The sequence below is a fragment of the Lontra canadensis genome, unplaced genomic scaffold (assembly GCF_010015895.1).
Source record: "Lontra canadensis isolate GAN:19392208 unplaced genomic scaffold, GSC_riverotter_1.0 scaffold60, whole genome shotgun sequence".
Taxonomy (NCBI): Eukaryota; Metazoa; Chordata; class Mammalia; order Carnivora; family Mustelidae; genus Lontra; species Lontra canadensis.
Window position 1 is genome coordinate 5913945 of NW_022631054.1, and position 141626 is coordinate 6055570.

Genomic DNA, 141626 nt, shown 5'->3' on the forward strand with positions numbered 1-141626 from the left:
CCTGGAGTCTTGGGCAGCACCAAGCCTCAGAAAGGCACCCTGGTCACCAGCAGTCACCTGCCCTACTTTTTTCCAAGGGCATGCCCAGACGGCCCAACCCCACAGCCCCACCAGCCATGCAGCAATCCCTGCCACACAGCCAGCGTTCTGAGATCATATCTCTCCTGGAAAGGAGTCCCGCCATTCCCTTGGAGAGACTTATTGCCTTCTCCCTTTCCAGTTCCCTGATGTCTCAGTCTTCTTTCTCTCTATGCTTTCCAAGGCACTTCCCACTCTCCAAAACACGATTTGTTCAAGGAGCGTTGGCTTGTACAGAACAACTTTTGCCTTGTCCTGTGCAAGAATCCATGAGGCAAAGGAATCCGAAGGGCCAAGCTATTGGCTGGAAGCATAGGGATTAAGGAATAGAAAAGAATAAGCAAAATGCGGAGCACCTGGGTGGCTCAGTGGGTTAAGTCTCTGCCTTCGGCTCAGGTCATGATCTCAGGGTCCTGGGATGGAGCCCCGAGTCAGGCTCTCTGCTCAGCAGGGAGCCTGCTTCCCTCTCTCTCTCTCTCTCTCTCTGCCTGCCTCTCTGCCTACTTGTAATCTCTTTCTCTCTGTCAAATAAATAAATAAAAATAAAAATATTTTTAAAAAAAAGAAGCAAAATGCATTCATAGGTCAAAAATAGATCCTGCCACAAGCATGCACCAAAAAGCCTCAACAGATTGGGAAGGGCCGTGCCTTGGGTAGGAGTCACACAATGCCAAGCATGGCCTGTGTGGTGTTTCAGTTACCTCCACGTGCAGACATCATTTGGGAAATACCTGTCATAGCAGGCCATTAACCAGTAATCTGTGGAATGGAAGAAAGAGCAGGAAGTTCTGACTTCTTCAGTCCCAAGCATCAAGCTTTCCTGACTTGAGGAGGGCTGTCAAAATCCAAAATTAGATGCTTAACACCTGACCTCGGCCTTAGGCCCTCTTTGGTTTCCCTGTTGTTCTAGATCAAGGGCAGGATCTGCAGCCTGATGGCCCATGGGGAATGCCCCGCCACCACCACCATGGGGCTGCTACTGAAAGGAAAATATCTTGTTGAGCCATCTTGGGAACACCCACAGTAGCCCTAGCTTTGAACTAGAGCTTCCTAATGCCAAGTACCCTCCTTGCTTCCATATGGATTTGCACTTGATCTGCACCTGAGTCCTACCGCATTCTTCTTTTTACACTGAGAACACTGTAGCACAGAGAGGTGGGTTCCAACCCACACCTGTCTGACTCCAGAGCCTGTGTTCTTAACCACCCTTGCACCTACTGCTTTCAGCTGTTAAAAACAAAAAGAAAGAAAGAAAGAAAAAGAAAAAGAATAAAGGTCTGGAAATTTACCCAGGGTGGAAGAAGCACACTCAGTAGCTTTGCAGGAGACAACAGCTGGCTTCTAGCAGTTTTGGGGAAGGGGCTGCCCTGCCCACTCAGCACAGGCCCACAACCCAAACCAGGGTGTGTTACTGCCCCCTGACACGAGGCTCACGTCTAAAGTGCCCTGTGGTTCTGGGGCTCAGAATACAAGGTCAAAAGGCCCAGACAGTCCCAACTATGTCATCCCTCCACAAAATACTTCAATGCTTTCCCACCTCACCTACAACCAGACCCTCCACCTTTCCCAACTGCAATGGATCAAGCACGAGTAGTCTACAGATCCAGCTCTGTGTTCCTTCTAGAAGCTTGGTTTCCCGGCTATGAAAGGAGAGTCACATCCCTCGGTGCTTGCCCCTCCGATGGCTTGATTCCATAAGTATCTCTGCAGCCACATCAGTGAGTGCCTTTCTACTCCACCCAAAGCGCTTGCCTTGCCCCATCCCTCCTGTCTTCTCTGCCCTGGGCCTTTGTTCATGCTGTCCCTTCTCACAAATCCTCTCCCCTCCAGCTCTGCCCACCCAAATCCTCCTCATCCTCCCAGCTCCAGCCCAAACATCACTTCCTTCAAGAAGCCTGCTCCGGTCCCAAGAGGAGCCATCTCATCCCCTCGGAACCCTCCCGGCACAGTGTCTGTCACTCTCCCAAGAGACACAGCTCCCTCACCTCCTTTTTATGGAGTTTCATCCCCGTGAAGAGGCACAGTATTCTTTGGGTTAAGGGCAAGGCTTTGAGTCAAACAAGGCTAGGTTCAAATCCCAGGTCCCTTGACTATGATGATTTTGGGCAAGTGACATAATGGTCCTGAACTTCATTTTCTTTATGTATAAAAGAGGACTAAAAGAGCACCTCCCTCAGAGGGTCCTACAGAAGATTAAATAAAACGATGCACATAACAACTCAGTAAATAGGGATATTACTATTGTCTTTCCCTTTTATGCAAGCTCCTTGTGGGCAGACATACCATCTTTCTCAACTCCTTACAGTAGCTCAGTGCAGGGCTTTTCCTGAACATAGCTAAACATTTTTAGAATAAATGAAATGATCAGAAGTGGTTTCTGGCTGTACACCTACGTCCCTAGCGGCATTATTCATAACAGCCAAAAGCTGGAAACAAACCAGCTGTCCATCAATGAATAAATGAATCAACAAAAGGTGGTATGATCATAAAAAAGAATATTATTCAGCCTTTAAAAGGAAGGAAATTCTGACACATGGATGGATGAAACCTGAGGACATTATGCTAAGGGAAATAAGCCAGTATCACACACACACACACACACACACACACACACGCGCGTAAATACTATATGATTCCACTTATATGAGATACCTGAAGTAGCCAATTCATAGATGCCAAAGGTGGAAGTGTGGTTTCCAGGGACTGGGGGAGGGAGGAATGGGGAGTTGTTTATTGAGTAAAGGGTTTCAATTTTGCAAGATGAAAAACATTCTGACAATTGGCTACACTTTGACACTTTGTCAATGTACTTAACACTAGTGATCAGTACACTTAAAAATGAGTGAGATGGAGGGGTGCCTGGGTGGCTCAGTGGTTAAGCCTCTGCCTTCAGCTCAGGTCCTGGTCTCAGGGTCCTGGGATCGAGCTCCGCATCGAGCTCCGCATCGCATGGGGCTCTCTGCTCAGCAGGGAGCCTGCTTCCCTTCCTCTCTCTCTGCCTGCCTCTCTGCCTACTTGTGATCTCTCTCTGTCAAATAAATAAATAAAATCTTAAAAAAAAATGAGTGAGATGGAAAATTTTATGTTATGTATATTTTAACACAATTAAAACTAAACAAAACTAAAATAAAATAAAGTCAGTAACTTGTTTGGACTTTAAAAAAAAAAAAAAGTAGATTTAGGCTGAATCCCTCAAAGGTCCCAGTAGGGACAGAACAGCTGAAAAGAGGTACTTAAAGTTTAAAATGTTTGAATATAAATATTTTTTAATATCTGTGAACCACCCATATATAAATGCGCTCAAAAATGAGCTCATTTTTCTTCTCCTTTCTACTCCAAAGGGTGACATGGAGATCATCAGCACGGGAGGGACCTGAACGACCTGCTGATTACAGGATAATATTCATACAATGAGGTTAAAAGCACTGGCTGAAAAGTTCTTTCATAAAACCTGCTACATGAGAAGAGAAAATAATTTATGAGAACATGAACAATTAGCACTTTGTAAAAAAGAAATAATGCACTTAACTTGATCCCTATATTTAACATCAATTAAAGATTATCCTCATGAATGAAACTCGACCTGGAAATTAACAAGGGATTTAAATTGCATTATGCAAGCGACAGAGAGAAGCACGTGCACAGGTTCAGAGCTTCCAATATTCGGCTAAAATGGCAACTGCACAATGAGACCCAGCCACTTCCTCACATTTCTGCAAGCTCGAAGATATTGTTGCAACATATAGGAACATTTGTTTCAGCTCCAAAATCCTGTGATAAAAATCCCTAGGTAGCTGCAAGCAAAAGGTTGGCATTCTTCATTTTTAAAAATAACTTCTGGGTCATTTTTTTTTTTTGTTAACCGATAAAAACTAACCAAGAGAGTCCCTTAAAAAGCGTGTCTGCACTGCTCCTAGATTTGAATCTGGATCATTTCCATAGAGCTATCCAAGTGAATCTATAGGGTAAGGCTAGATCAGAAATTATATTCTGGGTCACCTGGTTCCAAGTCATAGAACATTTTATTCCCTAAAATGAGCAGCTCAAAGGGTGTGAAATGGGTCTTAAAAAAAACAAGCATGGACTACATTTACGTGTTATTTTTTAAAAGTAGTTACCATGTATTGAGCCAGACTCTATGCTAAGCAAACCAAAACCCACGAGGACAGTACTACTATCTCCATTTTACAACCAGAAGACCGTGAGGCTCAGAAGGTGCGGATGGGCAGATGCGGAACTGGGACCCAATTTCCTCCATTTCCAGAGCTCACCAGTAGTGACTAGCCTTTAGGGTGAAGGGCAGATATGGCGGCAGAAACACAGAACCCCTCAGCGGACAAGCACAAGAGTCCTTCCCTGAATGTTCCAAAGCTTGTATCTGGAACCAGAGACTGAACTCTCTCTTTTTGTCTCCTTCCGGTACAAAGCATCGTGCTGCTTCCCAGGGGACACGTCAGGACCACAACTCTGATACTGCTGGCTAAGAATTGCTCTGTCGGGAGGAAGCACAGAGCTTTTTGCCATCTTCCAGACCCCCTGGAAGACAGGGTCTTGTTCACAGCCCAGAACATACCCCTGAGAGATCTGGCTTGGTTTTTGTTTTTTGTTTGGTTGGTTGGGTTTGTTTTTTGGTTTTGGTTTTGGTTTTGGTTTTTTTTGCTATCACTGTCACTCTTGGCACATCCAAATTTTCTGGTTATTATTCCCGGCATTGGATCTGGGGACAATTTATCTCTTTGCCTAGAGAGAAGAGAGAGAAACTCAACTCTCACAATCCTGGCTCTGTGTGTGTGCATGCAGGGCACGGGTTTCTCCCATTGTTATCTGGGGAAGAGAAAGCAGATGTTAACCGCTACCCCTTGAGAATTCACCTCGCTACGCTGTAAAATTCTGCATTATTAACATTCCAAAATCCTTCCACTCTTGTACGCATCTTAGATGGGAGTGAATTTTTGAGAATTCAAAAATGTGGAGAGGATGGAGGTGGCAGAAGTTTATTAAATTGGCCCAGGGCAGTTTTGAAATTTGAAAGTTTCTCACTCTCCATGGCTCTGGGCCAGTTCTGCTGAGCAGTCTCTGCAGAGCTTTCTCATTGGGTGGCCCTCTTACAACCTCACAGAAGGTGAAAGCCAAGCAGAATGGACTCTGGGGTACGCCAGGAAGAGGGTACAGTGGCAAAAGGAAGACACTCCAGATGACTTCACAGTAAGTGCACTAAATATTAGTTACATTAATGGATCTTTTTTTAAGACAAATAATTCTAAGGCAACTTCTCTTTTATGAAAGTCAACAGTGAAACTCAGCAGTTTCTTCCTCCTCTGATCTGGCTGACCCATTGGAAAGCAACAGTTAGGGTGTTTTTGTTTTTGTTTTTCAGTCTGCTTTGGAAAAAAAAAAGAGAGAGAGAGAGAGAGAGAGAGAGAGAGAGAACCAGCAGAGCCAAATATCCATTCATTGCAAAACTGTAAAAGAATTTTAAAGGGTATTTCCCAGCCTACAAATGTGCTTTGCAGCAACATAGCTGCAAGTTTCTGTAACAACAGAGAAGAGTAATTAAGCCCAAGGCTTTGAAATCAGAACTTAAGCTGAGTTCTGCCTCTGTCCCTTTCCAGCTGTGTCACTTTAGGCAAGTCAATTAACCTCTCTGAGCTTCAGTGTCCTGTGCCAAATGGGAATAATAATAGCACCGATTTTATGGGGTCTACTCTGAAGATTAAGTAATATAACGGAGATTAAATCCACAGTACCCGAACCATACTAGGTGCCCAAGAAATGTAGCTGCCCCACATTATTATTTGCATCATTAGTATTGTTCATACTGTTGGTGAGGTCAATTTTTAAAGCACCTTGGCCCCCAAGGGCAGTAGCATCCACACATCATGCCCTAAAGCTACAGCTGGGTTTTGGTTTTGCATGGTGAACTGGACCCAAGGATTCCCTCCAATGAGGCAAAGAGCGAGGGAAAAAAAAAAAAAAAAAAAAAAATCCCTTCCAACAGGAGAGGCTTCTCCCCAATCTACCCCTCCCCAACCCTCACTCCCACTCCCAGGTTTTGATTTCAGAATTCCCAACTAGGGAAGATATAGAAGAACATTTGAGGGGAGGGAGAAATGAAAGACCACATAGAATCCAACTCCTATAATTGATTAACTATAGCCTTCCATGAATGGAATTTTTAATGCCGTATCTTTTAATGAAGAGATGAACAAATAGCCAGCCTCTGTGATCTGCCTTCCCAGAAGTAAGCTGTTCCCTAACCCAGGCCCAAAATGCCACCCGAAGATAACTCAGGTGAGTTCCCGCACCCGCTCCGCCTCAGAGATAGGAGTTCCGAAGACCGACGGTGGGTCTGATGTAAAAGGTTGGGCCTGTCGAGCCCGGAAGGCAGGATGGACGTGTGTGCAAGACTGCCACAGATCAGGATGACACCAGAGACGCCGGTCTCATTAGCGCCAACCAACTGGCCAGGTTGCAGGACCCAGAGCCCATAGCCCTCGAGCATTTGGGGCAGGGCGTCTGCCGCAGCCGCAGCGCCGAGGGTGGGAGGCTGAGCGCCGCTCCCTGCAGAGGGAGCTGTGTAGGCGCTCCCCCGCCTGAGTAGACAGCCATCCATCACTCCCGGAGAGGCAGCGGTGGGGACGTGAACTCGGTCACCTCCTCCCCCTCCCCCTCCCCTGCAGGCGCAGAGGAGCCGAGGCGGTGGCGGCAGCGCGGGGAACAGAACGCGCTGCAAACTGCTTGGCTACCGCTTTGCAAGACTGACGCCGCCGCCGACACAAGTTTCGCGGTTCCCCCCAACAGCCTCTCCCACCGTCAGGAAGGACGGTCGCTCTGGGGGCTTGCACGCCGTCCAAGGGGGCCCTGCCCAGGGGGTTCGGAGAGGCCCTCTCCGCCCCTTGCGCTCCCAGGAGCCTCGGGGACACTCACCTTCACCCCCTCCGTGGCTGGCGGGCTCGCCGCGATCCCGCGGATGGCACGGCTGTGTGGAGTCATTACCGAGTAATTTGATGGCGGGCCTGCAAGGTGCCAGATCCGAGTCCCTTTCGAAATCGAAATCTGCGTCCTTGGTGCGCACGCAAGGCACAGTTAACGCATGGGATCCCACACTCGGAGGGCTCTCGGCGGGTGTGCTCTGAGCCATTGAGGCCTGAGCCGATTTGACAGGCTCCATTAGAGAGCGCCTCTTTCATGGAAATTCTAATCTTAACAGAGGGGTACGGGGTACGGGTGGGGGGTGCGGTTCTTGTACCTCTCTCCACCGCCAGGCAGGCCGCCTTCCCAGGGTGACAGAATCGATGGCTGTTCCCACCGCCATTCCCTAACTCCGTGGCCACCCTCATCAGACCTGACCTGCAGGGCCCCGATTGGGGAAGGCACAGCCTGGAGAGCCACAGGAGGGAGAACAAGGCGGCTTCAACGCCTAACCCCACTCCTGGCACCTAACCCTCCATGCCCTGGGGAACACAGCCTCCGATGCTTCTCAAAATCAATGCAAACTTAAGAATTTGGCAAGGACTAAGTAGAGAAGTCTTCTATCTGGCAGCAAGAATCCTAAAGTAGAAGACCTGGACTTCCTGGAGTGACCTTGACAAAGGTCTTCCCCCTTCTGAACCTCGGTGTCCCCATCTCCAAGTGCCAAGGCAAGACCTGGTTTCTCAGAACCTGAAGCGGTTCAAGTCGGTCAGTGATCAATGCATAAAAACAGCCATTAGGCCAAGACAAATTCAGATGAGCCCCCTTCCTCCTAAAAAGCACAGAAACCACCTCCAGAGAAGGAAGTTCACTGGAGAAGGGAGGTGAGAGATGTTTGTAGAGCTCACCTGCCCGGGAGGCAGCTCCCGGCAGAGTAATGTAGACCCTTGAAGGCAGAGACCCTAAAAACTGGAGCCTCAAAGAAAGGGGGTGATAAAATCAATTGATACTTCATATCACACTTTCCAGAGACAATAGGACTGACCCCAGTCCCTGGGAGCCACCTTCTCTCTGCTCTGGGAAAGGCAAGGTTTGTCCCGCTCCAGCTCCCCTCCCCCACTCAAGGCCACCTCCTAGACACGAACAGCCATCTCTCTCCAGTAGCTGGACCGTGGGGAGGGGCGGGGGTGATCCCACCTGCCACGGTGGGTGTTGAGGGGGAGGACCGTCGCTGTGGCTGAGGGACCCGCGGAAACTGACTTCAGACCCCTGCGCTGCTAGTACGAGGCTCATCACAACCAAGCCTGGGAGAGGCGGAGGGGGGAAGCTTTAACTTTTAACCGTAGGCTACGTCTAAGGTGACCGGATCTGGTTAGACAGGGTGGCCTCCCGCCGCGGATTTCACCCGGCCCAATCCGGCCCTGGACTCGCGTCCCGCATTGCCCAGGGGGTTGCCCAGTGCAGGAAGTGCCCGCCACCCAGCAGCCCTCCCTGAGCCCTCGGACCCCGCGCAGGGAGAGCCTGGACCAAGCCCTCGCTCCAGTTCGGGAACGGGGAGCCTGGGCTGCTTCCAGCAACTCTCTTCGTTCGGTCGCATGGACTCTGCAACCCCGGGCCTGGGTGCCAACTGCAGCGCCTCCCGTGGAGCAGCCCGCGGGGCCTCCAGCCAACCCGTCCCGAGCGCGGCTGCGACGCCCTCAGAGCCCCCGGCTGCGCGCGCTCGGCGCGGCGGAGACCAAGGCTGCCATCTAGCGGGCGCGGCGGGCAGGCGACGGGGATGGGGGGGACCCGAGCCGGGCCGGGGCGGAGAGGGCTCCCGGGGTCCGCGGCAGCTCGGCTTGGAGGCCAAGGACTCGGGTGCAAACGCAGCACGAGCTGCGTGTGACCTTGGACAAGTCTCCGGCTCTCTTGGAATCAAACCTCCCTTGCCGGTGAAAAGAGAGGATAGGGCTTCTCCGCTCAGGGTCGTCGGGAAACGCGAGACCCCGGGAATGGTGCACCCTCGTTCCTCGAGGCCACCCCCTCTGTGCGTCGGCTCCCCACCCTGCTCTGGTCCAAACAAATCTTGAGCTAACCCCTTCCCCCAAAGACGGGAGAGGAAGGAGGCGCTGCGGAAAGGCAGCAAAGCAGGAATCCGCACTGAACAGCAGGATCCTTTTCTAGGAATTGTAAACCCAGAATTGTAAATAAAATGCTAATGATTTATTCGTGCTCAAACTCCGGGGGCTGCGTCGCAGCTTTTGAAGACAATTCCAAGCAAGGCTTTCCAGGAAGGCGGGCCTCCCCGCGGCGCCTTCCAGGGCTCTCCGGGGGCTCGGGCGGTGGTTCTCAGCTGAGAGCTCCGAACCGTCCTTCACTGAGGCCTGAATGGGGTCAGAGGAGGACCCATCCTTTTTCTTCAACCCACAACTGAGCCAGACCCCTCCGCATTCACCCATCATTCATTCAACAAATATTTACCCATCACCAAGTACCTATTAAGTCCTCAGCTGAAAACTGGTGATCAAAACAGAACTGGGATTCACATCTGGTGGGGAAGGTTGACTTAGCGGACAATCCCACAAATAAATACATGCAAATTACAGTGAATACCTTAAAAAAAAAAAAAAGTACAGGTTTTGTGTGTGTGTGTGTGTGTGTGTGTGTGTGTGTTTCCACTTCCAGTATGGAGACCACGAAAGTTCTAAGAGCTTGCATGGGCCCTAAAAATGGCAGGGGAGCAATCCTGCAATAAGCCTTCAGTGTCCTAAATATTTTAAGACAGTTATGTAAATAATGAGCTTTTTAAAACTTAACAATAATTCAAGCAATATGCATTTGCCGCTGCCATGGTAGCTGTCCCAATGTCCGACCTGGCTGGGGAAGGGGAGAGAACGGGCAGACTGCCCTCCAACCCGCTCAACCCGCTGAACCTGCAGAGATGGCCTCATTTCAACTTCCCTTCTGGACTAAGCAGGTGTGCAAGAGCTTCCTAGAGAAGCTTCACAGGGGCCCCAAATCCTACTCCTCAGAGCAGGATACCTGGAGCAGCCCTAGGCAGCCCTCCAACAGCCACCTGCAAATGCTCCTTGCATACTTTGTTTTTAATGAGTGTCTCATCCCACACTCCCTTTTATGTGATTTCCTGAGAAATAGGTGAATCTCTGGTCAACACTGACCTTTCTCGGGTCCTTTTGAATATAAGCCACAAACGTACGAAGGATGATCAAGATTCCTGCCTCCACCATGAAGCTGGCTTTTTTGCATTTGGTGGAATCTCGTAAGATATCAGGACATAGTTCTTTCCTTCATCATTGGTCACTGAAGTCTGTATTGTTGAGGAAATCCAGGCTTCCTGCAGAGGGCTGCTCTGAATGATCTTCATTCTTTCCTGCCCTGGGCAAATGTTTATTGATCTCCTGCTAGGGACTGACTCTTTACTGGGCCTTGGAGAAGTAAGACCTATAAAATAGCTCCTACCCGCAGGGGACTCACAGTCTAGGTTAAGCACCTCATTTGCAAAGCAAGGAATTCTGGGGTTCCTTCTCCTGCTCAGCACTGTGGAAATCTGGACTCCAGCACAATCCTGCATCCCTTAAATTAGTTTATGTTTTCAAGGAATTCATGAAACAAGTCCCTAAAGCTATAAAAAGATATTGGTATTTGGTCTGGGCAAACAGAACCAAAATATTAAAAAAAAAAATTAAAATTAAAAAAAAAAACCTCTCTGGGGCACCCTTGTCCCCAAACCCAACCCCTGGACTGAACTATATCAAAAATCACACTTTATGTCACAGGGCAGAGCTCTGGTGGTTTCTTTAAAATAATTTTCATGTAAAAAATCACTAGTAATAAAAAGGAATAAAATTCAGCTATGGGCAAAAACAGGAGTGAATCTCTAATGTTGAATCAAAGAAACAAGACACAAAGAGCACATGCATAAAGGAGGATTCCACTGATACAAAGTTTAAAAGCAGGCACCAAGAAGCTATTTTTGTTGAAAATTTATAAAGGAAAATTAGTAAGGGGTCATCACAATAGTGGAGATAGGTGTGACTTCTAGGAGGGAGGGCTTGAGATAAGGGAGGGGCACACAGTGGGCTTTTGGGGGGTTGGCAATACTCTATTTCTTGACCCCCATGGTGTTTGCAAAAGCATTTCCTTTACGAATTATTTGTCAGATTGTATCTGTGTTTTATGAACTCTTCTACATATGTGTGATAGCTAACACTAAAAATGTGTTCAAGAAAATGGAAGAAAAGGATTATCCAGCCTATTTTTTAGATATAATTTTTTCAAATTGAATTCTTCAGTCTGGGGATCTATACCCTGCCTGAATTCTCTAGAACCACATGTATCAACCCCTTGAGTCTTTCATGCAACTGCAACAAATTTCCTGACTCATTCTTACAGACACAGGAAAGGCAAAGAGCTTGTCTCCTGGGACACTTGAATTCTGGTTCCACAGCATTTCCAACTCACTGTGTGACCTTGAGCAAGTCTCTTCCCTTGCTGGGCCCATATCTTCTACCGCACAGTGAGAGGGTTAGAGATGATTCCCCAGGCTTGCCATTATGTGGGAGGTGCCTAGTATGTTGGGTGAGGTTTTCTCTGTTCTAAAAATCCCTTCCCATCTCCTGCAGGGCCCAGCCCTGGAGTCCAGCAAATCCTGCAATGAGGTCACACTGCAGAGCAAGCAAACATCCCCAAAGCAAGACAATCAAACACCCAAGGTTGTCTAAAACTGCCACAAAGTCTCTTCCTGGGGGGGGGGGGGGGTGAGCACTCCACCTCTCACCACCTCCTAGAACCCACACACAGAATCAGCTGCATCTGTTCTCAAATTCCTCCCCTCTGCAGAGGCAAGAGCTGTCTGCGGGCCTGATGTCCCTTAGGGATGAGAGCACCGCTAAAATCCCATTGATTAATCGGGTCCCACCCTTGGATCAATGGCTGGCATTAGGCGAGCTTAGCGCAGTTTTATTTGTCTGGCTGCCCTCTTGCAGATGTTATAGATGAAGAAATAAAACGAGGAGGAGAGGGAAAAAGGACAAAATCATTAGTCTGAAAGGAGCAAAAGAGCATCTTCTCTATTTTGTATTCAGATTCAGAGCTATGCTGGGAGCACACACAACAATCCATTTTTATGCTGTTTCCAGAAGTTCAGCTCAGCCTCCTGATTTCCCATTTTGCCTGATATCTTAGATCCCAGGAGCATTTGGTCAGAGGCATCCTCCAGCCCAGTCTCTGAAGCCATTTTCTAGAACCCCCAAAACACCTAAGGACCCACTCCTACGTTCATCCATTTCTCACCAGGGCAGGTTTCTGCCTGATGCAGGGAAACAGGCCCAGCTACCCCCCAGATAATCCATCTTGCAAGTGTCACACTTGCTCTATGGAGCCTGGGCCTTCACAGCCCCTGCCCAGCAGCCTGCCACATGGGTCCCCACCTTGCCAAAGCTTTGGTTCCAACCGAGGAAACCCACAACCTCTTCTCCCTGAAGCTCTCCAGAGAGGCGCTTTGAATTAAGACCAGGAATGCTTTTAAGAGGCTTTGGTCCCTGGCCTTCTAATGATGACCTCTTCCTTAATTTTGTGATGGCTTCATCTGCCTCATTCGATCATCGAGGTAGCTATAAAAAGCTAAACACCTCCTACTAACCCCATTAGGATGAAAGCGGAGGATTTTATTATTCATTTTTAATAGGAAGAAGCTCAAACTCCCCCAGGAAGTGTAAAAGGTAGGGTTTTGAAGTATCTGGTATGGAGAGGTGGCAACAAAGCAGACCCCCCCCCCTCCCCGCCCACCAACCCGAGAATGGCAAAATCAAACGGGGAAGACTTAAGGTGACCAGTCTCTGCAGAAAGGAAATGAGCTCAGGCAGCCCCGACCCGCTCCTCCAAAGCGCCTGGGCTCCTCTGCGCGCACTGATTTCGAGCCCTGCGGTGGAATCCAGAAATAACCCAAATCCCCTAGAACTCCGTCTCCTGATAATTGTCTGTTAAACATTTGCAACTCACACACAAAGGTAACTAAACGGAATGGTTCCCTCCTGGACCGCACCGTTCATAACAGTAATAAAGCCCCTGCCACAGACAGCGTCATTATCCAAACGCCATTAACATCAATATTCGTATCAAATGCCATCTGGCAAAAGAGCTTGCAAAAGCAAGCCCCTCCTACTAGGGACTTCGCAGCCAGCTCAGCTCCTGCTTGGGGCGTGGGGGGCCGGGCCTGCCTGGGAGCGCAGAACCAGGCCCGCGCGCCGGTCCCCGGAGGGAACCAAGGTGTACCGGGAACAGAAGGACAGGGAGGGCGACAACCGTCCAAGTCTAATTTAGTCCCTGTCATTGACTTTATTTCTTCAAGTCTTAATTAGAAAGATGCAACCACCCGCTCCTTCACATTCTCATAATAAGAAACTGACGGAGTATTTATATCAATCCTCGGGGGAATCATTGTTTTGAAGAGAAACAGAACTTAACCTCCCGCCGGTCCTCTAGGCTTCCTTGCAGACAGCGTCACATGCACAACCCTATACTTAAGTTGAAAGAGATTTCTGCCGGGAGTAATTACCTGACCCCAGCATACGGGTGTTTCCTGGAGAGAGGGGCTGGGTGCCTGAGGTACAGGCCCGCTCCTCCTCCGCGCTGGTTCCTGCTGCCCTAGCCCCTGCCTCCGTGCCACCCAGGTGGCCCCCTAGAGGACCCGAAGCCACCCAGCCGTGGGGCCCCGCAGCCTTGAGCCTGGGCAAGGGAAAGGAAGAAAGAGGACAGGAGCCTTCTGGTGTTGGAGTTTGACAAAGTGAGGCTGGGCCTGGGCAGAGAAATAAAGGGGAAATATAGAAATAAAGGTTCTGGGGGCATCCTAACCAACTATGCCCAGCCTCGCCTTCCCCTCTGTCAGTTTCAGCTATTGTGATTATGAATATTCATAAATAAATACCCACCACGGGGAGAGGGGGTCATGGTGAGGTTCGAATGAAGTAATAGTAATGACAGTAATAATAATAATGGCAACCATTATTGAGTTCATTGTGTGCCAGCTATGAGCCTGAGGGTTTCACATTTTGCCTCATGCTGCCCTCACCACGACCATGGGAAGTTAAAAAGCATTGATCTCCAGGGGCACTTGGGTGGCTCAGTGGGTTAAGCCTCTGCCTTCGGCTCAGGTCATGATCCCAGAGTCCTGGGATTGAGCCCCACATCTGGCTCTCTGCTCAGCAGGGAGTCTGCTTCCACTCCGCTCCCCCACCACCTGCCTCTCTGCCTACTTGTGATCTCTGTCTGTCAAATAAATAAATAAAATCTTAAAAACAAAACAAAAGCATTGATTTCCACTTCATACAAGAGGAAGCAGAGGTTCAGAGAAGTTAGGTAACTACCCAACCCAAGTCAACTCGTAAGTGGGAGCTAGAGTCTGAGCCCAAATCTCCCCTACCCACTCCTCCCATCCCCCCGGTTGTCCAAGCTCTTGGCCATTTTGTAAGCTCTGATGCACTGAGCACGGGATCCCCAGGCAGAAGGCCAGGGTGCTCATCCTGGCTCCCTCCGCCTCACAGCTGTGTGGCCGTGGGTTTGTCGCTTTGCCTCTCTGGGTTGCAGTTTATCTGACTGCCTCACCGAGAGGCAGTGATGCTCTTATGAGAAGAAGGCTGAGCCTGACTGCTCTTCTTAGTGGGTTAATGGGTAAAGCCCTGCTCAGCTGAAATGAGATTCCCTCTGAGGAGCAGCGTGGCTCAGCCATAAACAGTAGAAAGTGGCTGCAGCGAAGAGGAGTGGCTTTAGAGAAACCCCAGGGAAGGATGCTCTGCGTGAGCTCAGGGCCCGGGGCAGCCGGAGAGCAAAAGGACCATTTCCAGAGAGGAACCAAGGACCAGAGAAGATGCTGCTTGGGCCACAGGCTAAGGACAGGCTGCTGGCCCCACACTAGCCTACCTGGGGACGATCACACCATCAGAACCAGGGACCTGGGCACCGGTAAGAGGATCATCATTACCCTTCACAGCGGCTGCAGCATCTTTCATCCTGAGACATGACCGTGACCGGCTGCCGGCAGGACTCAGAACAGCTCCCACGAGCCCTGTCCCGATGAACGTGATCATGGGATGAGGCAGGAAGCTCTTCTCGACACTCACTGTCAGTCCTTTTGGGAAAGAGACAGGACTCAATAAATTCAAATAATTTTTTCGAAGTGAGCTTCCCAGCATCGGAAGCATCCATACGTAGCTGGCCAGTGATGTCCCAGGAGGAATTCCCACATAGAGAGGGAGGCCTTTCAGCGCTAGAACTTTGGTTCTGTAGCCGCCTTTTGTACTCACCCCTCACAAAGCCTCCTCACAGGAGACAGGGACGTGCTTGGAGAGGGGACAACGCTCTTCTCTGGGAGAACAGAAGTCTTTGACTCCAGTTCAGCACTGTCGGAGAGCTCTCGTGTGCCCTGTGATAACAGTGAATGGTTCCCGCCCCGCCTCTCACTCCCTGTGTGTCCCCGGGGGGGGGGGTGGGGGGGGGGGGGGGGGGGGGGGTTGGGGGCTGATATTGTGGACACTCGCCAAGGGGCTAGAACAGGGTAGGGTGAGAAGCCGGGACAGAGCTGGGGTTCCCTGGTGTGGGAAAGCAGAAAGCACTACTGTCAGAAGGGGCCAAAGTCAGAATGTAGTGCAAGGAGTCCAGAGCAAGGAGACAAGTCCAGCATGGCCGGCCAGGATCTAACGGGAAATCTACATAATTGCGTCAAATATCAGCCAGCATTTCGAGCTCGCCTTTGCGGCCAGTGAGGACGTGACTCATGGCTTGGTTCGTCCTGTTCAAAAATGACCTGGGGAGAGTGGGTTCTTGGAGTGACTAGGAGCAGCTCCAGCCAGCAAACACCCTAGACTGCCCACAGAAACCTCTGAAAATCTCGGGCACATCTCTGACTCCAGGTTAATATCACAACCTTGGTAGAGGGAACTTTTCCCTTTTCTACTTTTCCCTAATGCATTCAGGCAGAAGGGCCATTAAAATACTTAACAAAGAACGAAAAATCAAAGGAGGAAGACAATTTTTTACTGTATTTTTTAAACATTTGGGTATGAAAAGTCAGATGTCAAAAAAAAATCCCCATTTACATCTTTTAAAATGTGAGCAATTAATATGTTCCATGGAGGTTCACGCTCCCTCTCTTCATTCTGTTTGCAGGGTATTGTTAAGCCGTGCTTTGTAATTTGTTGCATGTTTAAATATTCAGTCTGTATTTCATTTGGGCTACACATTTAATTCAGCCAACATGTTCATTTTAAGATCAATACTGTCATAACTATGTTGAAAAATTAAATTATTGTAACTTTATTTACATTTCTTAAAAGTACTGTGAAAATTATTCTTAACCAGGACCTAATCAATGTTAGAGTCTAAAAATATGCCACTCTGCATGAAGCTATAAAAAGATTAATGTACATTTTTTTACAAGAAATTAGTAGCTTAATGAAGTGGATAAAAACGCTGTCACAATTTTTATTGGATCTAAATTGCATAGTAGTGGAGGTACAGTAAGTGCCTTCCCCATAATGACATAATGAGTCATGACTGGTGCTGGAAGGCTAATTTGCCCTTAACTGACACAAAACCAGGGAATTAACATCCCAGTCGCTCTACGCCAATAGCAGATGCATTATTTCATTGCACAGCAGGGTTTTTAACTAAACTCTTAACTGTAGAAATATTGATCTATTCTTCTGTGAAATGATGAAATTGAAATTTTTTAAAAGGACGTCTTAAATTATGGCTGTTGCGGTGACATTTGCTTTCACAGTACCACCGCTGTCGACCAAGCAGATGCAACGGGAGAAATTTGGGGAGGCTCATACCTGGGTTTTAGAGTCTTTCATCAGAGCAGCGAGGAAGGGGGAATTTGGTAGGAGAGCAAATGCTGGCGTCTGAGAAACTGACAGATCATCTACAGGTGCCCAGGTTCTGGAGTGAATGCTCTAGAATATTGCCCTAGCCCCTAGGTTGGTTTACTTTGACGATGATCTAGGGCGAGTTGTTCCGAGCAACCCACTCACCAAAAACGGTGATATTCAACTTAAGTTCCAAAGACAAATGTAGTGGTGAAAAGTAGGATAGGTAGTACTTGGAGGAGCTAGAAACCCTTCAAAGAGACAAATATGAATTTAGAGACACTGTACTCTCCTGGCTTCAGTTTTGTCATTCATTCATTCAGCCATTCACTCATTCATTCATTCATCTTATATTTATTGGGCACCTACCAAGTGCCAGAGATGAATAAATACAGTAACACATCCTTTGGTGGCACACTGTTGCTTCTGTCACACAGTGCAATGACGCATACTCCTTTGTTAAACTAAATGAATCAAAATTCATCTTGCTTTGAAATTTTCACAATAAACCTGGAACTAGGGGCACCTGGGTGGCTCAGTCCTTCAGCGTCTGCCTTCGGCTCCTGTCATGATCCTAGGGTCCTGGGATCGAGCCCCACATGGGGTGCCCTGCTCAGGGGGAGGTGTCTCCCTCTCCCTCTGCTGCTCCCCCTGCTTTTGCTCATTCTCTCTCTCTCTCCCTGTCAGATAAATAAATACAATCTTTAAACACACACACACACACACACACACACACACAATAATTTATTTAAAAAAAAAAAAAAAGGCAACCTGGAAGGAACTGCAGGTGCTTTGAACTATAACAACCCAGGAATTGAAATTTTGAAAGAACGGTGTGCTGACTCACATAGAGATCTGACACCTTTTATGCGTCTCTGTTTGTCACCTTGAGTTACCATCCAAAAAAAAACAAACACACACACACATACACACACACAGAGAGAAGCAGCAAAATCAGAATTCTTGATGCTGGAGGCCTGGGAAACCACACCTATTTAACTCAATTCAACAAGCCTGTATTCTACCACATGACCTAGACCCAGGCACAAAGAATAACTAGACGTACATAGCCGGATCCAGCCTACAGGCTCCTGGTTCTCAACAACACTAACATGAAATCACAGACAGCCTTAGTGAAGTAGTTGGGGATGGACCTGGTATGACTATTTTTCAAATCACTCCAGGTGGTTCTGGAGTGCAGCCGGGGTTGCGAACCACCTCGATAAAGGCAGTTGACACAGCAACCAGAGAAACCACACAGACGTCGCTCGGGGAACTGGAGCACTTGGTGAGGGGGCTCTGCCCAGGAGCGGCGAGGAAGGGAACCACAGACGGGCCAGGTGAGGACGCAATCAGATACATTGGAAACTGCCGACGATGAATTTGCTCCTCTACTCTGAGGTTAGGACCATGCTCAGCTGCATGTAAAAAACCAATAAAATCTCTTCCTCATCTTCTCTTCAATATTTATAGAATTTTAAAAAATGCATATATGTATATTGTTAATTATAGAAAAGGATACATATTCATTGTAGGGAAAAAATTGGAAAACACTCTTTGAAAGGTAGGGAGAAAAAAGATGCTTTTCAAATCCCTGTTATTTTAAAGAGGTAGAGGAATCCATCAGTTTGAAAACATCCTAAAATTGATCACTAAAGCTGGAATGAAAGATCCTGTTCTTGTATCCCCATCAACACTCAGCATCATCCCTTAAAGAAATGCCCATTTGATAAAGAGAAAGGGAAGCCCATTGCTATTTTAATATGCATTTCTTCTCTTCCTTGCGAGGTTTTCTCGTTTTTCATGTTTCTGGCTTCTTTGTATGTACGTGTCACATACAAATATCTTCTCCTCACTTTCTTTTGGAATGTGTTTCTTACTGATTTATAAAACTGTATGAAGAATGTTAACTTTGGGGGTGCCTGGCTGGCTCAGTTGGAAGAGCTCACGAGTCTTGATCTCAGGGTCGTGAGTTCAAGCCCCACTTTAGGGGCAGAGATTATTTAAATAACTTCATAAATAAGTAAACTGAAAAAAAGAAAAAAAGAACACTAACTTTATGTATTCCTCATTAGCCAACATGTTTTCCTAGTTCTCTTGTTTTGTGTATAGTATGTATGTTTTGACATAAAGAAGTTTTTCATTCCTATGTAAAGAAGACACAGAAGAACAATAAACAGAACTTTTCTGTAAATTGCCTCTATCTTTCATTTCTCTTTTCCCTTCCCCCCTGCTGGGTTGACAAGCCCCTGGGACACAGAGTCAGATCAACACTCACTCCCTAGCTGTGTGATCTAAGGCATGTCCTTCACTTCTCTTAGCCTCTACTTCCTCCCATCTGCACCCTAACTTTGGTCAGGATGAAATTCATTCACCACTCTCATGGGGAGAAATTTGCTATCTTATTCACTGATACAGCCCCAGAACCTAGAACAGATCCCTGCACCCTATAGGTGCTCAATAAATATTTGTCGATTGAATGAGTAAGTATCTGGCTTCGACCCTCGCCCAGGGCAGGCAATCAGTAAATGTCGGCCACCAGCAACAATCCCAGGCTGCACTGTTCCTAAGAGGTCTTTAAGGATCAGGAATTGTATCTCCTGGTCTGGTTGTTTGTGTTTTTCCTCTGATGACCCCTCCACAGACAAGTGCGGACAGAGTGTGTCGCGTGAGGCCAGGCCTCTCCCGAGCATCCCTGGTGAATACAAAAGAGGCCTAATGCACAGACCTGGTCCTTCTCTTGGTGATGGCTCTTGTGGGAGTTCATTGTACATACAGAATAATTAAATGAGATGATGAGATGGGCCAGGAGATTAAGAAGGGAAAAGCAGGATCAGGGAAGGTATGTTGGAGAAGGAGGTGCCCACAAGGCACTTGAAGGGTGAAGACACTTCCAAAACACAGCAGTGCCCCCCACTCCCATCCTCGGTTTTTCTTTCCGTGGGTTCAGCTGCCCAGGGTCAGCCGTAGTCGGGAAGCAGGTGATCCTCCTTTCACTGTAGCCCAACGCTATGTCACAAGGCCTGTCATTCCCCCCACTTCATCTCATCACACAGACCTTTTATCATCTCGCATCATCACGTGAAGGGAGAGTACAGGACAGTAAGATATATAGTTTTTATTTTTTTTAAGATTTTTTTTAATGTATTTATTTGACAGAGAGAGATCACAAGCAGGCAGAGAGGCAGGCAGAGAGAGAGAGAGGAGGAAGCAGGCTCCCCGCTGGGCAGGGAGCCCGATGGCGGGACTCGATCCCAGGACACTGAGATCATGACCTGAGCCGGAGGCGGAGGCTTTAACCCACTGAGCCACCCAGGCGTCCCGATATATAGTTTTTAAAGATCTGGTTATTTATTTGAGAAAGAGAGAGAGAGAGAGAGAGCGCGCGCACATGAGTGGGGGGGCAGTGGGAGAGAGAAAAAAGCAGACTCCCTACTGAGCTCAGAGTCCCCCACTGTAGGATTCATGCTCACGACCCTGAGATCATGACCTGAGCCAAAATCGAGAGTCAGACACTTAACTCCCTGAGCGCCCCAGGAGCCCCAGGACAGTCATGTATTTTGAGATGGAGACCACATTCATATTACTTTTACTACATTATATTGTTAGAGTTGTTCTGTTCTATTACTAATCTCCTGCTGTGCCTAATTTATAAATCAAACTTGATCGTAGGTATGTATGTATAAGAAAAAACACAGTATGTGTAGGGTTGAGTATTATCTGCGATTTCAGGCACCCACTGGGAGTCTTGGAGCGTGTCTCCTGTGGATAAGGGGGACTACTGGTACAGAGGAGAGAAAGCTGGTAGGCCAGATGGTAAACAGCGATCAAGGCTCACTTTTAGTCCTATGACTATTGGCCTAATGCGCTGTTTGGCCGCAGGACAACTATGTGTTATATTCGTGACTCCCCTCACCTGGACAAGCTCACTTGCTTGTTGACACTTGTACTGTCTGCTAATGTATTGGGTTTAAGAAAAGCTCTCCTTTTATAGTTTTACAATGTACAAGTGGTGTTGGGGGGGGGTGGAAATCCCAAGGAAAAAATGCAAAATCCAGAACATTCAGCCAAATTGGGGTTTTCATTTCTGTTCTAAATAAGCCTCCTACACGGATTGTGTTGAGCTTACAACTGGGGTTCTTTACTCTTTTGAGTGCATACCCCTTGGGGAATTTGGGGAAATTTGGGGAAAGGCCAGGTTCCCTTGGTCAAGTTGGTCTGTGTGATTTTGCACACGAATTCAGGACTCTCCAGAATTTTCCACTGACTCCTAAGGTCATATGGTGAGCTCCTTGCATTAGAAGTTTGCATGAGAGGAAGACTAACCAGCAAACCCCAGACTTGACATTCTGTAATCATTAGCCTCTCGTTGGCCTGACAATCATTATTTCTTGTCATTTTGCAACTGGCCACAAAACCCGGGTCTTCCTTGTTCACTTCTTTCCTGAGATGGCTTGCCTTCCCCCTCACTACCCGACTGAGCTCTGAGCCAAGAATCAGGACCTCCATAGTGTGTGGGTGTATTAAGTTAGGACAACACCGACTGCTCTAACAAATAAAGCTCACCATCTCAAAGACGGCCCAACAGAGACGTTTACTCACTGGTATGGAGGACACAAATGCAAGTGCTTTTGGTCATCAGATGACCCTTCCAGCAGGTGATCCAGGATTGAGGTTCCTTCCACGTCAAGGCTCTGTGTTTCTGACAGTGTCACTGTGCTCATCACACATGAAAGGATTTTATGGCCAAGCCCGGAAGCGGCGTACATCACTTCCAACTTGCGTTCTGTTAGCCAGAATGCAGTCACATAACCATCCCTAATTGAATTGCAAGGGAGACTGGAAATGTTATTCCTGGGCCTGAGAGAGAAAGCTCGCTTGTGGAACAGGTACCCTGCCTCTGCCACCATGGGTGTCTACAGCTATCCTCAAAGAACTCTGGGGCAAGTGGCTCAGAGTCCCCACGTAGCCATTTTCTTCCTCCTTTTATAGACTCAGCTTCTAAGGCACTCTACTACTACCAAGAAGGCAGGCCTTTTCTCTGACATCAGACAGATGGGACTTCAAGTCCAAGCTCTGCCAATATCTAGCAATAGGTTCCTGAAAGTCCCTTTGCCCCTCTGTGCCTCAGTTTACTCATCTGTAAAATGGACCACAAAAATAGCTCTAACCTCATGACATTGGAAAGATTATAAGAGAAGGCATTAAGTGAAGCTCTCAGTACAATGTCTGGGGAATTGTAAGCACTCAGATATTATAGTACCAAAGCTACTGCTAATAATTATTACAAAAATAGTACTACTAGGGCGCCTAGGTGGCTCAGTTGGTTAAATGTCTGCCTCTGACTCAGGTCATGATCCCAGGGTCCTGGGATTGAGCCCCGCATTGGGCACCCTATGCAGTGGGAAGCCTGCTTCTCCCTCTGCCACTCCCTCTGCTTGCTCTCTGTCTGTCTGTCAAATAAATAAAATCTAAAAACAAACGAAACAGTAGTAGTATTATTATAAGCTAGTCCGGTCTCTGAAAATGAAGAAAAAAATCCAAGAGACAAACTGAGATTCCGGTAAGAACTGGGATAAAACGTGGCAAGAGGCTGGCCTGGAGTAAAATTAGAAAGAATACCAGTTGAACAAGAACTTTAATAACCTTTCTCTTGAATCTGAAAGAAATCAAGAATAAATAATTTAAGGATCTAATAAATACATTGGGAGAGGAGAGTCGAGGAACTACAGAAGTATAAAGTGGCCCAAATCCCCACTTCGGAGGTTTTTCAAAGTCACCAATCCCCCTCCACAAAATTAAGGTCTCTTCTTCATTCTCATCCTCCTGTCTCTTGGCGGCATTTCACACTGCGCAGTCTACCCGGTATTTGTTTGTTTTTTAAGATTTTATCCATGCATTTAACTGACAGAGATCACAGGTAGGCAGAGAGGCAGGCAGAGAGATGAGGGGAAACAGGCTTCCTGCTAAGCAGAAGGCCCGATGCGGGGCTCGATCCCAGGACCCTGGGATCATGACCTGAGCCAAAGGCAGAGGCTTTAACCCACTGAGTTACCCAGGCGCCCCACTACCCAGTGTTCTTGCTGTGAGGATCGTTCTGACTTCTTTTCCAGCCACCATCCTCCTGCTGATTGACCGTGGCCTTCCCCAAGTTCTGCCCAGGCCCTCTCAGTGTGCCAGCTCCGTCTTCATTCAGCTCACATTTCTTCCCCTCCACCCCGCTCCCAGGAACACTGCCCCTGAGATCCTGGGCCCCCTGACACCTAAATGAGCTCCTTTTTGCCAAATTGCCTGCTTTTCTCAATTATCCCATTTCCATCAGGAGATGGCCCAGGGGTCATCGAGTGAGGAAACAGAGCCCAAAGAACCCTCTGTCTTAGACATCTAACCAGGAGCCACAGTGCAGCAAACAATTCCATTTCCCAAGTCAAGGCAGGTGTTAGGGAAATGGCCAGTAGCACTATAAGCTCCCTTCTCAGCTCACCTTCCAGTGCTGCAAAGCCAGTGCCTTATTCTGGGACAAAGACCCCATCCAGAACGTTCCAGCACTGCTTTTTCAGAATGAGATAGGCCCAGTCTGTTCAAATAAATTAACACTTGGTTCTCAGCTGCCCCATTACCTGCAACACAAAGTTCACATGCCTATTTGAATAGAGATGGGAGAGAGAACATGGAAAGAAAGGAGGAATATTTATCATTTACCAAAATGAGTATACCCAGCACCTCTCTTTAAAAGAAGGAAGGAAAGGAAATAAAAGGAGAAGAGAGGAAAGGAGAAGAGAGGAGAGAAGGAAGGAAGGAAGGGAGAGAGGGAAGGAAGGAGAGAGGACATTGTCTAAGATTAATATTCCATTTTCGTGGCCCAGGCTTTTGTTCTCCAGGTTATGTTGTCTGACACCAAATTAATCGTCTGCGAAGTGCCTTCTGATGTTTGATCACTTTAACCCAAAAGACACTTTTTACAGTGTAAGGGTCTTCATGTGGAAGTTGTAACACGTTCACAACACATTGGGAGTAACGGATGCTTTGAAGCAGGGGCCGGGGGGCACCAACTAGTTTCCTTCCACTCAGTTCCTCATTATAACTGTCCTTCTGCAGTGTTCTCAATTATATTTTAAACAGCTCTGAAGCTGCATTGATGTAGCTCGTTCTTTTTACATTAAAATCTGTCTTTGCAGAACAGAGTCACAGCTGGGCATTGTGGAGAGTTGCTATGGCCCCAGAAGAAAGAAAAGCAAGTGCCCGTGGAAGGATAATGTATCCCAGCCTTTTCCTTTGCAGCTTTAGTTCTCAAGAGTGAAATAATTACAACAGACCTCATTTGAGGCAAAGGAAACTGATGAAAGCAGATATTTTAATTCAAAGATGTGGCTTTTCCTTCCATGGGAGTCTTTAAGAGCACACACACCCACAACAGATGGCTCAGGGAGCAAGTAGTCCTGTCTGTTATAGAATTGTGGTTAGAGCTGTCTTCTTAAGGCCCCTTTGGAGCCCATAATCCATGAAGCAAATGATGTTATGACCTTTGTCCTATCCCAACCTTTGTTAAAAAGCTGATAAGATACAAAAAGTGAAAATCACAAACTGCTCCCCTTCTAAATGCCTCCAATCAGTCTTGAATATTGTTTCAGGGGAAGTAACTTCAGCAGTTCTTTGGATCTCTAAGTTGGGTGTACACTTGGGTGATTAACAGGCAATTTAAACTTTCAGAGCATACCAAGTATGCCGGTGCCCCGAAAGCTAAAGGCTGTGTTTGAACAGTACAACACCGCCACCTAGAGGTCAAACAGCAAGGCATCGGCCACTACTGTCAAACCAGGTGAAGAGGCTAGGCAGGTTGCTGCCCAGACCAGAAGAGCATCCCCTCCTTCCCATCAAAGCTGAGACGAAAGGCATTTTTTTTAAAATAAATATTTTATTTATTTATTTGACAGAGTGAGAGACAGCAGCGAGAGAGGGAACACAAGCAAGGGAAGTGGGAGAGGGAGATGCAGGCTACCAGCTGAGCAGGGAGCCTCGGGACTCCATCCCAGAACCCTAGGATCATGACCTGAGCCAAAGGCAGGCACTTAACTGACTGAGCCATCCAGGTGACCCATGAAAGGGAATTTAAATGAGCACGGGTTTTTCTTAACGTGTGGGATATGAGGATATGCCTTCCCCATCCCTACCAACAAGGTCAGGTGCTGAGCAAGTTACCAATAAAGCAGAGAACAGACCCACCCAGGTCCAAGGTGCAGAGGGAGCGGAGTAGATGGGGGAAACCGGAGTGGGTGGAGGGCTTTTAGGGAGGATTTGGCATTAAACTGAGCTTAGGATGAATAGGATGTCTATAGGGCAAAGGAAACAGATTCCAGGCTGAAAGAACAGATCAAGCTACTAGGCTCGACTGTGAAAATACACAGGCTTGAATATTAGGTCACAATATTGACAACCAGGTCACTGAAGGTTGAATTGAGACACTTAGAAAATGTGGGCGCCTGGATAGCTCCATTGGTTAAGCCGCTGATGCTGGATTTCAGCTCAGGTCCTGATCTCAGGGTCCTGGGATGGAGTCCTGGATATTGGGATTGAGCCCTGAGTCAAATCCTGTGTGGGCTCTGAGCTCAGCAGGGAGTCTGCTTGGGATTCTTTCTTCCTCTCCTTCTGCCCCTCCTGTTCACGCACTCTCTCTCCAATAAATAAAGCTTAAAAAAAAAGACACTTGGAAGATGGAATCGTACTTCCAACCACGTAAAAAATTTCAGTGAAATGTCCTTCGGTGTATTTATACACGGCTTGAATAGGCATTTCTTAGTGTCACACTGACGCTGAACATGGGATACAAACCAGGTAAAACAACTTCTCTACTGCAGTCTTCTCAGAACCTTTAATACTGGACTGAAAACAGTAAATTTCCAAGAGACTACAGAATGCAATTTCTAAAATTTGACTGTAGAATTTTTTCTACAAAACATCTCATAAGCGAACCCTTCCTCCCTACTTAGGAAAGCAAGGTCAAGTGGTGGTTTAAGGATACAAGTTCTAGGGGCGCCTGGGTGGCTCAGTGGGTTAAGCCTCTGCCTTCAGCTCAGGTCATGATCTCAGGGTCCTGGGATGGAGCCCTGCATCGGGCTCCCTGCTCAGCAGGGAGCCTGCTTCTCTCTCTCTCCCTCTGCCTGCCTCTCTGCTTACTTGTGATCTCTGTCAAATAAATAAAATCTTAACAACAACAAAAAAAGGATACAAATTCTAGAATCAAACTGCACAGTTTCCAGTTCTAACTCCACCATTCACAATTGAATCTCTATGCCACGGTTTTCCCATCCTCAGAGTAGGAATATAATCCCTACAACACAAGGTACTGTTAAGATTATGTGAGGTAATAATATAAACCACCTAAAATAATGCTAGTCGCTGCTGCCAATTCACATCTCTTCTGGCTGCTCTTAGATCCACAGACTCCCCAGCTTTGTGGGAGCAGTTCAGGGAAAATGCTGTTAATGGAAACACACTCCAGCCATGCCGAACTGCCACCCACATTCCCTTTAAAGACTATGTTCCTTCAGGGTCTCTAGGAGGAAAAGGGGGGTGTTACTTTATTAGCTTAGATGGAAAATAGTAACAATATTCACTAATAATCTCTTTTGGATAGAATCAGAAAAGCTTTCAGCATTTGCAAACTGAAACAGGCCAAATCCACACACATTGCTTTCCCCAACAACAAAGCTTGTAACTATCTTAATTTTATCTTTAAAATCGTTTCTCTGTAATACAAAGCACAGAACTCAAAATGTGGAGGTGAAATTAACTCACAAATACCTTCAGCATTCTATATTGGGACTACATTGTGTGTGTCTATGTTGAGACTGGTGTGAGTAAATGGGAGAGGAAGTGAAACGGCTGTAATTGCTTGCAGCAGCAGATTATAAAGGTTTTATTTAGCCGTCTGGAGCAGTGCTCTCCAAGGTAGCCTGGAACCAACGAACAGGCAAACCCCCTTAATAGTTTTAAAGGATTCTTCCATTTCCATTAATCCCAAGTTGTTTCCCTCATTCACTTGCTGTTATTTCACCACTTTTCAAGTTTTCCCCTACATCACCCCCTGAATTTATAATTTTCCACAGCAATCGGGGAAAGAAAGAATTCTTGGGCACCCAGGTGCCATGGTTATATTCATCTTCGGACATTATCTCCATTGAAACAACAGCAGCATGAGGCTGAAGATACAGGCAGGCCATGCTGGGCAGCCACAGCCAGCGCACAGGCCCCACCGCGCACGAGCTACATCCAGGACTAGGTTGGCCAACATTGATTTACCAGGACAGCACCGGTGCTCACCGGTCACTCTGGCATCATTATGAATGGCATCCCTTCCACTCTCAACAGTATCCTGGTGAATTTATATGGTCATCCTATCTATAACTCTAGACAAGCTTCTCTACTCCTCCAGACTTCAGCTTCCCTAAATTTGGAAAAGGATATGGGATTAGATAATATTTTAAGAGGTTCTATCTTTTAATCTGCTTCTGTGATTTCCATTTCAAAGTTTTAAAATTGAATTCTAAAGTAATCTGATGATGAAAATTGTAAGATCTTTCAACCTCTAAATACCTTCCCTCCCTTCTATAAACTAATGCATACTTTACCCCAATCAATTTAGTTCCCACCTAACTGACATTTAAGGGTCAATAATCAGTATCCCAGGAACTGGAAGAACAAACAAGCTGGCACTGGTAGAAATTTTAACATGGTGTCCTACCTAATTCATCTCCTTACCCCTTCCTGGCTTGGCTATAACGCATCAGTTACGCCAGGCCCTGCATATTCCTCACCACGAGACAGATCTGTTGGTATGAAACACCACAACCAAAAAACCATTTTCACCTAGGCCTGGACCACCTACCCTAAGCAGAAATGGGCCAGGAGAGATGTCTGGACACGGGGCATGAAATTCCTGCATCGGGACAGAGCCTGAAGTCCTAACACATGTAACATGTTACCATATGAAGCAGCAAAAGAAATGGATAGAATGGTAAAGTGAGACAACCCAATGTCCCAACACCCCACCCTCCTCATATTGGAGGCAAATAAAAAACTGATTTTGGAGTAAATACATTTATTGATACCCATTTTATATAGTTCAGTGAAATAATCTATAAATATAAAAGCATTTTCTTTTGGATATCACCATGGTCCATGTAAATACTCAACAGTCAGAATCATCTGCAGGAAGCACTCCAAGTCACACTGTTAGGTTTACAGACCTGAATATACATATTTCATTAAACAGTGGCACTTATGTACTCAAGTGGTCCAGTGGCTTTGGAACACAGGACTACTGGGCATGTCGAGTAAAAATAATGGGTCACTTTAAATCAATGGACAGGGTATCAACCATCAACAAAAAGAAACAATTATGAATTAATATCCTAGGTGAAGAAAGTACCACAGTTGACACTCGGTGTCAGAATACTGGAGACAAAGTCTGTTTAATGTCACATGCTGTGGCGCCATGTGCTCTCTCCAACTCCCAGTGGACAGCCCACCAGAGCCTTAGGGTCATTCATGGCCAACGAAACAGCAATTCGTAAAGAATCTAGATAGCTTAGAATAAAAGGTACATAGTGGCTGGTACCACATCTAAAGAAAAGTGAGCTAAATATTTCAATGACATAATGAGTTTCTCCCCTAAGAGGAGGAGATTGTGGGGAAAACAAATTTTTTAAATTCCCTTCGTTACACTGATCATGATCACTTATCTAATGGAGGAGAAAGAACCCAGATATCTGGTACCCCAAACAAGGTACAAACTTTTTCTTCTGTTTTAAAAAGTTTCTTCAACACTTCCGAGAGAATTAACGCAGCAGCCACTGATGAGCCTCGCTCTCGACCTGATGCAGCATAAAACTTTCTCGCTTCTTCAGTAACAAATACAGGAATGTCCTTTGCTGCGGTCAGACCATGTGTCTTCTGAGTTAGCAAGCAAATGCATTTAAAACGTCTTAGGGTGTGCAATGTCCAAAATTGAAATCTGAGAGGCAGTGTTAGAACTTAAGCAAGGCAGGATTTTGAGAGACTACTCAAATGAAAACCTAAGTGAAGCATATAAAAATTCAGTTCTTTCTATTATTTCCAACTGGTAATTGACAGCAACAATCTCTGGTAAGGATGGGTAAGTGGTGTTATCTCCAGGTCCAAAATATCCCAACTACTTAAAACAGGACCCCAAAGAGGAGAAAGACACACTGAGTTCTGTGGTCTCTAGAATTCTTTTTTTTGCCATTTTTAAAAAAAAAGAAATAGTAGCTTCAGTTGCACACCACTGGTTGAAGGGGTTTTCATCCAAATGAGAAACTCTCCCCCTTGTCTCTAGTGGGACAGGCACCAGGATTCCCACAAGTGGCAGCTCCCCTGTCCTGTAGCACATGGCGTCTGACCCTGGAGTGAAGAGTAAGCTGGCACAGAGCCCCGACAGCTGGAATTCAGGCTAGATGGCATTTCGCGGCGTGCCATTGTGTGTCAGCGCTTTCAGGCTGGGGGCGCTGGTCTGGTGACCACAGCTCCTGTGAGAAGTCACACCCACCTCAAAAACCTCATGAATAGCTTTCCGGAAACAGTGGAAGTTGTAGTCTATTAAACCTGCAAGAGAGAAAAAGAAGATCAGACCCCTTGAATGTCAACTGTGACATTATCTACTAGGAAATATTTGGTGACAGAAGAAAATCGGTTGTGTATTAAAAAACACACATCCAACTGAGGAATTTTCTCTGCTAGAAACATGATAAAGCATATATCCCAACTGTTAACACTGGTTACCACTGGGGCCTGGGAATGAGCTGAGTAAATAAATAAATCCATCAGGAAGGTAAATTTGCCAAGAAAATCTACAATAAAATCTGAAGGGAAAGTAAAATACTTTTCAAATCACCAAGCTTTTTCCTTTCCTAAGTCTTTCAGGCAGCCCGTGAAGAGCTGAAGGGAACGGCAGGAGCAGGAGATGGGCACCCTGCCCAGGGCCGTCATGGGGTCTGGAGGTAGCAGAGAGGCCCACCAGCGAGAGCCGCAGGCAGCCTACACCTGCTCTCTCCAGGCAATGCAGCTCCTTCGATATTTCATGAACTGGCTTCCAAATAAGATTCTGGTCAAACAGTTCTGTTTTGGGATAGAAATAGCCAGTTGCCTACCGAAAATCTACTTTTCCCCCTTCTTCCGTAGTAATGGAAACCCAATTTTTTTTTTTAATATTTTATTTATTTACTGGACAGAGAGAGAGAGAGAGATCACAAGTAGGCAGGGAGGCAGGCAGAGAGAGAGAGAGGAAGGGAAACAGGCTCCCTGCTGAGCAGAGAGCCAGATTCGGGGCTTGATCCCAGGACTGTGAGATCATGACCTGAGCCGAAGGCAGAGACTTAACCCACTGAGCCACCCAGGCGCCCCGGAAACCCAATTTCTGATGAGCACAATGATACTCAGCTAAAACATTGTACTTCCCAGCCTTCCTTGTAACTATGTACAGCTACAGGACCAATTCTGGCCACTGGGATAGGTGGAAGCACGTGGGACCTCTGCGAAATTTCCTTAAAAGCAAAAGGATGTATTCTTTCCCCAGCCTTGTTCCTCCTTACTGTCTGGAACACGCAGCCATTCTGGACCACGAGGTCTGCCTTAAGAAAAGATGTCAGAAGAATGGCAGATCAGAAAGAGAAGCATAAATGCCCTTGAGAGTACTGGAACACGAAGACAACCACGCAAAAAAACAGATCAAAACAATATGGTGTCAAAATGACTAAAGATGTCACAGAAGTCTATAGGAAGGAGAGCCCAGTGCAGGGCAAAGGCAGCCTTTGGGGATACAGGCACAGTTTAATTAGGCCGGAAAGAGAACAATATCACAAAAAAAACAGCAGAGAGCTGGCAATGAGAACACAGCACAGGTAAAGACAGGAAAGAAACTGGAGTGATTGGAGATAGGGGCAGAGAATTCTCGCTGGGAAGTACTGGGAATCGAGTCTGACTAAGGAGATTAGAGTCAAATCCCGGAGGTCCTTCAGACTCAGGAAGAAAAAAAAGCTATAAAAGTTTTGGTAAGGGGGCACCTGGGTGGCTCAGTGGGTTATGCATCTGCTTTAGGCTCAGGTCATGATCCCAGGGTTCTAGGATCAAGCCCCATGTTGGGCTCTCTGCTCAGCAGGCAGCCTGCTTCTCCTTCTCCCTCCCTGCTCTCCCTGCTTGTGCTCTCTGTCTCTGTCAAATAAATAAGTAAATAAAACTTTAAAAAAAAAAAAAAAAAGGTTTTGGTAAGTTCAACTACATTAAAAATGACTTCTGTGAAAATGGTAAAATAAAACTGACCACCAGGGAAACCCAAACACTAGCCAGAGATCTGATGTTATTACGAAATCATTGCTCATTTTTTTATTATTGGCATCGTTATGTTTTAAGAAAGAATGCTATCTTGTAGAGACTCCTGCTGAAATCTGTAGAGACAAAATTATTTGATCACATCAGAGATTTGTTTTAGAATAACCCAGCAGAGAAAGAGGTACAGAAAGAAGAAAGATTGGCTATGATTTTTATAATTATCCAATCTGGGAGATAAAAGGGGTTTATTCTGTTATCTTCTCTACTTTTTTATGTTTGACAGTAAAAAATAATAACTTTGCTGGTAGGATAAACAGAACACGAGACTGACCATATGCTGGGAACTGCTGACGTAGGACGATGGCTATATGGGCACTCACTGTGTTGCTCTACCTTTGTATATATTCGAAAACTTCTGTAACCAAAAACGGTTTTGTTTTTAACTTTTTTTATTTTTAGATTTTTATTTATTTACCTTTAAGAGAGTGAGAGAGAGAGTACAGAGGGAGCGGGAGAAGCAGACTCCCTGCTGAGAAGAGAGCCCGACAAGGGGCTCCATCCCAAGGACCCTGAGATCATGACCCAAGCCAAAGGCAGATGCTTAATGAACTGAGCCACCCCGGTGCCTGTTTTTAACTTTTAAGACTAGAATGGAGAAAAATAACTAAGAAGCACAAAAAGAATAAAGTATGTGAACAGGTAAATTACCAAAGAACAATCTTGAACTGGCATAAAAGGTACCTGCCACAAGGAAAACGCCTGCTCTAACTAGTGATTAAAGAAGTAAAAATTAGAACCAAATGAGATCCATTTTACACCTACCAGACCGACAAGCATTATCAAGGACATGAAGTGACAAGAACTCCTACACAGTGCTACTGGGGCCGAAATGGGAAAGCCAGATTGGAGAGCAATGTTTAATAAGGCTGGAGATGTATGAACACATCTCTATAAATTCCACTACTAAACATATTCTTACATGTGCAAAGGCAAACATGTTCATTTGCTCCATCTGAGTATTTGCTGCAAAGCTCTCTGTGATTTTAAAAATAACCTAAATGTCCAGCAGAAAGAAAGTAAATTGTGGTATATTCGATCCACAGAATATGGTGTAGAATGAAAATGAATGAACTAAAGCTACATGTTAACAACACAAATAAATCTCAAAAAAGACCTTAAGTGAGGAGAGCTAGTTGCAGAAGACTGCTTACATTTTTACAGCGTTTACACAGAGATACACGATACAAAACTCTATACTGGTTAAGGAAGATATGGAGTAAAATACATCATACATGGGAAAATTAGATACTACATTCAACATAGCACCAAAAAAGACTTCCAATGCGACACATACATGAATGACAACCATGTCTCTGCCACGTTTTGGTTCCGAAGCTCAAAGGTGAATATGCACGTTCTTGTTTATCCAAAAATCTTGTGTACTGGATATAGTTCATTAATATTAACATTAGTGAAATATTAATTCGTACAACATTAAATTTAAAAAAACAGACCACAGAGCAGGCACTTGTAGCACTGAACAACAGAGAGCGGTGAGAGATCCCTGAGTATTTAAATAATATGATGAAAGCAACTTTCTGAAAGCTAATAAAAGACAATACATATAGGAGCCCCTCAAAACACGTGCTGAGAGCGTCACCTCAAGCAGGACATTAGTGGCCAACCATGGGCCTGCAGGGATGAGGGCCTGGACTGACAGTGGGAATGGAAAGGAAACCCAAGAAACAAGATTTGGTGAAGAGTCAACATAAATATAGGAAAAGAATGGGAAAGGGGGAACACAGAATGCCCTCTGGGAAATGACCTGCAACGGCCCCTTCACAGTGCCACCACACAATCACCTGACTACAAGGTATCCGAGCTTGGACGCCAGGCAATGTAACAGGTAACACCACCAGGGTAGCCAAGAGGGTCAGGAAGCAGAGGGGGAACAGTCGTCAGTTCTGACACCACGTACATGATGATAATCAAATATTTAAGAGAAAATGTCTTACTAACAGCTCCAAACATGGGGCTGGAATATGGGCCCAAGTCAGAACTGGGGAGGTCAATTTTTTAATCAACCACATAGAGAAAATTAAGTGACCATGGCTTGGAAGAGCTGAGCAGGAGAGTAAGTGAAGAAGCAAGCACAAAGACATGGCTCTGAAAAACACTCAGAACTGAGAAAAACGAAAGAAACCAAAGAGATCAGAGAAACAAATACATAAAATAACTTGGAGAGCTCAGCTTTAGGGAAGCAAAGGGAGAAGGAAACGTCAAGCAAAGAGAGACTGGCCAGGTCACATGCTGGAGAAGGCTGAAGAGGTTACAGAATGAGGAAAGGCCGCTGCATGTAGAAAGAACGTGAGCTGGCAACATGCCCAAGAATCGTTTCTGTAAGCAGGTGTGGGTAGAAGCCCAACCGCAGGCGTTGAGACATGTATTAAAATGACCCAAAATAAGAAAGGTTGGAATTAAATACCTACTAACATAAAAGATCAAAAGAAGGACAAGTCTGGACTATATATGGAGAGGAAGGGACAAGAGCAGTTTGAGCTGATAAGCATTTAACACTGCAATATTAGTTTCTCTGATTTTCAAGAACCTAATACATTTTACAAAGAATTTAATATAAAAACGGCCTTTTAAAATGCCATTACCTTTTCGTTCAAAACTTTCTTCCCTAAGAATGCAGACCAGTGCCAAAAATTTAGTCACTTCCTTTAAATAAAGGACAGTCGTATTATTCAGCTTGATAATTGCCATAGATTCTTTGTCGTAAGCACTTCCACTTCCATCTTCCTTTAACCTGTTTTAAAAGAAAGTATTCATTACAGGTTTCCCAGTGAGGTATTCTGTCACATTTAATTTGCACAATAACAAGTCTTTCCACTCAGTTTCCAAAGTGTCTTTAAGAAAAAATACTGGGGGCGCCTGGGTGGCTCAGTGGGTTAAAACCTCTGCCTTCAGCTCAGGCCATGATCTCAGGGTCCTGGGATCGAGCCCCACTTTGGGCTCTCAGCTCAGCAGGGAGCCTGCTTCCCCCCGCCCTCTCTGCCTACTTGTGATCTCTGTCTGTCAAATAAATAAATAATCTTTAAGCGGGGGAAAAAAAAACAGAAAAAATACTGGCTTAAATATATGGCAACAGAAGTTCTCATTTAAGAAATAAGGTTCCCATGGGGCACCTGGGTGGCTCAGTGGGTTAAGCCTCTGCCTTCGGCTCAAGTCATGATCTCAGGGTCCTGGGATCAAGCCCCGCATCGGGCTCTCTGCTCAGCAGGGAATCTGCTTCCCCCCTCTCTCTGCCTCTCTGCTTCTCTGCCTACTTGTGGTCTCTGTCTGCCAAATAAATAAATAAAATCTTTAAAAAAAAAAAAAAAAAAAAGAAAGAAAGAAGGTTCCCAGGGGTGCCTGGAACTCAGTTGGTTAGGAGTGTGACGCTTGATCTAAGCTCAGGGCTTGATCTCAGAGTCATGAGTTCAAGCCCAACATTGGGCTCTACAGTGGAGCCTACTTTAAAAAAAAAAAAAAAAGAAAGAAATCGGGTTCCCAGACGAGGATGCAGTATTCCATACATGCACGTCTTCATCTTGTTTACCCAGGACACAGGGAACACAGGTTTCAAACCTTCCCTCACCTTAATCTGTACTGACAGAGTATACAAATAAAAAAGGACCTAACATAAGAAAACTGCCATTAGTGAAAAAGGAGTTAAGTATAAAAACTAAAATTAATACAGTCTATCAAAGATATTGTGGAATCCTGATGCTTACAAAGTGAGCCTTCAGGGTCTGAAAGCTATTGTTTTTACTAGAATTGTCAGAATTATAGGTAGTTCTCCTTCAAAAGATGTAAATCAAGAGCCGAGTAAGAAGCAAATATAATAAAATACAGCACACTGCATGCACGGATTGTGTTACGAATGAGATAATGGATATTTTTTCTTCTCTTTTATAATGTAGCATATAACATAAAATGTATTTTACAATGTACCTTACACTGAAAAAAATTTTGCAGCTAATTTTGATTTTTAAATTATAAAAAAGCAGTTATGAAATTTTGATTTCTTTTAAAGAAAAAACAAGTGTTCTATTCATCCATTTTTAAAATGAGGAATGGGAACATGAAGCTGTACTGAGTAATGTAACAAAAAAAAATCACATTTTCATTATGGAAAAAGAGCAAAGGAGAGCATGTAACCACAAAAGTGAGAAACAAATAGAAGACAGAAATAGGTAAAGAACATGTGAGAGAAATGCATTCTCCTATTGAGTCAGCTGGAGAAAGACACCAACAAATTAGGCTGAGAGACCAAGGTGAAGGGAAAGAACAGAGAGATGAAAGAAGAGTTCAGACCACGCGGAAAAGGGAACAGATAAAGGACACGGAAAGCAAAGGTTATGTTAGAGCATCAGAAAGTGCCTTGGGAGTGCTGACGTTAACACACTGGGGGGATTAGGGCTATCAGAAGCAACAGAAGTTGTTGGCTTTTGAAATACCAGTAATTCTCCAAAGTTTTCATTCATCCTCTGGACTATTCCACAAAATCATACCTTTGCTGGCATTTATAAATCTCTGTATGAAGTTTGGTGAATTTACATAAAGAAAGAGTTTACATTTTAGAAATTTATTTTGGAAACTCACGTATGGGTCAAATTTTTCTATGTTTAAGTCCTTCTGACACCCAAAATTCTGATTTCCTTGTCTCTTGGCTCTCTGAAAGATTAGGATCCCTCATTTTCATAAAGCCTGAAGTTAAATTAGGAACCAGTACTTACTCTGTTATTCAAAATACATTAATCTACCTTTTTGATCTAGCAGAGTCCCTAAGGGAAAAGATATAGTGCAAGCCCCCCAAATAATGGTAGGAGAAACTTTCAGTGATAATTAAATCTGGCACTAGCACAGTTTTTCAACTACTCTTACCCATCCTCTGAAGCAGTATAACCTAGCAGTCCATCTACAGGGAAATCAAGCTCCAAGTGGAAGCACTATGGTCAGAACAATTCCACTCTATACAGTACCTGCTAGAGGCCTCAAAAATTAATCCCTCTGACAAACTAAACTGGTAGTCTTCAGTATGTCTGAGATTTTGCAAACACACACACACACACACACACACACAACTCACCCATATATACAAGACACATCAATTACGACATCAATCATGTCACAACAAAGTTCATAAGATTGCATATCCACAGGAGAACTGTCTGTTGCAATGTAGATTTTGCTGACAACGTCGAAGAGGAAAGCTTTTTCAATACCTGAATTCTAGGAAAAACAAAATTGGAGAAGTATTCAGTTTCAAGAATCAAAATTTGTAATTTAACTAAGATCCTGAAATTACGGATTAATACACAAAGACAAATTACGGATTAATACACAAAGACAATTTAATTGTATAACTCAGTACCAAAGAATCAAACAGTATGTGGTTGACACTTCTGTTATCCAAAGAATAAAAGTGGAATCATGTCTCTGCTCTGATTTACTGACTGAATTAATTGCATTAAATTAGATTTTTCTTCCTCCTCAAATTAAATGAATTACTTGCTAAGATACCATCAGAAAAGTTAACAAAAAAAAAATCCTCCAAAAATCAAGCCATGCTACATTTTCAATAATCCTTTTTCGTCACAATAATCAACCTCTGATTTAAATGACCTTGCCACCAGAAAGGCATTCTGTGGCAATTAGCAAAACATAAAAGAATTAGTTTGATGTCAACATCTAGCACAACCCAAAAGCCCAAAAGAACTGGGGACCCCTACACCCTGAGCTCTTAAAAGTAATGTCTAGAAAATATAATAGTTGAATGTTGTATTTATTGAAGGAATATCCTCTTTTATTAAGCTGAATCCTCAAAATAAGAAAAGTGAAATATGATACTTAGATTATAGTTAGCAAGGAAAGGAAAAGATCAATTTTTCAATGTGACCTCCTATAAAGCAGAGATTAAGCAGGAGTCAAATTCCCAAAACCCAGACTTTTCCAGTTACTATTCTCCATTCAGGAAACAGATGTCATAAAGATTTTTTCTTTTTATCATGGAGGTTTTTATTAATTAAGAAAGTATGAAGAAATTTTTCACTTCATTTTAAGATCAAAAGGGTGAGCACTAAGGAAAGAACTCAGAAAATAACTCATTTTTAGTAAGTGTTCAATAAGCCCATTTTTAAAGTGTTCTTATGATTTGTTTTACATGTTAAGTGTGTCATTAGCCTTTTGGCCTGATTCAGACTAAGGCAAGACATTTTTTTGGAGAATTTGATAACGCAAATATATTCAAGAAAATGGAATTAGAAACTACAGTGAATTAGCTCACTTACGGATATAAAGATATTTAATAGGTTTTCCAAGGTCGGCAGTTGTGGGATGAGTTTCTGTACCACCTTACTAAAGGCTTCAAATATTGAATGGTCATAGATACTAGTCAAATAAAAGCTGAAAAACACAACACAATTTGATTAATTTGAAACATATCTTAAGTTCAGTGACAATTATAAAATATAAAATTTTATGTTGCTTAACATTTGATTTCACTAAGTTCAAATAAAGCCTTTTTACCTCACCTGTCATCCCCACTGTTCAAGAAGACAAATGCAGCTTCCCCACCTGGCTTGTAACCATCCATCTCTTTACAGCATTTACAAAACAGGGCAATTTCCTAGTACCCAGGAAAGCATTTTCAGATGGAGGAACCTGAATATTCACCTAAGTCTTTGCAACCTGATCCAAACAACCTGGTTTCTTAAGCCCATAACTGACAAAGACCAAGATAAAAACCAAGAGGGAGCATAAAGAGGGGTGACATTTATTCAGTAAGAATGTAATTCAGGTTTCTACAAAAATGCCATCTTTTCAGAAAGCTCTTTCTTGACCCTCCTACCTAAAACAGCAGCCCTTTTCCCTAATTTCTCCTCATAGCACTGATAAGTACCTAAAATTACACTACATGTTTATTTGTAAGTGCTTTTGAGCTGTCTCATTCATCAGAATGTAAACTCCATGAGGACAGAGACTTTGGCGGTCTTGCTCATAGCTACAACCCCACTGACCTGAACAGTGCTCATAAATATTTGTTCAATAAACAAATGAACACAGCTGATGCTCAGAATTTATGTAAATGACATAATTAGAAGAATAGGAGCTGGGGCCCTATTAAGCATAGGAATGGAACAGGAATCTGCCTAAAAGGACATATAGTGGAGAAGTAAAAGCCATAGATTTAACAAAACACATATGAAAAAGAGAGACCTTTCACATTTTAATACAATTTTACCTGCTATTTTTAGCTCAGGGAGTATACTCCTCATCATGTAGTTGTTCTACTTATTTATTTGTAAGTACGTATTACAAAGTCAGAAACACGGAACTGTAGCTATGACACTTGGCAGGCAATTTAAAAACACTTTCAGGAAGCAGACCTAGGAACCTAACCCTATACAAGATGCGGCTCGACTCTAGATGTATGAGCAACGAAACAAGTGAGGCCAAGATGACCCCCCTCCTAAAAGCACCAGGGACAAGCACTAGGGACAACGGAATATTTTATTGTTTCCTTTAGGCAAAAAGGTTAGCAATGTGGGAAGGTCCTTCAGAGACTGAGGCTTGGAAGTAGATGGGGACATGGAGAACCCTACAAGACACAGGGCATTTTAGTAAATTGGATTTCTGGAAACCAGAAATCGAACAAAGCCTAATCCACACGCATGCTAGTAATTAATAAAAGCTCGATGCAAAGAATCTTCAGAGGTTAACAAGGCCTAGGGTCCTGTAAGAAACTAGAGAAAGGGATGGCGTGTACCTCTGCGGTGGGATGCCCCAAAAAGGGACAAGGAAGGGGATTAGGAGAATTCCCATGTGCCTTAGGGAACACAGGACAATCACAGCCTAAAATCCATTGTTAAGTGTAGATTCCCAAAAAGTGAGACTGAGGAATTTCACAGGGAGGCACTTCCACTTTCTCTTACAAATATTGCTAATTTTTTTAAAGCATGAATTACTGATAAATATTTTAAAATTTCAATCCAAACTACAGATCAATGACACTTTTTCTACATGACTTCCTAGAATAACTGAAAGACCCTGGCACCTGAGGCCCTAGGGAATATTAGGGGTAGGGATGAGGGGTGGCTTGAGCCTTTAAGGAAGTCACTGTAACAGACCAGGGATAAGGAAATAGCTACATGTGTGTCTCTCCCCTGCTTCCCCTTTAAGCTGTTTATATCAAGAGAACATTTTCTTGGGTACTTTTTATTACTCATATCTACTTATACCTCCAAAAAAATATAAAATATAGAAAATATTCCTCACACACTTCCAGAACACAAGCACATAAATCATCAATCCTATCTAGTACTTGTTCTTTAATGATACTTTCTTCATGGTATTTAGTTATGAATCAGCAGTTCTTTAAACCTAATAGGAACCCTAAACAGATTTATAGAACAAACTCACCTAACCCAAACTTCAGAGATTCATAAAAGCATAAACTGTTTTTAAAAACATACACAAGGTACATCAAAGTCCAGACTCGAACAGGTGCCTCTTTAAAATGCTCTTCCTACTGAAAAAAAATACTGTGAAGACTCCAGCTACAGAGTTCTACAACAACTGTGACAGAGTCCTTGAACTGAAGCAAAATGAAAATAAATAAATAAATGATGAAATCAAGAGAGGGGAGTCCCAAAATAGATTTATGCCATGAGGAAAGAGGCTGATTCCAGTCTCCTGAGATGAATTTTTAAAAGCACCAATGAAAACACTTCACATGACTTCAATCTCCAGGAAAATGCAAAAAACTGGGAAAGTAACTTCTCAAATACCATCAGGCTCCCAAAACTGAATTCAACAAAGAAGAGATCAAGAATATTACAGATTTGGGAAGGGCATACCAGTTACAGAAAGCCACGTGTTTGTAATGACAGAGATGGGAATACATTTAAACATTTTTCAGGGCTCTCATATCAAACACACATGTTGTTACCTAAGGTGGAGTTTTTCTAGCCCAGCATCTGCAAGGTCATCATTGGCCCTTTGATGAATGTCCCTCTGTGTTTCTATTTTGTGATCATCAGACAGACCATCAACTTTGTGAATAAAAACCTCAAAATTCATGTCTGGGTTAACTTTGTAGGCTTTAGAAACAGTAATGTGAAGTCTTGTTAAAGCCTCCATGTAGTCATCCTGTAAGTCAGAACAAAATATTTTTTAAAAAGAAATCTGGTAAAAGTCAGTAACGAATTAAGAAAGCCTCAAACCACCTCTTTCCCCAACCACAGAAAATATACTATACTAATTATTCACAAATACTCCAAACATTCAAATACATTAACCTCATCTCTCTAAATCTTTAATCTCTCCAGATAAAAAAATTCATTTACCAAGTTAATGCTTATAATTTTTATATTGCTAATATAAGAAAAGGAAAAGGAAATGGACATTTCTTCCCAATAGAATTTTTTAAAAGTAATCCCAGCTCTGCCATTTATTAGATGTGTGACTTTAAGCAGGTTGCTTAAACTTGTGATCTCAGTTTACTCATCCATAAAATTGGAATTACGATACCTACCTCACAGTATTGTAAAGAATAAATTAAATTGGATCATGTATGTGAAAGCCTCAATTACAGAGCCTCTCAATCAGAAAGCACTCTTCACCAATGTTTAAGCTTCTTAAGGTCAAGGACATGTCCCATTCATCTCAGGGCTTGTCACAAGCTAGGCCCTCAATAAACGCTTGTTGAGTCAAACTCAATTTGGACAACCAAGAAAACTATTCACTTTAGTATTTACTGACTCAGTTCTCCTATTCCTCATTAGATTATGGGCACCGAGAGGATCTTTCCAGTGAGTGACATCACTATTGTAATAGTTAATGAAGTATAGCAATATCCACTATTAACAAATAAAAGTGGAAAACTGCTCATTAACTAGAACTCAAAAGAGAATAAGCCACTATCTCCTAATCATCTCATATTCTGCACCACACAACGGCATGCCTGCACACCTCTGCAGCTCCATCTCCCATACTGCTAGGAAACCTACCAGCAAAGAAATAAGCTGCAAGAAGCACATGATAAAGAAGATAAACACCTTCCCTTTGTGTCTACATCTTTTGACAGCAGAAAAAAGAAATAAACATTATTCCTACTACCTGTGCATCAATGACATATATCAATGCTCCTGTTCCCCTGAAGATCATCTCGTAGTCAAAAGTTGGGTCAAAAAAGTCCATTTGTCCAGGAAAATCCCATATCTGGAAATTCACAAAGGAGCTATTGGAAATGTCATCTTTATAAATCTTGTTGGTACTTTCCAAAAAGAGAGTCTCGTTGGGTGACATTTTATGAAACACCACCTGTTAAAAGAAAGAAGATAATTTTATGACTATTCAACTTTGTACTTAAAGTTCAAAATTCGACCCTGAATTAACATATAAAGGATTTGATCCTATAGCAAGAATTTTAAAAGAGATAAAAAGTGAATGGTGTATCATCAGTATACACTATCCTTTTACTTCTGAGAAATGAGAAGGCACCAAATTACTTTCCATCAAACCTATTCTGGAGCTGAAACTTTTCTGCTATTTTCTCTGCACATAGTAAATCCTAGTAGCAGCAATGTCTTTCATTGTCAATTCATTTTATTTTCTGTTAAACTGTATTAATTCTCCCAAAACCTGCTTTAATATCGTAAAAGCTTAGAGCTAAAGTTTAAGAATTTTTGTTCACTGAAAACTTACCGAAATGCCTCTATCGGGCTCTGAGAATTACAAAGGTAACTGCCTAGACTCTGCCTTCACTGAATTTGCAGTCTTGTGGAAGAAATAAAAGACAGTAATTATACCAAGTAGAAAATGACTGGGGGGTGGGGGAGTCAGGAGAGGAGTTGACAGGGAAATGATTGCTCCCATGAGAAAAGAAATGGTAAAAGTAACAGTAAAGAATCAGGATAATCACAATCCATACAACTCTAACATAAGGCTAATTTGTCTCTCACTGTTACTTTCTAGAAAAGGAAACTGGGTAGCTACTACCAAAGTTTAGTCAATGAGTAACAAGGGAGAAGAATTAAATTCAGTTTGCTAAAACCCTACCATGAATTTACTCAAAATTTGCTGTAGAGGTGAGAAAATGAAACCCAGCAATCCAGTAAAATCAGAAGTTAATAAAACACAGTAATCCAGTAACTTCATTAGAAGGCTACTTTTCAAAACCATCATGTTTACAAAACATCACACAGATTTATTTTAGATAGACCTCTGCAACGGAATGGAAAGGGCAACAGACCAGTTATCTGGCGTCTTATTACCAGCTCACTTGTGTGTGAGGAGGGTGGCTAATGGAGGACGCCAACCTTGCCTCGGTTTCCCCCTTACTAAAAAGGGTCTAGCCCTCCGTTCGTTCCTGACAGACCCGAAGTGAAAGCAAATGGCCTGACAAAGATCTGCAAATATTCTCGAGGTCTCAGAAAATTTTTGCATCTGCACACATAACAGGAGGGACTATAACCAGCAATTACACTCGCCCGGCCCCAAAAATAAAACTGGTGGAATAACAGCTCCCCAATCCCCAGCGATGTTAAATTCTCCTTCGTAGTAGGAAGCATTAAAACGGCCAGTGACTTAGTTACAGCTCTTCCTGACGCTGCTCCCTGGGGCTCACCTGGGAAGCCCCGCAAACTCAGGTCACCTGAAGTGAGAGGAATACACAAAATCGGGGCAGGGGAGGGAGTCGGACAAGTTCTCCAAGTTGGAACTGCAGAATACGTCTCAGTTTCGGAAAGGACTCTGGGGCTGGGTCTCAGGGGGCGGAGGTCCCGGGCGGTGCCACCGGCACCTGCCTCCCTCCAGCCAGTCTCGCCTTCGGGGACCCACCTGGCCTCGGCTGACTTGGGCGTGGACTCCGAGTCGGGGTCCTCCCCCGGGCCGCCCCTCTGGCCTCGCTCCCCAGAGGACAGAAAAAGCGCGGTGGGACAGCCGGGCCGGCTAGCCCCGGCCGCCGCCCTCCTCTGGCCCCCCGCCTCAACGCGGCCGGCGGCCACCCAAGCCCCTAGGAGGGGGAGGGGGGCGCCGGGGGATCCCGCGCGGTCGCACTCACCTTCTGGATGGAGGACTTGCCGCTGCGCCGGAGCCCCATGAGCAGAATCCTCGGCTTGGAGCTGTCAGCGCCCCCAGGGCCACAGCCTCCGCCGGCCCCCGCCCCAACCCCGCCGCCCGCTGCTGCCGCCTCCTCTTCCTCCTCCTCCACGCCGTAGCCGAAGTCCTTCGGAAAGGAATCCGCCGCGCCGTAACTGCCGGCCAGGGGCGTCTCCTCCGCCCCGTACTGCAGGGACATGGTGCTGGAGCCGCCGCCGCCCGCGCCCTGACAGGCCAGGCCAGGCCAAGCCAGGCCGCCGCCTCCCCAGTCCGCCGCCGCCGCCGCCCCCGGCAGCCGCCACCGCCGCGCGGCCCGCCCCCTAGAGCCCAACTCTCATAGGCTCCGCGCCGAGACCCAGACTCTCATTGGCCGCCCGAGCTGCCACTCGGGAGCAGCAAGGTAGGTGGTGCCCGTCACGTGCCCGGAATCACCTGACTTGGAGCCGTGGAGGGGGGAGGAGGAGTCACGAGGAGGGTGGCCCGGCCGGCCGAGCCCTCTGCCCTCCGCCCTACGGAGCACCTCGGTCCTGCCCAGCCACGCGCCTTGCTCCTCGCCGCCTTTCTGCCTCCTTGGGAGCTCTGGAGGCCGTCGCAACGGGAGATGCTCTCTGGGCATTTGCGGAAAGAACTGATTGTGCTCCTACAACGGTACTCGCCCAACCAGTATTTACTGATGCCCGCGATGTCCTGGGGGGGGACAAGGGACACAAAAACTGAAACGGACTCGGACCCTGCCTGCTCTCATGTTGCTTGGAGATTAATAGAGCTCGGATCTCTGCGTAAGTAGCTTCGGTACGAGATATGAAGTGTAAAGGTCAAAGGTACAGGTAAAAATGCTCGGGAGTTGGGAGGGTGACAAAGTCTGTAAGGAAGTGGCGTCTGAGCAGGTCTAGATGGATGGATGTGGTTGGGATATGCCGGGATAGGGAGGAGGAGCCAGCCTGAGTGAAGGTAAAGCCTCAACCAAAGGCAGAGTCAGGGTGTGATACAGTTCGATCTAGCATGTAGCAGGAAAGTAAATGCAGCCAAGCTAGAACAGCTTATCCTCCCTCTTCAGCAAATCAGACGGTGGTTACTACTACCACTTCAAAATCAAAAGGACTCAGTTTCCCCTTTTCCACACCCAGTCTGCTTTGCATGTAACTTATCCTTCCCTGACCCCATAGAACATTACATCTGCTGTGACCTTCAGCTTACAGACCAAAGGAATGAATAATGAAAGAAAACTAAAATGTTTTCACTAGATTGGTTTGAGAAAGCTAGAGGAATTTTCACTCTGGACAATCAGGCTTTAGAATTGGAAATTTGACGAAACAAGAGCCTCGTCTTAAAATGGAGGTGATGGCGGTGGCGCTGATTTTCCAAAGACTTTAACTTCTAGATTATGAAAGGAAAGCATTTTCTTGCCAGGTCTGGGACTTAGTTACATCTGAATATATACTTTGAAGGTAGGACACATCCTCAGAGGTCATCTAGTCCAATCTCTCTCCTAAACAGAGTCCACTCTGTAGCACCCCAGCTGATAGATAATGCAGTGTACACTTCAGTGCTCCAAGGGAAGAGATCTTGCTCACTATTTCAAAAGGCAAGCACATCCACTGAGGTAAAACTTTGTTTGGAAGTCTTCTATTTAGACTAAAAATCACACTCACTGGAGCTTAAAATGGAACAATACAGGAGTAGTCTTCCATCATTTTCATGACAGCCCTTCAAATATTAAGTTGCAGTCTTCGTTACCCACTAAGTCTTCTCTGTTCACGTTAAACATACTCCGTTCCTTTGACCATCCCTTCTATGCTGATGTACAGTGGACCTTTCTGTGATGATGGAAATGTTCTACAACCATACTGTTCAGTAGAGTAGCCACTGTGGATTGAGCATTTGAAATGTTGCTACTGTGAATGAGGAGCTGAATTTTTTAAATTGTAGTTCAGATGTGGCTAGTGGCTACCGTATACAAGCCACAACCTTGTATTTTTAAATGCATTCTCCCTGTTGATCATTCACTTTTTTACATGCATTTGAGCTTCCACCAAATGTCTAGCGCCTACAATTCAATACTAACCAATACAGCCTTAAGGATGACTGTTTGCACCTGGACAATATTTCTATTAATGCTTTCCAGATGGAATTTTTTTTTTTAATATCCAGAGTATATGTGGTTCATAATGATAATCACTGGAACTAGTATTTTGTCAGCAACCGGAGTGCCTAAACTTGTATCACTGCATTTTTTAACCTAAACATAAGACTTGACATTTCAGCTTTTTGGCTTAGGCCCAGAAGTTGGGGTACTCCAAGTTTATCATTTTCAAACTTGTTTCAATATAATTTACCAACCAGCCAACTTTGTGTCATTTATAGATTTGGCATTACACCATGTGACCCATACGTAGTCCTTTACAATTTATAAGGTACTTTTCATCTGTTATATTTAATTTGATCCTTACAACAGCCTTGTGAGGTAGGTAAGATATGAAATCTACATTTTATAGATAACGCAGCTGAATGAAGCGTAGCAGGATCTGAATGGATGACGTCCTTTTTCTACTCCATTGAGCATCTTCTTGTACATTCTCTTCATCCATATCCTTGATAGAAGTGATGAAGAGGATCTCCAGAGGCCAGGCTGACTCTGAATTCTTAAATAGCACTGACTGATACAACAGTTTAAACAGGTCAGTTTCCTCTTAAAAATGTGGTTATCCAACCCACTAGTTGCCCTTTTGTCCAAAAGGATGGTACAGGAGACAGTAACCTGACTTATGTAAACACTAATACTAGTCCCATAGTAGAGAAGCAAATGAGGGTCAGCTGCCAGAAAAAAAATTCTGCTTGTCTGTATTCCACAAAGGGACTGTCATACCAACTGTTTAAAGAAGCCAAGTCTCCCTCTCTTTGAAAATCCCCATGGGGCCACGTTTTATTGTTCTCATGGTTCTTAGCACTTCCTATCCCACATTGTTAATTGCTGATGTACATGTCTTATAACTAACTTCAAGTCATTCATCTCTAACACCCAGCACTCAGCCTACTGCTGAGCATGTAGGAGGCACTCAAACTGGTAAAAGATAAACCGATTCAAGTGAATGTTCTTCCAACAGTATCTGGCCCCCCTCCAAAAACAAACTTGTGACTAGAAGAGACACAGACCATTGCCACATTCTTGCCAACATGACTGATTAAAATGCCCTTAGAATTAGCTCGGTCACAGTTTCCAGCAAGTGCTGAGGCTTTTGCTAGTTAAATCAGCTTTCATTGATGTGTTCGGTTTTCTACGTGTGTTTTGACCAAAGAGTAAAAACAGGTTCTCTAACAATAGGGTTAGAATACATGAAACAGGATGACTCTTAATAATGTCAAGTCAGTCAGTAAGGAATATAAGTCACCAATAAAATGAAAACATCTGACTGTAGGTCTTCCAAAAGAAAGGAAAAGGACTAACAAACAAGAATATAGTGCTTTACCATTTACAGATCTTTCACATACATTCCATTTGACCCTCACAACAACCCTGTGAGGTGGGCAGCGCTGATAGTATTCTTCTCATTTAACAGATGAGGAAAGTGAATCTCAGAGCAGGTAACTGAAGTGCCCAACGTTCTACAGTTAGTAGATAATTTGTATTAATATCAGTCTTTGGCCTAAAAATTCAGCACCCAACCTCGCCTCATACTTGCTGTACCTACTTCACAGGGATAATGAAGATAAAATGAATTCAAGGCTAGAAAAATACTTTGAGGGAAAAAGCACTATATAATTATACCCGCAAACTATAATTTTCCACAATATATGGCTCATTCCCCTTCTCATCCCAGCTTGTGCATGAACCCAGAATTTTATATTGCCTCAGTTCTGTGCTCAGCTGAGCAACTAAGTAAGGCAGGGAAACAGTGTGATCCTGTTTGGAGTTATATAAATTACAATCAGGGTAACTGCTAGTATAGCAAATTGAAAAACAACACAGGCCAATGTGCAGCTAGGACCCACTGAAGCACAGAGCAAAGCAAGGCAACATCATCAGATAGGGCATGATTGCATAGAAGGAAACGTGGTGTCAGAGTTCCAACTGGCACACACACAGTCATCTAAGGCAAAGTGGTGGCAAAGAAGAGTTATTTGTTCCACATTATATAAACACGAGCAGAAGATTCATGGGAACCCATGCAAAAGCATCTTCTGTCACACTGATCTCTCCAGCTGCCTTCAGAGGATATAAACAACAGTGTCATCTTCATTTTAACAAATGACTGTAGCTGTGCTCATATCCTGCACTGAACCAAGGAACAGCTCCATGCTGAACTTCCTTGGCTAAAATACAACCAGTACCATCATTGCTAGTCAGACTAATAAACAGAATGTCTTTTAAGGTAATGAATTAGATGGCTGTGTTTAGATTTTTTTTTTTCCAGGATTCACTTTGGATTCTCCTGCTTTTAAGACCCAAAGAAAGTTATATTGAGTTTTTATTGGTGATTCTAAGTATATGTGTTTATAACAGTTAAAGTGTGATAGGTGAATTCAACATATTAAAAGAGTTCTAGAGCATCTGTTCAGAAAAGGTTATATACTATACAAACTATTCAAGTCATACAAAACCATTTTTTCAGTGTCTTTTCAACTGAGAAGGATCCTATTCAGCACGCTTCTCCTCCTGAGGTGGTTCATACTGAGCAAGCTATAGGGCAAAGACAGAGTAGTTTAGGTGAATTTTATTCTAAATTGGGTAAAAAAAAACTTAATAGTAACAAAATGAGTAGTTAACTATTCAATTACTGAATCAGGAACTTTATATGAATATCCTATCCATTTTTAAACCATTTAAGATTGATACAATTTAAGATTTAATACAATCAAATGTAATGAAAACTCTTTTCATATAAACCTTTAAAATTACTGGGAAACCAATGCTGAATTTCAGTTCATGACTGCACTGCTCAAATACTTAATAATGCAATAATCTGTCTCTTTCTTCCTAAAGATGCTATGGCTTCTGGTAAAGGACTTAACTCTTTCTCTTTAACAAAAGTTTACTGAACTTTCTCTTAAAAAGCAGGAAAAAAGAATAATGTAACATATATTAATCTAGCTAGTCAGTGAAGAGGAGCTCATGTCTTTGACTTAAATGGTGCCAAAGAGTTAGCTGATAATTTGTATTGTGGAATCTTGGATTATTTAAGAGGCTCTATTTTCTGTTATGCTGATTTAGGTTATTCCAATTAGTTGAGAGATTTGAGAAGATAATTAGACTTCACTGTGCTTTAGTTTCCTACCTATAAATCATTCTGTGTACCTGTTTCACTTATCTCGCAAGGTCGTTGAGCAGATAAATCACATTATAATAAATGCCTAGAGTAATGTAAAATGCGTTATGTGATTCAGAATGTGGAAAAACCTCAAAGACTTAGAGTTGACTAATTTGAAGTTTATGAAAAGTCTCACAGGAGTTTCAACAGAGAAAAAACTTGAGCACAGACAAAATTAAGTGCAAACAAATTTATAGAGATAAACACATTACAGCGCCAGCACATACGACTGTGCAGGTTACACACTGCACAACTCTGAGAGGTGCCATTCGCAAAGCATTGACCTTACAATGACCTACTTAAATCAAGTGCTTAGGACTCCCAGAACTCTCCATTTACTCATAAGCAGCATTAACCAATGTTCTCATCCTTTTTTTTTTTTTTTTTTAAAGTAGGCGCCATGCTCTGCGTGGAGCCCAATGCAGAGCTTGAACTTAAGACCCTAACATCCCAAGACCTAGGCCGGCATCAGGAGTTGGCGGCTTAACCAGCTGAGCCACCCAGGCGCCCCCCTCATCTTTTTCTTGATGCAGGTTCCCAAGAAGCTCTTCTTGACCACACATTGCTTGTCCTATTTACAATTTGTGGTTTTCTAGATAGAGCATCAGTTCAGCCTTGTAGTTAATCAAGATTATTTATCCTCCTCCCTTCCCTACTATCCATTTTAGTGAGGTTTTGATCTTTTAATCATTAAGGGTGAAATTATTTTTAACATGAATTCTTTTAAAACATTTACCTTTGTTTTCAGTTTTTTATTTTCTTCTACAATAGCTTCATATTTCTCTTTCATTTCTGCCAGTTCTAGGCGAAGCAGCTCTATTTCTGGATTTTCTGGAGTAGCAGCTCCTAAGTGATGCTTTAAAAAACTAATACCAAAGTTAAGAATTTACTTGAGCTGAATGAAACTAATGAAATAGCTCAGAGCAGTATCAATATCTCTGATCATGGTCACCCCACCTTACCACCACCATTTACCCAGAGATCATCATCGCAAAACATAAAGGAAAGTAACTTTTTCAATCGTGAAAAATATTTTAAATATTTATCTATGTGAAAAAATAAGAGTTCCAAAAATAAGTCCTTTTTCTGACTTGAAAGATGAAAAGGATACTCCAAAGCACTATTAGGTTTCTCTGGTTCTTCATATAAGGCTACCAATACTGCAAATCAAAAAGCAGAAAAAAGCAACAATTAAAGTCTTAAATTTGAATGCCTGAAAATTATATAGCCCAGTAAATGTTAAATGCCTGTTATATGCCAAGCACATTGCTAGGACTGCCATACCATACCATAGGACTGGTAAACAAGGCAGCTAAGGTCCCTGCTCTCAACAACTTTACAGTCTAGTGCAAAAGCAAAGAACTAGACCAAAAAAAACAAAAACAAAAACAAAAATGCATCAAGTGGCAATACAGGATGATGGATTATGGGTGCACTTTGGAAGAACACCTAACTCAGCCTAACGAACCAGGGAAGGCTCCCTAACAAAGGGAAATAAGACCTGAGACTTGGCTATGACGGTTTCAGATAAAATGGGAAGGTGAGGGGGTGGGTAGGGCAAGAGAACAACACATTGAGGAACTGAAAATTCAAGTATGGCTAGATGGAGCCGTGAACAATGTGGCAGGAAAGGAAGCTGGCAAGGTGGTCAGGACGCAGACCAGGGAGGATCCTGCAAGTTTGGTTGGACTTTGATCCTTAGAACAGTCATATAATTAAACAGTTTTAAGCAGGAGAGTGACAGGATCACTCTTAACTACTGTGTGGAAGATCCTGAGTGGGACAAGGATGAAGGCAGGAAGAGCAGTTAAGAGGCAGGTGTGGCAATCCAGCTGAAAAAGATAGCAACCTGCACTAGAGTGAGGGGGGGCGGTGAAAATAAAGTAGATAAATTTGAGAAAAATTTTGGAGAGAATCAACAGGGCTATGGTAATTACTGAAAGAAGCTTTGAATTCAGAATGTGCTTCATATACAACATGCTACATAACCACCAACCAAAGACTTTACCAGTTATCTGCATGCTCAAATCAACATTAAAATAGATGTTTTAGTTTGTATCCAAAAGCTCATGTCAGCACTACCTTGCTCATCTTCTACTGAACAAATTCCTCCGGGAATTTACTACTCAGATAAAAGTCTCTAGACCAGTGGTTAAATTTTTTGTGCATGGAACACTTTGAAAAGTGACAAAAGCCCAAAAATGTAACTACACACAAATAATGTCCATCTCTAGACTCCAAGTTAAAAACTGTTGTAAAACAACTTACACGCTTCCTTTTTTAGTTTTAATAAATCATCAAAATAGTATAGACAGTATGAGAAAATCAAATGGCAATGACTTTTTAACACCCTGCACTGAGTTCTGATAGTTATTCTTCTAAGTATACATACAACCCTATTTTTTGAGAAATTGGTAGGTTTACATCACCACCACCCTCTCTCTTCAATATGTTTTTCTTTAAATAACACACTCAAACCTGTTTCTTCTTCCATTAATTTCCACTGATCTCTGCCAACTAACGTTATAAGACATGAATACTCTTATCCTTTTCTACCTCTTCCCCACCCCATTTCTTTCAGCTTCTAAATTTCTGTCTGTGGTACTATGAGGTTGATAATTACAGAACATAATGTAAATGTCAAGTTTCCTGTGCTTTTCTATAGATGAAATATACTTCCTTTTAATCAGATAAGAACTCAATAGCTGGTGTTTCCCTTTTTGCCTTAGCAGGAGGGATTTTTAGAGGTTGATGTACTCAAAATAACTCAAATGCTTCTTTTTCCATATGACTTAGTTTTATCTTTAGCCGTCCTTTAGTGTGTTAATGTTAGAAGCAGTTTCAGATCCTCTTGGAAATATGCTGTATTAAAATTAAATATGTGTAAAGTAGCCGTGTTTGAAACTGAAAATCAAATTTTAAATAGGTCACATCAGTAGAGACATTATGTTAAATTCTCTATTATTTAGGAGACTGGAAATCTACAGAGATTGAGAAGTTAGATGCCAGTAGATGTGAGCAAGGGAAAAGAAGCCTTCAGGGGTTTCCAATCTCACAAGGGAAGATCCATGAACAGCCACAAGGCGGTTACTTCCCACCAAGGTCATTTATCTGTCTTCTAACATTCTTTTACTCTGTCCAGCCACTCTGGCCTCCTTGCCTTCCTGGAATGCTTGACATCACATTTCATCCAGATCTCTGCTCAAATGTTACTTGAGACCTTCCCCCATCACACCTTATAAATGGCACACCCATTGCTCTTTATCCCCTTTGCAGTGTTTTTATTCATATAATTTCCCACTGGCTGGCACTATGTATTATCTGTCTCCTCCAAATAGAATATAAGGTCATTTAGAGCAGGGGCTTCCACCCACCCCACTGCTGTATCCCCAGTGCCTGGAACAGAGACCTGAATAAAATGATGAAAGTTAATTAACTTATGGAGTTTTTCTTTTTTTTAAGGGGAGGGGTCAATGAAATTCCAGCCTTCTGTGACACTTCAGGAGAGGACAGAGCACAGCACTTTCATAGAATACTCCTATCATGTCTGCTGAAATTTAATTGCAAAGAGATAAGGAAACTGGTACCTGAACCTAAGGTTGGTAGCAATTCAGAATTCTCAGCCCATACATGGGAATTAAAAGTCCTGCTTTCTGTTAAGACCCAGAGTTAATCTCCCAGAATTTTCTCCTAACCTTTGCTTCCGGCCAAAGAGCAGTTACCAAATTAATTCCCACACACTTCTCATGTGGAGCCAGTCATCATTCCTGACAGCTCTTCTGTTCTATACCCTTGAAAGTCCTAGCCAATGAGCTGAATGATACATAGCAGACATTCACATTATTGCTGAGCTAATGAAGTAAGCAGTACCCCAGCTATCTCTTGGAACTCTCCAGTTTGAAGCTCCTTATTCATCTTAGGTCTTGAATCCCCTTGGAGAAAGAGATACAGTGTAACAGCTTCCATCTTAAAAAGTGTAAACAATATAACCATTTTCATGTGCCCTCAAGCTCTTTAAACTGTAATTCTACTTATGAAATGTGCACAGAGCAGGAATTGGTATAGCCTACGAAATGGGGGTTGAAAAACCGCAGCCAAACTGACTATGAATCGCCTACTTGGGGGATTGAGTTCACTCAGTTACTTTATAAGCAACTTTGAAATCAGGTAATTTTCCCACTGGCCCTTTGTTCGAGGGGAAAATGCTTCTTTACATAATTTTGACTCCGCAAAAACTGTAAAGAGAGAGGAATTGGGATCTCAAGGTCTTTAGCAAACGTGCTCGCTGCGACCGCTCGAGGCAAAGCAACGGAAGTCGGAGGGACTTTGCAACAGCTGCAAGAGTTTCACTCCCCGCCCGGAGAGCGGTAGTGTGAGCGAGGCACCCCCAACTCCGGCGCCGTCCGACAGCCAGACGTGCGCCAATGCCTGCTGAACCCCGAGGCCCACCTAGCTGGACCCCAGACAGATCCCACCTGTTCCCCTTCCTTCCCTACGCCTTGGCCCGTCGGGGGCTCAGCGCCAAGGAGCACGGCGTGGACACGAAGAACCCTCTCCTAGCCCATGCTCACCCTTGGTCAGCGTGTCCAGCACCCCCGACTTCTCCAAGTACCTCCGGAACTGCTCGCGCTTCGAGTCGGCGGCCTGAGGAGACACGGCGGGTCAGTGGCCAAAGCCCAGGGGCCGGAGCAGGAAGAAGGCGCTGGGAGTCCGGCAACCCCGCCTCCGCCTCGCTACCTCAGGCCCCCAAAACCTGCGCGCGCGCCCCCATTCCCACCCTCAGCCGACCAGCGGCTGGCTACCGCCCGCACGCCCCCAGCCACGCCGCGCCCCCCTCACTTTGTAATGGGCCATAGTGACAGCGGCAGCGGCGTAGCTGGCGCCCGAGACCGTGGCTGGCGGGCTCTGAGCCGCACTGCTCATGCGCGGAAGGGCGCGCGCGCCTGCGTACTTGCAAACCACGGTCCGAGATCGCAGGGGTGTGGCCTGTTTTCATGACGACCAGGACGCTGTGAGTGTCCCATAGTGGGCTAAGCTGAGGGAGGCTGCGTACGCCCGCCTCTCTGCTCCCAGAGCAGCACCTCTCCTTCCTCTTCCGGTCCTTGCTGCGATTCGGTTGCTTAGCGAGAGGCGAGGTTTTGGTAACTCCGGACTGGTGTCCAGGTGGGGCCAAAGATGGGCGTGGCGCCCGGGGGTGGGGCTTGCGGAGGCTGGTAGAGCTGGGACTGGAACCGGGTGGGATCTTCGGACACCCGTCTGGAGCAGACCTGTCTCAAGTGGGACCTCATTAGGTGTGGCAATCTATACGTGCTGGTTTCTTGGCTCTCATCCTGAAAAGGTGCGCACGACCGACGCCGGGCAACTCTTGGGTATGCAGTGTCTGGAAAGGAGTGCTTAGACCCGTGTGTTTCTGCTCCCGCTCTTACTTTTGGAGTTCGTTTTGTGGCGGGCTTGATAGGGGCCTCTGGAGGATGAGAGGTAACGTACTAAGCTTTTGAGCGCTTAATGTGTGCCAGGCACTGTACTAAACACGTTTCTTATTTTAATTCTCATGCTATCCTTGTAAGGTGGGAGGTGTTAGTAAAGTGGCGAAGTTAGAGGACCAGGGAGTGTAGAGCTACGACTCCAGTCTGGGTACTGAATCAAGATGCTATAAAGCCATCAATCTTTTTAAAATTTTATTTACTAGATAGCAATATTATCACTGTACTCAGGAGACATCAGGTTGCAGTCAATAAAGAAACTAAATTAAGTCCCAGGGACAAACAATTGAACCATTGTCCAGAAATAAAAGATTAGCAAGTAGAAAGAAGAATTATGCAGAACAAGGAGTCTCCTAAAGCTGTACTCCCTTCAGGGAAAAAGCTGTTTCCAAACCATTAAGCCTCGATTCTGAACATGTGACTTTCCCAGAATCAGTTTTCATGAATTCTAAAGGAAGCCTCTGAAAAAGTAATCCTGATTTGGTAACTATGTCTTTGAGTTTAAAACTGCCCCTTCACCATTCAGAATTAATCTCTATTTCCTTTTTGAATTGGGTTTGCAGTGTCTGCCTTAACACTGGGTCTTTAGGGCTACCCGTGTCTTGCCAGCGCTCCACCACCACTAGGGTACTTCTGTGATAGCTTAATATGCAGAATGTCTAGAAGCCAACAGCTGTTCAGATCTGAAGGTCTGTGGGAGCCCGCCTACCAATGAGGTTGTTTGTCAGCAACCCCAAATGATTTGGAGGACAAGCAGTAGGATTATTGCAGCTTCTGACCAAATCAGATTCAAAGGACAACTGTCCCAAAGAAGCAGGAGTATCTGGAATGTCAAGTGACAGGCAGTCTCCCTGGGAAGGAGGAAGGGTGCTAATTGTGCCCTCTCTGAACTGGCCCTTCAGGTTTCCTTTAGGAGGTGACACCTGATTTTCATCTTCCTTAGAGGGACCCCATGTAGCACTAGGCCACAACTGTTCCCAGGCACAGGTAGCAGGTAGAGGGAAAGCCGTTTGGGATGACTGCCCCATGTGGTTGTCCAGATCTATAGCAACACCTGGAATAGAACAGTGACCTCTAGAGCAGTGGTTCCTTTTGCTGTCTTTGCAGTCAATGTCTCTCTTTTCCCTTAATGGGTTACCCAATTCTTTTCTAAATATTTTATGAGTGTCTTCATTATTACATGAGCTGATGTGTTGAAGATGACTACAGGTAGCGCTAAGTGTGTGCATCTCATCAGAAAGTACAATTTCTTGTTTATCCAAAACACATTTCTCATCATTTCCGCTGTGATTGTCAGGATCCACCTGAAATGCAGGTGAATTTAAACTAGGGCACACTGCTGTGTGTTTTTGCTTTTCCATTAACAGGTAATAATCAGGTGCAGAAGAGAGTCTCTTCAGTGAATTTGCAGATGTGCTCTGATACTTGGCAAGATTTTGTTTTGACTTGTTCGCAAAGAATTCATTATGCTCATCCTTCCATTTATATTGTCCCCAAAGCCCTCTTTTAATCTTTTTAAAACCTAGGTGGAAAATTTCTAGAACATTTAAGAGAAGCGAAACAGTGGCTATGGATTGCATAAATAGTAGGAATATTGTCTTTTCTGTTGGTCTTGAGACAAAACAATCAATTATATTTGGACACGGGTGGCCATGGCATTTAAATAAAGGCTCTAAATGAAATCCATATAAAAGATACTGTCCAATCATGAACCCAACCTCAACCACGGAGCGAGTGAAAATGTGTATCACGTAAGTGCAAAGCAGTGTTCCTCTGAGTGGAGCTTTATTTAGTTTTCTTTGTTCCAGCTGACAAAGTTCTTGCTCCAGTCTCCTTCGGTCCCCAGGCATTTCAAACTCCACCCCCTCCAGTGCTCCTCTCAGCTGAGCTTTCTTCCTCTGCCTCTCTTTCTCCAGAACCCTCAGTCGGTATAAAGCATGGCCCATATAGACCAGGGACGGTGAAGACACAAATATCACTTGCAAAACCCAGTATCTAACAAGGGAGATAGGAAAGGCCTGGTCATAGCACACATTTCTGCAGCCGGGTTGTTCTGTATTACAGATGAAGCCAGACTGCTCGTCATTCCAGACATCCTCAGCTGCTACACCCAGAATAAGCATTCGAAATATGAACAGGATAGAGAGCCAGATCTTTCCAATTATGGTGGAGTGGATGTGAACTTCCTCCAGGATGCCTCCAAGGAAATTCCAGTTCCCCATGTTTATTTAGTCAGCCATCTTCACTCTGAACCCCATCAAATAGGAGACAGATAAATTCTTCCATTCTGAAGGACATGCTATTTCCTAAAGCAAACCTATGGCGAAAACATGAACAAAGCATCACTCTCTTCGTGTGCGGGTTACTCTCCTCTTTCCCTAGAGAACTGTGATAATCTTACCAAGAATTTTTTAAGCTATCAGGAATTTAAAATCACTTATGTTTAGACATTATAATGCAATGAAGAAAAAAAAAGATAGTTGGAGGAGGGGTTGTATATATTCTCTATGAAGAATAGAACTGTAGATGGGGTGCTTGGCTGGCTCAGTCAGAAGAGCATGTGACTCTTGAACTGGGGGTTGTGAGTTCGAGCCCCATGTTGGGTGTAGAGATAACTTAAAATAAGTAAATAAAAATTAAAAAAAATAATAACTCTAGGATTCCCTATAAGAAAAGAGTCTTGTTATTGTTAGTTGAAGTTTATTACTGTTTTACTTTGTTTAACTGAGAACTTTCGGGGAGGTTCCTAAAACTACTGACATGATCTTACAAACCTCTCTGTTAAGATTATATAAAAATTGGGACGCCTGGGTGGCTCAGTTGGTTAAGCTGCTGCCTTCAGCTCAGATCATGATCCTGGGGTCCTGGGATCGAGTCCTGCATCGGGCTCCTGGCTCGTCGGCAGGGAGCCTGCTTTCTCCTCTCTCTGCCTGCCTCTCTGCCTGCTTGTGTGTACTCTCTCTCTCTGACAAATAAATAAAATCTTTAAAAAAAATTATAACCAAAATCAGTGATTTTAAAATCTCATTTATACACAAAGGAAAATGAATGTGTTTCATTTGCTAATTCAGTAGGATATAGCACTTAATGAAAATCAGAGGAAACAGATCTGGCTCTTGCTATCAGAATTTAGATTTGTTTTTTAATCCATGTTTAAATGTCTAAATTCTCTTGGCTTTCTGACAGTTGTTGAGCACTTTCAGAAATCAGAAATTTCAGTAATATTTATGAATATTCATAAAATTCTTAATTAGCTATGAAAAATTGTGTACATTTTTATCATCTTAAAATGAACTCCAGTTAACTAAGTAAAACTTAAATTAAAAAAACAGAACTTCAAGATAAATACAAATAAAAAAAGAACTCCAGAAATTCTCAACTATTTTTGTCCTAGCAGAATGTTTTTAGATAGTTCTTGAAATAAACAGATGGCTGTGGTGGTGGTGGTATTGTAGATATTTTCATTGTAACAATATTTGACCTACTTAGGACACATAGCTTGCTTTTATGGAAGGAACAGTGTAATAACAGAGCAAGTTATACTTTAGATGCTTGGATTATCAAGCAGTACATTCCATATTAAGGTAGAGATTCTAGTGTATCTAAGAGGAAATATATCCTACAGGAAAGATAAAAAGATGAGTGTTTTCATAACTCTCATTTAAAATATCAATGTGTGTTCTATATCCCTTATATAAAGGGAAATGTTACACAGTTAAATACAATACTGGGATACTGTAGCTAAACAATATGTTCATCACAAAAACCTTATGAGGTAGGAATATTGTTTCCCCAGTTTACAGATGAGGAGACTGAGGCACACCTAAATTATCCAAGGTTGGGGCAGCTGGGTGGCTCAGTTGGCTAAACATCCAACTTTCAATATTGGTTCAGGTCATGATCTCAGGGTTGTGGGTTCAAGCCTCACATCCAGCTCTACACTGAGCACAGCATCTGCCTGGGACTCTCTCTTCCTCTCCCTTTACCCTCCCCCAACCAAATGAATAAAATCTTTAAATTACCTAAGGTCACACAGCTGGAACTGGCATTGAAAATCAGTGTAGCTCTAAAGTCAGGTCCTGTTCTGTTTTTCCTCTTTGGGTGCACTTAAGATTTGCATGAAAGAAACATTAAGAAATCATCTGTTTTCTCTTAAAAGTTTACTTAAATTAGGTATGTCAAATAGCGATAGTTTGGACTTCTTAACTGATTTTAAAGTCTTTAGTTCCTTTTCTAAAGCTTCATTCAGTTGAAAAGATTTACAAAAGCATCAACCTTCTAAAATTAGTTGTACTTCTGAGATAGAGAAAATTTCTATTTAACTTTATTATGAATAATAACATATTCTTTGATCCAACAATCCAAAACACTTTAAAGCGTAAGCAATGGTATCATTCGTGTTGTTTTTAATAGTTGCAAATTGAATATGTCCAAAGTAATTATCATTACAAGAAAGGCAATGTTGTACATAATAAATAATAGTGCATCTATAGTATGGTACTATGCAACCAGTAAAAATGATAAATATATACTAATATAAAGAGACATTTGATATATTGTTTCAGTTTATAAAATAGAACAGTATGACCCCATAATCATATATTTGTTTATATGTAGAAATGCATATGAAAAAGCCTAGAAGGAAATTCATCAAGGTATTAACTATGATTAAAAAAAAACCTAAAGATATTAAGTATGATAATCTCTGGGTGGTGTAATTACAATTGACTTATTTTTTTATAATTACATGTATTTTAATTTGTTTTTACCATGAGCACTTCTATAATCACCAAAAAAAAATTTGTTTTTCCTTAAGATACAAAAGCATAGTATTTCCTGAAAGGAGCAGTAAATTAGCTACAAATCTTAAGTTCTGAAGCTTTCCTAAATGACGTGAATACTAGTCTACAAAGACTCAATCCCACAGAATTCAAAAGCAAAGAATAAAAACACTTCAAACAACTCTTTCTTAATTTGGTAAAACAGAGATTAACACAAACCTGTTCAGATAAATCTGAGAAGCAAATTGTGTTTGTTCTCTGAAGGTGTCCCTTCCCAGGTGTTGCAGGTGTAGTGCAGTTCAATTCAATGCAGTGAGCTAGCCATCTGCTAAAATCCATTTGTGCTCATTGTTCCTTTTTCTAAAGCCACTCTGTCCAATAGAACTTTTGCAACAATGCTGAAACAGACTCTCTCTGCACTGTCCAATAAGGTAGCCACTAGCTACCATAGAGCCATTGGGCACTTGCATCATGACTTGTGTAACACAGGAACTGAGGGGTTTTTATCTTATTTAATTTTAATTAAAATTTAAGAGCTGCATGTGCCTTGTGGCTACTTTATTGGATGGGACAAATAAAGAATATTTCCAGTATTTCTAATAACACAGCAGTTTAGAAGACTAAGGTTCTGAGCCCCAAATTAAGCTGAATAGATGGTTCCTCTATAATTCAGAGACGTCAAATTGAAAACACCAGATGTTTGTATGTTATTTTTTTAACAGTAATTTTGCCCTCTGGGGAGCCCAATTAGATATCACTGTTTTGGGTAATGTGAACCATGTTTCTAGTACCGAAAACTCTTTCTGACTAAAAACAGTTTCTTTTTTTTTATTTATTTGAGAGAGAGAGACAGAGAGAGAGCATGATGGGGGGAGGGTCAGAGGGAGAAGCAAACTCCCTGCTGATCAGGGAGCCTGATGTGGGATTTGATCCTGAGACTCCAGGATCATGACTGGAGCTGAAGGCAGTCACTTAACCAACTGAGCCACCCAGGCACCCCTAAAAAAGTTTTCATAGTTAGATGAATTCTGTTTCTCTGTCTAGTTTTCTGTTAGGAACAATTAAATTTCCATTTAGGTCATTGAAGTTCTCTCTTCTGAGCTAGTGACCTGATGGGTTGGCCATGACAGATGACTATTTCTTCTCTGAGCTTTTGGTTTTTTCCCTTAAGATTTTTTATTTTTAAGTAATCTCTACTCCCCAACATGAGGCTTGAACTCAGAACCCTGAGATCAAGAATGGCAGGCTCTTTAGCCTGAGCCAGCCAGACACCCCTTCTCTGGGCTCTTTGCCAATTAACAGATACTTTTCAGATTAAATGCAACTATTTTACAGGGGAAAAATTATACATTTATATTAATATTTTTGTATATTATATAAGTTACATATGTGTAATATATAAATTATACATAAACTATTAATAAACTTGAAAAACGCCTCATTAGTAGTTAGATAAATACAAATTTAAAGGAAGTATTATTTTTTCACTATGAAAATGCAGATTTTTTCAAAGATTTACAATATCTGCTTTTGGTAAATGTATACGGAAACTTACTATCACCTGCTCTCAGTAAGAATGTAAGTGGATGCAGTTACTTAAAAGGCAGTTTAAATCTATCAAAATTTACAGCATTTCTGTTTCTGGATGCTTAAAATATTCATTGAGCAAACATACTCAAAGGTATCCTGCACCTAGGAAGTACACATAACACTGTTGATAATAACACAAAATCAGCAACAGTGTCCAGTAGAGGCGTGGTTAAATAACCACAGTACATCTTTATCATCCCACGACTCAGAGAATGGAAGTCTCTAACGTCACATTGTAGAGCAAGTTACAGAGCCACACCCCTAGTATAATCTCATTTATCCTGTTAAAACCTACAGTTCATATGTACGAACTGTATACATATGTATGAACATATACATAATATGTATATTTAATTAGAACAGAGATTCTGTTCTAATTAAACCCAGATCTTTCTAAGTTGAGGTAAATCATTCTTATAAGTTATACCAGTCACCTTCAACTTGTTCTCTGAACTTGTCCCTTTGGGGATGCAGAGCAGATTCAGTGCCATTTAGTACAGTGAGGGAGCCAGGCATCAACTCAAATCCATTTTCCTTTCTGCGCCTCATGGATAGAAAAAGGTCTACGAGAACATAGCCCCAGCTGTTGACAGCAGTCATCACCAGGGAAAAGAGCAGGTTTGGGGTGGGAAGGTAAAAGAACTTTGATTTAAGTTCTTGTTCAAATCTTTGTTTAACCAAAAACATATGCATATTCTCATACTCAAAAAACTTTTTTTTTTAAACAAATCTCAGATCAGTTTTTCTCAAAATGCTGACATAATACTTGGCATATTTCAAAGTAATTATGTATGCTCCTTTCAGAATAAAGCAACATGTTTAGATAGGTGTTCAAAAATGAAACATGTCAATGATGAAAGAAAAAAATTGTATTTCCTGTGTTCAGATAGCCCAATACTATTTTGGAAAAAGGGTGACCAAGGCACCTAGGTAGCTCCTTGGTTAAATGTCTGACTCCATCATAGCTCAGGTCTTGATCTTAGGGTTGTGAGTTCAAGCCCCATGTTGGGCTCCATGCTGGGCATGGAGCCTACTTTTTTTTCTTTTTTGAAAGGGGTAGAGAGAGAGAGAGTGCAAGGGGTGAGGAGGAGCAGAGGGACAGGGAGAGGGAGAATCCCGAGCAGGCTTCGTGCTGAGCTCAGAGCCTGCTGGGGGGAGGGGGGAGAAGAAGGGGGAGGCACAATCCTGTGACCCTGAGATCATGACCTGAGCTAAAATCAAGAGTGAGCCACCCAGCTGCCCAGACATGGAGCCTACATTTAAAAAAAAAAAAAAAAAAAAGGCTAACAGTCTGGGTTCTATAATAAGAAAGGAGACCGGCTTCTCAGCTTTCAGATTTGACATTTTACCTTTTGTAAATAAATCCTACCCACTCCCAGGAGAGCCACTAGCCATGTAAAGGATGAGAATCCAGAGTCTGGGATTGCACCAGAAAGCTAGTTCTAGGTTCCTCAGGATCCTAGACACACTTGAATTTTAAACTGGCAGTCCAGAAAATTTTCAGTCTCCTTTTATAAGATATTTCTACCATCTATGATGCACTCACAGAAATGTTTGTTCTGTCCTCCCATGATACTCTCAGCTTTCAGTATTTGGGGAACATAGCCTCATTAGAGGAGGAGAGAGTGGGCTTTCGAGTCATTACCAATCTTTAAATCAGTGCCCTCTTAGAGAAGTTACTTGATTTTTTTAAATGATTTTCCATGTGGTCCTCTCTAGATAGAGTAATCGCCACCTTTCTGGGTTGCTGAAAAGATGAGCAATAATGTATATCAAGCACCTCAAACAGTGATCTGTCCACCCCCAACAGTGACAGAAAGTGATTATCAGTAGTCTGGCACAGGTATGAAAAGTTTTTATTATCAGCACAGTACAGTATTTGTGAATTCTATCAAGCAGTCTCTACAGCATACCCTCCAAGGAGAGCAAGTCTCATTTAGATACATATGATGCACACCATGTGTCTGGAAAGAGCCAATCCCTGCTTCTTCTATCCCTTCCCTTTTCTCTCTTCCTTTTCCCTCCTCTGCGTTCAGAAGCTCCTTCCCTAAACCCTAACCCTTTTTGTAAACAGTCTTTGAAACTGAGGACATCGGTCATGTTCTGACCTCTTTAAAAACAAATTGTTAGCATTTGCAAGGACTTCTTGGTCTCTTCATAGACTTCAGTTTTTTTCCAGATGGCTCTTTGCATTCCTTGGTTTATATATCATGAGGCAGTTCAGTTTGCTGGGGATAGGAAAATGTTGAAAAACACGGCAAATAAGACACAAGCGAAATAAGCTGCAATTGCTATCCAGAACCTTGGGTCCTTCAGCAGAGCCTTATCAAAGCAGCTAAACACAGTGTAACCTATGGACATTCCAGCGAATCCACCTGCAACATGGGCTGCAAAAGACACCTTGGGAGAAAAAGGGGAGACATGAAAATAAGCGAAGAAAATGCTAATTGCATACTTCAGTTGTGTCCCTCTTCCTAAAAGACACATACCATCAGAGTCAAACAAGAGTCTTAAAAGCCTGAAGGACAAGGAGGTAAGCGAAAAAGAGACCCAAAACTCCCATGTGCACAGAGAGGAGATGTTCTGAAACCATGCTGAGCTAAAAAATGTCATTTCATCCACACACCGAATGCACAGGACTGAGCCGTTCTTTCTCATTCATTCTCTGTCACCATCACATTCAGGATGGTTCTGTATAATGTCAAGAGGAGGTGTTGTATGACCACAGGGGATCTCTGTAGGAGCCGCATCTGACCCCACATAAATGGAATGTCAGAATGAAAACACGGATGACGGAGACACACATATGCCAGCAGAAACTACCCAATTCAAAGACTAATAACGGGTGCCTGGGTGGCTCAGTGGGTTAAAGCCTCTGCCTTCAGCTCAGGTCCTGATCCCAGAGTCCTGGGATCGAGCCCTGCATTGGGCTCTCTGCTTGGCAGGGAGCCTGCTTCCTCCTCTCTGCCTACTTGTGATCTCTGTCTGTCAAATAAATAAATAAAATCTTTAAAAAAAAAAAAAAGACTAATAACAAGAAAACTGGAAATCTCTGTCGTTTTTGTTTTTTTTTTTATCTTGCAAATTCATCTGGACCAAATTTTCAGTGCTGTTTTCCAATCTGCTTTGTATTCTCGGCGGACAGTGAAATCCCTTCTCTCCTGTTTTGCTCCCAGGAGTCCCAGGAGGGCAGGTGCAGAGTAGTAGAGTCGGCAGTCAGGGCTCTGAGAGAATTAAGTGAAATGGAGAATCCGAAAATCTGATTTCCTCAGGAATCTGTTCACCTTCCACTGAAAAGTGTGGCTGCCCTAAATCACAGAATTGTTGCCCCTATTTGATGACCCTTTTTGGCTACTGATATGATAGCTGAACAAGTTCTTGTTAAAAAATAATAAATGGAACTCACCGGTGACCCGTCCACAGGGACAAAGAACCTTCTGTAGAGAGCAAATCCCATATCCGACCCAACTAGAAAGCAAAACAAATTGATGAAGACCCAGGACCACCAGAGCAATACACCAGATGTTTTGGGTTCTCTTCTAGTCATGGTAGCAGCTAACATTTATGGAGACTCACTCTGCCAGGTGCTATTATAAGAGCTTTAAGAGTATCAATTCGCTAATCCTCATAAGGACCCTATGAAATGAGTATGCCATTATCCCACGTGACAGATTGATTCATCCCACCTGTATTTGGTGGTTATCCTCTATGTTCCAGGCACTATTCTAGGTGGCGGAGATACTCTAGTGAACAGATGAGACAGCCCTGCCTCTGCCTCCTGGAGCTGATGGTCTCATTCCGGGAGGCACACAAATTAGTAAAACATAAAACGTGCAGTACAGCAAATGGCACTAAGTGCTCCATTAAATGGGCAAAATGCAGAGAGGGAGAAGGATTAGGAATGCTGGGAGTAGGGTGTGATTTTTAATAAAGTCAAGGACAATCTCACTGAGAATATGACATTTGACGGAGATAAGAGAGCAAGCGATGCTCACATCTGAAGTAAGAGTCTTCCAGGCAATGGGAAGAGCAAGTGCAAAGTCCCTGTGGCAGGAATGTGCCCGATGTGCTGGAGGACGACCAGAGCAGCTGAGCTGGCTGAGTGGGTGGTTTTCAAAGTGTGGTTTCCTGCCCCTCCAAGATCAGCAGCAATATTCACCTGGAACTTACTATAAAAGAAACTTCTCAGGCTCACCCTAGAATTCTTGAACCAGAAACCCTGAAGATGAGGCTAAGAAGTCTGTGTTTTAACAAGACCTCAGGTGATTATGGACTGCACTTGGGGATAAAATGTTAGGCGAGGAGCAGGGGACAAATCACGTAGGAGCTTTATGGGCCAGTGTAAGGACTTTGGCTCCAAGTGGTAGGAAACCTTTGAAAGCTTTTGAGCACACGAGTGATATGATTCAACTTATGCTTTGGTTGTTGTTGTTGTTTTAAGATTTTATCTATTTGCTAGAGAGAGAGAAAGAGAGCACAAGCAGGGGGAGCAGTAGGCAGAGGGAGAAGCAGGGTCCCCCACTGAGCAAGGAGCCTGATGTGGGACCCTGGGATCATGTGGGACCCTGGGACCCAGGACCCTGGAATCACGACCTGAGCCGAAGGCAGACGCTTAACAGACTGAGCCACCCAGGCATGTACCTCAACGTATGTTTTGGAAAGATCATTCTGGCTGCTATACAGGAAGGAGTGTAAGGGACCAAGGACGAGAGCAGGAGACCAGCTAGATCACAGGTATGGTACCCATCCAAGTGAGGAATGATGGTGGCATCTTATCCATAAGGAAAACAAAACACAGGAGGTAAGTACTTGTCCAAGGCCACACAGCTCAGAGGCAGGGACAGGATTTGAACCTTAAGAAGTCTGGCCATGGAGGCTCCCCTCTCACCTACCACACTAACTACCTCTAAGTACCACCAGAGCACTGATGACAGGCCAAGAAAAGAGATGAGTCCATACTCCCCAATGGAACATCAAGAGCCAGAACTTGGCCTTCTTCAAATAAGTCAGATCCATGAGGCCAAAGGAGCTTCCAGGACTTCTTGGCCTAGAAGAACTCCACCTTCCATGTGGCCTGAACTTGGAAACATCTCATGCAGCTGTCACATTCCACACCCATCCCTCAACTCCCTGTGCTCCACTTAGTGGAGCCCCAGTGTCCTCGGAGATGGAAAGACCTAGTCCTTGCCTTTGGGGAAACAGCATCAGGGCCATGTGCTGTGGCTGGTTTCCCTTTCAATACTGTATTGATTGATGTTCAAGTGACTAGACAGGAATTGAGGTCGAAGAAGTACTCAATATTAATTTAACTGTGAATGACTGTTACACAACATGCTGGATAAATGCGTCTGAGTTGTATCTGCAGCCATCGTTTAGATTTCCTAGTCCTGTGTAAATAAATACACAACAGAGGTAGAACTAGGAAAGCTCTTACTGGAAAAAGTTACTCTGGCCTCATCGTCCACAGAACAAGGCCTCCTTTCAAAAAGTTCTTGTAACCCTTCTTAGCACATCCATTCCTCCAACCTCTTTCTCTCTGGTCATGCCCTTTCTGTATCTCTCTGCCCGACTCCTCCTGCTTCCTGGGGAGTTTGCTTCTATGTCTGCTGCAGTATCTACACTGGGACATGTCTTCCCACCTGAAAAGAAGCTTCTTTTCCAATAAACCAAGTTATTGTCCTTGCTAAAAATTTGACACTGATTTTTAAGAGAGTTACCTTTATATGGATTTTTTTTTTTGAAGGGTGAAAATGTGATTTCATCTTCCAAAAGCTCAGCTGCTTTTTCAGTAGTAACATGGAACAATAATGCTTAGGAAGGAAGGTCCATCAGGCCAATTGTTCTTCACAGTTAAGAAGAATAATTTACCTTTTTTTTTTTAACCAGTTTAAAAAAAAAAAAACAACTATACACTTTCCCAAGGAAATGTGTTTAAAATAAAAATATACTGTATTTTGTTAATCTGGCATGTGTTGTAATTTGCCTCTTCTTCAATAATAGGTAAACCAGGCCAAAGAACATTTAGGAATGGTCCATGCCAGGGAGTGGGAAAGGTTAACGTTAACGGGTCTTAGCTGCTCTGTAAAAATAAAGTGACTTTATTACTTACCTCGGGAATGACATAATGTTACATAAACTATTTTTGGGAGACTCCCTGTGCATAAGGAAAGGGTTTTTACTCCAACACTGAAGAGTATTAAAACCATTTTCCCATCAAGGGTTTGAGGCTCATTTTACAAAGTCATTCATAATTACCCTAAAAGAAACAGACTGAAAACCAGGTAACATGTGTGTGGCAACATGTTTTGGTCACAGGATTTGTCCCTTGGTCCCAGTTGTGACGCTTAACAGCCCAGGTGGCAGCTCTGCTCCACAGTGATTCTCACAACAGATATTTGCTGTCCTTTCTACGCTCACAACTTTTGCCTCACATTTTCAATTTCTTATGGACAAAAATATTACATCGAGTATGTGTAACCTATAAACAAGTCACTTACCTTCTCTCAAGATGAAACAGTGTTTTTACAGCTGAACTGTCCATAAACTGGATTTAGTCTCTTTCCTCAGAGGTAGTTGGCCCTATTCCCAGCAATGTGGATAACTGAACTCTTGATACCAATTAGCAGAACCATTTCTTCTTACCATGTAGACAGCCAAAATCTTAGGTATTATCAAGTATCGCCTCCATCATGGCCTTCAAGTGGGACCCTACCGTCTCACCCCAGGGTCTGCCTTCTCCCCACACCCTCTATGTGGCTCCAGCTTCTGCAGAAGCAGATCAAAAAACACAAGTTACTAGCCCTGCCTTGGCTCTTTTACTTCTACCCAGTATGGCCTGCCACCACCCAAAATCTACCATGACGTTCAGACTCGGCTAAAGTTCCGCCTCCTCTCCAGATTGAGCACTCTTCCTAAATTCCTTCAGCATGTAATTCTCTGCTATAATTCTTGGAGATTTCAAAAGCCACATTGGCCATCCTCCTAGTTCCTTGACCTCTCTGTTCCCTCACCCTCTGCTCTTGTCTTTAAGCCTCAGCCACCACTCCATGCTTAGATCCTAGATCAGATTTTTTTTCCTTAATCTGAAAATGTATAAAGTGAGGAAGAGAACAGATCATGTCAGTGTTTTTCAAGCTTTCCTGTTTCAGACAATATCATATACAGAGTCCAATGTATGAGAAAAATCCAGTATATAAAACATAGCTGTTATGGTTAAAGTAGACAGACTACCTAAAGCTCTACCCTCTTGACTTCCCCCACTCCAGAAAGAAACAAAAAGCAGAAACTCATTACTAAGGCACCTCTGAAAACCACCCACAGGGGTGTGAAAACTCCTCCGTTTACCTTTCTGCTTAGGGCTATGAAGCCAAAATTATTTGTCACTCCCTGCCAGTGTTTAGGAAAAGTGAGGTCCTCTGGAAGTCAAACTGATAAAATTACAGGTGCGAAGTGTTCACAAAACAAACTTACTTATAATGGGGCACCTGGGTGGCTCAGTGGCTTAGTGGGTTAAAGCCTCTGCCTTCGGCTCAGGTCATGATTCAGGGTCCTGGGATTGAGCCCTGCATCGGGCTCTCTGCTCAGCAGGAGCTTGCTTCCCCCTCTCTCTCTGCCTACCTGTGATCTCTGTCCATCAAATAAATAAAATATTTAAAAACAAACAAACAAAAAAACTTACTTATAAGGATGATGACCAGTAGTCTGACAATTCCGAAGGCAGGAATCATTTCTCGAAAATTCTTGCAAAGAGATAAATAAAAATAATGTAAGCTATCTATTGGCAAACGAAACCTAGACCATACTCTCTCTTCACCTGCTTTTTCATTTAAAGTTTGAGTGTCAAGTATTTACAAAATAAAGCAATGCTCTTGCAGCCCAGCTTTCAAATGTATTTGGGAAGTATAATGCTGGTGCACTTGAGAGCAAAAGGAATAGTTAATTCCTTTTAATTCCTAGTTAACTAGACAGGACTGTATTAGCAGGAAAAAATCTAAATATAGATAATGTGGAAATCAATACTTAACATGTCATGGGTAGAGATATGATAGGTAGATAGATAGATGCTGTCAAACGAAGTCTGATGAACTATTTCTAAGGGTTTTTTGGTTAATATTCATTCAATACTTTATCCTCTTCCTTCCAAATAGGAGTTAGTTAAAATTTGAATATTACCTCAATTCTTTTAGAGAATTTCAAAAAAATTTAAAATATTGGTTAAAAAAAAATAAAGTTTCATGTTAGCTTTGAAAAATCTCAGTCCAGGGGCACCTGGATGGCTCAGTCAGTTGAGTGTCCAACTCTTGCTTTCAGCTCAGGCCATGCATGATCTCGGGGTCATGAGATCAAGTTCCATGTGGGGCTCTGTGCTCAGCAGGGGAGTCTGCTTGAGATTCTCTCTCCTCCTGCCCCTCCCCGTTCTCTCTCTCTCCAAAATAAATAAATAAATCTTTTAAAAAGAAAATCTCAGTCCAGTTTACAGTACCCTCCTGTGTTACTAAAGAATTACTGAGTCAGGGGCACCTGGGTGGCTCAGTCGGTTAAGTGTCTGCCTTCAGCTCAGATCATGATCTTGGGAACCTGTGATCAAGCCTTCCATTGGGCTCCCTACTCAGTGAGGTGTCTGCTTCTCCCTCTCCCTCTCCTCTTCCCTCTGCCCCTGGCTCATGCTCTCTCTCTCTCTCAAATAAATAAATTAAATCTTAAAAAAAAAAAAAACAAAGAACTGAGTCAGAAAGATATCTCCACTTTAATTTATTGAGTTACTTCTCCCTTACCTTTCAATTTATTAATTCTCTTCCCAAAGAGTAAAGACACTGAAATACCCATGTTTATTTTAAATCTATTATTTTTAAACTGTTGGGGTCACAACCTATAATAAGAAACAATTTACATAAAAATCCAGTACACACATAAATCAAACAGTATTACACACAATACATACTGAAATATTTTTTTAATTTTCTTTTTAATTTTAAAAAAATTTTTTATTAGTTTAAGTCAGCTCCATGCCCGATATGGGGCTTGAACTCAAGACCCCAAGATTAAAAGTCACATGCTCTGCCTACTTATCCTGCCAGGTGCCCCTCTTTTTGTTTAATTTTTGGTCACAATTCCTTAAACTGTGTTCATAACCCACTAATGGGCTGCAGTCCAAAGCCTGAAAAACATTTTTCTAAATAACTTCTATTTTTGGAATAATTTTATAATTGCTTCCTATTTTCCTCCTAGGGCATTTTTTTTTAAAGATTTGATTTATTTATTTGACAGAAAGAGACATAGTGAGAGAGAGAACACAAGTAGGGGGTGTGGGGGAGGGAGAAGCAGGCTTCCCACTGAACAGGGACCCCTATGCAGAAGGTTGATCCCAGGAGCCTGGGATCATGACCTGAGCCAAAGGCAGACTCTTAACAACTAAGCCACCCAGGCACCCCCCGCCCAGACTATAAGTATACCTTCGTGGGTCAAAGGGTTTCAGAACTAGCCAGGATTTAACACTATAGTCTCTTTTAAAAGGTGGTTGACATTCTTACATACTAGACATTGACATATAAAATGGTATTTTGCATTTATCTATGAAAATTTAAAGCCTTTACCAGGTAAATCCACTTCTAGGAATTTATCCTACCAACACACACACACACACACACACACACACACACACACACACATATGCAAAAAGATAAATGTAAGAGAACAACATCCTTACAGCATTATCTACAAGTGTGAATAGGAAGAGTCACCCCAATTTTTTTTCATTGAAGGATTAAATCAGGATACAGCTCTACAGTGTGCTGTGGGGCACTTGAAGAGACTGAAGTGGATTTCTGTGTACTGATAGGGGTAAATGGAGTCAAGATAACTCTATGTTAAGATGAAGAACAGTATCTTTAAGACTGGGTCCATTTTTGTAGTCGTAATTTTGGCAGGATTTTGAATACATCTAGAAAAAGATCTGAAAGGATGTATCTCAAACTGTTAACAGATACTGTATTTGAGATTTTGACTATTTTTCAGCTTAAAAAAATTTTTAGTATTTATCACTTTTGAGATCAGGAAAAAAAAAATAAAGATAAAATATGAAAGGAAAATCCTGGTTCCTAAAAGGAAGATGAATGCTCAGTAAATATGATGAAGATTCCCTGATCCAAATACCAGTTATTCTTTAAAAGCAAAAAAAAAAAAAAAAAAATCCATAGATTCCATTCCCAAAGTTCTTACCACCAGAACATTCATAAAATAGCCTCCCATCAGAGCATAGACTCCTCCTGAAGCACCCACAAGATATTTGAGTGGGTCAAAAATGGAGCTGGCAAGGGACCCTAAAGAAATAAAACACAAAGGATCGCACATAAGAATCATGAAAAGATAAATCTTTCTAACCTAAGGCAGAAGTTGGGAAGATTGGACCATTATCATATTAATAAGCAGCAAGTTTATTTTGTTTGTCCCTTCCGTACTATAAAAGTATAGCTATGTCACATCAATTTTTCTGAAATATTAAATGTTCAATATGAGGACAGGATAACAGGGACAAAGAGCATAAACTCTAGAGCCAAAATTACCAGGTGTGTGACTTGAGCAAGTTTCTTAACCTCTCTGTGCCCTAGTTTCCCTACGGAAAGAGAATATTAATAGAACTTACCTCAGTGCATTGTCAGGGGAAGTGAATGAGTTGATAGATCCAACATGCTTAGAATGCTGCCTGACATGTATTATGTACTTACTAACTATTATTTCAAAATATTGCACATGTTTAGCCAAAACTATCAAAATACCTGAGACATTCCAACATCTTATGATCTAATGGCTGGCTTTCTCATGGAGTGAAGATGTGACCTCAAAACCCTTCTCAACATAGTATTCAATCAGATTCAAACAAGAGGAAATCTATTTGCCAACCCAATCTTAGATTATCTGAACAAAAACAAGCCTTTAAAACCACCTTCTGCAAACTCAAAGATGGTCTCTCTGTACTGCTTTGTTCTAATACTTAGTTTTTTGCTTTTAAGGCTCTCCTTCATTCCTTAGGATACAATGTAATATCTGCTTTGTGCCAGAAAGACAAAGTGGTCTTAGGAATTTTATAAACAAATGAGTAAACAAGTATAAGAAGCAGAATAAAACAACTACTATGATTTCTTAAATGTAATGAATTTGCTATGGAAGCACTTAGGAAGGAATGATTTTTTTTCCCCCAGCAGAGGAGGAGGCCTTGCTCCACTGAGAAGGAGGATACAGCATTTTGATTAAACTCTAAAATATCTTTAAGATTTGGAAGGGAAACAAAGGAGGAGAAAGTATTCAGGACTTAGGTAACTGGAAAAGTAAAGACTTTTCCCATAAAGGTATATGGGTGACTAAAAATCAGTGAGTAGTCCAACAGATTGAGGGGATGGTCCTCAAATGTCAACCTTCTGACTAGGGCTCAAGTGGCTGCATCTTAATCATATGAGTAATTTATTTTTAAAACACAGATATACATGTCCACTTCTGGCCACGATGGAGTAACAAGGATAAGATTTTCTCTCCTGCTTGAAACAGCTAAAACCACTGGACAAAATATATGAAACAGTGATTCCAAGATACTGGACATAAGATAACAAAGGACAGTGAAACCTGATGGACAAGAAAGAAATGAAGTCAGCTATCTGATTGCTCAGCTTACTGCCTTGAAAGAAATTACAGGTTACAATGCATGAAGGGGAACCCAGGTAGCTCTCAGTTAACTTTAAGTTGATGAGATAGAGTTTCAAATCCAGATAGTCCTAGGAAGCTGGAGGTTGCAAGACAGTGCACCAGAGAGAAAGGAGCAACAGACAGAACTCCAGAGAGGAGCACGTGAGGAAATTACCTAAGCTAAAGAAAAAACCACCAGGAATGAGTAGAGGGGAGAGCAAGTAGCTTTGCTCACCCAGCACCAGAGAGGCCAAGTAACTTTCCAAACCAGAAAACTTCATAATTCATGGGGCATTGCATGAAGTACACAGAAGGGTCCTACCCAAGCAGTGGGTATTAATTAGCACTAAACATGACTCAAAAACACAGTTTCACCTAGCAAATCTTACCAGAAAGTTTCAAACTACTTCCAAGTAACTGTGTTTCAGAACAAATTTAAGGAATTTTTATAGGAATACAGTAATATCCACCATCCAAAGTTTAAATGTCTAGCATCCAAACAAAAATGGTCAGACATGCAAAGAAACAGGAAAATAGGACCGATAATAAAAATAAATAAAAATTTAAAAATCAATTAAAACCCTGAACTGACACAACTGTAAGTTTTAGCAGATAATAGCAATAAATAATTATTACAACTATATGCTATCTGTTCAAAAATTAAGTAGAGACACACAAGATATAAAACACTCAAATTTCTAGATGAAAACTACAATGTCTAAGATGAAAAAAATACACTGGTTGAGCTTAATGGCACATTAGTGCAGAAAAATAGATTAGTGATCAGGAAGACATGGCAGTAAAAGTATCCACACATAATGAAACACATAGAGAAGAATATTTTTAAAAATAAATACCTTGGGGACACCTGGGTGCCTCAGTCAGTTAAGCCTCTGCCTTTGGCTCGGGTCATGATCCCAGGGTCCTAGAATCAAGTCCTGCATTGGGCTGCTTGCTTAGTGGAGAGCCTGCTTCTCCCTCTCCCTCAGCTGCTCCCCCTGCTTGTGCTCTTTCTCTTTCTCTTTCTCTGACAAATTTTTAAAAATAAAGACAGCAGGGCACCTGTGTGCCTCAGTCAGTTAAGCATCTGTCTTCAGCTCAGTCATGATCCCATGTCCTGGTATTGAGCCCCACATCAGGCTCCATGCTTAGCGGGGAGGCTGCTTCAAGATTCTCTCTCTCCTTCTGCCCCCTCCCCTTGCTTGCTTATACTCTCTCTCTAAAATAAATAAATAACTCTTTAATTTAAAAAATGCTAAAGAAAATTCTCAGGGAGAAGGAAAAAATATCAGATGAGAATATGGAATTACACAAAGGAGTGGAGGGCACTGGAAGTGGTGAGAACATGGGCAAACCCACAAGATTTTGCTTATTACTTAAATTCCTATAGAAGATAAACATTTAACTACTTGAAATAATAAGTAAATTATGTTGGAGGATAGAAGATCAATGTAGAAAAAAATCAACTTGATGTCCATGTCATAGCAGTGAAGAATCAGAAATAGAAAATGTTTAAATAGTACCATTTACAGAATATCAAAAATATGAAATATGGAGATAAATCTGACCCCCACACACAAATATGCAAGAGCTGACACTGAAAGCACAATTCCTAAAATTTACAAAGTGATAAATTATACTTCATCAAAACTTTAATCTCTGGGTTGTGACTTCAAGCCCTGTGTTGAATGTAGAAATTACTCAAAAATAAAATACTTTTTTTTAAAGATTTTATTTATTTATTTGATAGAGAGACCGCGAGAGAGGGAACATAAGCAGGGGGAGTGGGAGGGGGAAAGCGGGCTTCCCGCCGAGCAGGGATCCCATTGCCGGGCTCCATCTCAGGACCTTGGGATTGATTGTGACCCAAGCCAAAGGCAGATGCTTAATGACTGAGCCACCCAGGTGCCCCTAAAATACTTATTTTTAATTTTTTTAATTTTTTAAGTAGGCTCCACACCCAGCATGGGTCCCAACATGGGACTTGAACTCACAATCCTGAGATCAAGACCTGAGCTGAGATCAAGAGTCAGCTGTTTAACCAACTGAGGCACCAAGGTGCCCCCAAAATAAAAATTTTTAAATATAAATAAACAAACAAACCCAGTGAGATACCATCATACACCCAACAGACTGGCTAAAATTAAAGACTGATGATAGCAAGTGTTGTTGAGAATGTGGAGGAGCTGGAACTCCTGGTGAAGGTGTAAAATGGTACTACAGTTGACCCTTGAACAAATGGGTTTGAATTGCTCAGGGCCACCCTTATGCAGATTTTTTCCCACTGAATACAGTGCAATACTGTAAATGTATTTTATCTTCCCTGTGATTTTCTTTAAAGTTTTATTTATTTTTTTAGTAATCTCCATACCCAACAGGGGGCTCAAACTCATGACCCTGAGATCAAGAATCACATGCTCTTCTGACTGAGCCAGCCAGATGCCCCCTTTGGTTTTCTTAATAATTTTTTGCTCTAGCTTACTTTACTGTAAGAACACAGTACACAATAATGTATACAAAATATGTGTTCATCCACTGTGTTATCAGTAAGGCTTTGGGTCAACTGTAGGCTATTAATAGTTAAGTTTTGGGAGAATCACACATTATATGTGGATTTTCAACTGTGTGAAGGATATCAGTGCCCCTAATCCCCACATTGTTCAAGGGTGAAGTGTATTTTGTACCATATAACCTAACAATCCCACTTACAGATATATATCCAAGAGATGAACACAAAAACTTATACACAAATATTCATAGCAACATTATTCATAATAGCCAAAAAGTGAAAGCAACCTAAACGTGCATCAGTTGATGAATATGTAGAGGAAACGTGTATAGCCACATAATGGAATATTGTCTAACTATAAAAAGGAATGATGCACTGACATAACAACATCGATGAGCAATGAAAACATTACATTTAAGTGAACAATGCCAATCACGAAAGACCGTATATTGTAGGATTCCATTTGTATAAAATGTCCAGAATGGGCAAATCTAAAGAGACAGAAAGTAGATTAGTGGTTGCTAAGTCTGGGGAAGGGAGAATGGGGTGAGGAGTGGGGAGGGATACAGAGTTTCTTCGGGAGACAAAAATGTCAAATTCAATTGTGATGATGGGTATATAATCCTGTGACTTAAGTTAAAAACAAAAAACAAACAAAAAAAAAAACACTGAATTAGGAGCGCCTGAGTGGCTCAGTGGGTTAAGCCCTGCCTTTGGCCCAATTCAAGATCTCAGGGTCCTGGGATAAAGCCCCATATTGGGCTCTCTGCTCAGCAGAGAGCCTGCTTCCCCCCGCCCGCCCCCCTCTCTGCCTGCCTCTCTGCCTACTTGTGATGTCTCTCTCTGTCAAATAAATAAAATAAAAATCTTTTTTAAAAACTGAATTAAATAAGTGAATTGTATGATATATGACTTAGCTCTCAGTAAACTTACTTTAAAATGTTGGCAGTTTCTTAAAAGTTAAACATACCCTCTGAAAGGATCCGGTCATTCTATTCCTAGGTATTTACCCAAGAAAGCTGAAAACATCTGATTACACAAATACTTACACACAAATGTTGATAGATGCTTCATTTGCAATAGCCCCAAACTGGAAACAACCCCTAATGTCCATCAACAAGGAGAATGGACAATTTGTCTATTCCCACAATGAAATACAACTTGGCAATAAAAAGGAGTCAACTATTGACACACACAGTAACATGGATAAATCTCAAAATAATTATGCTGACTGGCAGAAGCCAGACAAAAATAAGAGTACAGACTCTACGATCCCACTTATATAAAATTCCAGAAATACAAATTAATCTATAATGATCAGTAGTTGCCAGGGAACAGACAGGGAGGGGCAGTAGAGAGCAATTCTCAAGGGTCACAGAGAAACTTTCTGGGGAGTGATGGATACATTTATTATTTTGATTGTGATGATAGTTTGTTTCATGATTGTATACATGTATCAAAATTGTCATATTATACACTTTAAATATGTGCAGCTTATTATGTGTCAGTTATACCTCACCAAACAGAAAGCTAAACAAAAACAAATGCCAGGGCCATATCCTCTGAGATTCTGAGTCAGTAGATCTGGGTGGGATCTAGATGGTTTTAGCTATGACAAACTCTCCAGGTGATTGTGATGATCAGTCCCACTGGGGACACTGGGTGGGACTGCACACCAGCACTTCGATCTTTAACGTGCATACAAATCACTTTTGGATTTGTTCAAATGCAGATTCTGATTAGTGGGTCTGGTTGGGGCCCAATATTCTGCATTTTTAATGAGCCCCCAAGTGATACACATAAACCTAATCTATGGATCGCACTTTACTAGGAGCAAAGATGGGGAAACTAAAGTTATTTGACATATTAAGGAATCTAGAAAAAAAAGCAAGAAAGACAGTGGACAAGAGGAAACTTAGAAGTGATGGACATGTTTATGACATAGATTGTAGTGAAGATTTCACAGATGTATACTTATCTCCAAACTCATCAAGTCACATACATTAGATATATACAGATTTTGGTATGCCCATCATATCTCAAGTTATTTAAAAAAAAAAAATTTTACATCAAGTTCCCTTTAAACTCTTTATGTATATATAATTTCTTTTTTGAACATTAGTAAAGATTATGGTTCCAAGGAAAGAAAAGAAAGGCAATGGGGCCACGTAGTGGAGGTAATGAGCAATCTTGGATGTTTTGACTTTCTTCTGGGCGTTGTCAGTGTTTTAGGAAGGATATAATATGATCTAATCTGTGCTTGAGGAAGGTGACCCAGGCAGCAGTGTGAAGACCAGAATAGCAAAAAGACACACACCTGCCAAGAAACTATCAGTAAGGCCAGACGATGTGAACAGGTTAATCACGTTCTCTCCTCCCTCTCCCCTGAAACTGGGGCAGGGCTGATTCCACAGGTCGAAATCAAACTGCGGGGGAAACCCGTGCAGATGCTAGAGCCCTGAGGGCCTCACCAGCGCAAAGGCTTTCAGGGGCAGGAAAAACAGGCGTGAGCAGGACCGGAAGTAGAAGGTGGGAAAACAGATTCCACAAAAGCAGGAGGGAAGCCCCTGGGAAACTATGTCACTGAGCATTGCCAAGTCTGTCTCATGAAGGTTTCCTGCTCTGGCCCCACTGCTCTAGGAGGCTAGTAACATTTTCATCAGTGAAAAAATTTCAAGCCCTGCAAAAGGTAGGCCTATATCCCCCCAAAAAGATGTGTTGACATTCTAACGCCCAGCACCTCACAATGTGCTATTGTGTGGGAATAGGATTGTTGCAGATATGATTAATTAAGATGAGGTCATGTTGGATAGAGTGATATGACTGTGTCCTTATTAGAGGAGACAGGCACATGTGAATGGTGAACTCCACGTGACAATGGAGGCAGAGCACAAAGGGCTACAGCTGCAAGTCAAGGAATGCCAAGGACTGATGGTCACCGCCAGAAGCTAGGGAGAAGGGAGGAAGGAAGGATTCTTTCACACAGGATTAGAGGACAGAGCATGGTCCTATTGACACCTTGATTTCAGACTTCCAGCCTAACTGTGAGATAGTACAGTTCTGTTGTTCAAACCACCCAGTCTGTGGATCTTTGTTAGAGGAGCCCTAGGAAACTGATACAACCAGCCACTTCAATATAAGTATATTAACTTATCTGTAGGTTGCATATAAAAGTACTACTAATGTGAGTGTTTTGATGGCAGGCACATTGTACTGGTTTTCTTTCATATACTAATATGTATTTTTAATATAAAATAGATTTTTAAAAAGATTTTATTTATTTATTTGTCAGAAAAAGAGGCGGAACAAGCAGGGAGAGCAGCAGAGGGAGAGGGAGAAGCAGGGAGAGGGAGAAGCTCTGCTGAGCAGGTTGCCGGAGGCAAGGCTCGATTCTAGGACCCTGAGATCAAGACCTGAGCCAAAGGCAGATTAGCTTAAGCTACTAAGCCACCCGGGTGCCCCTAGAAATAGAATTTTTAAAGGATGAAACATTGATTACACAATATTTTTAAATCATTTTTACTTTATTATTGGTACAAAAACATGTTTTTTTTTTAAAAGATTTATTTTAGAGAGAGAGCACAAGCAGGGAGAAGGGCAGAGGGAGAGGGAGAATCCTCAAGCAGAGTCCCCGCTGAGCCTAACACAGGGCTTGATCTCACAACCCTGGTATCATGACCTGAGCCGAAATCAAGAGACAGCGGCTTAACTGAGCCACTCAGGCACCCCTGGTACAAAAAGTGTTTACCAAACCGTGAAAAGACAAAAGAGAAATTTAAATGCATGTTTCTAAGTGAAAGAAGCCAATATGAAAAGGCTACGTGCTATGTGATCCCAACTATAGACATTCTGGAAAAGCTAAAACTGTGGAGGCAGCAAAAGGATCAGTGGTTGCGGGGGGTTGGGGTCAGAATGGGGGTAGGGATGAATAGGCAGACCACAGAGAATTTGGGGGACAGTGAAAATACTCCATATGTTACTCTAATGATGGATACAGGTCATTACACATTTGTCCCAAACCACAGAATGTACAATGCCAAGGATGAACTTCTTTATGGGCTTTGGGTCATTATGATGTGCCAGTGGAGGATTCATCAGTTGTAACAAATACCCATCTGTAGGGGGATGTCAATAAAGGGGTGGGGTGAGGGGACTATGCATGTGTGGGGGCAGGGGTTATGGGGAATCTCTGTGCCTTCCTCTCCATTTCTCTGTGAACCTAAAACTGCTCTAAAAAAACAAAGTGTTTAATTTTTAAAAAACCTTTCAATGAGCAGATTTATAAAAAATAAGCTTCATTATTTGTTTGAAAATCCTCATTAAATATAACCCTGAAGTACAATATATACTCCTAGATTCAGTTATTTTCTATAGAAATTTCCTCTTACTCACTGTCATAGCGAAAATATAAAATTTAAAAATGACATGTAGTTTCAAATGGGAGAATTACATCATTGACTTTGCTTACTCCAATTATGAAAAAAAAATGTATTGTAATTTACCTGTTAATCGCCACCTTTCCCAGCATCAGTCCTGTGTTCATGCAAACTAATCAGAAGGTGTTATAAAATAGGTTTAAAACCCACTAAAACTCTTAACTGAGAACTCTTGAAACTGATGAGGAAATTGTTTCCTGTGTTTTAAGTGTGAATTTCTACGACTTGTTGCATCATTCCCAGCAGCAAAGTCACCCAATGAGAGAACGATTTCCAATTATTAGTTTTTAAAATGCCCTTTCAGAGCATAAGTATTTTTGGAAAAGCAATTATGTTCTTTCTCCTTGTATGAAAAATGCTATTATGTCATCAATGGACCATATTTTGCATTTGTTTTTTCAACAACATCTGTTCAGTAGCATCCTACTGAAAACCTTTTGTTAACACAGGGCCAAAAAAGTCAGCAAATTAGACACTCATCTTTTTGTACAAGAAAAATGCATAGTCTTTAAAATGAGCAAAAGAGGAGAGGACTCTCACTGATTTCAAGAGTTACAGTGTGCGTACAGTAGTATGGACGACATGGTATCGGTGGAGGGTACCACATAGGTCAATGGAACAAACAGGAGAACCCAGAAACAATGCCCTACAAATACAGCCAACTGATTTTTGACAAAGGTGCAAAAAGAATTCAATGAAGGAAATAGAATTTTTAATAGATTGTTGCGAAGATATGAAGTCATTTCCAAAAATCCCCAGAAGAACCTCAACCTAAACCTCACAGCTTCCACAGAAATGAGCCTACTCAAAACAGATGTCCTATTCCAATGCAAAGCATAAAACTGTGACTATAAAGGGTAGTGTAAGAGAGAATTTTCAGGATCTAGAGCTTAGTGAAGAGTTCTTAGACATCACCATGAGGAGGATTCATAAAGGAAAAAAATGGTAAATCAGACTTCATCAAAATTAAAAACTTTTGCTCAATGACTCTATTAAAACAGTGCAAAGGCAACTACACATTGAGAAAAATATACCAGTCAACTACTTATTCAATAAAGGACTAGGATCTAGAATACATCAAGAACTCTCAGAACTCAATGGTCTAGAAAAACCTAATTAGATTAAAAAAAAAAAAAAAGGAAAGGAATCCAATTAGGAAATGGGCAAAAGACATGAGTAGGCATATCACTAAAGAGGTTAGGCACATCAACAGGTGTTCAGCATCATTAGCCATCTGATGGCAAATTAAGGTACTAAGGCCATGATGAGATATGACCTTAGTATCACATGCTTCTGAGCACAGCTGAAGTAAGAAATGGCAACAACACAAACGCTGGTGAGGATGTGGACAAGAGAATCACCTCTACACTATCGGGGGGAATGTAAAATGGAGCAGCCATTCCAGAAAACATTTTGGCTGGTTCTTAAAACAACTTAACAGGCGCTACCATACAACCTCAGAACTGAGCGCTTGGGCATTTATCCCAGAGAAACGAAAACTTCTGTTCACAAAACTTGGTACTTCTGTTCACAAAAACCTGTACACAAACAGCTTTTTTTATTTTTTTATTAACAGCTTTTTTTGTAATAGCCCCAAACTGGAAAAAAAACAGATAGGCTCCAGGGAGTGAAGGGTTAAAAAAATGGTGGTCCATCCGCACCATGGAATACTACTCAGAGATAAAAATGAATGAAGTATTGATACATACAGCAGCCTACATAGGTCTCCCAGAGAATGATGCTGTATGAAGACAGCCAACCCCAAAGGCTGATACTGTACCATTCCATTTACAGAACATGCTTGAATTGAGAAAATTACAGAAATAGAGAACAGATTAGTGGTTGTCAGGGGCGAAGGAGGGAGTGGGGGGTGGGGAAGAAGAGGCAATGGCTGTGAAAATACAACGTGAGGAATCTGTTTTGCACCTTGACAGTATCAAGGTGGATGTCCTGGTTTGGAGACTGTACTAGAATTTTGCAAGCTGTTACCATTGGGGGTAACTGGTGAAAGAATACATGGGACCCCTAGGCACTGATTTTGTACAACTGCAATGTAAAAAAAGTTTAATTTAAAAAAATGTTTCCAATAAATAAATGGATAGATGGGAATTCTCATACTTTCTCCTCCGACCAAAGTGGATCCTCTTAAGACACACCCCCTTTCAGAGATCTCTGCATATTTTGCCAGTCTCTACTGAGCCCTGGGCCTCTGTAGCTCTTCTCTACGTTCCCTTCAAGCCGTCTTTCTTAAATGCACATTGGCTCATGTGACTTCCCAAGATCGCTAGTCTGACATGCTGGGCCTTCATGATCTGGCTGTTAAATCTCTACCCAATATATATGCTCCTGGGTACCAACGTACACACAACTTCCAAGTGTGCAAAACCCAGTCTGATTCTGAGATACCCAAGGACAGGCACAATGACCTATGTCTGTGTGCTTCTCTCAAATATTTTAACTGCTGGGTTTTTTTTTTTGTTTTTTTTTTTTTTGTGGTTTTTGTTTTGTTTTGTTTTGTTTTTCAGTTACTTATTTATTTATTTACTTAAGTAATCTCTACACCCAATGTCAGGCTCAAACTCACCATCCTAACATCAAAAGTAGCATGGTCTTCTGACTGAGCCAGCCAGGCACCCCTCTAACTTTTCTTCCTTTCTTTTTTCCTTTCTCTTTCCTTTTTTCTTTCTTTCTTTTCCTTCCTTCCTTTCTTTCCTTTCTCTCTCTCTTTCTGTTTTTTTTTTTTTTTTAGCTTTATTTATTTAAGTAATCTCTGCACCCAACGTGGGGCTTGAACTCATGACCCCAAGATCAAGAGTCCCATGCTTTTCTGACAGAGCCGGCCAGCTGCCGCTGATTAACTGATTTCCAGTGCTTATCAGGTTCCCCAGCATGTATTAGGAATGCAGGAAATCTTGACTTAAATGATTACCTTTGCTTTGTGCATTGTCCCCTAAGAGTGCAGAGGCATTGATTCTGTGTTACCCTCAGGATACTAACCTGCAATCACTCCTGCCAGGTACACCAGCCCTACTCGGAGGCCTTTGTGGACCATTTCCAAGGGAATACCCAAAGCGAGCTGCATAATGAGATTCCCCACGATGTGCTGAACTCTGCAGAGACAAACACAGTAGTCCCATATTACGACTAACCCACACTGTTGTTTCTTTGGGACACGAACAGGCATTGGTGTACTGTTTCTAGTTCAAATTCCATTTTCTAATTTTTTTGGGTGACCTTTTTTTCTTTAATAAAAATCTCAACACGGTGCCTCAATATGTAAAACCGATAAAAGGACATTTTGGAAGTATTTTTTTTGTAAGTTCTGTCTTGAAACAGTGACTGACAACATCAAACGATCAGCGATGAGGATGGCTTAAGGAACATAAGCTTGAAGTTAGGCTCAGATGACAATTGCCACGTTATGTCAGCCCCCTGCATCTGATCTTGTTTCGGTAGCATGGTAATGAGAAAATCCTAATTCACACGTATCAAGTTTTAAGTTTCAATAGTTTTGTTGTTGTTGTTTTCTTTAAAGGAGGCTCCATACCCAACATGGGGCTGGAACTCTCGACCCTGAGATCAAGAGTTGCATGTGCTGACTGAGCCAGCTGGGCACCCCAAATTTCAATAGGTTTTTAAACAACTGGTCTTGCAATCTTAGGATATTCTTTTTTTTTTTTTTAAGATTTTATTGATTTATCTTACAGAAAGAGTGAGAGACAGGGACTGTGCATGAGCAGGGAGGAGGAGCCAGAGGGAGAGAGAGAAGCAGGCTCCCAGCTGAGTAGGGAGTCCAATGTGGGGCTCAATCCCTGGACCCTGGAATCATGACCTGAGCCAAAGGCAGATGCGTAATTGACTGAGCCACCCAGGCACCCCAGGATATTTTTTAATAAAACAGAGATGGCAAGGGAAACCCCATCCCCAGTTATATTTTAAAAAGTTGAGGGGTAAGCTGCTGAGCAAGGAGCCTGCTTCTCCCTCTCCTGCCTGCTGCTCCCCCTGTTGTGCACTCTCGCTCGCTCTCTCATTCTGCCAAATAAATAATTAAAATCTTAAAAAATAATAAAGTTGAGGGGCGCCTGGGTGGCTCAGTAGGTTAAGGCCTCTGCCTTTGGCTCAGGTCATGATCCCAGGGTCCTGGGATCAAGCCCCACATCGGGCTCTCTGCTCAGAAGGAAGCCTGCTTCTTCCTCTCTCTCTCTCTCTCTCTCTGCCTGCCTCTCAGCCTACTTGTGATCTCTGTCTGTCAAATAAATAAATAAAATCTTAAAAAAAATAAATAAAAATAAAAATAAAAATAATAAAGTTGAAAAAACAGTTCCCCAGAATGAAGACGAAAGTTTACACTAGCTGAAGTTAGTATCTCCCGTGTACTACAGTTTGGCATATAACATATTTGAGTGCAGGTGGTTTTTATTCCAGTTCTGAAAGAGGTAAAAATATTTTTAAATAAAATTCATATTATTTTGCTTGTCAAACCCCACAGGCATCTCTGGAGAATCTCTGAATGTACTTTGGTACATTCCCACATTCTAGTCATCCTTAGTTTAGTTACACAAGACTTTTTTGTTTGTTTGTTTGTTTTTAAGAGATTTCTGCTTAGGGGCACCTTGGTGGCTCAGTGGGTTGAGCCTCTGCCTTTGGCTCGGGTCATAATCTCAGGGTCCTGGGATCGAGCCCCGCATCAGACGCCCTGCTCAGCAGGGAGCCTGCTTCCCCCTCTCTCTCTGCCTGCCTTTCTGCCTGCCTGTGATCTTTCTCTCTCTGTTGAATAAATAAATAAAATCTTTAAAAGAAAATAAGAAGACTATATAGCGAGAGGAGGAAAGGCATAAGGATGAGATCCCCCATCATAGACCCGGAATAGAAATGCTAACTTTTTTCATCGAATTTTATCTACACTTCCAGGTCTAGCTTGAATCCATGTCATCTGGGAAACCATCCCCATTCGGATCTTTCTGTCTTTCTGTTTCTGTTACAGTGACTAATCCCACATCCATCTCCTTACCACCTGTCTGCCTCCTTTAGTGAGGCTGGAAGAGTTCATGTTGACTTTGCCAGCCTCTCATAGTGAGGGGCAGCTGTGTCCATGGGTCTGGCCATTGAAATGCAGGACAGAGCAGCACTGGTGGGAGACCAGGAAGAGAGCTGCTTTCTTGACAAAAGGGATGAATGTCCCCACACCTGGTCTACCCTTCCCCTTCCTGCTTTTAATGCCCAGCTATGCTGCCAACTTGAAACCACGAGAGAAAGGTCAAGGGGAAGCAGATAATCCAGCACGGAACCAAGAGTCTTGGCCTCATTAAACTGAGGAACTAAGCACATACCTCGGGGCTTCTTATATGACAAAGAATTAACCTCCATTTGTTTAGGCCCCCATTAGATTTTTTGGTTACCTATAGCCAGAAGCATTCTGAACTCCTATACCCCACTATGTGACCTGTCCTACACAGCCTTGAGAATCCTTTTTGAGGGCATTACTATGTGTCAGGCATTGCAAAAATTACATTATAATCACAGCCTCAATCACAGCAACCTTATAAAATAGGTGCTCTTACCCCATTTTACAGATGTGAAAACTGAGGCACAAAGAAGTTAAATAACTACTGTATACTATAATACTATATGGCCTCCCATTACTATTTAACTGACCTGACCGTTTGCTCTTATAATTTTAAAGTCCTTGAGTGCAGGAACCACATTTGCTCAGAACATGTTAAATGAAAAGGCAAACAAAGTATCCATAGAAACTGGGCAGTGAGCAATTTTGTTTTTATATTTCAAGTCTCTGAGCCCTCTGTCCTGCCATGGATGCCTATTTGGACACTGGCCAGAGTCATCCTTCAAGGTCCAAGGCTGGGTAGGTCACACAGATGAAGCTGGCCTCATCTGAACCCCCAGGCAAAGCGTCTACTGGAGAGAGGTGGCCACAGCAAGCCGCTCATGGTCTGCAGTGGCATAGTGAATCTTGGGTTCCAAGCAAGGTCACAAAAGACTATTAGCATATAAGATATTATAACTAGGTACTCCTGGGTGGCTCAGTCAGTTGGGGTGGTTGGCTCAGGTCATGATGTCAGGATCCTGGAATTGAGTCCTGCATCGGATTCTTCCTCCTCTGGGAGCCTACTTCTCCCTTCTCCCTCTGCCTGCCACTCCCCCTGCTGGTGTTCTCTTCCTCTCTCTCTCTCTTTCTGATAAATAAATAAAATCTTTAAAAAAAAAAGAGGAAGCAGTAACTAAAAAGCACTGCATTGCCATTGCTCTTATCAGTCCAGATGGACCACAGTATTATACACTCCACAAAGCACTCGCAAATTAATTCTCCTTAAGTGTGTGGCAGGGCAGGGACGGAGGGACTGATGATCCATACCCTAAAGGGAACATTTTCACAACATCAAACAACTAGGGGAACATACGTGTGCTTTAGTAACGATGGGGTCTCTTCTCACTAATCTCCCCATATAAATGCCAGGATCAGGCAGTTACAATGCAATACAAAGTCCACTGGACTTGGAGTTAGCACGGATAGGTTGAGGTTCTAGCTCTGCAACTTAGCCACGTGATACAGAGCAAGTAACCACATGCCCGAAGCCTCAGACACAAAGCGGCAGGAGTAATCCCTGCCTCCCGGGGCTGCTGAGGATCAAACAAGATTATGGACGTATAAGTGCCTTATCAGTAATGAAGCACTGACCCGATGCTGGGAGCTACGAGGACTCGCAGTCACCTCCGACATCAGTGACTTACGGTGGTGTCTTACCCAGCGTGGACCAGCATATAGGAGACAAACCTCCAGGCTTGCTCCCGCTTCTCAGGATTGTAGGTAAAGGGACTCTCCAGGATGCCTGTGTCCAGGGTGATCCACTGTTTCTGAGGCTTCCACACGGCATAGTAAATAAACACCGCCAGCTGCCGGGGAGGGGCAGACACGAGTGTTAACACCTTCAGCAGAGAGTGACCCCGGAAGAGCCCTCGGGCACTACTACTTTGCTCTCAAACACTCAGCTTTCAAGTGGGCCCCTCTGTTGCATGTGCTCAGGAGATGACAGGAATTGGGGCACCTGGGTGGCTCAGTGGGTTAAAGCCGCTGCCTTCAGCTCAGGTCATGATCCCAGGGTCCTGGGAATGAGCCCCGCATCGGGCTCTCTGCTCAGCGGGGAGCCTGCTTCCCCCTCTCTCTCTCTGCCTCCCTCTCTACCTACTTGTGATCTCTCTCTGTCAAATAAATAAATAAAATCTTAAAAAAAAAAAAAAAGGACGACAGGAATTAAATGTCCTCGCCGTATATCTGACCATGCAACTGGTGATATCCCACTTCTCCAGTGATGAGAAGCAGCCCTAGGGCAAATATAAAGGCTCTTTCCAAGCCCCTCTACCCCCTTATGTATCCTCCACCCTTACCTTCCCACACCCACCATTTTGTCTTTCACTTCCAAGTTACTATGAAATTAAGTCACTGCTGGCCTCCAAGGAACAGAATAGGGAAAGGGAACGATAATGACTCTACAGCACAGAAGCCCAGCAAACACGACCTTAATGGAGAGGGAGGCTCAGGTTGCCAGGGATGTCATGGGGATGTCCCGTACTCCCCAATGTGACGTGAGGACAAAGGCGCTTCGCCTCTGTATGATCCTCCCCAAAACCTGTTAACTCCAATCTAATCATAAGGAAATCCTCAGACAAACCCAGATTGAGTAATTAGTCTACAGAAATCTGGCCCATACTCCTCAAGACTATCAAAGTCATGAAAAACAAAGACAGACTGAGACAACTGTCACAGATGAGAGGGTACTGGGGAGCCACAGGAACATACTGCAAGGTGATACTCTGGGTTGGAGGGTACAGAAGGGACAGAAAGAGGACATTAATGGAAAAGCTGGTAAAAATGCATATTAAAAACTCCAAAGGAAGCCTGCAGTTTAGTTAATAGTAGTATACCCATGTCAGTCTCTTCATTTTGACAAACGGGCTATGGAAATGTAAGGTATTAACAACGGGAGAAAGGAAATGAGACCTACACAGGAACTCTGCACTATCTTTGCAACTTTTCTATAAAGCTAAAATTAATCCAAAATAAAAGGTTTATCCCAAAAACTTTTATTTGAAAAACGGATCTTTCTGTGAGAGAACAGGCATCCCAGCACCCGCCCCACAACCCTTCTATAGAGAACTGCCCTCTCCACAACACAGACCACGGCAGTCATGTTCGGTATCATGTTCGGTATCACCTTATCCTATTATTCCCCAATTCCCACACTCGCCAAGCACTCCCACACCTGACTAGACCATGGGTAGGCCTGCCAACCCATAGGCTGGCAGGATAACATGACAGAGTGTGCCAGAAATGTTGATACATTGGGCTTTTCTTTATCTGAGCCATAAGAGGCTAGGTCCCTATGCTGGTTAATGTTATGTGTCAACTTGGCGAGACCATGACACCCAGAGAGATTTGATCAAACACCATTCTGGATGTTTCTGTGAAGGTATTTTTTAGATGAGATCAACGTTTAAATCAATAGCCTTTGAGTAAATCAGATTGCCCCCCATAACAATCAGTTGAAAGCCTTAATAGATCAGACTGACCTCGTCTGAGGGAAAGGGAATTCTGCCAGTATGACTGCCTCTGAATTCCAATGGCAACTCTTACTCCTAGGTCTCCAGTCTGCTGGCCTACCCTAGATTTTGAACTTGCCAAGCTTCCATAATGGCACAAGCCAATTCCTTCAAATGAATCAATCTCCCTCTCAACATACATGTGTAGATAGGTAGATGGATGGATGGATGGAGAGAGAGATAGAGATGACAGATAGATGATAGACAGATGATAGATAGGTAGATAATATGTGTGTATTTGTGAATGTACACACCCTATTGGTTATGTTTTTCTATAGAACCCTAATACAGTCCTTGATAAGGAAATTGAGACATTGGTGGGAATTAAGAGGATTATATTACGGACTTCCTAATGACCCTGAAGTCACACCCACACATATCCATCCCCCACCCATTCTTTTATGAGACATCATGGTAGGTGCCATGAGGCTCAGAAGAAGCCCAGTCCCGGCCCAGTCACTAAATGTGACCTTGGGCAAGTCATTCCACCTCTCTGGGTCTTGTACTCTTTTTCTGGAAAATAAAAGGGCTGACGAGATCAGAGTCTGAAAACACACTACTTGCTGCCCACAGTAAGGGATCCCATTTTTTTCCCCTACTGAAACCTGGAGGCAGCCCTAGAGCTCTTCTGGTTAGGTGTCTCTGTTGGCTCCACAAAAAGACCTTAACCAATCAATCTGAGTCGGTTCATAAAATCAAACCAATTTGTGACCCCAAGATTATTTGGTGTCTAAAGCCCCAGCAACTAAAATGAAATGAAGCCACTGAAAACTATAGTCACTGCTGGGCAGTGAAAAATAAAACTCAACTCTTGGCTGAAAGTGACTACAATCATAGGAAAGACCCAAGGGGGCTCCAGAGAGGGTAAGGTTGAGTTCCGTGTGTGCTGGACTTGCCACCACTAAGCTCTCTTCCTTCCAGTCTCTTCTCTAAATGTGATTGAAGCCCCTCCCCCCTTTCCCCCAGTCTTTTTGCAATTCCCCAGTGGTACTTGCTCTAGTGCCCACCGCCCAACATACCTCGGCAAGGCTGACGGAAATGATAAACACAGGGGGTGGAAGGCAGTTAGCTCTCTCCAAGTATGTTCTTCGGACCTTTTCAGGAAGCATCCATTTCGAGACAACCCTATGGACCTTTTTACTCTTTAAGGGATCTTCACGTCCACCGTCCTCTCTCATTTCCTTCTCTTCTTCCAGCTCTCCTTTCATGTCTCTATCCACATTCAGATTCATATCCTCCATCTCCAAATCATGATCAGCAGCCATTGTCCTGGGTCCTCCCGCCACCTGAAAAGGGCCATGAAAGTCAAGGAAAAATAGATAACCCGATAGTCCTTGGGACATGCTCTTTCCTGAGTTCTCTGGTATAACCATTGTTGGTTTCCAAGGCCTTTCCTATATACTAATAGAAAGCAACTTAAGATCTGGAGCCCAAATACTCATAATATCCATTCCCTCATCATCTGGTTCAATTGTGGCAAAGTACTAGGGTCTCCCCAAATGAGGGAGAAGACCCCCAGGGATCACTTCTGATTTCATCTATTGCTACCACCTGAAGGATGGACAAGAGCCTTGGAATAGAAACTCTACCTTGTATACCCTTTCCTTCCCCTCTGCCACTGACTGTCAAGTCAGCCATCAGCATAAGAGATGCCTTTGTCATAACGTGATACATCTCAGAGCTTACACCATACACACTGCGTAACTGAACCCAATCTTGTCCCCCTGGAGTAAATGGTCTCCTTTCCCTTCTTAGGTCTCCTTTCCCTTCTTAGTTTCATCTTGCTTCTACCCAAAGGCCAGACATAGGTCTCTGATTCCTGATTCAGAATCAAAAACAATTTACTGAGCAACTACTGTGTATCAGGAACTAAGCTGGGGCTTTCCCATCTATTGACTCATTGGACTTCCACAATAACCCCAGAAGGTAGGGTTTTGCAGTCCCATTTATAGATTAAAAAAAAAAAAAGAACTGAGCAGCCCAACCTGCACCCCCAAAAAGATTCAAGCCTAAATCTTTCTAAAATACCTGCACTGCCCATTCTGTAGCACACTTGAGGAAGAAAAGCCTGGTTTTCTTACTGGAGAACCTTACTGGTTCTCCAGGCACAAGGTCAATACCCTTGCTGAAACATATCATCCCAAAAACTCTCTGACATCTGGAGCTCTAATCTCCACATCTAGTATCCCCTTGAACTCAATCCTCAGCATTCAATTATTCAAGCATTTATTCAATAAATATCTACAAATACCTACTATGTATCAGGCCACCATTTACCCCAAAATGTTTATAATGTAATGGAGGAGACGGAGGTCAATAAAAATCATACAGATAACTGTATCATTACACCATGATAGAGGACACCAAGCAGGTGGGTAAGACACCAAGGGACACCTCACTGTAACAGTGAGGACAGATCCATATACTCTGTGCTTTCCCGGGGCCAGGCCCTCAACCATGTTCTATCCATTTCCTGTTGGTCTGGTTCTGTTATTTTTTTACTCCTGGTTAAACTACTTAAATCACTCAAATGTTTCTGTGGTCAAGGGGGTGGTGCTCATAAATGAAGGGAAAAAATAATAAAAATCATGTTGCAAAATAGTACATAGAGTACAATCCAATTTTTGTAAAAAGTAGTGTACTGATACACATACAGGAAGAAATCCGGAGAATGAACCATGATTTTATCTGCATGGTGGGATTTCACTACATTTTTGCCCTCCATGGAGGAATGGATCCAGATTTTGTGGGGCCTGAAGTGTAAACAATTTGGGGGGTTTTCTTTGGAAAAATAATATAAAATGAAAATTCCAAAATATAAAAATTACAAAAGTGGATACACGGCCTTTGAAGGAGCCCAAGCCAAGTGAGAGATCTGAAGGTTAAGCTTTATTAGCTTCAGAGAAAATCCACCTCTGTTTATATTTGCTTTTTTTTTTTATTTTATTTTTAAGTGATCTCTACATCTGATGTGGATTTTGAAGTTACAACCCCAAGATCAAGAGTGACACATTCTACTGACTGAGACAGCCAGGCACTCCTATTTGATTTTTTAAAGTATATATTACTATTTTAATTTAAAAAAAAAACTAATAAAGCCATATCTATTACACCTTTACCTGATCCTAACATCTCAACTACTGTACTGTTTCTCCCCTCCCCTTTGTGGCCCAACGTCTTGAAGAAGGAAGGAATCTATACCCTAACCAGCTGGTCGTCTGCATGCCCCATTGAAACTGATCTCCTGAGTTACGCCCCTCAAACAAATCCACTTCCGGAGCAATGTGAGTCCCAACCATGAATGCAGAGTACTCTTGGCACTTCAAAACATATCCCCACTGCAAAATCTCATGTATTCCTCAGAATTACCTGAAGTAAAAAGAAGGCAATGATTATGTTCCCAATTCTTCTCATCTTCAACCTCCCTAACAGACTTTCCTGTTGAAATCTCTTCCTCCATCTTTCATCTCAACCATAATTCATTCACTGACTTCGTTCTCCTGCTCCCCAGACACAGGCATTCCCTCTGCATGCTTCAACAACACTCTTTTCTTTTTTTTTTTTTTTAAGATTTTATTTATTTATTTGACAGGCAGAGATCAAAAGTAGGCAGAGTGGTGGGCAGAGAGAGAAAGGAAGGGAAGCAGGCTCCCTGCTGAGCAGAGAGCCCTATGTGGGACTCGATCCCAGGACCCTGGGATCATGACCTGAGCCGAAGGCAGAGGCTTTAACCCACTGAGCCACCCAGGTGCCCCAACTCTCTTTTCTTGCAACTGGATTTCTCTAACTCGGTGAAGAGGAGTGAGCTAGTGGCAAGGTCACTAGACGACAGGAACACAGGTTTTGCACTACTCAGACCCCGGGGAATGGCCTTGTCTTGTTTTTCTTTGCAACCCTAGGCAATGGCCCTGGGACTGGTACCATGAACAGTAGAACAGTGGTTTCTAAGGGTGGGGAAAGGGGGAAATGGGGAGTTGTGCGTTTAATGACTACAAAGATTCAGTTTAGGAAGACAAAAAAGTTCTGGAGATGGATGGTAGTGAGAGTTTCACAACAAGGTAATGTAGTTAATGCCACTGAACTGTACACTTAAAAATGATTAAAATGGTAAATTTTAAGTTATGTACATCATACACACACACACACACACACACACACACAAACTAAATAATGCAAAACTTTCAAAGTCACTGTGAAGATCAAATCTAGTGTTTATGTCACCAATATGGGCTTCACCAATGATATAATACTGATATTTTCACTTTAGGTTAATGTATCTAAATTTCCTAAATGACCCCAAATAAAGTTTTTCATTATATATTTTTTTGAAAACATGATGGCGCCAGATAGCTGGGATTAGAACACAGCTCTACTCCACACCAACTGTACATGTAGGTAAGTCACTTCAGTGCTCTGAGCCTCAAATTACATTTTTTTAAAGATTTTATTTATTTATTTGACAGAGAGAAATCATAAGCAGGCAGAGAGGCAGGCAGAGAGAGAGAGGAGGAAGCAGGCTCCCTGCCAAGCAGAGAGCCCGATGCAGGACTCGATCCCAGGATCCTGAGGGATCATGACCTGAGCCGAAGGCAGAGGCTTAACCCACTTAGCCACCCAGATGCCCTCAAATTACATTTTTTTAAAAAGATCTCTTTTTCACTTTATTTTATTTGTCAGAGAGAGAAAGAGAGCACAAGCAGAGGGAGAAACAAGCAGAGGGAGAAGCAGGTAGAGGGAATAGCAGGCTCCCCCTGAGCAAAGAGCCCAATGTGGGGCTCAATCCCACGCCCCTGGCACCATAACCTGAGCTGAAGGCAGATGCCTAACTGACTGAGCCACCCAGGCGTCCCTTGTTCAGGAACTTTTTCATTGCCCCAGGCAAAAACCCTGTACTCATTAAAGCATTCTCTCTATAGCCACCTCCCTCCAGTCCATGGCAACCCCTAATCTACTTTCTGTCTCTATGGATTTACTTATTCTGGATATTTCATGGAAATGGAATCATACCATGTGAGGCCTTTCGAGTCTGGCTTCTCTCTGTGGTAGTAATAAGTCTTCAAGGTTTATCTGGGTTGTGGCCTAGGTCAGTACTTAATTCCTTTTTTTTTTTTTTTTAAGTAAGTGCCACACCCAATGTGGGGCTTGAACTCACAACCCTGAGATCAAGAGTCTTGGGAGGGGGCTTGTAGCAATGGGTGAAAGAGGTGATGGGGATTAAGGAGGGCACTTGTGATGAGCATCCGGTGTCATACATAAGTGATGAATCACTAAATTCTACACCTGAAACTAATATTACACTGTATGTTAACCAACTGGAATTTCATAAAAACTTGAAAAGGGAAAAAAAAAAAAGAGTCACATGCTCCACTGACTGAGCCAGCCAGGTACCCTGTACTTCATTCTTTTTTATGGCTGAATAATATTGCATTGTATAGATATATAAACACATCTTTTAAAACATTTTATTTATTCACTTTAGAGATATAAGAGAGAAAGCAAGAGAGAGAGAGAGAGAGAGTAGGAGCAGGGGGGAGAGCAGAGGGCCAGGGACAAGCAGACTCCATGCTGAGCACAGATCCCCACATGGGGCTCGATCCCAGAACCCTGAGATCATGACCTGAGCCGAAACCATGAGTCAGACATTCAACCAACTGTGCCACCCAGGGACCCGTATAAACACATTTTGTCTATCCATGTGTCTGTTGCAGGACATTTAGATCTTTGATGACTATGAATGGAGCTACTATGAACATTCCTGTGCATTGTCTGAATCCCTGTTTTCAGTTATTTGGGGTATGTACCTAGGAGTGGAACTGCTGAGCTATATAGTAATTCTATATTTAATTTACTGGGAAACTCTCAGATTCCATTTTAAAGTGGGGATAATTCAAAAAAATAAAAATGAAGTGGGGATAATGATAGAACTTACCTTGTAGTATTGTTGGAAAGACTGTTGGAGGCAATGCATGTAGAGCACTTAGAATAGTATCCGGCACATAGTAAACACTCCATAATTGTTAGTTATTATTCGCTATGGATGGTTGCGTGGGTGTGTGGATGGTTGAGATGGACAGAAAGACGAATGGGGCTGAGTTTAGGGCCTATTTTCACACTGCAAGTTACTGGGAATCAACTCTTAGCGAATTTATTTTTTTAAATAGTTCATTAGGCAGTTTCCACATTACAATAGATTATATTCAGTAAATTTAGGGAAGAAGAGAAATCCCCTTCTATGTTACTTTTCCCCAGCAACTTTTCTGAGAAGAAATTTCCCTCCCCTACATCATCCACCTCCCACTCACCCAACGTCCCAGGGTCAGACACTAAGTCTGTAGACCTAACTATTTCATTAACTTTCCCTGAATGTTGTTGATTATTTCTAGATTTACAACTTCTCATAATTGGCAAAAACAGTGTGGTTTTAAGATCTGTAGCTTTTAACAGCAAATATTAAAGCATTTAAAAAATAAGTTCAGGGGCAGGGGCGCCTGGGTGGCTCAGTGGGTTGAAGCCTCTACCTTCGGCTCAGGTCATGGTCTCGGGGTCCTGGGATCGAGCCCCAAGTCAGGCTCTTTGCTCAGCAGGGAACCTGCTTCCTCCTCTCTCTCTCTGCCTCTCTACCTACTTGTAATTTCTGTCTATCAAATAAATAAATAAACTATTTTAAAAGCGGGGGGGGCGCACCTGGGTGGCTCAGTAGGTTAAAGCGTCTGCCTTCAGCTCAGGTCATGACCCCAGGGTCCTGGGATCAAGCCCCACATCAGGCTCTCTGCTCAGCAGGGAGCCTGGTTCCCTTCCTCACTCTCTGCCTACTTGTGATCTCTGTCTGTCAAATAAATAAATAAAATCTTAAAAAAAAAAAAAAGTTCAGGGGCACCTGGGTGGCTCAGTGGGTTAAGCATGCGACTCTTGGTTTAGGCTCAACTCATGATCTCAGTATTGTGGGATCGAGCCCCATGTCAGGCTCTGCACTTAGGGAGCAATCTGCTTGTCCTTCTCCCTCTGCTCCTCCCTCCCCGCCCCCCCACCTCCCCCACCTCCACTCATACTTTCTCTCCTCTAAACAAATAAATTTAAAAATCTTTAAAAATTAATAATAGTAAGTTTAAGGGCACCTGGTTAGCTCAGACAGTAGAGCGTGCAACTTTTAATATCAAGGTGTTAAGTTTGAGCCCCGCCTTGGGTGTAGAGATTACTTTAAAAAAAGTAAAATAAAGGGCACCTGGGTGGCTCAGTGGGTTAAGCCTCTGCCTTTGGCTCAGGTCATGATCTCAGGGTCCTGGGATGAGTCCCACATCGAGCTCTCTGCTCTGCAGGGAGCCTGCTTCCTCCTCTCTCTCTCTCTCTGCCTGCTTGTCTGCCTACTTGTGATCTCTGCCTGCCAAATAAATAAATAAAATCTTAAAAAGAAAAAAAAGTAAAATAAAACCTTTAAATCAGCGAATAAAAGTAAGTTCAGTTAGGGATTTTAACATTGTATTAATAAGCTCTGCTGTAAATTCAAATCCCATATACGATCATTTTATGAGGAAATAAAATTCTACACTGTTAATACAACCGTATAACTAAAAAGGAGCTTTAAAAAAAAAAACTAAGGATTACATTTCCTCAAAATTTTCTGTCCTCTAGATTTCAAATTTTCTAGAAATTTTACACAGTCAAGCCCAGTATTTTAGGTATTTTAGAGAAATGTATTTCCTGTGCTACAAAGATACCTGACCGATTCAGCTCCACCAAGACTCACCACAAGTCTGTTTTCTTCCTCGACACATACAGCAAAGAATCAGACCTGTAGTTCCAGCCACTTCAGCAGCTAGCAACAGATGAAAATGCTGGTAGCACCTGCAGCATGTTGGTTTTACCTCTCTTCTCAGCAACGGTCACACTCTGACTTCAAGCCCTGTCTGTGTGCCCTGTTCTTTGGAAACCAGGGGCACCTCCTTGATTAAGCATCTCTGACATCCTCAGGGCTCACAGGTGTGCTTTCAGACTGTGGCATTCCCTGGCCCTCCCACTCCTGTTTACCTTCTGCTCCCAGACCTGAATTCCTGAGCACAGTTCACCACCTTGGAAACATTCCTGATCAAACAATGAAAAGATGATCCAAAAAAAGAGAAAGAAAGTGAAGGCTTATCCATACTCACGAAGCTGTGGGAAATGGGAGCATTTGGAAGGCAACTGGGCAGTACCTAGACGCTATGAAAAGCATGTACCTTCCAACAGAAACACCCTACTCCTAGAAATCTATCCTGCAAACGTATTTGAGCCAGTACACAAAGCTGTATTTCAAAGATGTTCAGTGTGGAACTACTTATAGTAGTGAAAACTTACAGAGAACCAGAATGTACTTCAATCGGGTTGTTGTATTTTCGGACAGTTCTAATTCTTAGAATGAGCCCCTATGATCTCCTCTTCCTTATACAGTGCTGAAATGTGCCCACTAGTACCTCTGCTCCTGGGTCCAAAGTTTTCCTCCCTAGGCTAATCTAAGGTTCTGCCATTAATTTTGTCCTTGCATGGGTGTGGTCCAGATAATCCACAGGCTCTACAGGTCAGAGTTGGGCAGGGTCTCTGGAAGCATGCTTTTTTTTTTTTTTTTAAGATTTTATTTATTTATTTATTTATTTACTTGACAGAGAGAGAGAGAGAGAGAAAGAGAACACAAGTAGGCAGAGGCAGGCAGAGAGAGAGGAAGGGGAGCAGGCTCCCTGCTGAGCAGAGAGCCCGATGTGGGGCTCGATCCCAGGACTCTGAGACCATGACCTGAGCAGAAGGCAGAGGCTTAACCCACTGAACCACCCAGGTGCCCCTGGAAGCGTGCTTTAGATTACCAGAATTTTTGATGGCCCAATTACATAAAGCAGGAGTCTCAAAACAACTAGGCAATGATGACAACACATCATAGTCTAACAGAGACATAAAAGCGTCACAGCTATCAAATTATTCACTTGGTCACTCTCAACACCGTGTTACATGTGGAATGGAATTATTTACTGCACTGACTGGGCTTTCTTACTCACTAAGCAAAGATCATCCAAGTTTCTTGAGCTTCCTTTAATGTTGGCTTGATGTTATGCTTCACCTCCTACCTTTTATCTTTAGCAGGTGGCTGTCAACTCTGTTGAAATCAATCTTTCTCTGTCTCTCGGTCTCTCTCTCCGACTCTCTCTCCCTCTCTTTCACACACACACATACACACATGTGCACAGACACACATGCACACACACACATACAGGTCAAAACTGGGTGGCACTGTTGTGAAAAGTTCTCATCCTGCCAGTATGGAACAATGAGGGGAGATTGTTAAAAAGAATGCTGGAAGAGTAGAAAAGACTCATAGCCATCAAACTAAAAACATGTCCCCCCTGTGCACCAAAAGCCAAAGACCTTCCCTTCATGCTTGGCAAGTTTCCCTTTTTTTTTTTTAAAGTAGGTGCCACACCCAACAAGGTGCTCGAATTCACAACCCTGAGATCAAGAGTCACATGCTCTACCCACTGAGCCAGCCAGACTTGCCAGCAAGTATTCTTAAGAGGAAAAGTGGAAAGAAGTTTCCTGCATCCTGACTGTATCTGGGATAAGTATTGTTCATGTTATGAATCATAAAGCCATTGTGTTGGCCAAGGATTGGAAAGGGTGGGGCCATGCTCATTTACCCAGAGCACTCTTCTGCTTAACCAAAAAAAAAAAAAAAAAAAAAAAAGGTAAAAAAAGATTTCCATAAGGAGATTTACACAGGAGATCCTTGACAATAGCAAGGGATTTTTCCAAAGACTTTCCAGGAGCCTTAATATAACCCATAGTGTCTCCCAAAATTATGTTATAAATTATAGCTGGAAAATTTTTAAGTGATTGCATTTCAGACCCTAAATAATTCTATAATTAGAGATGTAAGGTTATTTATAAAGTCTGTTATATGAGGAGTATTAATTAACCACATTCAACACTTTGCACCCAAGGTCCCAAAGAAGAAAAGAGAATAGAACCTCAGTTAGTGAATTGTGCCTCTTCATCTTCAAGTAAAATTTACCCTCTCTCTCAAAAAGCAGTTTCTGCACTGGCTGAAGCACTCATTAAGACAACTTCCCAAGGCACTTTTCCTTGTATCTATGTGACATATATGGTAGATCGCTTGGTATCAAAGATCCTAGGCACTGCTGAACTTGAGATTCCATGCCAAATGGCACCACTGAACTTGACATTCCATGCCAAGTTTATCCATAATTTCTATTTGTGGCCACAAAAAAAAAAAAAGAAAGAAAGAAAGAAAGAAAGAAAAGAAAAGATAAAGAAAAAAATCACTTTCTCAGGCTTCACTTTTTTCTCATTTCTATTTCTGGCACTATCAAGTGATTTATTTTTAGGAGTCTTTTCTACTCCTCCAATAAGAAACAAAGATTTTAGTCACTGCATGCATGGTTACCTAGAGGCTGGAAAGTCATACAGAAGAGCGAAATCACGTGAGACATCAAAGTGGCATGGCAGGCTTGGCTCACTCACTAGCAAAGGACTGGTTCCAACAAAGTCATTCAATTCACATCCCTTTACAATGGCCTTTTGGGGCAGCTAATAAATTGCAAAAACTGTTAAGTGTTGAAGCTGCAAATGTCAAGGGCTCCCAGTGTCTTCTTTGATAACATTTATATAATGGCCCTTTGTCAGGGTTCTTGGGGAATTCTTCATCTCACGAATCCTGGCAGGCAGCTAGGACCACTTCCCGCTACCGAAGGTAAAAATCCCCACTCCTTTCGGTTCCAGGTTCCCAGGCAGCTAAGGTTCAGGTCCTGGCTTAGGCTTCACCAATCAGCAGCACTTGATTCGGATTTTGGAGGCTGGAGCTTGACACCTGGCTAAGTTCTTTATAGCAGTGCACTATAGAGAGCAGCATACCTAGTGTCCATGCCCCCCAGTGCCAGCTGTATCTTCTATGCAGGCGGCAGCAATGAGCACGCAGCAGCAGCAGCCAGAGCAAGGGGACCATCTGCACCTACGTGGCCCTGCGATGGATTTTGGTGTAGTTCTAGGTGCCTGGTCTTCTTTTGTGTTGGCTTATTTTCCCATCCTTGTTTCTGCAGCATTCCAATGATTTTGTAACCTACCCGTGACCCTGTGATATACTAAGATACATATATTTGGTCTTCATCCCAGTTCCCCCGCATAGACCTCCTAAAACCCTTGGAATTTCTTGACAGGGTTGAGGGGGACCAGCTTCTGTTATTCACAATAAGCCCTTTTCAACCAGACCTGAGTTTAGGCTAAGGAAGTGACTCTTGTAGGATAAGAGCTGATTGCCTGAGGAAATAACCATGTGATGAGAGCGGTGGAACTTTCAGCCCCATCTCTGGGAAGAGAAGAAGGTCTAGAGATTGAGTTTAATCAGTAATGGTCAGTGACCATTCACATCCATGTCATGGAACCTCCATGAAAACCCCAAACAGAAGATTCAGAGAGCTTCCAGCCTGGTAAACACAGGAAACACCCAGAGAGCTCTGCATCCTTACCCATCCACCTGGCCCCATGCATCTCTTCCATGTGGCTGTTCCTGAGTTGTATCCTGTATATAAAAACCAGTAATAATCGATAAAGCCCTCTCCTAAGTTCTGTGAGCTGTTCTAGCAAATTCTTTTTGGTTTGTTTGTTTCAAATTTATTTATTTATTTGTAATTATTTTTTACTATGTTCTGTTTCACCATACAGTACATCATTAGTTTTTGATGTAGTGTTCCAAGATTGTTTACGATAACACCCAATGCTCCATGCAATATGTGCCCTCCTTAATACCCAACACCAGGCCAACTCATCACCATGCTAACCCATCCCCCTACCTCCCTCCCCTCTAAAACCCTCAGTTTGTTTCTCAAAGTCCAGAGTCATGGTTCATCTCCCCCTCTGATTCCCTCCCTTCATTTTTCCTTTCCTTCTCCCAATGTCCTCCATGCTATTCCTTATGTTCCACAAGTAATGTTCCAGCAAATTATTAAGCCCAAGGAGGGGGTGACCCCAATTTCTAGCCAGTTGATCAGAAGCCCAGACTCAAAATGGGCATCTGAAGTGGGGAGCAGTCATAGGGCACTGAGCCCTTAATCAGGTGGGTAGTTGGTGTCAGAATTCCTTGGTGTGAAAACCCCACATATTTGGTGTTGGAAGTGTGAGTAGGAGTCGAGATATTGTTTTTCTTTTCTTTTTTTTTTTTTAAATATTTTATTTATCTATTTGACAGACAGAGATCACAAGTAGGCAGAGAGAGGTAGGAAGCAGGCTCTCCGCTGAGCAGGGAGCCCAATGAGGGGCTCGATCCCAGGACCCTGAGATCATGACCTGAGCCAAAGGCAGAGGCCTAACCCACTGAGCCACCCAGGCACCCTGAGATATTGTTTTTCTTTTCCTACCCAACGTGCTTTCAATAAAATTAATTTCCTGGAGTCATTAGCCAAAATTAGTTTCTGTCCCCTGCAGCCAAGAACCTAACTAACACCTAAATAACCAAGAAACGCTTCTAAACTCTACCTGGGGTCTTCCAGTCACAAGTTAAACTCATTTCTTGTTCTGCATTAGGGAGACACAGCGTTGGGAGGGCACAGAACCAGGAGACTTGCTTTCTGGTCTAGACTCTGCCACTTCCTGGCTGTGTGAGCTGGAGCCAGTCCCTCTCTCACCTGTGCCAGGAATGGACAGTCTGCACCAGACTAGTTCTGCCTTCAAATCTCCTCTAGCATTTCTTTTTCTTTTTTTTTTTTTTAAGATTTTATTTATTTATTTGTCAGAGAGAGAGAGAGAGCGTGAGAGTGTGAGCACAAGCAGGGGGAACAGGGAGAGGGAGAAGCCCTGAGCCACCCAGGTCTCCTGAGCAACTGTTTTTCACCATTTGTTTCTATACAGCTTCCTGGCTCCTCTCCTGAAAAAACTAATCTGATAGCTGTAGCAGATCTCTGACAGGTGACATGGAGGCAGCAGCACCTTCGAGACCCACAAACTAAGGACTCTAGAGTCCATTCCTACCACAAACTCTGTATTCTTCCAATGGAAAGCAGAGTCAGTTTTACTGCTGTATTCCTTGTGCTCCGAAAGTTCCTGGCACACAGGAGGTTCAGAAAATACTAGCATCTGCGTAAGGGTAAACAAACTCTCTGTGACTTTTCTGTAAATCTAAAATTATTCCAAAATAAAAAGTTTATGTAAAGAATACTGGAAGGAAGGAGAGGGGAATTCTGTCCAGACCACATTAACCAAGAGTCTTGTATCATTTTATGTTGGAAAAGTGCCTTCTGCCACCCTTTTCCTCTGCACCCCACCCCACCCCACCCCCACATCATTCTGACATCACTGAACCATCAGAGGAGACCAGAAAAGCCACCATCTTGTAATGGCTGCCAAAGGGCTTGTCACCTGTCTTTGTGCTTGGAACTGTGAAGACCCAAGTTCTGCTCTCAGCATACCCCTTAATTTCACTGTGCCGCAGTTTCCTCGGCTATAAAATACACCCCCTTTCTCCCCTCAGTATCTTACAGAATTATTGTAAGAAGCAAATGAAATAAGAAGAGTTGCCATAATAGTGAGCACTTACTAGGGGTGTCTGGGTGGCTCAGTGGGAAGCGTCTGCCTTTGGCTCAGCTCATGATCCCAGCGTTCTGGGATCTAGCCCCAGGTCAGGCTCCTTGCTGAGCCAGGAGCCTGCTTCTACCTCTGCCCTTCCTCCTGCTCCTTCTCTCTTTCTCTTGTTCAGTCTCTCTCTCTCAAACAAATAAATAAATACATCTTAAAATAAAAATAATGAGCACTTACAGACTTTTTTAAAGATTTTATTTATTTATTTTTCAGAGAGAGAGAGAGAGCACAAGCAGGCAGAGCAGCAGGCAGAGGCAGAGAGAGAAGCAGGCTGCCCACTGAGCAAGGAGCCCAATATGGGACTTGATCCCAGGACCCTGGAATCATGACCTGAGCCAAAGGCACCGGATTAACCAACTGAACCACCCAGGTGTCCTGCACTTACAGATTCTATGCTAAACACCTGATGAGCCTTCTCTTCATTAATTTTCACAAGAACCTTATAAAACAGGATAATAACAACAAACGAAAGTTAAAAAAAAATAAGATCATAACACCCCCGTTGTATAGATAAGGAAACTCAGGCTTCCAAAGGAACTTTATCAAGATAACCCAGCCAGTGAGGGGAGGGCTCGGAGAGGAGCCCGGGGTGTCTCACTTCACAGACCTTGTGTGTTCCTCTGTCCTGCAATTTCTGGGCACCAAGTGTTAAAGAAGTGGACATCTTTATTTAGCTTATTTTCATCCCATCCTTCCCTCTACCCTCATCTCCCTCTTCTTCCTCCAGCTCCCCAAACAGACCTGGACTAGATCCCAGGAGTTTCCAAATGGGAGCCATGAAAGTGGCAGGTCCTCGGCCCAGAGTCTGGGGCTCCCACTGCTGCCACAGGGAGTCGGGATGGACACAGGCACCCAGGAAGGGAAAAGCATCTGCCTCTCCGAGAACCCAAATGTCTAAGTCAGGCTCCCCTTCCCTTCTTCACTTCACCCAGGAGAGCACAGGGAAGGCCACCCACCTTAGGACAACTCGTCTTTGGCAGAAGAGACTTTGGATCATGAGTTTGTGCTGCTTTCCTAGTTGCATTCACATGAGTAGGTTTTAAATATCTGAATTGTTTCTTTAAAGAGCTAGCCCCACCCACTGATTGGTACCAGGCAGGCCCCTGCCAAGGCTGAGTCCAGCCTTGATGTGGCCTGGGAGCCCAGGAGGCTGAGCGGCAGGCTGTGCTGGGTGTACCCAATTTTCGCCCAGCCGGGCCTGCTGGGGAGGCTTTTGGTGGTGTTGCTAGGCAACCTGGGTAATTGGAGAGGGCACAGATTGGGCTTCTGGGCCACAGAGATTAACAGTCTCCTTCATCACACTGCAAACCATCATTATGGCCCGTTCCGGAGGCCTGCAGCAGTCTCTGTGGTTATAGCCTGAAAGAGCACTTTTTTAGCTACAGAAATAAAGAACCAGCTTTTCAATATTATAGGTTTGTGGCTGTGGTTGTTTTCTTCTTGCTACATCTCTGAGGATACACTCGGAATAAATAAGCGGACAATTTAAAAACAAACAAACAAACAAACACACAAACAGACGCCTTCAAAAACCTCCTTTTCCAAAAGTTTTTCTTACGCCTAAAGCAAAGCAAACTTGCACTCACTGTGAGGGCAACTAAGGTAGAGACACCCTGCTTCCTGAGGTCTGTGTGTGCCCACGACGTGGTAAAAGCTGCTTCCTTGGAATCCCATGCAGCTGGGGCTGTGGTTCAGGGTGGGGGAGCCATGGCCTTGGTCCTGAACAAGGCCTCTCAGCAGAATAATCTCTGTCTTTCCCACTCAACAACAATCACAATACCCCCCTTCCCAGGCTCCAGTCACTTTCACTTACACTATTTCAATGGTCCCTCCTTGCTGCTCTGTGAGGATGACGTCATACTCCTCCCACTTTACAGAAGAACCACTAAAGCAAGAGTCATCCCTGATCATATAGCAACCTAGTCACACCAAAGCTGAGACACAAACCCATTTTTCTGAGGCTTAGAGGGGCTCTCCCCTATCCGCACTGTTTCCCCCAACACTACCTAGGGTAGGACATACAACTTTGTACCTGATCACAATGTAAGTAATAGTAGTAACAATACTCACTGGCATAGAGACACAAGAACTATCATATTTATCATATCATATCATATCATATCATATCATATCATATACATATTATACTATTCTCCACACATCACCCTTGCTGATTGTGGCCAGTCTTCCAAAGCTGCCACCCGTACACTAAGGAATACAGTCCGGAAGAATTCCCAGAACTGGACACCCTATTTAAGTAGCTTAACCCAGTCTACCAGAGGACAGGGCTGAAGGGAAACACTGACCCTGAGCCATCTCCGCCTTCATTCGGGGAGTTAACTCTGTTGGATGGCATTCTGATACTACTTTGTCAGTCCTGTGAGTAAAGAGGCAGAATCATGGCTCTCATTAGGTATTTGTAGTTACTCTTCAAAAGGGCTTTCACTGCCTCGTCTACAATGTTCCTGGTCCATCGATAGTGACCAGCTGTGCGAGACTACAGAGGACTAGGGATTTCCTGGGATGTGGGGCTTGGGGTGCTAAAATCAGGACAGTCCCGGGCAAACTGAAGACAGTCACTTCTCATAGATCACCTCCATCAGAATCATCTAAGGACGTCAGGGGAAGATAGCTGGTTCTCTCATCCTGGCAGTGGTTCCTAACCTTGGCTACACATCAGAATGATCTGAGAAGCTTGTAAAAAAAATGTTGACATCGGGGGCACCTGAGTGGCTCAGTGGGTTGAGCCTCTGCCTTCAGCACAGGTCATGATCTCAGGGTCCTGGGATCGAGTCCCACATCGGGATGTCTGCTTGGCGGGGAGCCTGCTTCTCCTCTCTCTTTGCCTGTCTCTCTGCCTACTTGTGATCTCTCTCTCTCTGTGTCAAATAAATAGAAAAATCTTAAAAAAAAAAAAATTTTTTTTTTTTGACATCGGGCTCATGACCCCAGCTCATCCACCAATGGTATCAGGGCTTCTGGGGCTAGGGCCCATGTGCTGGTATATTTTAGTGTTCAGCCCAGACTAAAAACCCCTACCCTAGAGATTTGGATTCAGAGGGTCTGGGCTGGGGTCTTGCCCAGGAATCTCCATACCTTTTGACAGCCCCTCAAGGGATGCTTATGTATACTGTGGTTTGAGAAGCTGTGGTTTGAGAAGCAGTGAATTCTTATGTGATGTGTGCATTCACTGGACAAGCACTCCCTGAATGTCTTATGTACGTTGGGCTCTGGAAACATAAGAAAAAAAAACAAAAAAAAAACCCACCTCCTATTCCCAGGTCCTCCCTATCCAGGGAAGAATAAAGATCTATAAATTGTCCCAACACAGTATACTGTGGCTTTATTTATAAGTGACTCAGCCCCATCAGGGTGATTACGGTTAATCAGTTCCCAGAAGCCTAGAGTGATAGATTACAGATGGCGTCTATTATTTACCATTCCTCCCACTAAGAGGTGGGGTTTATTTCTCCTGCCCTTGAATCTGGGCCAGCGCTGTGACAGGTTTAGGCCAATAATATGGGGCAGAAGTAGCACATCCCAAGGCCAGGCCCTAAGAGATCCGCAGCCCCACTCTTGTTCTTTGTGGAAGCCTAAGACCATAAGAAGGTTGACTACTGGGGCACCTGGCTGGCTCACTCAGTAGAGCATGCAACTCTTTTTTTTTTTTTTTTTTAAGATTTTATTTATTTATTTGACAGAGATCACAAGTAGGCAGAGAGTCAGGCAGAGAGAGAGGAGGAAGCAGGCTCCCTGCCGATCAGAGAGCCTGATGCGGGGGTTGGATCCCAGGACCTTGGGATCATGACCTGAGCCGAAGGCAGAGGCTTTAACCCACTGAGGCACCCAGGCACCCCAAGCATGCAACTCTTGATCTTTCAGTGGCATGAGTTCAAGCCCCACATGGGGTGTAGAGCTTAATTTGAAAAAATATAAATAAGTAATTCAAAAAGAAAGTTGAGCACTGCGTATGATATGAGACTGAAAAATCACTGACCTCTACCTCTGAAACTTATAATGCATTTTATGTTAGTTAACTGAATTTAAATTAAAAAATAAATTCTTGGGGGGCACCTGGGTGGCTCAGTGGGTTAAGCCTCTGCCTTTGACTCAGATCATGATCTCAGGGTCCTGGGATCAAGCTTTGCATCGTGCTCTCTGCTCAGCAGGGAGCCTGCTTCCCCCTCTCTCTCTGCCTGCTGCTCTGCCTACTTGTGATCTGTGTGTGTGTGTGTGTGTGTGTGTGTGTGAAATAAATAAATAAAATCTTTAAATATAAATAAAGTTCTTGTGAAAGTAAGAAAAAAAAAGAAAGAAAAGTAAATCCCTAGAAATAATTAATTAATTAGTTAATTAATTAAAAATTTAAAAAAGACGCTTGATTACCCTGAAGCCACCATGCTATGATGAAGCCCAATCTATTCATAAGGAGACAGAGAGGCCATGCGGAAGGGCACCGAGATGCCAGACCTATGTATAAGTGAAGGCTTTTTTTTTTTAAGATTTATTTATTTGAGAGAGAGAATGCCTGCATGTGGGAGTAGGGGAAGGGCAGAGGAAGAGGGAAAGAATCTCCAAGCAGACTCCCTGCTGAGTGGAGGGGGTGGGGCTCCCTCTCAGGACCCTGACTGAGATCAGGACCTGAGCGGAAACCAAGAGTCTGATGTTCAACGGACTGAGCCACCTGGGTGCTCCTCAGTGAAGTCTTCCTAGACCCTACAGCCCAACCCAACCACCAACTAAAGACAGCCAAGTCAGTGACCCCGGCTGACACCACACAGAGCAGAACTACTCAGCAGGACTCTGCCCAAATTCCAGACCCACAGAATCAGGGCAAAATAAAATGATTGTTGTTTTAAGCTGCCACGCTTTAGAGTGATTTGTTAACACAGCAATAGTTACCAACATACTCAACAGAACGAGAAGACAGAATGGCATCCCAGACCATTCTGTCTTCCCATTGACGTTGTTCATCTTGGTAACCCTCCATAGAGTAGACTGCTGGTGTCCTACCTGAAATATTCTCCATCTCAGCTTCCACTCCTGCCCCCCTCCAAAGCAAACCAATACAACCATAAATCAGACTACAGCAACTCTGCTTAAAACCTCTCAACGGTTCCTCGCTGTCTTCGAGACAAATATAGGATCCTTACCAAGGCTGGTAAGGTCCTGCATGACCTAGCTCCTGCCTTCTTTGTGGAATTTTACCCCTCTCCCCCCAACATCTCTATTCTTTCTTTTATATGCAAATATATGTATTCTTTTATTGAAGTATAGTTGACATACAATATTATATTGGTTTCAAGTGTGTAATATAATGATTTGACAATTATATACATTATAAAATGCTTGCCACAACAGGTGTACTTGCCATCTATCACCATACAACATTATTATAGTGCTATTGACTATATTCCCTATGCTGTACTTTTCATCTGCATGACTTACCTATTTCATAAGTGGAAGTTCAACCCCTTAATTCCCTTCACTTATTTCGCCTATCTCTCACCCTCCCTTTTGGCAACCATCAGTTTCTTCTCTGTATTTATGAATCTGTTTCTGTTTTTGTTTGTTTATCCACTTGCTTTGTTTTTTAGATTCCACATATAAGTGAAATCATATGGTAGTTGTCTTTCTGTCTGACTTATTTCACTTAGCATAATACCCTCTAGGTCCATCCATCATGTTGTTACAAATGGCAAGATGTCATTCTTTTTTAGGGTGGAATAGTATTCCGTTATATATATATACCACATCTTCTTTACCAGTTCATCTACTGATGGACACTTCGGTTGCTTCCGTATCTTGGCTATTGTAAATGATACTACAATAAACATAGGGATGCATACATCTATTTGAATTAGTGTTTTTTGTTTTCTTCAAATAAATACCCAGAATTAGAATTACTGGATCATTTGCTATTTCCATTTTTAATTTTTTAAGGGATCTCCACATTGTTTTCCACAAGTTCGTGTTCCTAACCCCAAGCTCTCTCCTGCCTCAGGGTCTTTGCACTTGCCGTTTGATTGACCTAAACCTCTCTCCTCCACCCCTCCCACACACTCTAACATATATACACAAGGCTGCCTCCTTCATAACAAAAAGCACCTCCCTAGGAAGTCTTCCCTGACCCACCCCTTGGCCCACCCCATATATTCTAGCACATTCCCCTGCTTATTTGCTCCCAGCATTAGACACTATCTAAAACTATAGGATGTGTTTACTCACTTTACTCTCTTCTACTAGAATATAAATTCCAGAAAAAGTAGAAAATGTGTAGTTTTTCCTCCATTTGTAGGTGTTCAGCAAATGTTTGCTGAATGAACCATCAAGAAATGAAGAAGGTAGAAGTATGGAGTAAAAGAAATCACAACGTCAGAAATGCTTGATCTTGCTTCACTTCTGCCTCTGCTTACCTGTGGACAAGCCACTTCAGCTCTCCCATCAGGAGCCTCATCACTAGCCCAACAAACATGGCCAGTGATGGTACAAGCCATACGCCAGAAGTCCTCACATTGTTTTGCACACAAATCCACATTAGATTTTGAGAAAGCTATGACCCTCACACACATTTTACAATAATGTCTAAAATTCTTTTTCACAAGTTAAAATGGGTACCAAGACAGAATTTTCTGGTGTAGTCTTATTAGAAACATGCTTTAGGTATGTTTTCATCTAAACCTTGGAGCTACACATTTAGTTCAGTTTTTGGAAAATGTCTGCCATGTAATCCAATTGTCAAAGCCACTGCTCACTGTCCAACCGATTAGCCAAAGCAGAATAATTTTCTGTCTGTAAGAAAACCCACCTACATTTTTAAACATTTCTATCAGTGAGTATATCTGCATCCCCAAGACAACCAATTCAGGTCCCAATTAATTCTACAATATACAGTTAATGAGCTAAGGCACTTCAATTTAAAGTAGAGTAGCACAATAGAGCACAAATTCTAGAGGGGAGGTTCTGGAGTTCAAGTCCTGATTCTGCCACTTAATAGCTCTGTGACCTTGAGTAGCCTGTTAAACCTCTGGTTGCTGGGGCACCTGGCTGGCTCAGTCAGAAGAGTCTGGCTCTCAGTGTCAGGGTCATGAGTTTAAGCCCCACACTGGGTGTAGAGCTCACTTAAAAAATAATAATAAAATAAAATGAAAAGTAAATTTTAAGAGTCTGCAGTAAGGTACCACCCCCTCAGTTTATCTTATCTGATCCCTCAGGAACAAAGCATCCTCCAGTTGTCCTTCTGGTTTTTATAGCACCACTGAAAGTTTCAGGACAAATCTAGCAAAGCCAGAGAAGGGAAATAATGAAAGCAGAACTAGGGTCTCCTGCCTGGTTCCGCAGTGGAGCAAGGCAACCCTGAGCCTCAGGGTCTTGAGTTCAAGCTGCACGTTGGGCATGAAGCCCACAAAGAAAGAAAGGAAGAGAGAGAGAGGAAGGAAGGAAGGAAGAAAGGAAGGGAAGGAGAGAGGGAAGAAGGGAGGGAGGGAGGAAGGAATGAGTTCATAAGGAGAACTTAAAAGAATCCAGTCAGGGGTGCCTGGGTGGCCCAGTGAGTTAGGTGTCCAACTCTTGATTTTATCTCAGGTCTTGATCTCAGGGTCATGAATTCAAGTCCCACACTGGGCTGCATGCTGGCTGCGGGAACCTACTTAAAAATAAAAATAATAAAATCTAAATTAAAAAAAAAATCGAGTCAAGCAGATTGCTTTCAGGAGGGAATACCTGTGGAATCTGAGGGACTGGAAACAGATTCTCTGAAAGCTATCCACATCCAGTTCCATATTCAACACAAACTCTCACGCCACATGCAGAGCCCAACACAATTCCCGGTGGCCCCCTGCAACTCCATCTCTCTCCTTTACGTAACAAAGCACAAATCAGCAAGCTGTATACCCCAGAATTTGCTCCAGATTATACAAATGTAAATCACTTGTAAATTTCAGTATTTCTATTAGAAAGAATAGATTAGCTGTAACCCAGCATACAGCCTAAGACGAAGCACAGTAGATCAGGACACAAGGCAAGTTAGGAGGCCCTTCATGAACCATTAGGAAGTCCTAAAAAGGAAGTCCTAAAGAGGAAGGCTCATTTCCTCAGACAGAGAGGAACCCTATCAGGCCTAGAGGTCTTGGTGCCATTTCCCTGACCCCCCCATGCCTCAGCCACACTTCTGAAATACAAGTCAGATGGTGTCCTCCTTTTGCTCAATCCCTTCAATGGTTACCCAATACCCTTGGTGTAAAATCTATTTTCCTTAAACAAGGCTCATGGCCTGAGTCCTGCGCATTTATCCTTCATTCTTCCATTGACACTACCCTTCGGCCATACTAAGCTCCTAGCAATTCCAGCTCCCACCCTCCACTAGGCTTTTGCATGAGCATCTCTCTCTGCTAGAGTATCTTCCTTCCCCAATTTGTTCTCCTGGTGAACTTCTTTTTTTTCTTTTTTTCAGATTGTATTTATTTATTTATTTATTTGAGAGAGAGACAGAGAGAGAGAGAGCAAGCAGGGGAGGGGTAGAGGGAGAGGGACAGTGAGAGAATCTCCAGCAGACTCCGTGCTGAGCATGGAGCCCAACTCAAGGCTCAATCCCACAACCCTCAGATCATGACCTGAGCAGAAACCAAGAGTTGAGCGCTTAACCAGACTGAGCCACCCAGGTGCCCCTCTCCTTCTAACACCCCCTTCTAACATATCTAACTTCTAACTTCTAACACCCCCTTCAAGACTCTGTCCTAAACACCTCCTCTGCAAAGCCTTACAGGCATCTGCCATGAGCCTGCCATTGGCTAGGCCCTGAATCCAGTAGAGAACAAGGCAGACATGGTGGAATTAAATGACGCTCATCGTTCCCTCTGCAGCCTCTGTTCCTGTCTAGGGTATCATGCCTTCTTTGTATTATCACCATCTCCTCTATGTGGGTCTTGAGGTTAGGGCTTCTGTTTCATTCATCTATGAATCCCTATGAGGGAACCCACAGAATGCATCAAAAAATGTTTGTTGGACCCATTTACAAAAGGATTCATCAAACATTCCTGTATTAGGGACACCCAAGGTGCTGGTTACACAACTGTAAACACACAGACATGGTCCCTGCCCTCTTGTGCCCAACAGAGCACTTGAATGAATAAATGATGGGTGAATGAATAAATGAATAAACTGAATGAATGAATGAATAAATAAATAAATGAATGAATAAGTAAATGAATTAATGAATCAGGAAGGAGTGTGCCCCTCCCCATGGGGATGAAGCAACCCAGAGCAGGAGATGTACAGGAAGTGAGAAGCTGGTGTCTAAGAAGTTGGGAGAATAATCATGTCCTTTTGTTCTCTCTGATACACAGGAACTGGAAAGACAGCAAGGAGTTGGACAAAGAGCATGGATAGAGTCTGATCTAGACTTGAACTCTGGATCCATTGCTTATCAGCCATGTGACCTTAGGCAACCCCTTAGGCTTAGCCTGTTTGTCTCTCCATGTATCTCCATTTCCTCATCCGTAAAATGGGAATAGTAATATTCGTAACAGGGATGAGACAATGCATTTAAAAGCCCTTAGCCTGAGGCCAGGCAGAGTTGGTTTTAGGAACTGGTAGTTCCCATCACTTGCTCAGTGTGACTGCAAATTCAGAAACACCGCCCGAGGGCCTGCCGGGAACTTCATCTCCCTTCCCTGGAGTGCCAGCCCTGGTTCGGTGTTCTTACCTCAGACCCGTGGGAGGCCCCTTCCCCAACCCGCCCCATCCCCACCCCTTCTGAGCCTTCGTCTCCCTTCTCCACCTCCCTCTTCCCTACCCATTCTGGGCGTACGCGTCTGCCTACGTGCTTTCAAGATCAGGGGTTGTCTTAGAGATCTTTACAAACCTATGGAGAGGGGGAGGTGGCTGTCGGAGGTTCGGGGCAGGAACGCGCGAGGGGAAGGGGGAGTGGTGTGCTAAAGAAGAAAGGAAGAGCACTGGTGTTTATTAAGGACCCACTGCCTGCCGGGCACCGGCTTGGTGCCCGACCAGCTCCCTTTCATGCCATCTTCATAACAATACCACTCTGCAGGGGCTCCTGGGTAGCTCAGCCGTAGAGCGTCTGCCTTCAGCTCAGGTCACGATCCCCGGATCCTGGGATTGAGCTCAGCACAGGCTCCCGGATCCCGGGGAAGCCCGCTTCTCCCTCTCCCGTTTCCTCTGCTTGTGTTCCCTCTCTCACTGTGCCTCTCTCTGTCAAATAAATAAATAAAATCTTAAAAAAAAAAAAACACTCTACAGATGAGGGAATGGGGGCTCAGAAAGTGAACAGGAAAGATGGGATAGGAATCCAAGTGTCTGGTCAACTTCAAAATAATCTTACCTATGCCACAGGGCGCACCAGCTTATCATTATTAAATGTGTATGAAATAAAGGGCAGTTTCCCCAGTCCCATGAAGAGCAGAGACTGTGTGCCCCCTCCCCCGTAATGCAGGTTTAGGCTCAAACAGTGATGAATAAACAAGTGAATAATAACAAATGAATGAGCGAAATCCCTCAGACACCCATACCAGGAAGGAGGAAACAACCCCCGGGGAGGCGCCTAGCAGGAAGAAGTCCTCCCTGGCAGCGGTCTCCAGTGCGGGGCACGCGGGAGGTCGGCCAGCCCAGGAGGGCTAAGAACTGGCTCAGCTGGAGGGGGCTGGGGGCAATGTTGGGGGACAAAGGTGTGGAAGGGGTTTTGGTTATGGTGAAAAATGGGATGAAGGGAGAGAAGGCCAGTGACTGACCAGGGCTGGGAAGGAGAATGCCATTACCTGGTCCCCCGCCATGTCCCTGGGGGAGAAGCCAGAGTCAGCCCCCCACTCCTAACTCAACATGGTACGTTTATTTTATTTCCTTTTTTTAAGTAATCTCTACACAACTCACGACCCCCGAGATCAAGAGTCCCATGCTCCTTGGACTGAGTCAGCCAGACGCCCCTCGACATCCTAGTTTCAAAATGAAAGTTCCAGGATCCCAAGCGGCCATCCTGAAGACTAGTCCGGAAGGGAGGTTGCCAAGAGTGTCCCACGGCCGGCTCCTTCCCGCTCAGACCCGGGACTCCGGCTTTTCTACCCGGGGGCGCTTTCTGCCCCGCCCCCTTCTCCCCCAGGAGGGCCTGGGTCCGCGGGTCCCAGCTCCCGCACTTACCTCGGGAGGCCCACGTCGTCCCAGCCAGGACAGGCTGCCCACCGCGTTCCAGGCTGCCTGGGCCGAGGGGCTGCCTCTGCTGCCCTGACGTTCCCTCCCTGCCAGCGGTCCCTCCGTCCCTCCCCAAACTAAAATCGTCCCAACAGGTTCCCAGCCGCCCGGCCCACGGGGAGGGAACCTGATGAAATCTCCTCCCCGCCTTGACACCCAGTCTGGGCCGGGCTAGGCGGCTCTGCAGTCTCACTCCTGGGTTGGCCCTGGATGAATGAGTCCTCCCCTCCGCCGGCCTGAGTCTGAGCCAGGGAGCCTGCGACAGTTTCCGATCTTTCTCTGTGGCCCCGGCACTGGACTCCATTCTGTCTCCAAGTCCTACTTTCATGCCTACATCTGAGCCCTTCCCCACTGTGCCCTCCTAGGGAAAAACCTCAGCAGGGTGGTCTCTGCCGCTCTGCCTTTGGTGGTGGTGTGATGGGAAGCCGGATCTGGAGCTGGACACGGGAGTGGTGTGACTTGGAGACCCTCTGCAGAGTTTTAATCACAAGCCCCCTGGGCTCTGTCTACCAAACTGGTTCTACCTTGGCCCCTGGTGAAATAGGTTTACTAGTTTCTCACTATTCATTCAGTGCATTTTAAGAATAATTCCCATCTCACTAGGCCCTGGGCAGGGTTGATATGCCCTTAAGTATTTTTTGTAAATTAATAAATTCTCATTTAGGATTTGAACATCGGTTCCTTCTGAACCTTGTTAATATGAATCAGTGCCTACAAAATCTCAGTTCTGAGTTTTTGTGGGTTTTTTTAAAGATTTTATTTATTTGAGAGAGAGAGACTGCAGCGGGCGGGGGTGTGGAAGGGGCAGAGGGAGAAGCAGACTCCCTGCTGAGCACAGAGCCCAACTCTGGACCCCCAGATCATGACCTGAGCAAAGGCAGATGCCTAACCAACTGAGCCACTCAGATGCCCCCTTCCCCCGATCAAATCAATCTTTGCAATGCTTAACCCCCACCTAGCACCATCCCTTCCCACCCCACCACCATCACAGTGCCTAGGGGACCTTTTCCCATTTGGATGTTCCATTTGGAATTTCTACAAATGTTTGTGTGTGTGTGTGTGTGTGTGTTTTTTTTTTTTTCTCCAGCAGCTCTTAACTGCTCAGGCAGAGAAGATGGCAGGATTGAATCAGGTTTAAGTGCTACAGAAAGACCAGAGCCAAGTATCCTGCCTGCTCAGCACAGCACCATTTCTCTAAGAACTGCTCCTTCCCACACCACCCCTTGGGACTTTGGCTGTCATGTATATATTCTGTGGCCAACATTGGTCACAGAGATTGGACCAGAGAAGGACATTTGACTGGGGGCGGGATGGGGGGAACATACAAATTTCCCTTTCCTAAAAATTTGCACTGGGGGCAGAAAGACTTCACTCTGTCTCTGTAGCTGAAATTAAAAGCGGTAAATCTGGGAGCTGCAGAGTGTTCCACGTGTGGAGCAGCAGAGTAAACTAACCTCCCTGCCTCTGAGCTTACCGCATCCTTGGGGGTGGGGGTGGGGGTGGGGGGTGTCTTTCCCTCCTGTGTGTCTCCTTTACTACTCACATACAACACTTCCCCTCAGACAGTTCCGGTTACCAAATGCACAGAGGTTTTCCCCCACCAAGCAGTTCTCTGAGATACCAGCTGGGGGTCCTACAATTTAACTCAATTCTGACACTGCCGACCTGGAGATAGCAGCTGATCCCACTGATTAAGGGCTCGGTCCCACAAGACTGTCCCCCACTTCAGATGCCCATCGCCAGTAGCAGGTCCCTGGGTCACCCACAACACCTCTCTGATGTGGCTACAAATCAGAGGTTCCCATACCCCTCTTCTCTGGTTTGGTTAATTTACTAGAGTGGCTCACTTGAGGAAATACTTACCGTTACCAGTTTATTAAAGGGTATGATAAAGGATACAAATGAATGGCCAGATGAAAACATACATTGGGTGAGGTCTGGGAAAGTCCCAAGCACAAGAGCTCTGTCCCCATGGAAACAGAAGGGCTGCGTACCCTCCCCATTCGTGGATGGTTCACAGACCGGGACTCTCTCTGAACACCATACTACTGGGATTTTATGGAGGCTTCCTCACATAGGCATGATCAATTACTAACTCCATTTCTAACCCCCTCCCCTCTCTGTAGAAATGGGAGGGGCAGAGCTGAAAATTCCAAGCTTCAAATCAGGGCTTGGTCTTTCTGGTGACCAGCCCCTTCCAGGAGCCACCCAGGAGCCCACCCAGAGCCACCTCCACAGAACAAAAGTGGCTCCTAGTGCTCTTATCAATTTACAAGGGTTTTAGGAGCTCTGTGCCAGGAACATGGGAGAGACCAGCATATATTTTTATTATCTCACACACATCCTAACAGCTACCACAAGTATTTAAATTATCTGGGTGTGTGTCTTTCTCTTTCCCTGCTAAAGAGTATGCCCTGAGATTATGAATTCTTCGAGAGCAGTAACCCACTCTGTTTCATCTTTGTATCCACGCAATGATGCCAAAGTTTGACACAAAAGTGTGAAACAATAATTGTTTGTCAAACTTTTGAACTCAAAAGCAACAACAGTTCCCATCTTTAGCAGATGAAGACTCCCTCAGCCACCAGCAGGTGTCAGGACCTATCTCTGTAGCTTCTGACCACCAAGCTTCTTGTCCAAATTGTGATTCCTAACAAGCACAAAACTACGGATGAGTCCCTAGAGGTGTGCAGTGTATGGGATAGCTCAAGACCCCAGAGTGCTGGGCCACTCAGCAGGGAGCAATATAAACTAAGCTGCATAAAGCTACTCATATTCTTCCAGATTCCATGGAGTATGTTTCCCAAATGATGAATTCTCTCCTAAATGTCCTAGATAAACTGCAAATGTGAATATCCCAATAAGGTAGCTTTCCTTCTGGGATTGAGCATTCGTTACATGTTTAAAATATATGAAATATGCATTTTTAAAAGGTACTCTGTTTATGAAAAGAGACATATTAATCATTCATAGAAAACCCAGTACAGCAGAACTAAAAACACTAGATAAAATGTAAAAAAAAAAAAAAAAAAATCTTTTTCAGTGCATGACTAACCTTGGCTGATATCTAAGGGATTCCTAGGAGAAAACAGGAGTAAATGAAAGCTAAATGAACAAATCTATTTAAAAGGATTAAGAAAGTCGAAAAGGTTGAGAGTTTTTATTATTAAAATAAAATTGACATATAACATTTTTTAAAAGATTTTATTTATTTATTTAACAGAGATCACAAGTAGGCAGAGGGGCAGGCAGAGAGCCTGATGCAGGGCTCAATCCCAGGACCCTGAGATCATGACCTGAGGTGAAAGTAGAGGCTTAACCCACTGAGCCACCCAGGTACCCCGGCATATAACATTATATAAGTTTAAAGTATATAAAAGATTTTTAAAATTTTTGAAAGTAACCCAACATGGGGCTCGAACTCACAACCCCAAGATCAAGAGTTGCATGCTCCACCGACTGAGCCAGCCAGGCACTCCCAAAAGTTTTTTTAAAACAGGTGAAAACATGGTTAAACTAACCAAAAGAGAGTTGGTATAGTTATATTAATATCACACAAAATACGGGGCACCTGGGTGGCTCAGTGGGTTAAAGCCTCTGCCTTTGGCTCAGGTCATGGTCTCGGGGTCCTGGGATCGAGCCCCATGTCGGGCTCTCTACTTGGCGGTGAGCCTGCTTCCCCCTCCCTCTCTCTCTCTGCCTGCCTCTCTGTCTACTTGTAATCTCTGTCTGCCAAATAAATAAATAAAATCTTTAAAAAAAAATCACACAAAATAGAATTTAAGTTAACAAAGTTATCAGAGATAAGGAGGGTTACTATAAGTTGAAAAGAGCTTCTGGGTGGCTGGCTTGCTCAGTACATAGGGCATGCAACTCTTAGTCTTGGTGTTGTGAGTTCAGGTGTTGTGAGTTCAAGCCCCATGTTGGGTGTGGAGCCTACTTAAAATTTTTTTTAATTTAAAAAAATGAAACATATATATTTAAATATATTTATTATATATAAATAAATATATAATATATTAATATATAAATAAATATATAATAAATATATTTAAATAAATATTTATATATTTATTATATATATATATATTCTAAACTGCAAGCAACAAAAACCAACTCTGGGGGAAAAAAAAAACCAACTCTGGGTATTGCAAGCTGAAGGGCAATGTATTTATTTATTTATTTATTAAGATTTTATTTATTTATTTGACAGAGAGATGGAGAGAGCACAAGTAGGCAGAGCCCCAGGCAGAGGGAGAAGGAGAAGCAGGCTTCCTCCTGAGCACAGAGCCCAGCAGCTCCATCCCCAGGACCCTGGAATCATGACCTGAGCAGAAGGCAGATGCTTAACCAACTGAGTCACCCAGGCACCCCTGAAAAGCAATGTATTGAAAGGAGATTAAGTAGCTAGTAGAATTCATGAGGGCTGAAGAGAAGACTCATATTCTGGGTTTCACAGAGAGAAACAGCAAAGTCAAGGAGTAGAATGGGACGGGTGGTAAAGCCGTCACTACAGTGGCTGTGGGGCTCTGACACACAGCTGTGCCCGTGGTACCACTAGCATGGAATGCTGGCTGATGGCTTCCCCCACCTGCCCCCCGACTCCCGTGGCCTTGGCCTGTCCAGGAAACGAGTTTCCCTAGCTAGCTTGGAGGTAGGTGTGTGAGACCCGCAGAACGCCGTCCACATGCCAACCCTCTGCCTGCATGGGATGTGGCCAAGGGCATACTCAGCACTTACACCTTTTGAAGAGGATGATGGGTCCTATAACTCAGATGCATAACCTGAAACCTAAATGCAGGACAGGAGTTCCAATGCCAAGGGCCCAAAAGAAATTTCAAATGTCCGCTATACTCTTAAACTTCAAGACAGCCCCTGCCAGGGAATAAAGATCAATCTAAGAATTCTAATCAAATTAAGAATTAAACTAAGAATGAAAATCAATCTGGACTGGTTCCAGTATATCTCACAATGCCTGCTACAAACAAAACTCAGTTCCAGATTCAAACCCTTAGCACGTATAGGACTGGGAAACCTAAAATACATCCAGAGACCAAGCTCCAAGAAGGTCTTAGAAGTGCAGTTTTAACCTTCCAGCCTCTGCAATGTAGGCAGGCTGGACCCGGGGGGCTTGGTGTCAACCTTGAGCATGCCGTCTACCCCACTTGTCTCAGAAAGAACCCATTACCTCTATTCAATCTCCAAATGCTACTTTTTAAACTATTTTAATAGGTAATGCATTCATATGGTTAAAAAAAAATGTAAACATCATCACCAGTAGACAATGAAAAGCAAATCTCTTAGTTGCCTTTATCATCCAAACCCCGCCCCCCCTTCCTCCTAAGAATCATTGATTTTTACCAGCTTCCTATTTATCATTCCAATGATAATCTGTGTGTATATATATATATAACTCTTTTTGTTTTACATATATGGGACATAAAATGCATACTGTTTTTCTCCAGTCTACTTTTTTTTTTTGCTTATTTCATTTTTTTTAATTGAAACACACTTGACATATAATATTATATTAGTTTCAGGTGTACAACATAGTGATTCAACATTTATGTGTATTATGGGATGTTTACCACAATAAGCATAGTTACCCTCTGTTGCCATACAGAATTATTACAATATTATTGACTATATTCCCTATGTCATACTTCATATCCCTGTGACTTATTTATTTCATAACTGGAAGTTTGTACTTCTTAATCCCTTTTACCTATTTCCCCCAACCTCCTACCTTTCCCTGCGCTGGTAGCCACCAGTTTCTTCTTTGTATTTATGAGTCTGTTTCTGTTTTCTTTTGTTTTTGTTTTAAGATTTTATTTATTTATTTGACAGAGAGAGAAACAGTGAGATAGGGAACACAAGTAGGGGGAGCGGGAGAGGGAGAAGCAGGCTTCCAGCTGAGCAGGGGGCCGGTGCGGGACTCGATCCCAGGACCCTGAGATCATGACCTAAGCAGAAGCCAGAGATTTAGCCCACTGAGCCACCCAGGTGCCCCCTACGTTTTTCTAAAAGATTTTATTTATTTGTCAGAGAGACAGAGAGCAAGCACAAGCAGGGGGAACAGCAGGCAGAGGGAGAAGCAGGCTCCCCACTGAGCATGGAGCCTGATGCAGGGCTTGACTCCAGGACTCTAAGATCATGATCTGAGCCCAAGGCAGCCGCCTAGCCGACTGAGCAACTCAGGTATTCCCCCCTACCCCCATCTGCTTTTAATACCTGATGAGAGAGAAGAGTCCTGGAGAACCCAACACCAGATAAGGACGGTCTGATGACAATGAGAACTCCATTTCTTTTTCATGCACTTTTTTTTTTTTTAAATCTTTCTTTTGGGACGCCTGGGTGGCTCTGTTAGTTAAGCATCCGACTCTTGGTTTCAGTTCAGGTCATGATCTCAGGGTTTTGGGTTGGAGCCCCACATCAGGCTTCACTCCCTCTCCCTCTGCCACTCCCGCTTCTCATGCACTCTCTAAAATTAATTAATTAATTAATTAATTAAAAATTCTTTCATTTATTTCTTATAAAATACTGCAAAATATTTAAATGCCACAGTAAAACAGTAAAAAATTAAAGTTTCCCTAAATTCCATTTCCAAAAAGTAACTAATGTAAATAGCTAGCTTATCTATGTATCCATCTCATCTATCCATCCATCTGTTTATCCCTATGTGTATATATTTGTATAGTTTCTATAGCTTTGAATTCCTTCCTCTACATTTTTCCAAGTTCTTCACTGGCCAGAGCGTTGGATCTGAATTTGCCTCATAGTTCTGTTAGCTACTAAGGCTACAACTACTGCTTTAATGAATCCCTTAAATCTTGTGTCTCTACCAAAACTCCTCAAAGTAAACAAAGAAGCCTGATCTAACTGTGTCCTTGTTGCCTCTTGGTGGTAGACTCTTAAAATTCAAGCTCCTAGATTCCCTCTTGGATTTTGCCAAAATTCTCGAAGCAAAGTCTGCAGTTTACTCTGCATATATTCCCTAACGCAACAGAGGCTTGTTTTCAGACTCCCCTTAGCTCCTCTCTCCTGGCCACAGACCTGTGATCTTCCTGGGAAATGGGATGGGAGCCTAACCCAAGCGAGGTTAATCAGCATTTTCCCTGAGATTTTTCAAGCAAAGCTGGGAGGAAGATGCTCTTTTCCTTGCTGGGGGAAAAAAAAATGTGACTATGTGAGTCTGGAATTGCTGGCAGCCACAGATCTACCACATTCATGGTGAAGTTGGATTTATCTTCCATAGCAATTTTATTGTGTATTTTTTTAACATGGTGGAGGGGCAGAGGGAGAGGGAGAAGCAGCCTCTCTGCTGAGCAGGGAGCCTGACAGGGGACTTGATCCCAGGACCCTGACGTCATGACCCCCAGCCAAAGACAGACACTTAACCAACTGAGCACCCAGACACCCCACAATTTTATCATATATTAATAAATTTTTCTATTAATAATTTTTTATTAATAAATAAATAATCTTTCTAAATTTCCAAGCTTGCTGAGATACGATTAACATAATAGAGGCAAAGGCCAATTTTTTTCCAGTCAATATTTTTTACGTAAGTTCTAAAGTAAATTTTTTTAAATATAAGTTCCTTTTTTTTTTTTTTTTAAGATTTTATTTGTTGATTTGACAGAGAGTGAGAGAGAAACCATGAGAGAGGGAATACAAGCAGGGGGAGTGGGACAGGGAGAAACAGGCTTCCCGCTGAGCAGGGAGCCCGACTTGGGGCTCGATCCCAGGACCCTGGGATTATGACCTGAGCTGAAGGCAGATGCCTGAGCCACCCAGGCACCCCTTAATGTAAGTTTCTAATGTGAGATCATAGGGCTCAAACTCACAACCCTGACTCACGTACTCTACTCTCTGAGCCAGCCAGGCACCCCCAGTCAAGTTCTTTATTATTAGACAACAGGTAGTATTCACTTTTTTGCCATACTCAGAGGTTCTGGGTATTAAGAAGTAGATATCTTTGGGGGCCATTATTTAGCCTACCATGTGGGTTAGTAATGGGACATACCTTGTCGGGCTATTGTAAGCGTTAACTGAGTTAACTCACATAAAACTTACACATACGTAGCTCTCAATGAATGTTGGCTATTGTTTTTATTATTATTTGTTTCTCTAATGTACTTTATTGTTCTTTTTAGCCATCTCATGTCTGAACACCCTTCTTATTTTGAGGCATAGTCCCATTTATGGGTCTTAGGGAGAGGGAGAAGCCCAACTCATATTACAGAAGTTTGAAGGAAAACAAGTATTTGCCTCCCCTATCCCCTCTCGTCCAGGCCACGGGCCAATAACCAAGGTTTGGCCAGTAAGATGTTCATGCCTGGGACACTGGAGTCTTGTAAAGACTCAATTTGAGATTCTTAAGGGCTGCAGCAATGGTGTCAAGAGTCTGGAAGCAAACTAATAGTACCTTGTATGTTAATTAATTGAATTTATATTTTTAAAGAGTCTGGAAGCAACAAATGTCCAGTGGTGAGAGAAATGATCAATGTTATCTAGCCTTTTATTTTTTTAAAAGATTTTATTTATTTATTTGACAGAGAGAGATCATGAGTAGGCAGAGAGGCAGGCAGAGAGAGAGAGGGGGAAGCAGGCTCCCTACTGAGCAGAAAGCCCAATGCGGGGCTCAATCTCAGGACCTTAGGATCACGACCTGAGCTCAAGGCAGAGGCTTAACCCACTGCACCACCCAGGCGCTCCTAGCCTTTTTTTTTAACCTAGATTAATGGCTTTCTGTTCCTTTTCCGAGCCTGCTTCTCCAGTTTTCTCTTCTATGAGCTATGTAATATCCTTCTGATACACTCGTTTTCTTCCTAAGTTAACCACTTTTGGCTTCTATTGTTGCAACCGACAACCCTGATTAATATCTATTGGTCTGCTGTTTGCAACAGTTAATTAACCATGACTATTAGACTTCCTGATGATATGCCCCCTGAAGGTGAGACACTGAAGACTTGATTAGAACTATTTCATGAAATCAAAAAATGTAAGAGACCGTTGATTATGTTACCTACAATAAGACAGGGAAAACATGGTTTACATTTCCCAGATTAGAGCAAATTTTGAAATTCAGAACCATCATGAGTCAGGAAGTCCTTCTTCCTGTATCCAGCACTCCGAAAACGTTCAACACCTGGCTCAAAAACATACTAATTTTTCAGGGTGCCTGGGTGGCTCAGTGGGTTAAAGCCTCTGCCTTTGGCTCAGGTCATGATCCCAGGGTCTTGGGATTGAGCCCTGTGTCGGGCTCTCTGCTCCACAGGGATCCTGCTTCTTCCTCTCTCTCTCTGCCTGCCTCTCTGCCTACTCCTGATCTCTGTCTGTCAAAGAAATAAGTCAAATCTTAAAAAAAAAAAAATACTAATTTTTAACAAGTGGTACAAATACAACTGATATCCACATGCAAAAAAAATGAAGTTGGATCCTTAGCTCACACTATACACAAAAAATGAATTCAAAATGGATCATAGACTTAAATACATGAACTAAAATTATAAAACTCCTGGAAGAAAAATGGGAGTAAAATCTTTGTGACCTTGGATTAAGCAACAATTTCCTAGATATGACATCAAAAGTACAACTGATAAGAGAAAAAACAGGTAAGTTGGGCTATCTCAAAATTTAAATGTTTGCGCTGCACACACCGCCACCAAAAAAAAAAAAAAAATGAGAGAAAATATTCGCAAAATGGGAGGACAATATTTGCAAAGTGGTATGTTTGATATGAGACTTGTCCAGAATACATAAAGAACTCTTAGAACTCAATAATTAAAAAGACATAAAGCTCGATCAAAAATTGAGCAAAGAGGGACGCCTGGGTGGCTCAGTTGGTCGGACGACTGCCTTCGGCTCAAGTCATGATCCTGGAGTCCTTGAGTTCCGCATCGGGCTCCCGGCTCCGCGGGGAGTCTGCTTCTCTCTCTGACCTTCTCCTCGCTCATGCTCTCTCTCACTGTCTCTCTCTCAAATAAATAAATAAAATCTTTTAAAAAAAATAAATATTTTTTTTTAAATTGAGCAAAGAATTTGAGCATATATTTCTCCAAAGAATATATACAAATGATCAATAAGCACATGAAAATACATTCAACATCATTCATCACAGCTGTTTAGAGGAATCCAAATCAAAACCACAATGACATACCCGTAAGCTATCAGCCTGACCTCTAGGGAGGCAAAAGAAGAAAGGGCACTGAGCCCAACCAATGACTGATGGCCAACCAATGGCCCCATGATTTAACCAATCATGCTTATATAATGAAGCTCCAGTAAAAGCTCTGGACTCTGAAGCTTGGTAGAGCTTCCTGGCTGGCAAACTTTGATGTACCAGGAGGTGATATGCCCTGATTTCACAGGTAGAGGGCATGGAAGCTCTGCATTTGAGGCCCTCCCAACTTCTGTGGTTCTCCTTTGGCTGGTCCTGACTTGTATTGTTTATAATAAAACTATCTTTGGAAGTATAGAACTTTCCTGAGTTCTATATGTGAGTCGTTCTACCAAATTTTCAAGCCAGAGTGGGGAACCCTCAAATTTGTAGCCAGTTGGCATATATGGGGTTGGCCTGGGGATGGCTAAAGTTTGGGTGGCTTCTGAAGTGAAGTTAGTTTTATTGGGGACTATGCCTTTTAATGGTGGGTTCTGCGCTAACTCCTGGTGGTTAATGCCAGCATTTTATGATAGTACATTAGTTGGTGTCAGAATATCACCTTATCTGGTAAAAGAGGTGACTACATTATGGTTATGTGATCCACCTGGACTATCTAGCTGGGTCCTAAAATTCAATCACAGATAGCCTTGTTAAGAGGGAGGTGGAGGGAGATTTGCCACCAGCAGAAGAAGAAAAAGCAATGGGACCACAGAGGCAGGGAGTCAGATGATATAAACACAGCTGAAAAATGCTGGCAGCTGCCAGAAGCAGGAAGAGGCCATGAACAGATTCTATTCTGGAGTGTTTAGATGGAGAAGAGTCTGGCCAATGCCTTGATTTTTTTCTTTTTTTTTTTTTTTAAGATTTTATTTATTTGAGAGAGAGAGAGTAAGAGAAAGCACAAGCAAGGGGAGGGGCAGAGGGAGAGAGAGAAACAGACTCCCTGCTGAGCAGGGAGCCTGATGAGGAGCTCAATCCCAGGACCCTGGAGATCATGACCTGAGCTGAAGGCAGACACTTAATCAACTGAGCCATCCAGATGTCCCTAATGTCTTGATTCTTCATTTTGGCCCAGCAAAACTGATTTCAGACATCTGACCTCTAGAATTATATGAGAGTAAATTCCTGTTGTCTCAAGTCACCAAGTTTGTGGCAATTTGTTACAGCAGCCATAGGAAACCAATATATCTATATCTCATTTACAAATAAAATTGAGGCCCAGAAACTTTCCCAAAGTCCTGCAACAAGGACAAATTCACATTCAGGTTCTCTGGCCCCAGATCCTATACTCCCAATGGCTACTCTGTCGTGCAATTAACAGAAAGCTTCTCACCGCTCACCATCTTACTGTGGTTGCCACATTCCATTCTTCACAACTCCGGAAGTCTGCTCCTTGAAAACCCCCTCCTCGTGTTGACTTTGGCATTAACTTCATTTAGGCTAAAGGAAACAAAAGCATCCCCAGCTTACCACAGGAAATGGGAATTTGGTCTAAAGAATCACAGACAAGGGGCACCTGGGTGGTTCAGTTGGTTAGGCATCTGCCTTCAGCTCAGGTTACGATCTCAGGATCCTGGGATCGAGTCCCACTTTGGGCTCCTTACTCAGCGGGGAGCCTGCTTCTCCCCCTCCCTCTGCCACTCACCCTGCTTGTGCATGCTCTCTCTCTGTGTCAAATAAATTAATTAAATCTTTAAAGGAAAAAAAGAATCACAGATAAGAAACACCAAAAAAGGGGCCCCTGAATGGCTCAGTAGGTTAAGGGTCCAAATCTTGATATTGGTTCAGGTCTTGATCTCACAGTTGTGAGTTCAAGCCCCACGCCGGGTCAGGAACCTACCAAAAAAAAAAAAAAAAAAAAAAAAAAAAAACAACCTACAAAAGCATCTTGGTCTGTATTTCTAGGCTTTGTGCCACCGAACCCTGGCCCTTTGGCATTTAGATACAGTAACAGCTCTAGTGCCCAAAGACAATGCCAGTGGTCACTCCCCTGCCCCACCCACAGGAGGTCATCTGTTGCTCCCTACCCTCCATTCTCTGGACACAGTTCATCTCTGTCCTTGCCCCTGTTTCTTCCTGCTATTTCTACTGATGGATTCTGTCCCTGCTGTCCTATCTCATACTAGATTTTTTCTTTCTCCTAGATGCTATGATCTTATGGCTTCTGCTTAGAGCTTTTCCCTTCCGCGTCTCAACTACTGTTTCACTAATAGTCAAATGCCGCAAAAAGGTGTATGGCTAGGCTGGTCAAGCACTATCTGATCTGGTGCCCTTATTGGTCAGAGGCCTTTCTAGACCACTTTAAAATGATTCGATATATTTAATATATTTATAATAATTCTCGGTTTTGGCCCAGTGAAACTGATTTCAGACATCTGACCTTTTAATAGTCAATATATTCAAAAACAGTTATGTAATGGTTTTTAATTTAAAATGTTGATATTTGCAATATGCTGGAAACTCTATTTTTTGCAGTACTGATCTTAGAATGAAAAAAATTATTTATTTTTAAAAGATTTTATATTCTTTTATTTATTTGAGAGAGAGACAGGAGAGCACAATCAGGAGGAGGGGCAGAGGGAAGAGAGACAAGCAGACTCCCTGCTGAGTGCAGAGCCTTATGAGGGGCTCGATCCCAGGACCCCGAGATCACAACCTGAGCCAAAGTCATATACCTTCACTGACCGAGCCACCCACACTCCCCAGAATGAAAAAATTTAAAATCAACTAAAACATATGCACAAGAGCACACAATTTTTCAAAAATGTTTTAGAAGATATGTAAGCAAACAGTTGGTTCAATGCCCAGCTTCTTTGTTGGAATCCCGCAGCTAATGGGAAGAAAGGCTGTGGGTTGAGAAATAAAAGTAGCTGGGGGCGCCTGGGTGGCTCAGTGGGTTAAAGCCTCTGCCTTCGGCTCAGGTCATGATCCCAGGGTCCTAGGATCAAGCCCTGCATCAGGCTCTCTGCTTGGCAGGTGAACCTACCTTCCTCTCTCTCTATCTGCCTCCCTGCCTGTTTGTGATCTCTGTCTGTCAAATAAATAAATAAAATCTTTTTAAAAAATAAATAATTAAAAAATAAAAGTAGCTGACTACAAGTGCCCCACTGAGAGATACTTTCTGACTTTATTAAGAAGAGCTGTGCTTGGCATTCAAGAGGCATTATCTCAGTTAACTCAGTTAATTCACCTGTGAGGTAGGTTCATTTTACAGGTGAGCAAGCTGGGTTCAGAGAGCTTGTGACTGGCCTAGACTTCCACAAAGTGGTCAATATCTGAGCCGGGATTTGAGCCCAGATCTGTTTTTTGTTTGTTTGTTTGTTTGTTTATTTTTTAAATATTTTATTTATTTATTTGAGAGAGATCACAAGTAGGCAGAGAGGCAGGCAGAGAGAGAGGGGGAAGCAGGCTCCCTGTCGAGCTGAGAGCCTAAAGTGGGGCTGGATCCCAGGACCCTGGGATCACAACCTGACCCGAAGGCAGAGGCTTTAACCCACTGAGCCACCCAGGCGCCCCCCCAGATCTGTTTTAACCACATCATTCTGCTATTTACCGGAGAGAAAAGAGGCCTCTGCTACATCTCATCTCTGTGAACAGCAGCCAGCTGCATTGGGAATCAGAGCCACACCAGCAGAGAGGAGACTCAGGGTAAGCTCAGAGAGGGATAGCAAGAAGACCCAAAGCATTGTGGTACCTGTGGCTAATACAGGCTCTGTACTGAACAAAGGAAGCCAGAGTGTCTTCTGGTGGTCTAAGCAAGGTCACCATTCCCATGCCACATTGAGAGTCAGGAAGGGTGGCCTCTGCTGTTCTGCCCTGTCTTAGGAGATCAAGAGTAAACAGTTGCTACCAGATGGTTATTCCCCCTTTGTTCCATGCTCCTTTGACATTGGTGGTATTTTGTGGGATCTCTTATTTTTTCCCCCTTTTCTTTGTTATCCTCTACTTCCTGTTTACATCCCCTCAGAAATAACACAATACAGTGGCTAAGTTTATGGACTCTGGACCCAGACTTTTTGAATTTTGCCCCTACTCCTTACTAGCCATATGATCTTAGATAAATTACATAAATTCTCCATACCTTGCTTTCCTTTTTAAAATCCTACCATGTAAATTTGCATACTTCTAATCTACTCTTTTTTTTTTTTTAAGATGTTATTTATTTAGTTATTTAACAGATAGACACCGTGAGAGAGGGAACGCAAACAGGGGAAGTGGGAGAGAGAGAAGCAGACTTCCTGCTGAGCAGGGAGCCAAAGCGGGGCTCGATCCTAGAACTGTGGGATCATGACATGATCGAAAGACAGACATTTAACAGCTGAGCCTCCCAGGTGCCCCTGACCTACTCTTTTTTTAATAGCTGCATTAAATGTACCATACTTTCTTCAATCACTGCTTGAATGATGAATATTCTCTTTAATCTCCGTGTTTGGCCGCTGTGAACAACGCTGCAATAAACATCCTCGTAGATATAGTCCAGTGCTTTTCTTGTATAGGATGTCTACCCAGACATGGGATTTGTAGATGAGAGAATATGTTTTTATTTTTAAAAGGTGTAGCTGAAATGCTTTCCAAAAAGTCTATACCAGTGGTGCCTGGCTGGTCAAGTGGGTAGAGCATGGGACTCTTGATCTCAGGGCCATGAGTTTGAGCCTCATGGTGGGCATAGAAATAACTTGATTTAAAAAAAAAAAAAAAGCTATTCTACTTTATAGCAATATCTAATAATGCCTCTTGTTCAGCCATCCCCCCAGCAATAAATATTATCTAAATGTTTTAATTTTCACAATCTGGTAAGTATAAAGTGAAATCTTACTGTTACTTTAGTTTACATTTCCCTGGCTTTGGTGAGTCTGGACACTCTAATATGCTTCTTGTGCACTCAGATTTGTTCTGTGAATTACTTCTTCATGGACTTTGTCCATTTTTCTGTTCAAGCCTTAGTCCCCTTCTTGTCCATTTGCAAGAATTCCTCTAATGTTATAAATGGTAAGTCTTGGGTGGCTCAATCACTTAAGCATCAAACTCTTGATTTTTGTCTCAGGTCATGATCACAGGGTCCTGGGGTCGAGTCCCACATGGGGCTCAGTGGGGAGCAGAGTGGTGTCTGCTGGAGATCCACTCTCTCTCCCTCTGCCCCTCCCCCCATGCTCGCGTGCTCACTCTCCCTCTCTCTCTCTCTCTCACAAATAAATCTTTAAAAGAATATATAAATGTCACCTCTCTGTTCACTCTGTTGCATTCCCCCCAAATTTTTTTTGCTTGTTTTACAACTCATTTAAAAGGCTACATTTGGGGACGCCTGGGTAGCTCAGTTGGTTAAGCGGCTGCCTTCGGCTCAGGTCATGGTCCCAGCGTCCTGGGATCGAGTCCCACATCGGGCTCCTTGCTTGGCAGGGAGCCTGCTTCTCCCTCTGCCTCTGTCTGCCTGTGCTCGATCTCTCTCCCTCTGTCTCTGACAAATAAATAAATAAAATCTTTAAAAAAAAAAAAAAAGGCTACATTTGGGGACCCGGGTAGCTCAGTCACTTGGACATCTGCCTTTGGCTTGGATCGTGATCCTACAGTCCTAGGATCAAGTCCCACATCAGGCTCCCCACTCTGCGGAGAACCTGCTTCTCCCTCTGCTTCTCTCTTTCTTTCTTTCTCTCTCTGTTTCTCATGAATAAATAAATAAAATCCTTAAAAAAAAAAAAAGGCTTCATTTAGTCAAGTAGTTCCTTTTTATTTGTTTGTTTTTTTAAGTAGTCCCTACACCCAACAGGGGGGCTTGAACTCTTTTTTTTTTTTAAATATTTTATTTATTTATTTGACAGAGAGAGATCACAAGCAGGCAGAGAGAGAGGAGGAAGCAGGCTCTCTGCTGAGCAGAGAGCCCGACTCGGGGCTTGATCTCAGGACCCTGAGATCACGACCTGAGCGGAAGGCAGCGGCTAAACCCACTGAGCCACCCAGGCGCCCCTTGAACTCTTGACCAGAGATCAAGAGTTGCATGCTCTGCAGACTGAGACAACCAGGCTTCCCCTACTTTTCTACTTTTCCCCAGGGTCAGGTCCTGATCCCAGGATCCTGGGATCGAGCCCCACATCAGGCTCCTTGCTCAGCATGAAGCCTACTTCTCCCTCTTCCACTCCCCCTGCTCATGTTCCTGTTCTTGCTGTGTCTCTCTCTCTGTCAAATAAATAAATAAAATATTTTTAAAAATATTTTTGTATTTTTTGTATTTTTTACTTTTTTTAGAATTTCCTTCCTTTTTAAGTCTGAAAAATTTTATCCTTTTTTTATACCATATTCTGCTTTTCCATTCATTGGTCAGTAAATACTTGGGTTGCTTCCATGTTTTGGCTATTGTGAATAATGCTGCTACAAACATGGGTGTATAAATATCTCTTCAAGACCCTGTTCTTTGGGGCACCTGGGTGGCTCAGTAGGTTAAGCCTCTGCCTTCGGCCGGGGTTATGATCTCAGGGTCCTGGGATCAAGCCTCACATTGGGCCCTCTGCTCAGCGGGGAGCCTGCTTCCCCCTCTCTCTCTGCCTGCCTCTCTGCCTACTTGTGATCTCTCTGTCAAATAAATAAATAAAATATTTTTTTAAAAAGACCCTGTTTTTCTTTTCTTTTCTTTTTTAAAAAAAAGATTTTATTTACTTGCGAGAGAGAGAGAGAGAGAGAGAGAGAACAAGAGGGAGGGCCAGAGGGAGAGGGAGAAGCAGGTTCCCCACAGAGCAGGGAACCCGATGTGTGACTCAGTCCCATGACCCTGAGATCATGACCTGAGATGAAGACAGATACTTAACCAACTGAGCCACCCAGGTGCCCAAGACCCTGTTTTCAACTCTTGAATATACCCATAAGTGGAATGCTGGATCATACATAATACCAGTTTTAGCTTTGTGTGCAATCACCATACTATTTTCTTCAGTGGCTGTTATTTTACATTCCCATCAACTGTGCACAAGGTTCCAATTTCTCTACATCCTTGCCAAAATTTGATATTTTCTATTTTTTCATTACCTGCCCTACCGGGTATGAGGTGGTATCATTAGTTTTTATTTGCATTTCCCTAGTGATCAATGATGTTGAGCATCTTTCCATGTGATTACTGGCCATTTGTATATCTTCTTTGGAGAAATGTCTATTCTAGTCCTTTGCCCATTTTTGAATCAGGTTTTTTTGTTCTCATTGAGTTTTAGAAATTCTCTATATTTTCTGGATATTAATCACTTATCAGATATAGGATTTCCCAATATTTTTCTCCTGTTTTGTGAATTGCTTTTTTACTCTGTGGATAGTGTTATTTGATGCACAAACTTTAAAATTTTTCATGTAATCCCTTTATTTTGTTATCAGTGCCTTTGGTATTATATTCAAGAAGTTGTTTCCAAGTCCAAGATTGTGAAGTTTTTGTCCTATGTTTTCTTCTAAGAATTTTATTATATTGTGTTTTGCATTTAGATCATGGATCCATGTTGAGTTTATTTTTATATATGGTATTCGGTAAAGGTCCACTCTTTGGCATGCAGATACCCAGTTTTCCCAGCATCGTGTGTTGAAAAGATTATTCTTTCCTTGCTGAATGGCCTTGGCACCCTTTTCAAAAAATCATTTGACCATATATGTGATGGTTTATTTCTGGGCTCTCTATTCTATTCCATCGGTCTATATGTCTGTCTTTATGCCAATACCATACTGATCTGATTATTGTAACTTGGTAGGAAGGTAAGTAATATATTAATATACGTAGAAGTATTAGTCTTCCAGTTTATTTTTTATATTAATTAATTTTTTTAAAGATTTATTTATTTATTTGACAGAGAGAGGGAGAGAGGGAACCCAAGTCGGGGAGTGGCAGGCAGAGGGAAAGGGAGAAGCAGGCTCCTTGCTGAGCAGGGAGTCTGATGCGGGACTCAGTCCCAGGACCCTGGGATCATGACCTGAGCCAAAGGCAGACACTTGACTGACTGAGCCCCAAGAGCCCATGTTCTTCCCCCCCCCCCCGCTTAAGATTTATTTATTTATTTTCGGGAGAGAAAGAAACTCAAGCAGACTCTGAAGCATGTATGGAACCCAACAAAGGGCTCAATCCCATGACACCAAGATCACAACCCAAGCCCAAACCAAGAGTTGGATGTTCAACCAACTGCACCTCCAAGCACCCCTGTTCTTCTTTTTAAAATTGTTTTTGTCTATTCTGGTCCCTTTAGATTCCATCTGAATTCTAGGATGGGTTTTTTCATTCTCAGCAAAAAAATGTCTTTGGGATTTTGATAGAATTGCATTTAAAATGTAGATTGCTTTCAGTAGTATTGACATTTTAACAACATTAAACCTTCCAATCTATGAACATGGGACTGTTCCATTTATTTATGTCTTCCTTAATTTCTTTCAACAATGTTTTGTGTCATTTGCATTATACAAGTCTTTCGCCTCTTTGGATAAGTTAATCCCTATTTTTTAAAGACTTTTTTTTTAGAGATTTATTTATTTGTTTGAGAGAGAGAGAGAGAGCATGCATGGGGGGAGGGGAAGATAGAGAGAAAGAGAAAGGATCTCAAGCAGACTCCACACTGAATGCCCAGCTCAATGTGAGGCTTGATCTCACAACCCTGAGATCATGACCTGAGCCAAAATCAAGAGTTGAGTGCTTAGCTGAAAGCCACCCAGGCACCCCAATCCCAAATTATTTTGTTTTTTGGTGCTATGTAAATGGAATTGTTTTCATAATTTTCTCTTCAGAATCCTCACTGTTCACATATAGTAAATGATTTTTGTGTTGTTGACTTCATATTCGACTACTTAGCTAAATTCATTTATTAGTTCTAATAGCTTTTTTGTGGGATCTTTAGAGTTTTCTACACATAAGATCATATTATCACCAAACAGAAATAATTTTATCTCTTCCTTTTGATTTTGAATACTTTCGATTTTTTTTACCTAATTGTGCTGGCTAGAACTTGCAGCACTATGTTGAACAGAAGTAGTAAAAGTGAGCATCTTTGCCTGGTGCTTGATCTTAGAGGAAAAGTTTTATTCTTCCACCCTTGGGTATGATGTTTGGTGTAGGTTTGTCATATGTACTCTTTATTATATTGAGGTAATTTCCTTCTAATTTTGTTGAGAGTTGTTATCAGGAAAGGATGCTGAATTTCATCAATGTTTTTCCTGCATCGGTTGAGATGGTCATTTGGGTTTTTTTTCTTTCATTTTGTTGCTGTGGTGTATTACACTGATCAATTTTCTTATGTTGAACCATCCTTGCATTCCAGGAATAAAGCCCACTTGTTCATGGGTCCTTTTTTTTTTTTAATTTTTTTTAAAGATTTTATTTATTTATTTGAGAGAGAGACAGTGAGAGAGAGCATGAGCAAGGAGAAGGTCAGAGGGAGAAGCAGACTCCCCATGGAGCTGGGAGCCCAATGTGGGACTTGATCCCGGGACTCCGGGATCATGACCCGAGCTGAAGGCAGTCGTCCAACCAACTGAGCCACCCAGGCGTCCCATCATGGGTCCTTTTAATATGCTGCTGAATTCTGTTTGTTAGTATTCAGCTCAGAATTTTTGCATCAATGTTTATAAGAGATTTAGTCTGTTCCTAGATATTTTATAATGTTGTTAAGAATAAAATTTTGGAGGGGCACCTGGGTGGTTCGATGGGTTAAGCCTCTGCCTTCAGCTCAGGTCATGATCCCAGGGTCCTGGGATCAAGCCCTGAATCAGGCTCTCTTCTTGGCAGGGAGCCTGCTTCCTCCTCTCTCTCTGCCTACTTGTGACCTCTCTCTCTCTCTGTTAAATAAATAAATAAAATCTTTAAAAAAATTAGAATTTAAAAATATATTTACCTTGTAGCCACCTGCCTTATCAAATTCTCTTATTAATTCTAGTAGTTTTTTTGTCATTGTTGATACCAGCACAATTAGTATCTCTTCTTTTCCAATGTTTATACAATGTCTTACCTTGTTTTAATCCCTATGATAGTAACTCCAAGGGAATACTTAATAACAATGGTGATTGTGGTCATCCCTGTCTAGTTTTAATCAAAATTGTTTGAGAATTTCACCATTTAGGATGTTACTGTCCATTGGTTAGAGGTAAAGTCTTTTTTTTTTTTTTTAAGATTTTCTTTATTTATTTGTCAGAGAGAGAGAGAGAAAGAGCAGCAGGCAGAGCAAGAAGCAGACTCCTTGCTGAGCAGGGAGCCTGATGCGGGACTCAATCCCAGGACTATGGGATCATGGCCCAAGCTGAAAGCAGACGCTCAACCAACTGAGCCACCCAGGCATCTGGAGGTAAAGTCTTTTTCATGTTCTAGCAATTTCTCCCCATTTCTTAATGTTAAACAGCTTTTCTTTTCATTATTTATTCTCATAATGTGGTTCTCATATATTTTAGAGAACTTGAATTTTCCTGTGCCCTTAAATGATAGGGCAAGCTTGCTTTTGGCATGTGATTAGAACAAACTATGCATTCTTATTAAGAATAGCTATTGAATTTTATTAAGACCTTTTCAGCATCTACTGATATCTTTTTTTTTAAGATTTTGTTTATTTATTTGACACAGAGAGAGAGAGAGAGAGAGAGAGATCACAAGTAGTCAGAGAAGCAGGCAGAGAGAGAAGGGGAAGCAGGCTCCCAGCTGAGCAGAGAGCCCGATGTGGGGCTTGATTCCAGGACCCTGAGATCATGACCTGACCTGAAGGTAGAGGCTTAACCCACTGAGCCAACCAGGTTCCCCTACTGATATGATCTTAAGGCTTTTCTTTGATTCATGAAGTTTATGAATTATATTTCCTTATAGTCTAATCACCCTCACATGTTTGAAATAACCCAGTTAGGTCATAGTGTGTTACTTTTGTGTATTGAATTTCATCTGCAAACATTTTACTTGGAATTTGTGCCTCTATTCATTAATAAAGACAAGCAATAGTTCTCTTTTGGAATTATCTTTATCAGACTTTGGTTTTAAAATGTATGTCAGCTTCATAAAATAAATTGAGGAGTTTCCTAAATTTTGGTTGGACTAGTAGATGAAATACCAGTGGAATCATGTATTACTTAAAGGTTAGATGAAACTGAGTTGGAAAACCATCAGGTTCTGAGCCTTTTATTTTTTTTTATTTTTTATTTTTTTTAAATAATCTTTCCACCCAGTGTGGGGCTCAAACTCACTGCCCTGAGATCAAGAGTTGCATGCTCTACTGACTGAGTTAGCCAGGGGCCCCCAGATCCTTTTATTAAATGGTAGATCCTTAATGACCTTTCACATCTCTTTCGTGATGAATGCTATATTATAGTTTTCCTATTTTGAAGTTAATTTGTATAATTTGTAATCTAACTGTATGTATGATTGTCCCCTTTCTCATTCTTAATATTTTGTCTTTCTTTTCCTTAGTAAAATTTTTAAGTTTACCAATTTTATTATCCTTTAAACAAAAAAGCTTTCACTATATTCATCCTTCTTACTATTTTTAATTTTATGTTATAACTTTAGCTTTCTTATCCATGATTTCTTCCTACTTTCTTTTAATTTATTTGTTTTTCTAATTTCCTTTTTTTTAAGATTTTATTTATTCATTTGAGAGAGAGACAGAGAGAGTGCAAGCAGGGGGAGAGGCAGAGGCAGAGGGAGAAGCAGACTCCCTGCTAAGCAAGGAGCCCAACATGGGGCTCTGTCCCAGAACCTGGAGGTCATGACCCAAGCAGAAGGCACATGCTCAACCTTCTGAGCTACCCAGGTGCCCCATGTTTTTCTAATTTCTTAAGATGAATTGTAAGTTCGTGTATTTTTTAGTATTTCCTGACTGCAGAAGGAGCTGTTTGCTGTGTATAGGTTTTAGTCTGAAATGTCCTCTTTTTTTTATTGCTTTCTAGTTTACAATTTCAATTTTTATTTCCTCTTTGATTTCAATGATATCTAGGAATATGCTTATTAATTTCTAGGCATTTAAAGATTTTCCTATCATCTTTTTAAAAAATTAATTTTTTTTTTAGTAATCTCTACACCCAGTGTGGGGCTCGCACTCATGACTCCAAGATTGAGACTTGCATGTTCTATTGACTAAGCTAGCCAGGTGCCCCTTTACTTTTTTATTACGTATTTCTAATTTTATTGGATTATATTAAAGTGTACTCTATAAACTTGCTTTTGAAAAAAAATACATTTATGTTTTCTTTATGACACAAGTATATGGTCTAATTTTATACATGATTCATGTGCATATAAAAAAAAAAAGGGAGGGATGCCTGGGAGGCTCAGTCATTAAGCCTCTGCCTTCAGCTCAGGCTGAATTGAGCCCTGCATCAGGCTCTCTGCTCAGTGGGAGGTCTGCTTCTCCCTCTTCCTCTCCCCCTGTTTCTGTTCCCTCTCTTGCTGTGCCTCTCTCTGTCAAATAAATAAATAATTTTTTTTTAAAGTATATTCTCCATTCAATGGATGTTAGGATCCATAAATGACTATTAAACCAAATTTGTTTAGGGGCGCCTGGGTGGCTCAGTCAGTTAAGCATGAGACTTCAGCTCAGGTCTTTATCTCAGGTTCCTGGGATCAAGTTCCATGTTGGGCTCCCTGCTCAGTGGGGAGTCTGCCTGTCCCTCTGACCCTCCCCTGGTTCGTGCTCTCGATCTCTCTCTCTCAAAATAAATAGTCTTTATAAAAAAATAAATCAAGGGACACCTGGATGGCTCAGTTGGTTAAGCATCTGCTTTTGGTTAGGGTCATGATCCCACCCTCCTGGGATTCAGTCCACAGTCTGGCTTCCTTGCTCAGCAGGTTCTCCCTCTGCCTGCTGCTTCCCCTGCTTGTGTTCTCTCTGACAAATAAATAAATAAAATCTCTTTATTTTTTTTAGAAGATTCTGTTTATTTATTTATCAGGATCCTAGGACCGTGAGATCATGACCTGAGCTGAAGACAGAGGCTTAACCCACTGAGCCACCCACGTGACCATATGATGGTATTTCTATCAAATTCTCTTTGTTTCCTAATTTTTAAAAAATTTTTATTATTTGTTTTTTAAGTTGGCTCTACACCCAATGTGGGCTTTGAACTCATGACTCAGAGATCAAGACTGAGCCAGCCAGGAGCCTGTTAGTAGTTTTTGCTTTGTATATTTAGCTGTCATGTAATTTAGTTTATAATTATTTGCTCTCAGATTATGCTATTATTGTATCATATTACCCCACTGAGTTCTTTTTCTTTAGAGTCCTCCTGGTGCTAACATTGCCACTTCCACCTTCCTTTTACTTAGCATTTGCTGGATTTGCCTTGCCCACTCCTTATTTTCAACTTTTCTTTATCACTGCATTTATCTTTTAAGATTTATTTATTTATTTTATCTCTCTTGCTCTCATTCTCTCTCTAATGGATGAATAAAATCTTTTTTAAAAGGGGGGGAGTGCCTGGGTGGCTCAATTTGTTAAGCATCTGTCTTCATCTCAGGTCATGATCTCAGGGTCATGGAATCAAGCCCCATGTCAGGCTCTCTGCTCAGCGGCAAGTCTGATTCTCCCTCCCCCTCTGCCTCTGTGATCTCTCTCACTCTCACACTCTCTCAAATAAAGAAATAGAATATAAGATTTATTTGAGAAAGAAAGAAAGAGAGAGACTATGGGGGAAATAGGGGGACGGGGGAATCAAGGAGCAGAGGAAGAAGGAGAAAGAATCTCAAGCAGACTCCCCACTGATCGCCGAGCCCTATGTGGGGCTCGATCTCAGAACCCTGAGATCACGACCTGAACTGAAACCAAAAGTCTGTCGCTTAACCGACTAGGCCAACTAGGTACCCCTTTATCACTGCATTTTAAATCTGTTTCTTATATATAATACATAGTTGGGTTCTTTTTTTTTTTTTTTTTTATTCATCCATTTGAGAGAGAGAGCACAAGCAGGAGGGGAGGCAGAGGGAGAGGGAGAAGCAGACTCCTCGCTAACTAGGGCATCCCACTCAGAGCTTGGTCCAAGGACCCTGGGATCAAGACCTGAGCTGAAAGCAGATGCTTAACTGACTGAGCTACCCAGGCACCCCTAGTTAGGTTCATTTTTAACTCAATCTGATGATCTGTCTTTCAATGGGATAGTTCTGTTTCTTTACATTTAATGGCAATTGATAGCACTCAGTTCTGTCAATTGATACTATATTTATTACTTATTTTACTTTGCTGATTCCTCTGATTTTATCAAATTACCATTTGTTCTCCCTTTTTCTTTTTCTTGTTGATTTTAATTTTTGAGTTCTACCATACTTTTCCATATTATTTGATTTCTTCTTCTTTCCCTATGCTTAGTATTTTACACACATATTTTTCTACTGTCATATTAAAAAATGCCAACAATTTGCCTTATAGACGTGCTTTCTTCCCCCACTTCTTCCTTCCCTTCTCCCAAGAAGATATGGTCTTCTTTTTTGTTTATTTACTTTTTAATGTATTATTTACTTATTTATTTAATTTTTATTTATTTTAATTTATTTTTTATTTTAATTTATTTACTTTAAAAAAAGATTTTATTTATTTATTTGTCAAAGAGAGAGCACAAGCAGGGAGAACAGGAGGCAGAGCAGGCAGAGGGAGAAGCAAGCTTCCCGCTGAGCAGGGGGCCCAATACAGGACTTGATCCCAGCACCCTGGGATCATGACCTGAGCAAAAGGCAGATGCTTAACTGACCCAGCCACCCACGTGTCCCAAGATATGATCTTTTAGAATGTTTTTATTTCTCCATCCTCCACTCACATGAAACTTTTGGATGGATTTTACCATTCTCTCCTGACTCCCACCCCAATTCCTAGGTCTTCCTCAGGTAATTTCGTACCCTTTGTTTCAGGCTGCTATTATAATTTCCTGGGGCACCAGGCTGGCTCAGTTGGTATAGCAAGTGACTCTTGATCTTGGGGCTGTGAGTTTGAGCCCCATGCTGGGTGTAGAGATTACTTAAAAATAAAGAAAATTATAAGCACCTGGGCGGCTCAGTAGGTTAAGCAACTACCTTAGGCTCAGGTCATAATCCTGGAGTCCAGGATCCAATCTGCCATTGGGCTCCTTGCTCAGCAGGAAGTCTGCTTCTCCTCTGAGCCTCCCCTCTCTCTCAAATAAATAAATAAATAAATAAAAATAAATAAGCAAAATTTTAAAAAAGAGAATTCCCTTTACAGTATGTTTCTTTAATCTCAAGAAGTTTTTGAGTCTTTATATTACATAGTTTCTTATAGTTAATTAATATCCAATGGATAAATATTACATATTTATATAGATATATATATCAGATATTGATAGACTATCTGAAAATTAAAACATTTTAAAAAAACGGCTAAGAATTCTACCCTAGACAATCCCAGCTCCCCCATAACTTCAATTACCATTTCTACACTATTAACTCTAGTTTTTTCTCCAACCCAGACTTCTGAATTCCAGACCCATAGATTTACACACACGCTCCCCACTTGAGAATCCCACATGATGCTTTAAAGGGACCTCTAATGCAACATGTACAAAACTATGCATATCATCCTCCCGAGTCTGGTCTTTACCTGATAAAAACTTTCTTGGAAAATGGCACAGAAAAAGAGTCGTATCTGAATCCTTCATCTCTCTTACCCTCCATACCTAATCCTTACAAAGTTCTATTCATTTTATCTTGTTTGTTTTTTTAGAATTTGGATTTTTTTTTAAAGATTTTATTTATTTGACAGAGAGAGGGAACACAAGCAGGGGGAGTGGGAGAGGGAGAAGCAAGCTTCCCACAGAGCAGGTAGCCTGATTTGGGGCTCGATCCCAGGACCCTGGAATCATGACCCAAGCCGAAGGCAGAGGCTTTAACCCACTGAGCCACCCAGGTGCCCCTGTTATTTTCTAAAGTTAGTACCTTTCTTGGTAACCTCTGCACCCAGGATGGGACTTGAACTCCCATCCCTAGGATCAAGAGTCACATGTTCTCCCAAATGAGCCCAGTTAGGCACCAGTGTTGACTTCATTCTCTAAACTTTGCTTGCGTTGGTCTACTTCTCTCCATAGCTTGGAGATCACTGGTGACTCTACCTGTTTTAGTGGAATGGAGGGGCAGAAATTAGACTGATGTGAGTTGACGCTTGGTGGTTAGGAAGCATGTAAAAGGAGACAGCAAATACAGACAATTTCTTTGAAAACTTTAGGCAAAGAATCCTGGAAAATTTTGGAAGATGGTATCCTTTCCTTACACTCCCATCCCCTGCTTTAGCCCAACTATGCTCCTGGGTCAGGGAACCATTGGCACCAGTAAACAGAGCCTGAGAGACCTACTATGGAGCTTTCCCAGGAACAACTGGCATAGAAACATCCGCAAGTGGGGATATGAAAGAATTCATGTGTGCGGGGGAGGTGGGAGGTTCCTTGTTAATATTATAAAACTAATACTACAAGGCATGCATCTGAACACATATAATAACCTCTACTGATTTCCATCCACCCCTGCTCTCCTCCAACCAGTTCTCAATACAGCAGATAGGAATCTTCTCAAATGTAAATCTGATCATACTTAAGCTCTTTTGTTCCCACCTTACCCCTCCACCCCAAGTGGCTTCCCACTGCTCCGAAAATAAAGGTAGGGGTGACTGGGTGGTTCAGTTGGTTGAGCATCCAACTTTTTTTTTTTTTTTTAAGATTTTATTTATTTATTTGACAGGGAGAGAGTAAGAGAGCACAAGCAGGGGGAGCAGCAGAGGGAGAGGGAAAAGCAGGGTCAATCCCAGGACCCTGGGATCATAACCTGAGCCAAAGGCAGATGCTTAACTGACTGAGCCACCCAGGTGCCCCAGCATCAGACTATTGATTTCAGCTCAGGTCATGGTCTTGGGGTCTTGACATCAAGCCCTGGGTTGGGCTCTGTGCTGGGGGTGGAGCCTGCTTAGGATTCTCCCACTGCCCTGCTTCTGCACATTCTCTCCTTCTAAATTAAAATTAAAAAAACAAACAATCTCTTGAAGAAGCAGCAGCAGTGGGGAGAAGGAGGGGGAGGAGAGGAAGAAGAAGAAAATAAAGGTAAAAAATCTTGGCTGCCAATGAGACATTACATGATCAGGCTCCTGCCTTCCTCATCAGTTTTTTCTCCCTGACTCTCTGCATTCCTGCTTTGTACTATAGCCACTTGAGACTTCCTTTGATTCTTCAAACATGTTATGGTCTTCTTTATAACAAGATGCTGGATATGCTGTCCCCTGTGACTGAGATGTTCCCAACCTGTCTTTGCTTAGTTAATTCCTAGCTCAAATGTCACTATTTCAGGGAAGTCTCCATTACTCTCTAAGACCGGTTAAGATGTCTGTTGTATTGTCTCATAATATTCTGTCCTTTTCCTTCATAGTCCCTGTCACAGTTTGTTATTTTATATTTGTCCTTGTGATGTTTTGATTGTCTGCCATCTCGAACAGGCTGGAAGCTCTAGAAGGACAGGAACCATGTCTCTTTTCATGCCACAGTAGTCTCAAGCATAATCGCATGGTGCCTGGTAATTAGTAATGTGTGTGAATGTGTGTGCATGTGAATGACTGGTCAAGTGTCTGGATATGCAGAGCAATGTAGATTGGTACTGCAGTGGCCCCAGGAGGAGACCCCACATTGAGTGGCCATCAGAGCAGCCCATCTGCTTCCCTCAAGGATATCTCTCTGGTTCGGCCACTGTCAACTGCAACTTCTAATAGGCTATACCACCTACTTGTTTGGTTTCTGAATCATCTGAATCCACCCTTATTCAGCAATGTGGACTATCAACTTTCAGGGACACAGAGAACAACCTCAAAATAATTACCATTTATGCATTGGACCAATATTTATTCTATGCCAACCCCCACTGTATTCAAGCACTGTGCTGGGATGGGGAAACACAGATGAATGAGGCTTGGCTATTATTCTCAAGGAATTTATAGTTTTGATGTACAGTCAAATATGTAAACAAATTATAACTTCCTGTTTTAAAACACTAATATTATAAGGCACACTCAAAGTTTTAAAGGATCATAGAGAAGAGACTGATTATCAAAGTACTTAGCAAAACCTTAGCTGGAAAAAGTGCTGATAATGATGACCCAGGGGACACATTTTTCAAGCATTCTAAGCTCTAACTTTGGACCACTTTAGACCACAGAAAACAATTTACATATTAGATAAGCCCCTTAAAAAATAGTCATCACTAGGTTGCTTTTATGTCCTTGGTTTTATTGAGCATAACAAGAAATATCTATATGAATTTTGTTTTTGCACTTGTTATTCAAATCTTCTTGATTGCTTTGTTATATCATTCACTGCTTCCTAATAAAGTCACATGAACAACTACCTTTAGAATTCACATTTTTAGCTATTGAAGAAATGTAAGATCTGACTCCTCTGAGGCACTAATTCCTTTTAGATACCATCTGCTATTAAAAAAAAAAAAAGATGCCATATACTATGTTTTCATTTTTACCCTGACAGCCAGGAAGCTCAGATCTGTCTCAAATTCAGTCACAAGTATATTTAACTTTAGGATAATTGTGATCTCTTTTTAGTTTGGCCCTAATATTCTGTTTCTAGCTTTCTAGTCTATTGTAAACCTTCCCTAGGTCCTTATGAAAAAGAGATGGAATAAAATAAATTTGATATCAGTATATTCAGTTACTTTAGAATTATATTCAGTTACTTTAGAATTATTCAGTTACTTTAGAATTACTCAGTTACTTTAGAATAGTATATTCAGTTACTTTAGAATTATTTCTGCTAATTGTCAAAGATAAATACAGGGGTGTCTGCCTGGGGAGCTCAGTCAGTTAAGCAGCTGCCTTCAGCTGGGCTCGTTGTCCTGGGAGTCCTGGAATCCAGCCCATGTTAGGCTCCCTGCTCGATGTGGAGACTGCTTGTCTCTCTCCCTCTAGCTTTCCTGCATTCTCTCTCTCTCCAATAAAGAAATAAAATAAAAT

At 42.8% G+C, this 141626-nt stretch overlaps 4 protein-coding genes across 9 annotated transcripts; all 4 read right to left on the minus strand.

Moving 5' to 3' along the window:
- Positions 1-27934: 27934 nt before the first annotated feature.
- RRAGC (Ras related GTP binding C) lies at positions 27935-43627 on the minus strand. Its single transcript, XM_032877320.1, has 7 exons — positions 43309-43627; positions 41364-41567; positions 40195-40394; positions 37535-37649; positions 36334-36476; positions 33860-34008; positions 27935-29474 (listed from the first exon to the last, which is right to left on the minus strand). Exons 1-7 carry the CDS (start codon positions 43543-43545, stop codon positions 29323-29325), a joined length of 1200 nt encoding a protein of 399 aa, XP_032733211.1. The 5' UTR covers positions 43546-43627; the 3' UTR covers positions 27935-29322.
- Positions 43628-46586: 2959 nt separating this feature from the next.
- Positions 46587-53599, minus strand: MYCBP (MYC binding protein). The gene is made up of 5 exons (XM_032877321.1): positions 53492-53599; positions 53224-53296; positions 49764-49812; positions 49389-49518; positions 46587-48024 (listed from the first exon to the last, which is right to left on the minus strand). Exons 1-5 carry the CDS (start codon positions 53573-53575, stop codon positions 47980-47982), a joined length of 381 nt encoding a protein of 126 aa, XP_032733212.1. The 5' UTR covers positions 53576-53599; the 3' UTR covers positions 46587-47979.
- Positions 53600-54705: 1106 nt separating this feature from the next.
- On the minus strand, positions 54706-56376 carry GJA9 (gap junction protein alpha 9). Its single transcript, XM_032877322.1, has one exon. The coding sequence runs from the start codon at positions 56355-56357 to the stop codon at positions 54813-54815; it is 1545 nt and encodes a 514-aa protein (XP_032733213.1). The 5' UTR covers positions 56358-56376; the 3' UTR covers positions 54706-54812.
- A 5969-nt stretch (positions 56377-62345) lies between these two features.
- On the minus strand, positions 62346-112653 carry RHBDL2 (rhomboid like 2). 6 transcript variants are annotated; one of them, XM_032877328.1, is made up of 8 exons: positions 112497-112653; positions 88763-89029; positions 85891-86039; positions 82125-82237; positions 70725-70825; positions 68185-68245; positions 63913-63974; positions 62346-62906 (listed from the first exon to the last, which is right to left on the minus strand). In XM_032877328.1, the coding sequence occupies exons 2-8, from the start codon at positions 89006-89008 to the stop codon at positions 62727-62729; spliced, it is 912 nt and encodes a 303-aa protein (XP_032733219.1). In that variant the 5' UTR covers positions 89009-89029; positions 112497-112653; the 3' UTR covers positions 62346-62726. The 6 variants fall into 6 exon arrangements, with proteins under 6 accessions (XP_032733219.1, XP_032733216.1, XP_032733217.1 ...); XM_032877325.1 differs by lacking the exon at positions 112497-112653 and adding an exon at positions 102305-102375; XM_032877326.1 differs by lacking the exon at positions 112497-112653 and adding an exon at positions 94966-94985.
- Positions 112654-141626: the final 28973 nt, after the last annotated feature.

Coding starts and splice junctions, on each gene's coding strand:
- MYCBP (XM_032877321.1), bottom strand. CDS start 53,575: ATGAGCAGTGCGGCTCAGAGCCCGCCAGCCACGGTCTCGGGCGCCAGC. Junction 53,297..53,491: donor TCACTATGGCCCATTACAAA/GTGAGGGGGGCG, acceptor GTGTCTCCTCAG/GCCGCCGACTCGAAGCGCGA. Junction 49,519..49,763: donor AAACCTAATAGTGCTTTGGA/GTATCCTTTTCA, acceptor CTTTGGTATTAG/TTTTTTAAAGCATCACTTAG.
- RRAGC (XM_032877320.1), bottom strand. CDS start 43,545: ATGTCCCTGCAGTACGGGGCGGAGGAGACGCCCCTGGCCGGCAGTTAC. Junction 40,395..41,363: donor TATATGTCATTGATGCACAG/GTAGTAGGAATA, acceptor TCTGACTTACAG/GATGACTACATGGAGGCTTT. Junction 36,477..37,534: donor TATTAAATATCTTTATATCC/GTAAGTGAGCTA, acceptor TGTTTTTCCTAG/AATTCAGGTATTGAAAAAGC.
- RHBDL2 (XM_032877328.1), bottom strand. CDS start 89,008: ATGGCTGCTGATCATGATTTGGAGATGGAGGATATGAATCTGAATGTG. Junction 86,040..88,762: donor TTTCCGTCAGCCTTGCCGAG/GTATGTTGGGCG, acceptor CCTCCCCGGCAG/CTGGCGGTGTTTATTTACTA. Junction 63,975..68,184: donor ACTGGTCATCATCCTTATAA/GTAAGTTTTTTT, acceptor TTTGCTTTCTAG/TTGGGTCGGATATGGGATTT.
- GJA9 (XM_032877322.1), bottom strand. CDS start 56,357: ATGGGGAACTGGAATTTCCTTGGAGGCATCCTGGAGGAAGTTCACATC.